The sequence below is a fragment of the Monodelphis domestica genome, chromosome 2, assembly GCF_027887165.1.
Source record: "Monodelphis domestica isolate mMonDom1 chromosome 2, mMonDom1.pri, whole genome shotgun sequence".
Lineage (NCBI taxonomy): Eukaryota > Metazoa > Chordata > Mammalia > Didelphimorphia > Didelphidae > Monodelphis > Monodelphis domestica.
The window spans coordinates 45,563,988-45,708,166 of NC_077228.1; the positions used below are offsets into that span (position 1 = coordinate 45,563,988).

Here is a 144,179-nt window from a genome sequence, read left to right on the forward strand (position 1 = left end):
AGGCATTTTAAATTAGTGGCATGATCTGTTAGACATTTCATGATGGTCACTTCATCTATCAGTGACCAAAAAAAGCAACAGAGATTTGGATTAGTTTTCTGCCTTACTGCTCAGTGGAAATCCAATGCAGATTTCTTAATAAATTTCTCAACTTCCAGAGTTGAGGCATCAAGGGAATTTGCCCATTCATTCATTTATTCATTCACTCATTCATTCATTCATTCATTCACTGAATATCCTGCCTTCAAGGAGCTCAAAATCTAATGGGGGAAGACAATAAGAAAATGATTATGTACAAATAAGCTTTACACAGGATTAATAAGAAATAATTAACAGAGGAAAGGCCATAGAATTATGAAGAGTTGGGAAGGCTTCAAGTAGATGATGGGATTTTAGTTGGGATCTGAAGGATACTCAGAGGGAGGAGAAAAAAAGAAATTAGGACAAACCATGCTTTTTTTGAGTTCTGAGACCAAATTAGAAATGTTTTACATGGCAAAATGAGAAGGTATCTGTAACTGTGAAGGTTTGAGCTCTTTTCACCTGTAGCAAAGTTTGTGTGAGTTTGAGCCATATAGGTGGTGCAGTGGAGAGAGTGCCAAATCTGGAGTCAGAAAGACCTGACTTCAAATGCAGCCTCAGACTCTTAATTAGCCTTGGGACCCCGAGCAAGTCACTTAACCCTGTTTGCCTCAGTTTCCTCATCTGTCAAATAAAGGAAATGGCAAACCACTCTACTATCTTTGCAAGAAAATCCCAAGAGGGTTCATGAATCAGACAAGATTGAACAACAACAAAAAGAAATTGTGCTAATTTGCAAAGAGTGATTTAATGGAGTAAAAAGAAAACTAAGTCTACAGCCTCAATTTGAAACACAATTTGAAAGCAGCAAGATATGAGATTAAGAAATTACAGTTTTACAAATTAAAACAACTCAGAGGTACTACCCTATGCCTAATTGACTAATATGACCGAAAAGGAAAAGCTCAATTATTGGAGGAGATTTGGGAAAATTGAGACAGTAATGGATTCTTGATGGAGTGAGGACTGGTCTTCAACCATTCTAGAAAGCAATATAGAACTTTGCTGAAAGAGTTATAAAATTGTGCATACCCTTTGACCTAGCAATACCACCACTAGGTCTGCAGCTCTTTTTGTGGTGGCAAATAATTGGATTTAACTGAGGGGATACATCAATTGGGGAATGACCAAACAAGTTGTAGTATATGATTGTGATGAAATACTATTGTGCTATAAGAAATGCCAAGTAAGATGCATTCAGAAAAGCCTGCAAAGTCTTATATGAACTGATACAAAGTGAAATGGACAGAACCAGAAGAAAGTTGTACACAGTAATAGCAATATTGTATGATCAACTATGAATGACTTAGCTTTTCTTAGAAATACAATGATCCAAGACAATTCTGAAGGATTCAGAGATGTCAGAGAAAGAACTGATAGAATCTGAATTTAGATTGAAGGATTCTTTTTTAAACCTTTTTTTCTTGGGATTTTTTTTTTTGGTCTGTTTTCTTTCACGTGACTAATATGGAAATATGTTTTGCACAACTGTACTTATTTCAAATTGCTTGTCATCTCAGGAAGGGGAGAGGTAAGAGAGAGAGGGAATTTGGCACTCAAAATTTTAAAAAATGAATGTTAAAATTTGTTTTTACATGTAATTGGGAAAAAGAAATTAATAGCATTATAAAATGAAATATTGGAATCATTAAAAAGAAATGCAATTCTGTGATTTGCAAATAACAAAAATTTTGAATGTAGTTTTCACCTTGTATTCATTTTTTTAAATTTTTAATAGAATTTATTCCCAGGTATCTCAATCCCTCCTTTCTCTTTCTACACCACAGAAGGCATTACCTGACAAAAAGATGTGCTTACATAAATTATACCTTTCATGTTTCTCTTTATTAGTTTTTCTCTGGAGGTGGACACTCACAAATCATTCTTTAAATTTTAATTCTGTAGCTGTACATAATATTCTCTTGGTTTTATACATGTCACTCTTCATTATTTTGTGTAGGTTTTAACAAGTTTTATTTTTTTTTTTATGAATCTGATCATTGTTTCTTATGGTGCAGTAGTTTTCCATAACAATCATATGCCACAATTTGTTCAGCCATTCCCCAATCAATGGACATTTTCTCAGTTTCCAGTTTTTTGCCACAACAAAGAAAAGTGTTCTAAATATTTTGGAACATATAAGTTCTTTTCCTTTACCCCCTTCTCTCCTTGGCAAATAGGCCCAGAAATTGTATTGCTGGGTCTAAAGGTTTTATAATTCTCTGGGCATAATTCCAAATTACTCACTGAAATGGTTGGATCAGTTCACAAGTTCCACCAACGGTGTATCAGTGTCCCCATCTTTCTACATCCCCTCCAACATTTGTCTTTTTGCCCTTTTATCAATCTGATAGGTGTGAGATGACATTTCAGAATTGTTTTGATTTGTATTTCTCTAATCAGTAATGATTTAGAACATTTTTTCATGCACTTTTATATGGCTTTAATTTCTTCATTCAAAACCTCAATTTTTTGCCTACTTATCAATGGGAGCATGGCTCATATTCTTATAAATTTGACAAAGTTTTCTTATATGTTTTGGATATGAGACTGCTATCTGAGAAACTGTCTATGAATTTCTCCACACACACACTAATCTTGGCTATGCTGTGAAAGGAAATTTTTATTCCCTTTGTCTAGTTTAAGTTAATAAATAAAGAACTTAAAGTACCCCTAGTTAATACTTAGTAAGAACCTTTTACTAGAAAAAGTTCACCCCCTCCAAAGACCACAAGCACTGCCCCATGGGCAGTGCCAGGCAAATTGGGAGCTTGTGATTGATTCCTGTGAAGTGGTAAGAGAGACTGCTTATAAAAAAGCCAGCCCAAGGACTCCTGAGGAGGTATTTTAGGAGGAATTCTGCTAAGAGGAAGCTTTTTCTGCAATTCATTCTGCGAGGCACTTTCTGAAGATACATTTGGCATTGATGAGGAAGAAGCATTCTGTGCTGCACAGATTTGGTGTTGGATTCATTCTGGGTTGGAGCTCTCTGCTTTGGGAAGGAGTTTGGCTTTGGTGACTCAATTGGGTTGAAGAGACTTTCACGAACTTTGTCAGGGGAGAGAGCTAGATTTCTTCAGAGCAGACTTAGAGTGGTAGGCTACAAAATTCCCTATCACCTTCCTACATTTCCCTCTTCACTATCTCTACCTTGTTGTAATAAAGCAACCAAAGCTACTAACAGGCTTGTGACTTAAGAGTTAATTTTTATAAATGGCGACCACAATAATTCTTTTTTTAACCATTATTATTTTTGTCAAACAAAATTTTTAATTATTACATTTGGCCACCCAATTTTAATTATTACAATACTAATTTTAGTTATACAAAACCTTTTAAATTTAATGGAATCAAAAGTATTCATTTTACATTTCACAATTCTCTCCATCTCTTGTTTACTCATAAATTCCACTCTGATTCAGAAAGCTGATGAGTTATATGTTCTCTGTTCTTCTAATTTGCTTATATCTCCTTTTATGTTGATATCATGTATCTATTTTGATCTTGTCTTAGGGATGGTGTACGATATCAGTCTATACTTAGTTTCTGTCAAACTACTTTCTAATTCCACAATTTTTACCAAATACTGAGTTCTTATCCCCAAAATGGATCTATACTTTTGTCAAATACAAGATTACTATAATCTTTTACTATTGTTTGCTCTATGTCTGTCCTATTCTACTAATCTACCTTTCTGTGTCTTAGTCAGTACTAGTTAATTTTGATAATTACTACTTTATAATATAGTTTAAAATCTAGGACTACTAGACATCCTTTCTTTACATTTTTCATTAATTCATTTGATATTCTTGGGGTTTTTTTTGTTTTTCCAAAAGAGTTTTGCTATTTTTTTCTAGTTCAATAAAATAATTCTTTAATAAATTAGGTGAGAGGGCATTGAATAAGAAGATTAGTTTAGGTAGGATTGTCACTTAAATTATATTGGCTCTGCCCACCCATGAACAATTAATATTTCTCTAATTATTTAAATCTGACTTTATTTAAAAAAAAGTGTTTCATAATTATGTTCATGTAGTTCCTGGGTTTGTTTTGGCAGGTACTCCCAGGTAATTTATTCTGACTGTGGTTATTTTAAATAAGATATCTCTTTCTGTCTCTTCTCACAGGCCTTTGTTAGTATATATAATATATAGTAATATATATATTTTATATATATATAGTAATGTATAAAAATGTGAATGGTTTATGTGGATTTATTTTATATCCTGCTACTTTGCTACAATTATTGATAGTTTCAACTAACTTTTTAGTTGATTTTCTAGGATTTTCTATATGTACCATCATATCATCTGCAAAAAGAAATAGCTTTATTGTTTCTTTGCCCAGCCTGATTCCTTCAATTTCCTTTTCTCTTATTGCCATTGCTAGCATTTCCAATACTGTATTAGATAATATTGGTGATAATGGACTGAAATTTTTTTAAAAGATATTGAAAATAGTTTACAGTGACAAAATGTAGATTTAAAGCTTAGTTACAAGGTAATGAGAAATGTTTAAAGGTGCTTAAAAGTAAAAAAAAAAACCAAAATCTGTATACAATGATAGTATTAATTCACCTAAAATCAAGATAAATGTTTTCAACTTTTGATTTCTCAATAGCAGGAAAACAGAATTAGTGATTTCTCGATTAAATAGAGTCCTCATTTTTGCTATCCATCAGAACCTCCAGCAAGGACCAATTAGAAAAATGGCAAGAGGAGAAACAAAACCTGGGATATATAATGCCAACTATATGCCAGGCACTATGCTAATTGCTTTACAAATATTTCATTTGATTCTTGCAAAAACCATGGAAAATGGGGCTCTTATAGTCTCCATTTTAAACTGTTGTTCAGCTTTTTCTGACTCTTCATGATCCCATTTGAGGTTTTCTTGGCGAAGATATTAAACTGGTTTGCCATTTCCTTCTCCAGCTTATTTGGCAGATGAGGAAACTGAGGCAAATGAGTTTAAGTGATTTGTCCAGGGTCTCATACCTAGTAAGGGTCTGAGGCTGGATTTGAACACAAGTCTTCCTGACTCCACCATGTCTTACAAATGAGAGTAATGAGGCAGACAGAGATTAAGTGACTTTCCCAGGGTCATCTGAATCAGGCTTCCAAATCAAGTCTTCCTGACTCTACATTCTATTCACTATGCTAGCCAGCTGCATTTGAAGACCTTTGAAACCCATAGTGTTATCTTTTATTTTTCTTTCTCCTATCCACTGAGGCAGTGTGGATGAAAAGCTGGTGTCTCAGAGAGAAGGCATTAAGAGAACAGAAAAGTGTATTGCAATAAATGAAGTTTTAGCTGGGTCTTGAAAAAAGCCAGAAGGCAGAGAGGAGAAAAAGAATTCCAGGCATAAGGAATAGGCGCTGAAAATATTCCAAGTTGGAAGATGAAGTATCCTAAATGAGGAACAACAAAGATGTTAATGTCACTGTCCTATAGAAGGGAGTAATGTATAAATAAGAAGTCTGGAGATATAGGAAGTGGTCAGCTAATAAAAGTCTTTAAAAGCCAAACAGAATTTTATATTTGAGCTTGGAGGTAATAGGGAGCCACTGTAGTTTATTTCATAGCAGGGAGTGATGAGACCTGGGCTTTAGGAAGGTCTTTTTGATAGCTAAGTGGAGGAAGGCTTTGAGAGAGGAGAGTCTTGAGGCAAAGAGACCAAACAAATATTTTTGCAATGGTCTAGCCATTGGGCTTGCACCAGGGATGGTGTTGGTATCAGAGGAGTGAGGTATATGAGAGATGTTATGAAGGTTTAATTGATAAGATCTAGGTTTAACTGTGTGACCCTGGATATATCACTTAGTTCACTAGGCATCAATTCTTATGTTGTAGAGAAAATGATGTCCTGCACTGGTAGAAAGAATTTCCTTATCCAGGAGCTTCCTACACTGGCAAAAGTCCTGTCCCTAAACCTTTCTCTACAACAACTCTTCCATCCAACTCATTCTCTCTCTTCCCACTGATGCCAAAAGTTATAAAGATTTGGGGCTGCTGGCTAGTCCCATCCCCACAGCTTCCTCTTTGCCTTGGCTTGGGTAAATGGTAACTGGGGTGTCAGGGCTCTAGCACGAGGAGATGTCTTGCTTTAATTTCCCCAGATATTAGAGGAGTGGTGTGGTAGCCACAATAATCCATACAGGGGGGGATATTTGCCAAGAGTTACATTTACTTGTATGAGGAGATGGGTTTTGCTCTTCATTTTTGAAGACCAATGACATCACAAGGGTGACATCTTGGGTTCTGAGGTTGAGTTGGATTTAAGAAAGGCAGAGCTGTATGAAGCCATCAGCCTCACCCCCTCTTTTAGAGTTATGGAAATCCAGAATAAGACAAAAGTCAAAATGACTGTTGATGGCCCTGGATGCAGTGTATAACCTTGGTATCTTCATGCTGAAGTTACTCCTCTCTCGTCCCTTCCCAACCCTCCTACAAGTAAATCAGCATTTCTATGGATTGGGATAGGCAAGGAAGGAGATTGATAGAGAGATAAGAGAACCCAACCCTCTTTTAAAAGTCTCACTTTCCTTATTTGGCAGCTTTGTAGCATAGTGGATATAGAGATAGGTCTGGAGTCTGGAAGACCCGGGCTCAAATTTGAAATAGAACATTTATTAGGTGTGTCACCCTGGGCAAGTTATTTAACCTGTTTCTTTCTCAGTTTCCCTAGATGTAAAATGGGTATAACAGTAGCCTCCACCTCCAAGGGTGATCATGAGGATCAAATGAGATAATACTTGTAAAGCTTTTAGCAGAGTGTGTGGCACATAGTAGGTGCTATATGAATGGTAGATTATTATTATTATTATTAAACTGAAGGGACTGAACTAGAGGATATTTAAATTTGTATGATTTTAGGATCAGTTCTCAACCCCCCTAAATAAAGATCAGAATCAGAGAACCTCTGAGGAGAAAAAGACATCAACCTATGCCTAAACAGGAATCCCTTCAAATCAACAGGGCAATGAACATTTATTAAGCACCTACCAAGTGTCAGGCACTATGCTAAGCTCTAGAGAAGCAAAGAGAGGCAAAAGAAAGTCCCTGCCCTCAAGGGGCTCACAGTCTAATGGGGGACGCTAAAGATCAAGGACTATATACAACCAAGCTAGACAGGAGAAACTAGAGGGAATGTTAGAGGGAAGTTTAGGGACTGGGAAAGGCTTTTTGCATAGAGCAGGACTTTAGTTAAGACTTGAAAGAAGCCAGTAGGTAGAGATGTAGTGGGAAGAGACTTTCAACCAGTGAAAATGCAGAGTCTGGCGATGGAGAGTCCTACATGAGGAATAGCAAGGAAGTCAATGACACTGCTTCCTAAAATTCTTAGCAATTAGAAAGCTAGGAAGGGACTAGGTTTCTTTTCTATTTTTTCAAACATCTATCATAGAATCAATACTATATATTGGTTTGAAGGCAAAAGAGTGTAAGGGTTAAGCAATGGGGGTTAAGTGACTTGCCCAGGGTTACATAGCTAGGAAGTGTTTGAGGTAAGATTTGAACCCAGGATCTCTTATCTCCAGGCCTGACTCTCAATCCACTGAGACACCTAGCTCCTCCCTAAAAGGATTATGTTAATAAGGGCTTTAAAAGCCAAAAAGTATTTTATATTTCATCTTGGGGGTAATAGGGAGTCACTGATGTTTATTGAATAGAGAGGTGCCTTGATCAGATTTGATGCTTTAATAAAGTCAATTTTGATAGCTGAGTGAAGGATGGACTAGAGTCAATTGGATAGGGAGAGACTTGAGACAGAGATACCAACTAGATGTTAATAATCCAGGCATGAGGTGATGAGGGGTGGTTGTCTTGTCAGAGGAGAGAAGGGGGGAAATTTGAGAGAGGTTATGAAGGTAGAATGGACAGGACTTGGCATCAGATTGTGAATGAGAGGGAGTGAGAGTCAGTTGCTCAGGATGCCACCTTGATTGTAAGTCTGGTTGACTAGGAGGATGGTGATGCCCTTGTCAGTGTCAACGTGGAAATCTAAAAGTCTGCAGTTTATTTAGTTTGAAAGTAGAAACCCCAGGTTTTGACCTTGTCACAGTAGAGTTTTCCCCCTAAGGAAAGGTCCCACTTCACCAGATAATAGATATTCATGTCAGCTTTGGTGCAGTAGGTAGCCCATCAGTCTTGAAAGCTGAAGATCCTGAGTTTGATCCTCTGAAGGAGAAGGAGGGTGTGATATATTGGGAAAGGCTTCTGGAGACAAAAGAGCTCCTTGACTTCGGATTGGGTCTACTTCCCCCTGAAGTGGATGTCCATTGTCTGGTGAAGTGGGACCTTCCCTCAGGGGGAAAATCTCCTGTGACAAGTTCAAAACCTGGGGTGTCTACTTCCCAACTAAATAAACTGGGGATTTCTAGATTTCCACGTTGACACCAGAAATGAACCCAGAAATGGGGAAGTGAAGAAGACTTTGGAGGAACCCAATCTTCTATTTTGAACCCAAACTTCTATTTTGGCTGTGCTGAGTTTTAGATATTTACAAGCTGTCATTTTTCACCTCATCTCTCAAAGGAAGGGATCCAGTTTTTCCAAGAGTCTCCTGTTTTACTTTACTAATGTTAAAGAAGTTCTCTTGCCTAATGTCAAACTTGAATTTGTTTCTAAATCGGATTTAGTGACTAGAAGGGACTTTAGAGATCATTTCATTCAGCCCCAACATTTCACAGATAACTGTGAACCGAGACCCTGAAACTGGAATGAAATGACTTGAAACTTTTGAACTTTTTACTATTGAGAACAGCCATAACTCTAATTGTGGGTCAGGGATTCATTTGCCTCCTGCAAAGGCAATATCATGTGTGTTCAAGGCTGAGCTTTTATATTATGCCAAGGAAGGAACAAACCATTTGATATGGGGATTGTAATTTATCATTAAAAATATAAATTCATAAAAACAGAGTTCAAAGGGACCTCAGAGGCTCTTTGGTCCAATACACGTCTAAACAAGAACATGCCTCTAGCACGGTCCCTGGCATAAAGTAGGCCCTTAGTCAATACTTATTGATTGATACTTGATAAATGATCATTTTTTAAAATAGGGGAAGTCATCAGCTACTATAGGAAATCAATTTCTCTTCTGGATAGTTTTGAGTTCCAGTTCTCTTTCCCTGACACATATTAGCTGTGTCGTCCTAGACAAGTAACTTAATCTGTGTCTCATCTATAAAATGAGGATAATAATAGCATCTACTTCTCAGGGTTGTTGTAGAGATAAAATGAGGTATCTGTAAAGTGCTTTGCAAACATTAAAGTATTCCATAAACGAAAGTTATTCTTCTTCTTCTAATTGGCAGAATACCAGAGTTAGGTGTCAACATCCAGCCTAACCCATACCAGAATCAGAATGAGCTCACAGGGGCAGATAGGTGGCTCAGTAGATAAGAGAACTGAGCCTAGAGATGAGAAGTCCTGAGATCAAATCTGGCCTCAGATACTTCCTAGCTGTGTGACCCTGAGGAGCAAATCACTTAACCCCAATTGCCTAGCTCTTACTGCTCTTCTGACTTGAAATCCATACTTAGTATTGATTCTAAGAAAGAAGGTAAGGGTTTTAAATTAAAAAAAATGTTTCCTTAGAGAACAGAATCACTACAGTCTGACAGATTAAAATAGGAATAAGAAGAGTATCTTCATACATTAAAAGCTTACCAGATAGAGACAGGAGGTCCTAGGTTCAAATATGGCCTCAGACCCTTCCCAGCTCTGTGACCCTGGGCAAGTCATTTAACCCCCATTGCTTAGCCCTTACTACTCTTCTGCCTTGGAACCCACACATAGTGTCTATTTTGTTTACACATATACACACGTATACATAGTATTGATTCCAAGACAGAAGGGTTAAAAAAAAAAAAACTGACCAGAGCCTTAGAGGTCAACTAGTGGAGATGTCAAACTCAAATAGAAACAGGCCCCTTACTCTACATAGAAATACCTACCTGCAGGCCACATATTCACCTAGAAAAATCATCTATATGTTTCATTTTCTTGTAGTTTTATTTATTTTGCTAAATATTTCCCAGTTACACTTTATTCTGTTTCTTCCTGTTCTTGGGAGTGTTGGGGACGTATGTTTGACATCTTTCATCTAATAATGTCTTCATTTTATAGAAAAGGAAACTGGGCTAAAAAGTGATTTGCCCAAGGTTACACAGGTGGAGAGAGTAGAATTTGAACCCAGATCCTCTAGAACGCTATAGCTAACACTTTTTCCACCAGACTACTTGGAGGGAGTAATGAACCTGGGTAAAATGCGTTACTATCTGCTCTGGAGTGGCATTCCAAGCTACCTGAGATAGCCCCAATCCCTCTAGTATATTTGGATTGTGCATTTCTTGGGCTAAGGGCTGGTGGCTTGAAACTGTCCCTGACTGAGGCTGCTGGCACTGACAGCTCAGGGGCCAGGTGAAACCTGGGGAGGAAGGTAGACTACAAGACGTAACTGCTGTGGACTGGGCAGGCTACTGGCGAAGAGGAGCTGCCAGCCTCGGGAAAGCTGCCTCAGGCACTTTTCTTGAGTGCCAAGCGCTTTTTACAAAACTTCACTTCTAGAGAAAATTTGAGAAGCGGCTGGACAGCTGTCCCGCCCAGCTGTCTCTCCCCACCCCTTTCCTTCCTTCCCCATTCCCCTCCTCCGAGAGGAGGACCGTCCCCCAGCTAGCCTTCACCACCCGCAGAGACACCCGGAGTTGGGAGGAGGACAGGTGAAATACTTCTCAGGCTCTCTACTTCGCCGGAGGGGCCTTCACGTGACACCTGCTAGTTTAGTTGTCTGCTTAAGCTGGGTCGTGCCTTCCTCTTCCTGTGGCTCCTCTCTCCGCCTCTTTCTCCTCCTTTAACTTCACCTCCACCACCCTATGTCTCAGCACTGCCGCTCGCTGACTTGCGGGCCAGACGCGATGGATTTGCCGGTGAGATTTTCCCCTAAAAGTAACTCCTGGGGAACCAGCAACAGGTCAGTGGCACACAGCGGAGCCTCGGGTTAGGGGATACTGGGGGATAAGGGTGCAGTGTGGTCCACAGGCTTAGTAAGGAGGGGAGTCACTCTTCACTGAAGAGTTGACAGCCCCCGCTCCCCAATCAGACCTCAGAGCCCTTAACTTCTCACCTGGGTTCTCCCACCTGCTTTCTCTATCTCTCTTCCGTCTGCCCCTTGCCATCTTCCCCAGTCCCCCGTTTTCCCCAATTTCTTCAGTCCAGCCGAGGATTGCCCTCATCCCCTTTCTACCTGCCCTTTTCCCCGATTTCCTAGTCTTCTGAAGTTCTTGGACTCTGGCTGGCCTGTCACGTGACTGGAGAAACTTTCAAAGTCTCTCCAATTCACTGCGGGGCCCGGGGTCCTCTCCCTCCGGCGCCCCTACTTCAGCAGCTGCCGCAGCGGAAGGAGAGCGAGATGATCAATTACAGCCTGGGGCGGAAACCAGTATTTACACTCCCCACCCCTGCGGGTTAGGGGCACAGAGACGCCATTGAGCCAGGGTTCAGTCCGAATATTTGGGCCTCCAGGCTTCTGGGCCGCCCCTCATCCTCTATCCAACTCCACCCCTTGGCTCTTGAGAGCTTCTAGGGCCTGGCTCCCAGGGATCCGTCCTGGGGGCGAGGGTAATAGGTGAGCCAAGAAGGATGGGTTCCTTCCTCCCGCGTGTTTCACTCTTTGAAAGCTGGTGGGCAAATCAGCAGTGCGTGCGTGCGTGTGTGCCTGCCTGCCTGTGCGTCCGTCCCTCCGCCCCAAGTATCCTACTTGTCAGAATGCCCGAGCCTTGGAAAGTTTTGAAATCAAAAGGATAAAACTCTGGCTGCCTGATCTCATCGTTTAGGCAAGTGACACGGATCTAGAGTTTCCCAGCTGGCCCTCCCCAGGTGAACCTCTTTTCTCAGGCTCCTTTGTCCGGTTTCTGCTCCGTTTGTTTTTGTTTCTTAAACGTTCATTTAGTGGGTCACTCCATGGTTCTGGAAGTTCTCCTGCGTCTTCCTCACTTTGTGCCTCCTAGACGACTGAATCCTAGCTTTCCCCAATGGAACACATGGTCTTTCATGAAGTTGGCCCGTTTTCTTTTGGCTAACCCCAATTCCCTCTCTTGGGGAAGAGATACAGACAGTGCCACCAGGCAGGATCTGCCCAAGTCCTCCTCTTCCTCCTGTTCTTTATGAGAGAGTACATAGTTCAGCTCTATAAAAGGGCTCTTTTGGCAGCTTAGGCAGACAGAAGGTTGTGTATGTAAACATACATATGTTCTCTCCCTCCTTCCTCCCAGAGCAAATACAGTGCCCAGTTGTTAAGACTTACTTTAAATAATATTCTGAGACTTCCCTGTCCCCCTCCACCCCAGAACAGACCTGCAGTATTATAAATATATCGAATGCCCACCAGAGAGGGCAGAAATTCTAAGGAGGGAGAAAATAAGCATTTCATATTCCCTAAAAACCTAAAACCTTCCTTCTGGTGATGGGTACAAACTGGTTTGCATGCCATTAGACTGGTTAATTGAGAATGGTGGCTGTTTTTGCCTTTGTATGCCCAGTGCTAAGCACAGTCCCAGGCACTAACTAGTAAGGGCTTAATAAATAACTGATGATTTGACTGATTTTATTTTTTAATTTTAATTATTTTTATTAAAAAAATATACAACTCTTACCTTGTGTCTTAGAATCAATACTGTGCATTGGTTCCAAGACAGAAGAATGGTAAGGGTAATGGAGGTTAAATGAATTTCCCAGGATCACACAGCCAAGAAGTGTCTGAAGGCACATTTGAACCCAGGACCTCCCCTCTTCAGTCTGGCTCTCAATCCGCTGAGCTACCTAGCTGCCTTAATTTTTTTTTTAAACCCTTGCCTTCTATCTTAGAATTATGGGTTAGGCAATTGCAGTTAAGTGACTTGTTTAGGGTCACACATTGAGGAAGTATCTGAGGCCAGACTGGAACCCAGGACCTCCCCTCTCTAGCCTGGCACCCTGTCCTCTGTGCTACTAAGTTGCTTCACTTCATAGCTATTAAGTAGACTATCAGCTCATTGATGGTACAGCCTAGTGAATGATAGGTGCTTAGTAAGTGCTTTATTCAGCCATTTTTCAGTCATGTCCAACACTAACTGACCCTATTTAAAAAAAAAACAACCTTACCTTCTGTCTTGGAATCAATACTGTGTATTGGTTCCAAGGCATAAGAATGGTAAGGGCTTGGCAATGGGGGTTAAGTGACTTCCCACAGTTGGGAAGTGTCTGAGGCCAGATTTGAACCCAGGACCTCCAGCTGTCCCCTCTAACTGACTCTATTTGGGGTTTTCTAGTCAAAGATACTGGAGTAATTTGCCATTTCCTTCTCCAGTTCATTTTGCAGATGATGAAACTGGGGCAAACAGGGTTTATGTGACTTGCTTAGGGTTACCCAGATGATAAGTGTCTAAGGCTAGATTTGAACTCAAGAAGATGAATCTTTCTGATTTCAGACCCATCCACTGTGATGCCCCATGAATAGAACTGTTAGGTATGCATATGTATGTTAGAAGTGTAGACTCTTTGAGGGCAGAAACTATCTGGCTTCCATCTTTGCATCCCCCTGGCCCAGATTAAGTGCTTAAACAATTCTTGTAGGTTGAAATGAGCTGAAAAGACCAATGCTCATTTATGATGAAGTGAATTTAATTGAATTCCAAGAAGGTTAGCTCCATATATTACCCTTTAGCACCTTTCCATCAGCCCAAATAATTATCTACGTATTCAGGGAAATTTTTTTCCCTCCACTATTTTTTTTAAAAGAAGAAACACTGAAAAGTAATTTGATCAAGTAACCTCCCTTTCTACCAAGATGGATTTTAACATAAATTACTTTGGATAGGAGTCCTTAGATAGAAAGTAATCACGCCTTTGCCTGATTTGGCACAGTCCTTCAAAAGGGAGACAATTGATCCTATGATTTCTTTCTGCAGTTCCCTTTCCACCCTGAGAATTCTCTGACCAAACAGCTCAAGTTCTAGAAAGTCAGGTTTCTTCATTATGCTCCTTGAGAGGAGGGACTATCTTTTGCCTTTGTTTCCCTAGATCTTAGCAAGAGTGCCTGACATTTTGTAAACCTTTAATAAATGCATTTGCCTATTGTCATTTGACCATTTCACTTGACCTCAGTTTCCGCTTTTGGAAAGTAAGGGACTAGTTCACTTTGATGGTCCCTTCCCCTCTGAAACTGGCTTCCAGCTTCAAAGGAATGACCTCACTTGACTCTCAAAGCTTGGAGGGGTAGGAGAGGGGGCCTGTCAATGGGTGCCAAACCTTCCCTGAGATTTTGCTTTTCTTTTTAATGAAAAAGCATGCAGAAAACTATCCCATGCCTCAAAAACTATTGTAAGAAACCTTTTAAAGTCAAGTCTTTTGCTTTTAGTAAACCCTCCCTAAACCAGGTCATTCAGCTCAAGCTTTTTCTAAAATGGTCTTAGCTCTCCAGACCATTGCCCTTTTAGCCAGGGATGGCCCTAGAGGCAGGCTTTTCCTCCCTACCCAGTATCTGAAAACAGGCAAATGCCCATTCTGTTTGTCCTAGGCTTCTCTGGCCTCTTCCTCCCTCAGCTTCCTTCTTGCTTGAGAACCAGAGTATTTGTAACAACTTTTGATTGTGATAGAAAATTTAACATGGTAACAATGAGAAAATAAGGAGGAATACCAGGCAAAAAAGAGACTCAACAAATTTTTTTAAACTACAGTCAAACTAATCTCTTCAGTCAATTAAAAAAATCAAGCAGAGAATTAAAACAGAAAGGTGGAGGTCTGTTTCTGCTACTTCTCTGGAAAGATCATCAAACTAAGTAAATAGACTTCCTGAGTCTTGCCTCATCTCTTCTTCCAGCTAGAGAAGAGGTTTTTTTTTTTTTTTTAATATATTTTATTTGATCATTTCCAAGCATTATTCATTAAAGACATAGATCATTTTCTTTTCCTCCCCCCACCCCCCCATAGCCAACGCGTAAATCCACTGGGCATTACATGTTTTCTTGATTTGAACCCATTGCTTTGTTGATAATATTTGCATTAGAGTGTTCATTTAGAGTCTAGAGAAGAGGTTTTTAAACCACAGATTTAGGGCCAAAAGGAGCCTTGGAGGACATCTAGGCCAAAGCTCTCATTGCACAGATGAAGAAACTGAGGCCAAGGGAAATTAAGTGTAGTCCAAGGTCACATTGACAGTGATTATCAGAATATAGCTCAGTTCTTTTTCCATTGTCCCTGTTGTGGGCCAATAAACATTGACTGAGACAGCAAGGTTGTTCAGTGGATAGAGAGTCTGGGGTCTTGGGTTCAAATGTGTCCCTAGACATTTCCTAGTTGTGTGACCTTGAGCAAGTTACAACTCCTATTGCCTAGCCCTTATTGCTCTTTTGTCTTGAAACTAAGACAGAAGAGAAGAGCTTTAAATAAAAAAAAAGAAAGAAAGAAAAATTCTTGAACACCTATTGTGTGCTAGGACACTGGGGATACTAAGAAAGATAAAAGACAATTTCTGCCCTCCTAGAGTTTACAATCTAATGGGGGAAGGCAGCCAACCACTAAGGACAAACTATAGACTGAGAACCTTGGAGATAATCAACCAAAGGATGACCCTAGAATTCAGAGTGATGGGAAAGGATTTCAATGGAAGGTGGGATTTTAGCTGGAAGGTATTAAAATCAGGAGGGATTGGGAAAGAAGGGTCTTGAGACAAGCCCAGAGGCAGTGATCTGGAGGCAGGCACTATCAGTGAAAATTCCTGGAGCTGTGAATATTGGGAGTGTCTTTTTCCAGAGGAGAATATCTAGTAGGCTCAAGTCATGGGATCATTCTGCTATGTGGTGGGGTTTGGGAGGCATAGTCAGGGAAAGAGAAAGTGTAACAAGACTGGAGAATCCTGGATCTAAAGGACTGTGAATGCCAACATTTTCTATTTGATCCCAGAGGTAAGAAGTTTCCCTTTTGTCCTCCTATGATCCTACTGAAGTCAAGAATTGGGCTTTCAGCTTTCTTTTCCAGTTGATCTTTTTGTTGGAAGTCTTTTGTTTTGGGGTTCTGCAGGTCCCTCTCATTTTTCTATAGTTTGGCTCGCTCTCTTCTGTTCTCCTGCTGACGACCTACCTCATTCCAATCTGGGGAGCTGTTCCAAGAGGACCACCAAAAAATCAAAATTGATATGGATTTTTTATGGAAACAACACTGAATACTTTCAAGAAAGGGTTACAATTCTTCATTACTTCTTAGGGCTCACAGGAGTGTAACAGTGGTCTTTTCCAATATGAATTTCTGTAGGGGATTATTGAAAAAAAATTCTTGGTAATTGTTGAAAAGTTTAAGGGCCAGCAGCCCCTTCTCAGGCAGAGAAGTGGGAGGCTTCTGGGAAAGAAAACTGTCACATGAGCCATTTTGAGGCTTCGTTGTTAAAAAGAAAGGTTCATTCTGGGAGAGGGGGAGGGAACCATATTTCCAGGAATGATTGTTAGGTCAAATCAAAAGAACTTATTTTAAAAAAAAGTTTAGGGAAGGGTAACATTAAAGAGAACCCTTCTCCATTAAGACAACTGTGTCTAAACCAGGATTTTATTTCAGTGTTGCTTGAGAATGAAGTTTCCCTCCGTGACTTGGTCTCCTCCTTACCCAATTTGTTCTCCTTTTGCAACATGACCTTTAACACCCCACAGCTGTAGTTCTGCTTTCTCAAAATCTGGGCACAATAAGTGGGTGTTTCGGGAAGATCTTAAGAATTCTCTTTTAAGGAAATTCCTATTCTTCTAGTCATTTCTACAGTACTGTGCTAGTTGGGAAGGAAGAAGGAAAATAAGCATTTAAAGGACTGCCTCATTTAATCCTCACAAAAATCCTTCTAAGTAGCATTTAGTCGTTTCCCAGTTGTGTCTGATTCTTCTTGACCCTCATTTGGGCTTTCCTTGGCAAAGCTACTGGAGTAGTTCGCTGTTTCCTTCTCCAGATCATTTTATAGAGAGGAACTGAGGCAAACCAGGTTAAGTGACTTGTCCAGGGTCACTTGGCTAGTAAGTGTCTGAGGCTGCATTTGAATTCTGGAAGATGTTTTCCTACTGTTTCATCTATTTTACAGTTGAGGCAAACTGAGGTCCTGTGGTTTGTCCTGTTGAGAAGTGCCTTGAGGTAGGATTTGGACTCCGGTGTTCCTGATTCTAGACTGTATATCTGTATCAGCTTCTTTCAAACATATTACAATGGAAAAAGTACTGAGTCCCAAACCTGAGTTCAAATTCTGTCTCCTCTTCTTAATGCCTGTGTGACCATTTAACCTCTTTAATTTTAATTTTATTTAATTGATTAATTTATAGTATTTTTCCAGGATTACAAAAGTCATGTTCTTTTCCTCGCCTCCCCCCAACTGCCTCCCATAGCCGACGCATGATTCCACTGGGTTTAGCAATAATATTTCCATATTATTGATATTTGCATTAGGGTGATCATTTTAGAACAATTTCTTCTGTAAAATGAGGGGCTGAGCTAGATGACCTATGAGGTCCTTTCCAGCTTTAGAATTATGGCCCTATTATTATTTTATTAACCCTTAACTTCCATCTTAGAATGAATACTGTGTATTGGTTCTAAGATAGAAGAATTGGCTAGGCAGTGGGGGTTAAGTGACTTGCCAGGGTCACAGCTAGAAAGTGTCTGAGTCCAGATTTAAACCCAGGACCTCCTGAGTCTGTCTATCCACTGAGCCATCTAGTTGCTCCTTCCTCAAAATTTTGTTTAACTACAATTGAAAAAAGTTTATAGTAGATAGAGAGCTGGCTTTGGGGCCAGGAAGACTTAGGTTCAAGTCTCATCTCTGACACACACTGTCTGTCACTTAACCTTTCCATCAATGCTCCAGGAAATTCTCTTTTAAGTCCATAAGTTGCTGTTAGGAGCTGACCTCCAAATGTAGAGAATGTCCTTGTTAGTAATTCCCAATGGCGATGAAATCAAATAAACAAAGTCTTCCGAACTGGAAAACTCCAAATAAACCCCCCAGGGCAATGAGTCAGAGCCAGCACACCCTGAGCCTACTGGGGAAGTGTCCTAGGACGCTTTATAGCCAAAGTGGAGAATAGACATCCTTCTGGCTTGATTGAATGTCAGGAAAAAACTTTCCAAGAATTAGAGGTTTCTTGAAGGAGTGGAGTGTCTCCAGAGCTGGTAGATTCCCTCTCATTGAGGATCTTCAAGGAAAGGATCAGATGCCCAGTTGTTGGAGATGCCAAGTCTGAAGTCAGAAAGACTTAGTTCCCAGGTTCAAATCTGGCCTCAGACACTTATTAGCTATGCAATCTTGAACAAGTCACTTAACTGTTTACCTCAGTTTCTTTATGTGTAAATGGAGAAGAAAATGGCAAAGCACTCCGGTATCTTTGTGAGGAAAACTCCAAATGGGATCATGAAAAGTCTGACATGACTGAAAAATGGCTAAACATGCATTAAAGGGATACTTGTACGATATGGATCGGAAAAGATGGCCTCTGGGGTTCTGTGTTCAGAACCACTCTTTGGGCCTCCAGGAGCATGTGTTTCTTTTGAGCACCCCTATGGTTCCTTCAAATTTGGTATTCATCAAGAGAAAGCTTACCCTATCTAGGTCGGTGTCTAATGCTATTTCTGTATCTGTATCTGAATCTGTAACTCCAGAGACTCAACTTTTGACGTGTATTGGATTATGTCCTTGACTTGAAAGGTTTAATTCTTCCTTAAAAAAAAAAAAAGAGGTGGGGGGGAGACTGAGAGGGAAAGACCTTTAAAAGCTTTTATTCTGTGGAAACTCTAACCTTTGATGTTAAGAATAAATTATCATTAGGTCATGTTTTTGGAGGTTCTTCCAGTTAATGAAAGGGCACGTTGGTTGAGTTGAGTTGAGTTGACACATTTGAAACTTTGTTAAAAGTGCTTTAGTGAAAACTCTGAGCTCATCTGCTTGGGCACTTCCTTCATGGTTATGGATTACAAATCTGTCAGGCTCTGTGGAGGTGTGTGCCTGCATTTCTTTAGCTCTTCCAAATCACAATAATAACAGTAATGATAGCACTATTTCTATCCACATACCTTTAGGGTTTGCAAAGTGTTTTACAAATACTATCTCATTGGAGCCTAATTTGGGAGGGGGCCATTATTATTTTCCCCATGAAGGGAAACTGAGGAAGATAAAGGTGAATTGACTTGCCCAGGGCCACACATTGGGAATGAGTAGAAATGAGGTCTCTTTTGAACTTGCGTTGTCCTGATTCCAGCTCTAAGATCTATCCACTGAACCAGCTAGTTGGCCTGGTACATACTGTTCTGGAGAATCATCTTCTGGGTTTTCTTCTTCTTTTTTTTTATCTTGTTTGTTTTTGACCATCTCATAGAAAACAGTTAACCCTTTGTTTCAGTTTGCCAAGTCCAGAGAAAAGGGTTCTGAACTTTGAATCAGGAAGTCTGAGGTTCAAAGCCTATCTCTGATGTGACCACAAGCAAGTTACTCAATATCTTTGAGACTGAGGAAGGTTAAATTGGAGAAAGATTGCGATCTGTGTATTTGGGCTTCTCCTACCACTGCCCTCTGTCCCTTATCTATCTCTGCTCTGCTTCTCAGCCTAATGCCATTTCCTCTTCTCATTCATTTCTTTTGTAAAAAAATAACTTTTTATTTATCTTTACCAGATTGCTTACTCGCTCAAGGAGAGGAGAAAGGGAGCAAGGGAGAGAATTTGGAACTCACAGTGAATCTCCCCACCCCAACCCTACAAACCCAACACATGTTAAAAATTTGTTTTTAGAGGCAGATAGGTGGCTCAGTGGATAGAGAACCAGATCTGGGTTCAAATCAATACTCAGATACTCCCTAGCTGTGTGATCCTGGGTATGTCATTTAACCCTAATTGCCTAGCCCTTACCCCTTCTTCTGGCTTGGAATAATACTTAATTCTAAGAAGCTAAGGGCTTTAAAAAAATTATTTTTACCTGTTACTAGGAAAAAATATAAAAACTAAAACAAACTAGACTTTAGAAAAATTTTGTTGTTACATTTTGAGTTCTGAGGTGTCTCTACCTCAATCCCACATTAGAGAAGGCCAACATATTTGATACAGAGTTACATGTGGAATCATATAATACATAGTTCCATAGATCAATTCCTTCTCTAGGGGTCGATAGCATTTTCCTTCCTGTTTTTCATCACTGATCTGAATGCTTGTGTTACTCCAAATAGCTTAATCGTTTACAGTTACTTTTCCAACAATATTGCTGTTACTGTATGTAATCTCTTGGTTCTGCTCACTTCACTCCATATTTTATGCAAGGCTTTCCATTTTTTTTTGCATGTTTTTTGTCACTTCTTATGGAGCTCTAGTATTCCCCAGTTGATGGGCATCTCTTCAATTTCCATTTTTTTTTTTGCCACTACAAAGAGCACCTCTAGAAATAGTTTAGTGTCATAGAAATTCTTTTTCTTTTCCCCGCATCACCTTGGAAAACAGACCCGATAGTGGCATTGCTGGGTCAAAGGGTAGACACAATTTTATAACACTTCAGGCTTGATTCCAAATTGCCCTCCAAAAATGATTGGATCAGTTCACAATTTCACCAACAGCATATTAGTATTCCAGGTTTTCCACATCCCCTCCAGCATTTGTCATTTCTCTCCTCTGTCATTTTAGCCAGGCTATTGGGTGCAAGACGGTACCTCACTTCTGTTTCTTACATCATTGAAGTTATCCCATGTATGTCTTCCCCCCAAAACTACCTCCCATCTTGTATAATAAAGTGTTTTTTTAGAAAGGGAAAAAAAATCAGCATCACTGCTCAATACATCAAAAATTGTAGGTTTTATTTGAAATTTTCTATTTTGGGAGGTTTATTCTGGATTACACTTTGATTTTGTTGGTATTGGGAATTTCCAGTGAGGGAAAAATGTGCATACCTCCAGGAAGGAGTGGGTTGGGGGGGACTTCTTGTATCTCTTGATTCAGGTCCCATTTGATCTTTTTGACTGTTTGGTATTTAGTTCTTTCCACTGACTTACTATGTGTTCTTACTCCCTTCAAAAGCCTCTGTAACCTGGCTTCTGCTCTCATCATTCAGCTGAAACTGCCTTCCTCAAAGCAACCAGTTGATCTTATAAAATCTAATGACTGTTTTTCACAATTCTTCTTCTTGGTCTCTGGAACATTTGATACTGTTGGTTACTTTCTCCTTCTGAATATTCTCTCCTTTAGCTTTTGTGACAATATTCTTTATTTTTAAAAAAATACTCTTACCTTCTGTCTTAAAATCAATCCTAAGTATTAGTATTAGTTTGAAGGCAGAAGAGCAGTAAGGGCTAGGCAATCAGGATTAAGTGACTGACCTAGGGTCACACAGCTAAAATATTTGATGCCAGATTTGATCCCAGGTCCTCCTGTCTCTAGGCATGACTTACCATCCACTGAGTCACCTCGCTTGCCCCTTGGTTTCATTTTCTGTAAAATCAGTTGTTTTTTTCTAGTTGAATCTCCAAAGTCCTATAATCACTAGATTGCCTTGTGAGGTCAACTCTGGAGCGAAGTTAAAGATTTGGTTGGATGTTCATTGACTTTGGAAGTGTATTAAATGGATTCTGCTGACTGGTATCATATTTTAGTGATTCTAGTATGGTTTTTAACCATGTTGACTCCAGCAATCCAATTTCATTCAGAATCATTTATTAAGTACCTACAGTGTACAAGGCCTGATGGATGCTAAGAGCTAGGGATCATATTTATTTATTAACTTATTAAATATTGATATTAAAATCATATCATATTAATTTACTAATTAACATTATCACTCTTATTTATTAAGGATATGGCATATCTTATTTGGGGCAGCTAGGTGGCACAGTAGAGAGAGCACTCAAATTCAGCCTCAGATACTTAATTTTGTGACTCTGGGTAAGTTACATTGCTCTGTTTGCCTCAGTTTCCTCATCTGTAAAATGAGCTGGAGAAGGAAGTATGGAACCACTCCTGTGTCTTTGCGAAGAAAATCCCAAATGGGGCCACTAAGAGCCACCCACTGCTAAAAGAACTGAAAAACAATATCAACAAAATATTTGTTCACATATGAGCTGCACTACATGACTTGTGGGTTCTTTCCGACTTTGATGTTCTAAGTGCTTACAGTTTGAAAGTGGAAGACATGCACAGAAAGAGCTGGAGGGAGAGAGATTCAGACAAAGTTCTATAAGAAAATAAAAGGGAGAAGTCCCTTTCAACTGGATGGTGGAAGACTTCTTGGAGGACCCCCTTATTCTGTAGCCTTCTTCGCTCTCCTTCCCATCTCCCAGGTAGTCAGGCTGAGAGCCATGGACTCCTTATTCTCCCTCATCACACCTATCCAAACATTTGCTCCAGCTCATTGTTTCTTCCTTTTCTACCTCTCAAATCTTTCTCGTTCTCTCATGCAGGCCCTTCCCTAGTTGGGGGTGACTGACAATCATTACCACTTGCCTGGTCTATTTATTTTAACCTCCTAATTAGCTCCCCTGGCTCAAGTCTCTTCCCTCTTCATTCCACCAAAATGATTTTCTGCAAGTTCCAATCAGGCTATGGTGCTCCCTCACTTAATGAACTTCAGTGGTTACTTGTAGGATCAAATATCAACTTCTCACTTTGGCATTTAAAGCTCATGGCAAATGAGTTCTTTTCTGCCTTTCCAGCCTCATGCTGATTCCCTGGAGGGCTTACGGTGTCTGACTTAACTATTCCTCAGACACAGACTTCTGTCTCCCACCTTTGACCTGTCAGGAATTCACTCTCTTCACCCTCCACCATTTTGAATCCCCAGTTTCCTTCCAGGCTCATCTCAAGTTCTAGCTTCTCCTTGAGGATTTTTTATTTCTCTCTCTCTCTTTTTTTTTTGGCAAATAACACATGAATAAATTGTTTTCTGATATGTTCTCTCCCTCCCTCCTATTCGTCTCCCCTTCCTGAGATGTAGGTTGCGAATGTGCTGTCATGGAAAACGTTTTTCCATGTTTTTCACGTTGTGAAAGAAGACAAATATTGCTTACACTAGAGAAGAATTCATGGTGGTAATAAAGTGGAGAATGGTATATTTTGGGGATAGGGGTTGGGGTGCAGTTAGGTGGCTCAGAGACAGGAGGTCCTGGGTTCAAATCTGGCCTCAGATACTTCCTAGCTGTGTGACCCTAGGCAAGTCACTTAGCCCCAACTGCCTAACTCTTACTGTTCGTCTGCATTATAACCAATACATAGTGTCTATTTTGTTTATACATATACACACACTTATCCATGTTGTTTCCTTCAGTATATTATAAACTTCTTGAGACCAGAAACTGTTTTCAATTCTGTCTTTGTATCCCCAGGATGTAATCCTGGGCTTGGAACATATCGTTCAGTCATTTTTCAGTTGTGTCCAACTCTTTGTGACCCCATTGAGGGTTTTTTTGGCAAAAAGACTGGAGTAGTTTTCCATTTCCTCCTATAACTCATTTTACAGATGAGGAAACTGAAGCCAACAGTGTTAAGTGATTTGTCCCCTGTTACACTTCTGGAAAGTGCCTGAGGTCAGATTTGATTCTAGGTCTGGCACTCTATCCACTATGCCACCTATCTGCCTATAGTCTAGCTTGGCACATAGGAGGATTTATTAAAGCTTATTTTTTAAATCCTAGCCTTCTGTCTTAGAATTGGTTCAAGGCAAAAGAGTGAGAAGTGCAAGGCAATGGGAATTAAGTGACTTGTTCAGGGTCACACAGCTAGGAAGTATCTGAAACCAGATTTGAACCCAGGACTTCTTGTCTCCAAGCCTGACTCTCTATCCACTGAGCTACCTATTGTGAAGATTAAATTAAATTTTCCCCTGATTATAACAATGAAAATACTTGACTATTCCCAATTGTGAAGATTAAATTATAACCCTTGTCTATTTTTAGATTTAATCCCCATAAGTACAAACACAGTACTTAAAAGTTAAGTATAAAGATCTGCCCACTTTAGATTTAATCACCAATGGTGCAAACACCCCATTCACACTTGAGTGGGAGAGGCCTGTGACCCACATGTGTGACAGTGGGTGACGAATCAGAATCAACTAACTGCCTTCTGGGCAGTCCTAGAGCAGAGCATCAACTGTGATTGGTAGACATAAAATTAGGGGAGGACACAGGAAGTGACATAAGAGGAAATGTCTTTAAAGGGCCTGTCACTTCCTGTGAGAGACAGTTTTTCATTTTTTGGAAGCAGAGACTGGAAAATTCTTCATTCCTTGGAGTGCTGACTGGATCTGAGGCTCTGTTTCCTGGTGAGGCTCATAAAGAATCTGCTGACTGGACTTGACCCATGTAATCAAGCAGTTGTTTTTCTTCTGTTCCCACAGTTTTTCCTCTGAATGTGGATAGTGTTCTTTCTTGTAGATCCCTCTGAGTTGTTCAGGATCATTGCACTGTCACAAATGGAGAAGTCCATTACATTTGATTGTACCTCAGGGTATCAGTCTCTGTGTACAATGTTCTCCTGGTTCTTCTCTTCTCACTCTGCATCACTTCCTGGAGGTTGTTCCAGTCCCCATGGAATTCCTCCACTTTATTATTCCTTTGAGCACAATAGTATTCCATCACCAACATATACCACAATTTATTCAGCCATTCCCCAGTCGAAGGGCATCCCCTCATTTTCCAGTTTTTTTGCCACCACACAGAGCTCAACTATGAATATTCTTGTACAGGTCTTTTCCCTTATTATCTCTTTGGGGTACAAACCCAGCAGTGCTATGACTGGGTCAAAGGACAGACAGTCTTTTAGTGCTCTTTGGGCATAGTTCCAAATTGCCCTCCAGAATGGTTAGATCAATTCACAACTCCACCAGCAATGCATTAATGTCCTGACTTTGCCACATCCCCTCCAGCATTCATTACTTTCCATTGCTGTCATGTTAGCCAATCTTCTAGGTGTGAGGTGAATCCTGAGAATTGTTTTGATTTGCATCTCTCTGACTATAAGAGATTTAGAGCACTTTTTCATGTGCTTATTAATTGTTTTGATTTCTTTAACTGAAAATTGCCTTTTCATGTCCCTTGCCCATTTATCAATTGGTGAATGGCTTGATTTTTTGTACAACTGGTTTAGCTCTTTATAAAATTGAGTAATTAGACCTTTGTCAGAGGTTTTTGTTGTGAAGATTGTTTCCCAATTTGTTGCTTCCCTTCTAATTTTGGTTGCATTGGTTTTGTTTGTACAAAACCTTTTTTATTTGATGTAATCAAAATTACTTATTTTACATTTTGTGATTTTTTTTTCCTAGCTCTTGTTTGGTTTTAAAATCTTTCCTTTCCCAAAGATATCTGACATGTATACTATTCTGTGTTCACCTAATTTACTTATAATTTCCTTTATATTCAAGTCATTCACCCATTCTGAGTTTATCTTGGGGTAGGGTGTGAGGTGTTGATCCAAACCTAATCTCTCCCATACTGTCTTCCAATTTTCCCAGCAGTTTTTTTTTTTTTATCAAATAGTGGATTTTGGTCCCCAAAGCTGGCATCTTTGGGCTTATTATAGACTGTCTTGCTGAGGTCACTTACCCCAAGTTTATTCCACTGATCATACTTTCTGTCTCTTAGCCAGGACCAAATTGCATTGATAATCACTGTTTTATAGTATAGTTTGAGATCTGGGACTGCAAGATCACCTTCTTTCACATTTTTTTCATGATTTCCCTGGATATTCTTGATCTTTTGTGCTTCCAAATGAACTTTGTTATGGTTTTTTCTAATTCAGTAAAAAAGTTTTTTGGTAGTTCAATGTGTATGGCACTAAAGGATTGTCATTTTTGTGAGTGAAATCTTAAAGGAAGGTATCTAGCAGTAGCCTGCAGGAGTCCATACCAGGAATGGAGGAGAAGGTGAATAAAGATAGACAAGTAAGGGCAGGGGATGGTGAGTTTGGCCCATTGTAGGGAAAATAAATAGGATGAGGAAGAGGTAAGTTTGCAAAGGAAAGTTGGATCCAGACTTCTTTATAGGGCTTCGAATGCCAGAATATAAGGATTTATACTTTATGGACAACTGAAGCTCTTCAAGTAAAGGAGTGACACAGAATGATACATTAAGGAGATGACCTAGACAATTGTGTAAAGGATGGACTGAAAACTATTATAATACCCTAACTGGCCTTTTGAACTTCTACATGAGAATCAATTAATCAACAAGTGTTTATGATGTGCTCGTTTATGCTAGACATCTTACTTGATGTTGGGGATTCAAAGAGAAGAATGATGCAGTCTCTGCCCTCAAGAAGCTTTTATTTTATTGGAGGACAGAACACGTATGCTTATAGATATATATATATAAGAAATGAATGGTAATGGCCAGAGTATTGGTAGCCAGATAGCAAAGGAGGGGAGGATTAGGAAAGTTCTCTTATAATAGGTATGTGTTCTGAGGTTTAAAGAAACTAGAATTTTTAAAAGCTCAGCCATGAAGAGGGAGAATATTCTGGAGACAAGGACAGCCTGAACTAGGATGATTCACAGCGGGATTAGAAAGAAGGGGATGTACTTAGAGATACCATTGAATAAAGTTGACAGAACCTGACAATCTAATATTGTTCAAGTCATTTTGGTTGTGTCCAACTCTTTGTGATCCCACTTGGGGTTTTCTTGGCAGAGATACTGAAGTGCTTTGCCATTTCCTTCTGCTCATTTTATAGATGAGGAAATTGAGAGAAACAGCATTAAGTGACTTGTCCAGGGTCATCCAGTTAGTATCTGAGACTTCCCAATGAGTGTTCCTGACTACCTAGATCCTTCATTCTATTAACTGTGCCACCTAGTTGCCAATGATCCAATCCAAAAACATTTAAGTACCTACTGTGTGCCAGGCACCAAACATTGGGGATAAAAGAAAGGAGCAAAAGATAGTTCCTGCCTTCAGGAGTTTACTGAATAGGGAATCTTAGAGCCCAGACCCAAAGAAAGTATTATGTTTAAGCTGCAGACAACTATCCATTCTCCCCACCTGTCCATATCTAGGGATGTCCATCAGATGGTAGATCTTACCGAAAAGACTGATTACAGAGACAAATTACAGATTACAGATTACAAAGACAAAAACAAAAACAACCCAATGCCACGTTTGACTTTTAAATCAAAATTGAGACTAGCTTGTCTTAATGTCTTCTTTCTAAAGATATCAAAGTCAGATTTGCTTTCTGATAAAAGAAAGTTCAAACTTGGGGTGTGGGGGGGGATTGCCACTAATCTGAATCTATAGTTCATTGGAGTCCTCAGAAAAAGGGCCCCCAAAAACCCCCAAAACGTGTCCAGATGAGCTGCCTCAACCGTGATTGAAAATGTAAAACAAATTCAGATTGTTAACATTTTTTTTTTCAGAAAATTTTCTCATATTCTTAAAAACTTGTAGTAGGGAAGAGGAAAGAATTTGAGTTGGCAAAGTCTTCAGGAGTTCACACCATGTCTAAAAAGTAATTCTCCTTACAGCTCTTCTGACTTGGGGTTATAGCAATTGGCTTGAAACCTTTTCAGTGATAGGGAACCCGCTACCTCCTGAGGCAGCCTGTTCTCCTTTTAGACAGCTCTGGTTATGAGGAATTATATCCTTTCTATCAAGCCAAAATCTACCTCTCTGGCACCCCATTACTCCTTGTTCTGCCCTCTGGGGCCAAGCCGAAAAAGTCTAATTTCTCTTCAATATGTGACAGCTGTATTGGGGTGGATAAACCAAGAAGGCTCCCTATCTGCTCAAAGCTTATCACAGACATATTCTGCTCCTTACAATTTGCTGCCGCCATGCTCGGAACACTCAGAAAATTAAGTTTGGCCAATGCGGGAGCCCCATCTGGACCGCTGGTTCCCACCTCCCCTGTGACTGCCTGGGGCCTATTATCTGGTTATTGATTGAGAATGTCTCCACAGGAAGATTCCACAGACAAGGCATGAACAATGTCAGCAAATGGATAAGGTTTTAAAGTAGAAAATGTCAAATGTGTAGCTGGCACTGGAGCCAGATTGAAATTGGGAAATATTTAGCAAAGTAAATACAAATAAAATTAAACAAAAATGAATGAATAAAATAATTAAATACAAATAAGTAATACTTCAAACTATGTCAATATGTGGCTCATGGGATGATTTATCTGTGGCCTCATTTCTATTATTGGACATCCCTGCTTTAAAATGCCATTTGGGTATTTACCTGGGTTTCTAGGAAGGCTATGAGAACTTATTTCCACAGCAGCCCTGACAGACAGCATGGACTTTAGACCTGATCACTTTGAAGCCAACCATGCTTTTAGAAAGTTGGAAACAAGAGTCCGGAAGAGCTTTTCCAGAAGCTCAGCTGAAGGACCATTTGAGAAACCATTAGCTTGGGCAGCCTCGTGCCCAGAGATGGTATGAAAATTAAAAATGAATATATCAGATATGTGATAATAGATAACACCCTAGTATGCACTAGGCACTTAATTATTATCCCATTTAATCTTCATAATAAACCTGGGAGGTAGGAGCTATTATACCTATCTTATATTCTCAAAGATGAATGGTCAATTCCAAGCCACCAGTGCCATCTTTTTTAAGGTATCTACTCAGTATGATAACTGAGTGAATAGAGCACTAGGAAAACCTAAGTTTGACCTAGTCTCAGACTAGCTGTGTGGGCAAATCACTTGATCTCTGACTCAGTTTCCTCATCTGTAAAATGGGGATAATAATAGCTCCTACTTCCCAGGTTTATTGTGAAGATCAAATGGTATACTAATTAAGTGCTTAACATAGTGCCTAATGCATAGAAGGCTCTATAGAAATGTTATCTATTATTATATATATCTGATACATACATCTCTTATTTTCATATTGTCTCTCCCATTAGGATTTCAGCTCCCTGAGGACAAGGACTGTTTTGACTTTGTCTTTGAATACCTGTCTAAATGTCTGTTGATTGATATATTCAATAATAATAATTAGCTCAAATTTATATAGTGCTTTAAGACTGGCAAAGTGCTTTCCAAATATTCTCTCATTTGATCCTTGCCATAATATGGGGAGGTATGTGCTATTATTAATTCCATTTGACAGATGAGGAAACTGAGGCAGACAGACACTAAGTGATTTACCCAGGGTCATAAAGCTAAAAGTCTGGAGCTCGATGTGAATTCTGGACCTCTTGATTTCAATTCCAGGATGCTCTTTTCATGGCTCTTACAAATTCTTTTGGAATTCCCAAGTATGTCTATAAACCTAAATAAGATTTAAAAATGAGGCTAGACAGTAGCTATTCGTATCCTTGATGATAACTGTCACACATATAGTCAAACTCCTATACAGTCACACTCATTCACATGCTGTCTCTGTCTCTCTGTCTCTTTCTCTCCCCCAAAGGCCATAGATCATCTAGCTCTTTGAGGCATCTTTTCTGGGCAAGTCGATAAGTTTCCCAGTAGACCTTCTTTTCTCCAATGAAATAGCCCAATTACCTTGCTTTTGGGACATGTTCTCTATTCGTCTCCCAATCCCAGTTGCCCCTTTCTCCAAGTGCTTCCTTCCTCCCTCCCTCCCTGTCTCCTCTCATTTCAGAGTCACTATTGAGTTGCTTCTTCAGCTCCCACCACTTCTGACCTCAGGGTTTTCATTTTATGGGTGCTTTCAAAGGCTTGCCTTCTTCAAGCTCTAAATCAGCTATGTGGGTGGCCAGCCAGACCATTGTACGCTTGGTTTTCATGTTTCAAAGTATGTTTCCCCCTAGCAGGCTGGTCCTAATGCTGGGATGGATTAAGCTTATAAAGCCCCAAGGTCCTCATTTTTTCCTCTCTCTAGTTTATGAAAAAAGTGAATAATTCATAAGGTGCATAGTTATTTCTGTTCGTTTCTGCTGAGCGCTTTGCAATGAAGAGATCTCAAATGTCATCTGCTCATTGCTGGGTTTATACTTTTAAACTTTCATTTTTCCTTGTTTCTTCTGTGTGAGACAGGGGCCAGCTCATTGCTCTGTCTTTTTTATCTTTTTGCAGTTAAAGTTGCAGCATGTCTTCTATCTGCGGACATCTAATCTTCATTGCAGAGTTTGGATGCCTGGTTTCTGCCCCTACCTATATTCCCTTGGAGATCTGTTGGGCAATTGCATTAGTTAGCTCATTTTATTGTCACAACAATAACATTATTCCCATTTTACAGATGGGAAGAAAACTGAGGCAGAGGTGAAGTGACTTGTCAGGGCCATACAACTGGGGAAGTGGGAATGCCTCCATCTTTGGGTCTTCTTTTATTCTCAAATTCCTAATTTTTAGGATAAATGCTCCCATTTCCCCAGAGCAACCAGGTGGCATAGAGTGCCAGACCTGTAGTCAGAAAGATCAGAGTTCAAATGTGGCATCAGATGCTAGCTGTGTGTCTCTGGGTAAGTCACTTAACCCTATTGGCCTCAGTTTCCTTCTCTGTAAAATGAGATGGAGAAAGAAATGGCAGTTTGCCAAGGAAGCCCCAAATGGGATCACAAAGAGTCTGACATGACTTGAAAATGACTGAATAACAAGTTCATCATTTCTAGTGTGCTAAGGTTGATTAAGTGCTTTCCTCCCAACTCTATAAAGCAGATAGCCTAGGTTTGCTGTTTTCATTTTACATATTAAGAAATCAAGTCCAAGAGAGAGGGGAGTGAATTGTTCAGTATGATAGTGCTAGCTAGTGGCAAGAGAAGTAAGATGAAAATTAGCAACTTATAAAGAATTTTGAGATTTGCTAAATAAATACTTTACATATTATAACTAGGTGGCGTGATTGGATAGAGCCCTGGACCTAGGGTCAGGTAAACAAGAGTTCAAATCTGCCTTCAGATACTTCCCTAGCTGTGTGGCCCTGGAGCAGTAATTTCTGCCTCAGTTTTCTCATCTGTAAAATAGGGACAATAATAGCACCTACCTCCCAAAATTGTTGTGATAATAAAATGAGTTAATGCAGGCAAATATTTTGGAAACCTTAAATTGCTGCATAAATGCTATTACAATAGGACCTCATTTTATGCAGCCAGTGTGTTCCAACACCTTTTGCATAAGATGAAAATTACACATAATAGCAAACCCCATTATTTAATAAGTATTTCTTTTACGAACAGACCTAGGTACTTTATGACTTTTCTTAGGCTTATCAGAGCTCCCAGCATCACTACTCTTGGACTCTGGGGCCATTATTAATAACTAAATAGGGTTAATGAAACAAAGAGAAGCCCTGCCCTGACATGGACATGACTCTGGACTTGTTTGGCATAAAACAACGTAATGACTCACTCGAACTTCTCCTAGTGAGAATGAGTACAGATGGGGCAAATTGCTGTGAGACTTTATGGTGCCTGGGAAAATGGCACCTATTCAGCACATAACTTACAGTTTTTAATTTATATATTTTTCTGCCTTTTTTTTTAATTGCCAGTCATGTATGCCTGAATTTTCGTGTTGAAGTTTTTGTAAAATGAGGTCTTACTTCATTATTATTATTATTATTAGTAGTAGTAATAGTTGTTGTTGTAGTAATCATACTGCATTGGATCTTCACCACCATCATAGGAGATAGGAGCTATTATTATCATCTCCCCTTTACTGATGAAAAGGAAAAGTAGGCAGGTAAAGTGATTTTTCTAGGGTCGCACATTTAAGTGAGGTCAGATTTGAATTCAAGGCTTTCCTGACTCCCCCGGTATAAACCTAGCTGCCAAACTGTGTCTGATGTCCGTGAGTCTGGTGCTATCTGTGTTACACTTGGCTCTTTTAGAATAATAGAGTAGAAGAAGCACTAAACTTAGTTTCAGAAGATCTGGGTTTGACTGACTCTAATAGTTCCTACCTGGGTGTTCTTGGGCATGGCACATTGGAAAGCATGCTAGGTTTGGAGTCATCTACTGAGTTCAAGTCCTGCCACTTTCTCACTGAGCCTAAGCAAGTCATTTAACCCCTCTGGGCTTTTGTTTCCTTAACGGAAACATGGAGGAAGGGTAGGTGATTTCAAAGGACTCTCCCACCTTTAAAGCTATAATCCTTTGGTCCCAAGTCATTTAGTCTCTGAGTCTCAACTTCCCCATCTGTAAAATGGGGAAAGCAATGTTATTACTACTAGCATCACATGGTAGTTGTGAGGGAGGTCTTTTTTAAACTGAGAAGGATATCATCATTGTTCCTTATAGTTATCTCTTCTCTTTCTTCCCTATTCTTTTATAATGGTACAGATAGAGGGCTAATCATTGCTTTTATCACTTTCTCTTTAGGAAGCTAGTGTAGACTCATGAAGTGGAGTGAGAAGACAAATGATAAAATGAGAATTGAGAAAGCTTCAAAGTTTTGTAGTAATAGTTTTGTTTGTAACAAAATAGCAAAAGTTTTATTTGTAATAGAAAACCAACATTTTGAAATGTTATTTTTTTTAAACCTTTACTTTCTGTTTTAATAACAAGTCAGAAGGGAAAGGGCTAGGGAAATGGGTTTAAGAGAGTTTGCCCAGGGTCACACAGCTAGGAAGTGTCTGAGGCTATGTTTGAACCCAGGTGCTCCTGACTCTCCAACTGGCGCTCCATCCATCGAACCCCCGAGCTGCCCTCGCATCATTCCTTTTTTTCGTCCCTTCACCTCAAAGTCCTGATGATTGATTTGGCCTTTCATTCCTAGTCACTAATTTGTTGTTCAGTCATTTCTTCAACTCCTAAGTGACTTGCCCCAGGATCACACAGCTAGAAAGTATTTTGAGGCTAGATTTGAACTCAAGTCTTTCCTGACCCCAGTCCTGGCACTCTATTCATTGTACCAATTAGTTGCCCCAATAACTAATAGGATAATAAATTTTAAGCAGTGGCACTAATCTAGGGGCAGTGATTTTTAAAAAAATATACATATGTATAGAAATATATTTATAAATCTCATATGGTTACATATAGATCTCTTTTAATATAACTTTCTTTGTAATCCTATTTATTTTTCTTTAAGATTAAAAATATTCTGAGAAGGGGACCATAGGCTTCACCAGATTGCCAATGTGGGTGAAGAATCCCCGATTTAGCGGTATGGGAAGTAGTCAACTCTCAGTGTCACGTCATGTTGCTTTGATGATATCCTTTATTGTTTGCTAAATATTTCAGGGGCTAAAAGTTGCTCTCATGGCCATAGTATGATTTTATGTTTCCAAGAGCAAGGAAGGGATCATTTCCCATTCAACTTTTGTATCCTTATACTGGGGCCATAAGATAAATATTGGTTGAATAGATGAATAAGATGGATGAATCAATATAGAAGTCTTTTCAGTGCTTTGGTGTGTGCATTATAATTTTTTTTAAATTATTTTTTATCTGTTAACTTTTGTATGTGTATGTATATATACATATATGGGGAAAATATATATGTATTTATGTTGTTGTTCAGTTGTTGTTTCTGTAATGTCTGACTCTTTACCACCTAATTTGAGTTTTCTTGGTAAAACCACTGGAGTGGTTGCCATTTCCTTTTCTGGACTACTTTACAGATGAGGAAACTGAAGCAAACAAGATTAAGTTACTTGCCAGGGTCACATAGTCTGAGATTGGATTTCAGTTCAGGAAGATAAATCTTCCTGAATCCAGACCTGGCTGTCTATCCACTGCACTACCCAGGTGCCCATATGTGTGTTTGTGTGTGTGTGTGTGTGTGTGTATAAAATCTGTGCTATGTGTAGCTTTTGTCTGTGTGTATATACATAAACACACACATGTATATTTATCCTAAAATTAAAGTGGTCCATATTCTCTTCTCTTGAGCTGGATGATAGAGGGATGATGCTGGGAGCATTTTGTCCTTGGTTTCCTTTAGAATTTAGCTCAAGTAGCAATTTTTTTTTTTGCAGGATATCCCTTCTTGAATCAAAACCTCTTCAGATTGCCTTCCATCTATTTTGAAAGTACCTTTGCTATATATGTTGAATTTCTCATTAGAATGTAAGTTTCTTGATGCCAGGGTACATTTTTTTGTTTTTTTCTTTATATCACCAATACTTATAATGTGCCTTCCCTGTAGTAAGAACTTTAAAAATGTGAGTCGATTTCATATCTATGGCTATATGCGTCATAATGTAGAGTGTTAATAAAATGAAACTGTTTAGAGACTAAGAACTAGCTTCAGGTAATCATCAGCAAGTGGATTATTAGGTACACTGAAAAACTAAAGAAGGGACTAATTTGTTGAGAGGAAATGTTATTTCCTAAGCGCCCTGACTAGCTTATAATAAAATCAGTTTAGAAAATTAATTTAGCAGCTTCATGAAACAGAAAATAATGGACGATCTGTGAGCCTTAAGGGTAGCATTTTTTCTTCTAAGCTTGTTAAAGTAGATCATATAGGCTAAGAATCATTAATAATAACATGAGATTAATATTCCTGGGGGAAGAAACTGCTCTAGATCTAGGTGGGCATGTAATTTCTTTTTTTTTTGTTTGTTTTTGTTTTTGTTTTGAAATTTTTATTTAGTCAATTTAGAACATTATTCCTTGGTTACAAAAATCATATTCTTTCCCTTCCTCTCCTCCCCCCACCCCTTTCTGTAGCCGATGCGTGTTTCCATTGGGTTTTACATGTGGACGTATAATTTCTGCTTATGTTGGTTTCTTTTTTTTTTTTATCTAGGAATACTTCAAATGCCTTTCTTTTGATGATTGTCCATCTTTTTTCACTGATTAGGCTCAGGGTTTGCAGGATGTATCATTGTGTGTTGCAACCTAAGGTCATTTACTTTTCCAACTATAATTTTTTATTTCCTTCTCAAGTTTCTAGTGGCCTTGGAATGAGAACTTTGTATTATTCAAGTTTCCCCTTTATTGTTCTTATCTTTCAAACATTTTTTTTCTGGAGAGAATCTGGATCCATTTGATTTTTTTTCTTCTATATATTCAAAAGATTTTTCCTTCTACATATTCAAAAGTTTTTGGGCAGTGTTCCTGCATTCTGAATTATAGTGTTCAAGTTTTATTATTTGGCATATTCTATAAGACCTATGGTTCTTAATTTGGCTTCAAAGTCAATGGCTTTGACTTACACAGAGATCAGGTATTTGTTCTCATTTTGAAAAAGTAAAACATTGTTGCTTTTTGCTTCTCTTTTAACAGATTTTTCTCCACTTCAGAATTTCTGTATTCCAAATCTGTTGATATCTCTTTTGATCTTTGGGGAAATTCTCTATTGTGGATTCCATTTCTGCTAATTGAGTTTCTTATTACTGCTTTTAGCATTAAAACTCCTGATTTTCCTACCTAGTTTCTTTCTCTTTTGAATCATCCTGGTTGTAGTTCCATGCTAATTTTAGATTCTCCATGGTTATTTAGTCTACCATCTTGTTGGTCCCAAGACATAGAAATCAGATGTGGGTTTTGTTTTGGTTTATTTTGGAACTTGTGATTCTGTTGGCATGTGTAACTTCTAGATTGCAAAACTTCCTTCATCAATGCAGATAGACCAGCATTCTTCAGTCGGAAAGAGTCAAATATGGTGTTTTGACTTGTTAAATGATTTGTCCAGAGTCACATAGAATGTAGTCCAGGTCATTCTGATTCTGAGACTGGTCTTCTATTCATCATACCATTCTAAAATTTTTTTAAATTCTAAAAATTTTAATTCTAAAAAATTTTAAACCTTAATAATTAATCTAGAAGTAGAGACATACTTTTTGAATGTTTAAGTCCTATTTGATTTACTCACTGAAAGTTAAAGTAACTTTCCAGCTCTTTACAGGTAGTAAGGGGAAACATTTTCCCCTTTTTATGTTTGGTATATCATCTCTGGCTCAGAAGTACCTCCTTTTATTTCCTAAATAGTCCTGTCTCTGATTTTTATCAATTGATACTTTAATTAGGGGTTTTAGGTAAAAGTAAGAATAATTCAAAGGTAGGGGTTCATTTCTGTCAAATGCTTTCTTAATTAAGATATGTTGAAGTGACAAAGACTAACTCATTGTTTCAAAAACAAAACATATTTTCCTAGGAATCCATTCTTTCCTTCATGTTCTCATTTCAGTGAATTTAATCCAACAAACATTTAAGTACCTACTTCATATAAGGCATTGTTGCATATGGTATTATAATGTTAAGTGACTTGTCCAGGGTCACACAGCCAGACTATATAAATTTTCTTTCTGAGTTCCCTTTGGGGATTATGTAAAGGCTCTCGGAAAAAAAGATACATTCTACCTCTGTTAATTAGACCCCAATTATTCAAGTCACCTAGTCTGAGAATCTCAATTATCTTTAATCACTAAGTAGTCAGTTCCACTTCAACACTGTCTTTTGCATTGATTTGATTCTTTCCAATTCTATAGCTACCATTGTAGTTTAAGATTCCACGACTTCATATGGAAGTTTTATCATAGTAAACTGCAAATTAAAATACATTTTTAAAAACGATGACCATTTGCCTAAGGTTTGGTAACTTCAATTCTAATACTGAAGAGTGGCCAGAACTAGGCAGTCATGATTAAGGGACTTGCCTCTGGTCACCCAGCTAAGATTGGGGCCATATTTGAACTCTTTCCTAACTCCAGCCCTGGTGCTAATTAGCTGCGGCATTTGATGTTTTTCTTTAGGAGGTGCAGCATTTTTTAATACTCATGTTTTGTGTGACTGCTATTTTGAGAAATAGTAGATTGAATAAAATCAGTAAATATTTGTATGTCTCCAACTGCATGCAGAGCAAGGAGGGAACATGCTACAGTGGATAGAGCTGATTTCAGAGTCCATTAGATTCTTCAATAGTCACCACCTCTGGGGGGCAGCTGGGTAGCTCAGTGGATTGAGAGCCAGGCCTACAGAGGGGAGGTCCTAGGTTCAAATCTGGCCTCAGACACTTCCCAGCTGTGTGACCCTGGGCAAGTCACTTAACCCACATTGCCTGGCCCTTTCCACTCTTCTTCCTTGGAACCAATACACAGTATTGACTCCAAGATGGGAGGTAAGGGTTTAAAAAAATAAAGAGTCATCTCTGACTAGTGTAATATTGAAAATTAATATTATGCCAAATGTAATATGCTAAATGTAATATGTAATAATTAAAATGCTACATATAATATTTAGAAATTGGTTTGGAACTTTAATATAAATATAATCTAAGAAAGAAATGAGGGAAGGAAATAGAAAAATATTTCCTAGCCTACCACCCTAATCTTAGCAGCCCATGAGAGTGTCTTCCACCTGAGCCAGCAATGCCAAATCACAGACCTCCAGCCAATTTTTTATAGTCCTCCTCCTCCACATCACTTCCTTTCCCTGTGTACTGGTCTGTCACATCTCAGAAACCAATCAAAGTCTCTCTGACTCAGACCCATAACCCTTAGTTCTGGGTCATGATCCTAGGGCTCTTAACCTGTGACCTGTTCGGAGTGTTCCAGCCATGCTAATGGGCTGGCTCCGAGAAGCAGAAAGTTCATGACCCCGGGAGGAAGGGATTCCTTTTACACACTAGCAGGTTGTGATTATAGGCAATTCACTTTAAGTGCTCTGGCACCCTCCCTCTCCTTCTCCGCCCCCACCCCCACCCCCCCAGAGAATCTTGAAGATTATGAATTTCAAAGCAAATGACATTCTGCGTTCTCAGAGGAGCTTCTTTCCAAGAAGCACCATACTAATGAAACCAAAAGTCCATTGCAATAACAAAGACATAGAACACTGCTCTGTGTACTAAGGTAGGTCAGCATTTAAACATGATAACATTCTTGTCCTCATGGAGGTTACAATTGTGTAAAACTCTGAATTGAGCACTGGAGCCCCATCAGGAGTATGGACTTGGTGATAGAATGTATGTTCTTCTCTTCTGGCTGGATCAGAGAGACTCATCATCAGACTGGATGTAGAATAGAGAACAGTGGTTCAATTTAGAGAGAAGCCAAATTTGTTCGTACTGAACCGGGCAAGTTAGATATGTGAGTAGCAGAAAATTTGCCCCAGAGAATTCTTTGGAGCCTTTGCAGAGGAGGCTTTAAATGGACTCCTCATTTTCTTGCCAGTACTATGATGGCCCATCCTGAATCTGATTTGATGGAGGAGTGCCTGAAAGAAGACTTGAAGTTTTACTTCATGAATCCATGCGAAAAGTATCGAGCGAGACACCAGATTCCATGGAAATTGGGGCTACAGATTTTGAAGATTGTAATGGTGACAACACAGGTAATTTCTATTATGTTTCTTTTTCCCCTTTCAGAGTGGACAATTTCATAGTTACCTGAAAAGTGTTTTTTTTTTAAAGGATGTTGACTCCTTACTGATATTTGGACTTTCCATTATCAGGATGCAGTGCTCATTTTTCCAGGTTCTTTGAGGAGGATCTGTGGGTTTGTAAGTGTATCCTGCTATTCAATCAGTCAATCCATATTTATTAAATGTTTATTATCTGCCCTGGCCTATGCCACCAAGGCAAATTGCTACTCCTCCACAACTAGTTTAGGTATTGATGAGACCAAAAAGGCAGATTCGTCTCTCAACTCCATGATGATGAACTTCTTTATTCTTAGCCAGGCTTTCCCTCAGATGACAATCAATTACCAAATATTTACCAGTGCCTGCTGTATGCCAGATGCCATGCTAAGCACTGGAATATAGACATAGTATCTGCCAGTCAGCAAGAAGCAGCATGGTGGAATGGCCTTGTCTAGTGTCACTCAGCTAACTGAGGATACGAGAAGTTCACACCCATGTCTCTAGCTTCTAAGCCTTGTTCCATTTCTCCACTTTGTCTGAGATTCTTCTAAAGACGCAAGCAATTATCATTAAGGCTGGAAAACATACATATCTCAAGTGTATGTTGCCAAAGTGGGGTCTATTTGGATAGAATCCAGACCTTCAATGCATCCAGTCTGATGTCACTAGAAATAAAGTTGTTACAATTCCGTGAAATTTATTTATTTACTCATTTTTTATTATCATGTAAAACACACTTCCATATTGGTCATTGTTGTAAGAGTAAACTTGTACATAACCAAAACCCCAAAATAAAACCAAAGATACACTGATGCAAAGGACGACTCCAACAGTTCTTTCTCTGGAGGTGGATAAGTCTTTCAGGATTATTCTAGATCATTGTACTGCTGAGAGTAGCCAAGTTTTCACAGATAATCATTGTCCTATATTGCTGTTAATGTATACACTGTTCTCCCAGTTCTGTTTATTTCGCTTTGCATCAGTTCATGTAGGTCTTTCCAGCTTTTTTCTGGAATCATCTTGCTTATCATTTCTTATAGCACAATAGTATTCCATCACCAACATGTGCCCCAATTTGTTCAGCTATTCCTCAATTGATGGGCATCCTCTCGATTTCTAATTCTTTGCCACCACAAAAAGAGCTGCTATAAATGTTTTTGTACAAGTAGTTGACCTCACGGAATTTAGAGAATGCCAAGTATGGTGCCCAGAGTTTCAGATAACTCTAGGATGCCAGCACTACACAGACACACAGTGATAACAGTCTCCTTCACAACTCCAGATGATTCACTTACTTGGAAACTTTTTGGGTTCCATTGGACCAGATGAAAAGTTCAGTTATTCACACATTGTCTTCATTAAGAGCATTGGATTTGGATCCAGTGGGTTTTGGGTTTTATCCCCATGTTTGTTCCTTACAAATTCTGACTTGGGATACCTCACTCTATTTGTCTGAGTGACCTTGGACAAGTCAATTAACTTCCCAAAGACTCATACATACACATGTGCACATGCCTGCCTATACATAATATAGATACGTACACATGTATATAAAATGTAGATATATACATAGTATATAATAGACATATCCTATGTTCATGTATGCAATCTGTACATATACACAACATATATATGTATATACACATATAATACATTCACAATAGGTAGGTGGCACTGGCAGCTGGAGGGATGGGGAAACATGTTCAAATCTCACTTCTGCCATATTTATTTATACATTCTTTAATGCTACTTAGATTTTGCATCCTTTCTTCCAGATAGCCTTACCTAATAATAAAGATTTTTTTTCACAAAAGAAACAAAGAGAAAAAACACATTGAGCAAAATTAATTCATCAAAAAATGTTACTCAATATGTAGTATTCCACAATTGTTATCCTTCCTCCACCAGGCTATAGAACATTTCATCGTTCTATAGAGTTCTGGACTCTAGGAAGAATGCCTCGGTAAAGCTGCTGGTCTAAGAAATCTTATTTAAAAAAGAGGAAAGCTTAAAAAGAGGAAATGAGGATCTGATGCCTTATTTTTGGTAAAGTTAGTCACAAAACATCAGCTACATCTCAGGGGATCACCACTTCCTTTTCTAGACGCCCACTAAACATTCCGTTGATAAAATTTTCTAAAATTCTACCAAAAACCAAGTCGAGTTCACATTCCTGTTAATTGTAGTCTACTCTTGCTTCCTTATTTTTTGGGGTGTGGAAAGCTATTGGGAAGTATGGAGCGGCCTGGAATTGGGACCTTTATCCTTCTCAAAGCTTTTGCCCTTCTCCTAGTCTCCAGAATCTTTCCTAAGGCACTGACCGTTGGGTCAGTTATGACCTTTGGCAATTTTTCCAGAACCTTAGAATGTACTCATTTGACTTTAAAGATGTTGCACTCATCCAGGGTAACTAAGCTCTCTTTTATTCTTAAATATTTTGGGTTTTGAGTTCCCAAGAGGCAACTTTTTTTAAACCTTTGCCTTCTGTCTTGGATTCAACTCTAAGTATAGGTTCCAAGTCAAAACCCTTTTTTAGGGGCTAAGTGTCTTGTCCACAAAAGTAATGGCAGATTCAAGTTCAAAATCAACCAAATCTGAGTGCTGTGGTTAGCTTTGCTTGCTCTGGGCCTTGGTGCCTTGTGACTAATTTTAGTTCCACCTGCATATACCAGCTGGTGCTATGGCAGATGCTCCTGACCCACTATAGTCATTTGTTTTGTTTTTAAACCCTTATCTTCCATCTTAGAATAAATACTGTGCTTTGGTTCCAAGGGCAAAGCAATGGGGTTTAATTGACTTCCCAGGGTCACATAGCTAGGAAGTATCTGAGAGCAGATTTGAATTCAGGACCTCCCCTCTGTAGTCCTGGCTCTCTATCCCTTGAACCACCTAGGTGCTCCCTCTGATAGTTGTTCAGTTGTGTCCAACTCTTCATGACCCCATTTGAAGTTTTCTTGGCCAAGATAATGGAGTACTTTGGCATTTCTCTCTCCATCCTCATTTCACAGATGAGGAAACTGAGGCAAACAATTAAGTGACTTGCCCAGGGTCATATAGCTATTAAGTGTTTAGGGCCAGATTTGCATTCAAGAAGATAAAATCTTGTTGACTCCAACCCATTGGGCCTCTCTTGCTCCCTCACTAAAAGCATGTACAAATGGTGCCTCACTGGATTCTGGGCTGAGTGACTTCTGGGATGGTGGAGTGGGAGGAGCAATCATCAGGAACCCAGAGTAGAAGACTGAAAAACTAGAGATTAGGAATGCAAGTCAAGGAGTCTAATAGTGTGCCAGAAAACTAAGCCAGAGGTCAGGGATCCATGAAATTCTGGATTAAAGGGCTGTTGAACTCACAAAAGAAATATCTCACTACTAAAGCTTACATTTCCTCCCTTTTAAAAGATTTTATACCCATTCCCTACAGTAGTTAGCATGGTGGGGACATAATCAGTATGAAAATGTCAAGAGTGCTGGGACAAAACTCTGCCCTCCCTTAAGAGATTTTACGTGTCGCCTGCCTGCCTGCCAGCCAGGAATTTGGTAGGAAGGACTTTGGTAGACTGAGAGACTTAGAGCTGGAAGGACCTTCAGAAGTCATCCAGACCAACCATCTTATTTTGCAGGTGAAGAAATTTTGGTCTAGGGAGTTTAAGTGACAAAGTCACAGAGTTAGGAAGGGGATGGCTAGGTGGCACAGTGGAGAGAGCCCTGGGCTTGGAAGATCCATTTTCATGAGTTCAAATGTGCTCTCAAGACACAGTATGACCCTGGGTAAGTCACTTAACTCTATTTGCCTCAGTTTTCTCATTTGTAAAACGAGCTGGAGAAGGAAATGGCAAACTACTCCAGTGTCTGGACCAAATAAAACCCAAAATGGGGTTGAAAAAAGTAGAACACAACTGAAATGACTGGAGAACAATAACAAAAAATAACAAAGAGGAAGGTGCAATCTTAGAATATAATTCTTGTTCTCTGATTCCTGAAAGCTCTTTCTGTTTCTGGGGATGAGAGTGGATGGGGCCTCTTTCAAATTATGAAATGCTGTCTTTTTTCTCCTTCCTCTTTCTCTATCCCAAAGGCGATGATGGTTCGGCGTCCAGGGCCAATGTGAAGGGAAGTCCTTACAGTTGCCATTTTTTACTTTAATCTAGCTCTGTAATTTAGGGGGTTGTCTCCTTTTGAAAGGAAAGAGTTAGGTTCCTGGGGGCAGCTCTCCTTTTTTCTCCATACACAGTTCCAGTGGAGCCCTGCTTTTCCTGGTACCAGAAAAGCCTCTCCTCCCTGGATTTCGCAACCTGGGATTTGCCCTCCATGGTACTTGCCAGAAAAAAAAAAGCCAATGTTTGATAATTCAGTGCAATTCCTCCTTTTAAACTTTATCTGCTGCAAATGTTTCTGCAAGTTACTCAAGGGGATTGGATTGAGATGTTCTTTGAACTCCTTTATTCTAAGTTTCTTTGTTGAGACTTTGACCTTCTCTTTAGTTAGCTACAGCTAGAAGGGAAGACTTTTAAGTTCCCTCCTTAGATCTAGACTCGGCTACCAGAAAATTCTTTTTAGATGTGAACACATAAGGGGTTGGCGAAACCGGACAGCTTTTTATCTCCTCCTAATTTCTGCTTCATACTTTGTATATCATAGTATGAGTACAATGTCTCAAGATACATCCAAATTGTGTAATGCCGTCATATTTGTGAGAAATGCTTGTGGGCAGAGTTAAGTCAGAGTCTTGCTTTTATGAGTGTCTGGATAATTTTCCAGAGCATATCCATTAATAATCACTTGGCATCTAACTATTATTTACTGACCATTCTGTTACTGTATCTAAGGTAACACCGAAACAGCGTTTGTATCTTATTTTAAGACTTACCTCTGTTTTTATGCCACATTCCTTTCTGAATATATTCCTCACCTCTCCTTTCACCAGTGAGCTCTCTCTTTGGCAGCTGAGTGACACAGTGAATAGAGCCCCAGGTTTGGAGTCAGGAGTTCAAATTCAATCTCGGAGACTTGTGACCTTGGGCAAGTCACGTAATCTCTCTTTGCTTATATAGTGGGGAGTACTAATAACACTTAGCTTCCAACATTGTTGTGAAGATCCAATGAAATAATAATTGTAAAGTGCTAATTACAGTGCCTGGCACATAGTAGGTACCATATAAATGCTAACTATTATTATTAGCAAACTGAAAAAGGAAAAATTTAAAAAAATGAATCCTAATCTTTGTCATGTGTGATAATTCGTGTGATATTATTACACATCTATAGTTTCCCACCTGAAATGAAAAGAGATTTTTTTCCATCTTTTTTTTTTCCTCTAGGCTAAATGTGGTCTTTATAATTACACCATGTTCAGTTTCCTTTTTTGTTGTTATTCCTTCTGGTTATTGTGTATGTTGTTTTCCTAGTTTTATTCACTCCATTCTGCCTCAAGTTCATCGAAGTTTCCCCATGCTTCTGAGATCTTAATATTAGTTGCATATTTATTCATACTCATAGGCTCTTCATCCTCCTTTTTCTTACAGTGATGGTGACAATTAGAGGTAGTTAGATGGAATAGTGACTAGAGATGTGGGCTAGAAATAAAGATTTGGAGTCAAATTCAGCCTGACTTACCAGCTCTGTCAGGCTGGAAAAATCATTTGATCTCTGGCTGCCTCACTTTCCTTATCTGCAAGATGAAGATAATAGGACCTACCTCCCAGGGTTGTTGTCCAATCTGATGAGATGATAATTGTAAAGCACTTTGACAACTGTAAAACAGTAATAATGCTTATGATCATGATGGTGGTTACCATTATCATACAGTAATATTCTATTACATTAATGTGGTACACTTTGTTTAGCCATTCTTCCATTGGTGGACATGCTTTGTTTTCAAAAAGTACCTGTGGTGTTTGTCACTACAAAGTGTTACTGTGTGTATAGTGAAGACACACGCACACACACACACATTCATCAGAGGGATTGTTGGATCAGAGGAGATGAATGTTTTGGTAACTTTAATTTAATTAATTTTTTTAAACCCTTGCCTTTCATCTTAAACTCAATACTGTGTATTGGTTCTAAGGCAGAAGGGCAGTAAGGGCTAGGCAATGGGGGTTAAGTGACTTGCCCAGGGTCACACAGCTAGGAAGTGTCAGAGGTCAGATTTGAACTCAGGACCTCCCATCTCTAAACATGACTCTCAATCCACTGAGTCGTCTAGTGCCCCCAGTAATTTTATTTTATTTTATTTTAGCATAATCTCACATTGCTTTCCAGGTTGTTTAGACCAATTCATAGATATCTTAGTGTACCAGTCTTGACACAGCTTCTCCAACATTGACTCTTTCTGTGTTTTGTCATTGATAACTTTATTGGGTGTAAATTAGAACTTCACTGTTGTTTTTATTCATATTCCTTTTATTAGTCGAGTTTTTTTCCTTAGGATCAATACTATGTATTGGTTCTAAGACAGAAGAGTGGTAAAGGCCAGGCAACAGGGGACTGAGTAACTTGCCCAGGGTCCCATAAGTAGGAAGTATCTGAGGCCAGATTTGAATGCAGGACTTCCTCTCTCTGGGACTGGATTTCAATCCACTGAGCCGCTCTTTTATTAAAGTTTTAAAATATTCTTTCAGATGGTTATTAATGTTTGCAGGTCCTTTTTCTTTGGAGTGCTGTTTGTTCCTATCCACTGACCTCTTAGCCACTGGAGAATGCTACTACTGCTGCTATTGCTTCTGCAACTCTTACTCTTACTACTAATGATAATGATAATAGTTTTTTGTCATTTTTCATCCATATCTGAATCTTTGGGAACCCATTGGGGATTTTCTTTTTTTTTTAAATTAATTAATTTATTAATTCCTTGGTTACAAGAATTACATTATTTCTTTCCCTCCCCTCCCCCCACTCTTCCCCCAACCCTCTTGCAATTTTCATTGGGTATTACATGCGTTCTTGATCAGAACCTATTTTCATGTTGTTGGTGTTTGCATTAGGATGTTCATTTAAAGTCTCCATCCCCAGCTATATCCCCTCGACCCATGTATTCAAGCAGTTGTTTTTCTTCTGTGTTTCTACTCCCACAGTTTTTCCTCTGAATGTGGATAGTGTTCTTTCTCATAGATCCCTCCAAGTTGTTCAGGATCACTGCATTGCCACTAATGGAGAAGTCTATTATATTTGATTGTACCACAGTGTATTAGTCTCTGTGTACAATGTTCTCCTGGTTAAGCTCCTCTCACTCTGCATCACTTCCTGGAGGTTGTTCCAGTCTCCATGGAATTCTTCCAGTTCATTATTCTTTTGAGCACAATAGTATTCCATCACCAACATATACCACAATTTGTTTAGCCATTCCCCAATTGAAGGGCATCCCCTCAATTTCCAATTTTTTTCCCAGCACAAACAGCACAGCTATGAATATTCTTATACAAGTATTTTTCCTTATTATCTCTTTGGGGTACAAGCCCAGCAGTGCTATGGCTGGATCTAAGGGCAGACAGTTTTTTATCGCCCTTTGGGCATAGTTCCAAATTGCCCTCCAGAATGGTTGGATCAATTCACAACTCTACCAGCAATGCATAGGGGGTTTTCTTGATAAAGATGTTTGAATGGTTTTTTATTTCCTTCTCAAAGTCATTTTACAGATGAGGGAACTGAGGTAAACAGGATTAAGTGACTTGCCTAAAATCACACAGGTTGCAAGTGTCTGAGCCTGGTGCTCTATCCACTGTACCATAATAATAATAGCCTGCATTTATAAAGTGCTCTAAAGGTTTCAAAGAGCTTTACATTTGTTCTCATTTGCTTCTGACAATAATCCTGTGTAGCTAAGACAGGGAAGTGACTTAGTTTATCATCTTTCTGATCCAGATCACTCTTCCCACTGGGTAGCCTTGCTATCTTTAAGAATTACTCTGAGTCTGACAGTTTCCATGCTTTGGTGTGAATTCCTTACATATCTTGGCCACTAGACCCTGGATTAAAAGATTGTAGCCTCTCATCAATGCTTTCCTTCCTTTTCCTAGATGCATTGGTTTCAATTTCCAGTAAACAAAATTTTCTCTTTTATCTTTTGTGATCCCCTTTGTTCTCTTGTTTGGAATAAATACTTTACTCTTAGTCATAGTTGTTGCCCATGCTCTGTCTCTGGCTTGGTGCTTTGTTGACTGCTAAATAGGATCTCAATTTCTCTCTCTAATGATATTCTCAGGCACTGATTTGACAGAGGGCTCAGAGCCCTAATAACTTGTTTTAAAAACATAATCCCTACTGTTCTGGAAAGATGACAGCACAAATGACTTCTGGATTACTAGGAGGACCATTAGGTTTCAGATGAGGGCCCTATTTGTTGCAGTGTCAATGGGAAATTAATTTGCTGAGTGAATGAAAACTACCAGTGAAGAGAAGACTTTCTATTGGAGAACTTCAGAGGAAGGAAACATTCTGAGAAGGGGAATGCAGCCAATCAGTGTTAAGGATTGAGCAAGGTGTCTAAACTTTGGGAACTTTGGCCATATCAATGTTGAGCCTGGCCGATGAAGCTTCACCTGGTGGAAACATCTGAGTCGTGAAGATCTGAAACTAAAACTTTGGAGAACAAGCGTTCTTTTCTTGCTTTTGCATTTTCCTTCATTTGTTCTGTATATTTCCCCCCAAGATGAGCTTTCTGCCTATTCTCTGACTCATCCAGAGTGGTTACCTTGACTTTTTCTGTTATTATTTTCTCTTGCTAGATTCTTGTGAATCTAGGTTCAAAAGCCCTTGCCTTAAGTTATTCTTCTTAAGGAAGATTTCCATAGCTCCCTCTTAGCCAGTTCTTTAGGGATCTACTCTTGAGATTTCGGTAAAGAAAGAATTTGATATTTTTGCTAAAAAAATACCACATTCTTTTAAAATATATTTTTAAACTGTTCTAAGTTCAACGAACAGTTAAAAAAAAAAACTTTGAGAAAAAAAACAGTTTGTAAAACTTTTGGAAACATCATCACCAGAAAGACCAATTATATTTAGAGGTGACAAAGATATTAGGTGGGAAGGACAACCTTTGAGTTTAGTTAGTAAAGTGATTGTGGAAATCCCTTCTAATCAGAAAAAGACTGTTGTACTGCAACAAGATTTTCTCCTCTCTTGTTTTTGCCAGAAGGAAAAGAAGATTCAGGAGAGTCAGAGGGCTAGATAATGACAGAAAGCTAATTAGAAGTTCTGAGGAGGTAATTTACCACCTTCTATTTAATAATTTTGTAAGCAGAAAGTTAAAATTGGAATTAAAAGTTTCCTAGTAATGAAAGGAAAGCATCTTAATTTCTCCTAAACACTTCAAAATTTATTCCCTAAAGACCCAGAGTTAGAATCTATATACCTACAAAGACTTTTTTTGACTCAAAGGAAACATTCAGGTTGATTTAGAAGTTTGTTATATGTTTGAATGTAAGGGCAAGTTAAGGTTCACTTATCTAGTTATTTTTAATTAAGGATAATAAAATTGCCAATTGTACATATTCCCCCAAACATTTCTTTAAATATCATTCTAAATGGGGTTTTATGCCATGAAACATGCTCTCCTGATAGACAACTCCTTAATTGCCTTATCTCCATTTCTGGATGGGTACTAGCCATACTCAATTACCAGCTTAGCTCAGTTTCCAGACTTCTCCCCCAACTCCTATTCAGCAATCTCTGCCAGTACCCTTTCACCCCTCCTGGAGTTTTATAAGTAAACCATCATGTTATTAGCAAATGGAGATATTTTTGTCTCTTTGCCAATGCTGATGCTTTTAATTACTTAAAAAAACAACACTCTTACCTTCTGTCTTAGCATCCAGTCTATGGCAGAAGAGCAGTAAGAGCTAGGCAGTTGGGATTAAGTGACTTGAACTCAGGATCTTCCATCTCTAGGTTTGGCTCTCTATCCATTGTAAATCTTGAAATTTCTCAGACTTGTGAATGTTAAAAATTTCCACATTGAGGAATCCTCCATTGGAACAAATTCCCTACTGGAAACATTCCCCATTTTGATGTGAGAACTCGCCAGGATCAGAAATGGGAGGACCTCTACTCCACCCGTATTTAAGACTGCTTTAGGGGAGAAAAATCCTTGCTATGGGAGGACCTCTACTCCACCCATACTTAAGACTGCTTTAGGGGAGAAAAACTCCTTGCTAAACAATGAAAGTACTTGGACCCATGCTTATAATAAGGCAAGGAGTTCTTTGAGCCAAGCTTGTTTTTTAGAATTGATACAATGGGATGCTAGGTACCTAAAAGGGTTGGGCAAGTTTTCTCTTAATGAGATTAGTCGACTCAGCTGTGTTTTCTCTGGTTCAGATTTACTGAGGGGATTAGTTGACACAGCAGCATTTTCTCTGGTTCAGACTTACTGAGGAGATTAGTCGACTTAGCAGGAATTCAGATGGGCTGTCTTTTAGAAAACATCTACGGTGATTGGTAGATGGAAGAACTTAGGGGAGGTGACATAGGAGAAAAACCTCCTATATAAGGAAAGGAATCTCTTGAGCAAAGGATCCTTAGAGACTTGGAGATCCTTGGATCCTTGGAGATAGATCCTTTTGGAGGAGGCCCTTTGAAGATCTCTTGAGAAGAAGTCCCTTGGGAGGCTGACTCTGGCTGGAACTCTCTCTGGGGAGATTCTGTTCCCCAGACATCCGACTGGTTTCTCTCTTAAGGCTTAGGCCTGGGTTGGCCAGGCCTGCCCTGGCCAACCTATTTTTTCTCATTAATTCCTTTTCTCTCTCCTTCTCCTTTTCTTTAATTCCTCATTGTACTATTAATTAAATTCTCTAAAAAACCCAGGTGACTTGGGCATATTCATAATTTGGGAATATATTCCCTGGCAACCACCTTATATTTGATTTAAAAACCAAGACACTGTAGTGAAACATTTTCTGCAGTCAAATTTACTCACCCTCTCTTATATCTATCACAATTTATATCTTCTACCATTTAACTCACTACAGTTTACAACATCAACCATTTTAATTATAACACCATGGAGCTATCTAGCTGCCCTTTTAAAATTACTTTTTGAAAACTTTTCCTCATATTTATTTTTTACTAGCAAATATTTATTTTATTTTCTCTTTCCACATTCTCCCCAATAGAAAAGGAAAGAAGAAAAACCAAACCCATAATATATATGTTATACATATAACTATATATTTAATATATGGCAATTTAAACAAAATCTGCCTTGTATATCATTAAGTTTTTTCTTTTTCATTGCTATCAATAATATGTCTATCAAATAACAAGGGTAGAGACATTTTTGCTTTACTCCTGTACTTATTAGGATCAGTTCTGGTATTTCTCCCTTGTAAGTAGTATTAACTTCAGGTTTTAGTTACTTTCTAGCTTATTAAAAATGATTTTACCAGGGGCAGCTGGGTAGCTCAATGGATTGAGAGCCAGGCCTAGAGACAGGAGGTCCTAGGTTCAAATCTGGCCTCAGACACTTCCTAGCTGTGTGACCCTGGGCAAGTCACTTGACCCCCATTGCCTAGCCCTTACTACTCTTCTGCCTTGGAGCCAATACACAGTATTGACTGACTCCAAGATGGAAGGTAAGGCTTTAAAAAAAAAAACAAAAAATAAATTTTACTTTGTAAATTCAAGGTCAACAATCAATAAAAATCTTTTCCGATTCATCCCAAATGTTGCCCCTCTTCCATTAAGTCTATTTTGCATTTTATGTTTTCTTATGTGTCCTTCTCTGTTTCCCCAACTCTCCCCTATAAGAACAGGGATTGCTTTATTTTTTGGCTTAGGAGTCTCATCCCTTAACCCAGTAGCTTGTCAGCAAAGGTGCTTAAATGATTGCTTGTTGAACTAAATGGATCAAATTTCAGCTCGCACATAGTTTAGGTACTGATTGCATTTCTTTCTTGATGTTGTCTTTTTCAGCTTGTTCTTTTTGGTCTGAATAACCAATTGGTGGTCTCTTTTAAAGAGGATAATACTGTGGCTTTTAAGCACTTATTTCTAAAGGGATATTCTGGCGTGGATGAAGATGACTACAGTTGCAGCGTCTATACACAGGAAGATGTCTATGAAAGCATGTTTTTTATTATTAACCAGGTAAGTGTTTTCCTTGGGGTCTGTCCACACAGAAAGAAAGTCCTGTATGTGCAGTGGTTACCTGAGAATAATTTCACCTGGATGATGGGAATTCTGTTTTCCTTCTAACACTTGGAACTTTGTTTCTCTCTTGTCTTCTTCTATGGCCTGGAAACATCTCCATCTACTCCAGATTCCCAATTTACTCCGATAGCTCTTGAATCTGGATGATGATCACTCCATAATGTCATTATGGAGGTTACTTTTGTGTATATTTTGAACTACGTGATCACTGAGATCCTTTTCTAACTCTCATGTTTTGGAATTCTGTGACCCTGATTATGGTTCTGCTGCATTCCAAGCCATGATGTCACCCCCAAAGTAGAATGAATCCCTATTACTTTGGCCAGAAGAGTACATGAGAATGAAGCGGAAATTCTTCACCCCTCTCTGGCATGGGGGCTAGGGAAAGAAAATTGTTCCTGGTATCCCAAATTAGAACTCAATGGTAGAGATGACAAAGTTCTAGGTGAGGAAAATGTCCTAGTAGAGCTCTCCCCAAAGCAGTAGAATGGGCTGCTTCAGTAGTCAGAGGATGGGAAATCTTCAAGTTCAGGCTAACTTGCCATCCAAAGAGTAGGAGCCCTATTCTGGTTCATGTCAGGTTAGTGGACCTTGGTGTTCCCATCTGACTTTTGAGATTCGGTGTTTCTGTTGAATCTGAATCCATTTTCTTAAAGAGATATCATTAAGCAAAGTAATCAAGTGCCATAGTGCTGTATTGCACATATATTAGGAACATTATCAGTTAAAGCAAGTTTTTCTGGGCTGTCCTTAGGAACCTAACCAACACCTATGCCATTGTTTCTGTGGGAAAATGCGTTCCAGGCTCCACTTTGCCTCCTTTGCTAATGCATACGAACACTTTAGTGCATTTTCTCCTCAATCAAATCCCTACACTACATCCTTTGCTAAAAGGGAATGGATAATACCCCAATTGAAGATGTGAAATAGGTGCAATTACTTTGTCCTAAAACCCATAAGGGAGAGGCTTAAGGTTTTTCTCCCTGGGGACATCATCTCTCAGGCCTGAGTGGTAATTTGACAGAACCAACTCTTGAAATTTGTCATTTCCTTTAGTTCTGTGCAAGGTGTCATTTTATTGAAGGGACTATTACATGGACATGGTTACTTTTTTATTCTCTGATGTAAGACTTAGTTTGGAAACTGCTGAGATCTCAGTGAGAAAGATTTGCTTTCATCAGAATGGACAAAGAAAAAGGAATTGGATGCATTCTTTAAATTTGTGCTCTTTGACCTATTGGAGTAACTTTTTAGAAGTGTGAATGTTTGCAATTCTGGAACCTTGGGATTGGAGGGGTTTTTGGGAACCATCTTTTCCAGAAAACTTTTTGCAAGTATTCTGCCTGATGTATGTGTGTGCGTTGAAGAGAGATGGGGATATGCAGGACATATTCTGACATCTGCCAAAATAAATTTGTAAAACTATCTAAAACAAATAAATAGAAAAGGCTTGTGTAATATCTTAATTATTGCCCTACATCCCATTTGGTTGTTGTTCATTCTTATCTGACTCTTCAAGACCTTATGGACCATAGTAGACCAATACTGCTCATGGAGTTTTGTTGGCCAAAGATACTGGAGTTGTTTGTATTCCTTCTCCTGTAGATTAAGTCAATAAGAAGTTAAATGACTTGTCTTGGGTCACATAGCTAGTATCAGAACTCGGGTCTTCCTAACTCTAAAGCCAAGTGTCCTATCTATTGGGTCACTTATATCTCTTTTAGGTCATTTGATTTCCAAACCAGCTTTGAGTCCCTTCCCCACATCCCTCTAGATCTGATTTAATTAAGCATTTGTTTAGTGATTAACTAAGTGCCAGTTACCTTGCTGTGCTCTTGGAATACAAAGACAAAAGTGAAGCAAAACTAGCTTTCAAGAAACTTCCATTCCAGGGTTATATTTATAGATAACTTTCCCTTTGGCCACCAAATAGGGGTTCCTAACCTCTTTGGGGGCATGAACCCCTTTGGTATCCATATACTGCTCAACGTTATTGTGCTTTGCTGCCTCTGTCTCTAGCTGAAAGAAATGCTCATTTTCAGTTAGAAGTTAGGGGATGTAAAGATGTGTTTTTTCCCCTTATCCAAGTCTAAGGATCTCCGGTTAAGAATGAGGTGGACAAGAGGGATGATTTTTTTCTTGTATGAATCGTATCAGTTCTGTGTTTTTTTCTCTATCTCATTGGACTTTGAAGAATGCATAGGTCCTGGGTTTTTCCTTCTTTCTTTTAAACAGTATCATCGTTTAAAGAATATATCACTGGGCATGCTTGGTTATGAAGAAAACGAAGATGATAGAATTGGCTTGAGAGTGTGCAAACAACATTATAAGAAAGGCACTGTTCTTCCATCAAATTATACCCTCAACATAGACAGTGAAGTTGAAATAGGTAATGTATCAAAAGTTATAATAAATTACAATTGTGAATTGTTGGGGTGAACCACATAGCTCTGCATATCACTGAGGGGAGCAGCACTCGTACTCCCTGACAAGAATCTTTTCTTTTATTCACCTGGAAAGGACTTTGGCATAGGAAATTCAAGATGGTGGAGGAAACTTGGAGTATGGAAATCCCACCACAAACTGTAGATCATATCCCATATGCAACTTGGTAGATAAGTTTTAGTGACTTGCCTCAGACACAAAAGTTATTTTTTCCAAGGACACACAGCCTAGGTACAATTTGAACTTAGGTCTTGCCTCAATAATAATAGGCAATCATAATAACTGACAGTTATACAACAATAGCTAGCATTTATTTGGTGCTTCAAGGTTTGCAAAGAGCTTCTTTTAAAAGTAAGTTTTTGTATAACCCAGTGGAATTGCTTGTCAGCTCAGGGAGTGGGGGTGGGCAGAGGGGAAGAAAAGAGCATGAATCATGTAACCATGGCAAAATATTCTAAATTAATTAATTAATTTAAGAGTGTATTTTTAATTGATGTCTTTTGTTTTATACATCCTCATAATTTCCCACTTTTTATTTCCTAGTGAGCCATCCCATATAACATAGTATTTTTTTTCAATATTTTATTTGATCATTTCCAAGGATTATTCATTAGAGACAAAGATCATTTTCTTTTCCTCCCCCCCACCTCTCCTATAGCTGATGCATGATTCCACTGGATATCACATGTGTTCTTGATTTGAACCCATTTCTATAACATAGTGTTTTTTAAAGACAAAAAGAGGAACAAATAAAAATGATTAATCAATATGTTGAAAAACTATGAAAACATAAGCACAACCCTCCCACCTCCATGAAGGAGTAGACTGGGGGTTCCCCCATGTCTCTTCATTTGAATCTTTCTTGATCTTTATAATTTTGCTACATTAACTTTTTATTTTTTTGTATGTGAAGTAGTTCTTTCCATTTACATTGATGTAGTTACTGTGAATATTGTTTTCTTGACTTTGCTTACTTTACTCTGGATCAGTTCATATAGATCTTTCTATGTTTCTCTTTATTCATCACACACTTCAATTCTACTAGCAGAGTAATATTTTCTTACATTCATGTGCCATAATTTATTTAGCCTTTCCACACTCAGTAGGCATCTACTTTGTTTCCAATTTTTGTTATCACAAAAGGTGCTACTATAAACATTTTGGTGTTTGTGGGGATTTTTCTTATTGATATATTCGTTGGGGCATAAATCAGGTAATGGAGTCTTTGCTTCAAAAGTTATGAACACCTTAAGTAATTTTATTTGTATTACTCCAAATTGCTTTCCAAAATGATTGTGCCAATTCACAGCTTCACTAACAATACATTAGTGTGCTTTCATTCCATAACCACTTCAGATTTGATTATTGCCACTTTTTGTTATCTTTGCCAATTTGCAGGGTGTGAGATGGAACCTCAGAGTTGCTTTGATTTTCATCCTTTTTTATTATTGGTTTGGAGCATTTTTTCATGGTTGTGAATAGTTTGTCATTTTTTTGAGAATGATTTATTTATATCCTTTGGTCGCTTATCTATTGAAGAATGACTTTTAGCCTTAAGGGTATGCATTAGTTATTTACATGTCTCAAATATCAAATCTTTACCAGAAAAAAATTGGACACATTTCCCCCCCCTCATTCGACTACTTCCCTTTTTATCCTATGTGCATTAATTTTGTTTGTGCAGTAGCTTTTCATTTTTTTAAAATTTTACAAATAATCATTTATTTATTGATGTGAGACCATAACAAGGCATCAATAAAATGTACACATCTCTACTTTTGTGAGTTGGACAAGGGTTGGGGTGCTCTTCTATTAAGCCATAAGACAGACAAATTGGACACCTGAGTTAGGTTCTTAGAACAAGGAAAAGTATGCACAAGAGAACTTGTGAATGGAAGCACATACATGAAACAAGCTAAGATCATCAAAGAAAATCTGAAGTTAAGGATTGTTGATACATACAATGGCAATAGGAAGGGTGATCAAAAGAACCTGGGAAGCCTGTATACTGAGTTATTCAGAAGTAAAGCTTTTCATTTTTATGTGATCAAAACTGTAATAAAAAAGACAATCTTTTTAAATTGCCTCCCATGTTTGGTTAAGAACACATCTATGTATAACTATTAGAGTTACATGATTTATTTCTCTTCTAAATTTTTTAAATCATTAATCTTAAGGTTGCATTATCCTTTTAGAATGTTTTGATGTATTGTATAATATGTTAGTCTGAGCTTAATTTCTGCAAGACTGCTTTCCAGTTTTCCTAACTCTTATTTTTTTTTTATTAAATAAGGAGTTCTTCCCTACATAATTTATGCTTTCTTCTGTATTAAACACTGGGCCATTGAGATCCATTGTTTCTGATTCTCCCTTGTCTAGTCTTTTCCAATGATCTACCTTTCTATTTTTTTAACTAATTGCATGTGATTTTGGTGAGCACTGTTTTGTTTGGGGTCTGGCAGTTCCATTCACCCTTCATCCCTACTTCTTTTGATCCTTTATCTTGATATACTAGATCTTTTGTTTTTTTTTTCTGAATGAATTTTGTCATATTTGATTGTGTTCTATAAAGTATCCCCTTGGTCCTTTCATTGGTAAAGTGTAAGTTAACTTTCATAGTATTGTTATTTTTATTACAGTGGGCAAAGGATTTTATATCCATTATGGCAAATAGTATGGGCCAATGAAAAGAACGTTGCCTTTGGATTCAAGAGGACCTAGGTTCAGATTCCACTTTCTGGTGCTTCCTATCTGTATGACCTTGGATAAACACTTTAACTTCCTAGTTTTCAATCTCTTCATCTCCCAAATGAGAAGTTAGGCTATGGCTTATGAAACCGTTTTCATCTCTCAATCTATGGTCCCATAATCTCAATTGAGTTTTAGGACAACTTTGTGCTAGGTGTTCACCATCTACATTTTATAGCTGAAGACCTTGACATTGAGAGAACTTCTTCAGGGTCACACAACTAGTCAGGGTCCATGATGAGATTTTAACCCAGATTTTGATAATTCCAAGTCTGTCTTTAAGGCATCTGTCCACACTTTGTTATATTTCAATATTAGTTTACTCCAAACCCATGAATATATTATGTTTAACTTTATCATCTTAAGTGAAAATTATTAATATTTATTAAGAGAATATATTTCTCTGTGACTTTACCAAGGTTTTTGTGTATGTGTGCATATAAATGTCATCCATTTGACAAGAGATAGCTGAATGCTTTGAGTCTTGGGTGTGAATCAAAGTAAAGCATGTTTATTTCTTCAATGCCACATTATTTTTTGTGCTGGCACAAATGACTAGACAAAATTCAAAATAAGACTTTACATATTTAATAATAGTTAATTTTATAGTATTTTAAAGTTTATAATTCACTATATATATGCATGTGTTTATATATATATATATATATATATATATATATATATATAATTTGCTTACAAGCAACTTGCAGATTATTAGGCAGTCTTGGAGAACAGAGTGGCACTCTCCACTGATTGGTTTTGTCAAATCTTGGCCATTTTGGTAAATTGTGACTTTACTCTTTGCCTTTATGAGGCAAGGAAATTTATCATAGACCTGATTATTTTGCCTAACCATGATGGTCATTTGGAAGCCTCTCCACAACAGGAGATTTTTTTGTTGTTGATATTGTAGAAATACAGGCTGAGTCTGAAGGTTTTTCCAGTGACCTCTTATTAGTCCCTTTTTCTGATGTTTCACGGAGCTGTATAGTATTATTAATTTTCCCTCAAAAACAAGTTCTAGAAATGTGTCCAAAATCAATGTCTGATGGAAAAGTGGGTTTTGTTATCAGACTATTTGGTGGTAGGTTGCTGATCCTGTAATTCTAAGTTATTTTCTTTGCTTTTTTAGGATGAAATGTTTCTACTAGAGGGCCATTGTTGAACTTTATTATCTATATTTTCTTTATAAAGGGAAACTTTTAGCAGAGGAAAATTGCTACATGGTCTTGTTTTAAAATCAAAGCTTGGCAACTTGGAAAACTACTCAAGCCCTTCACTGAAGATTGGCATAATGTATGAAAGGATTCTTTCATACTACTCTTGTTATGCCCCAGACTTCAGACCTGTGGATTTCCATTGAGTTTGAGTACAGGGAACTTTCCAAATAATTAAATAATGTTTTCAAAATACCAATGCCATATTCCATTTTAAATTTATGTCATTTTAGTTGTCCATAGGCCAAGGTTGAGTGAATTTTCTTAGAGAGTTTATCTATGGACCTGCACTAATTGTTAAGTGGAACCCTACACCAAGATAAACTCAGAATGGGTGAATGACTTGAATATAAAGAAGGAAACTATAAGCAAATTAGTTGAATACAGAATAGTATACATGTCAGATCTTTGGGAAAGGAAAGATTTTAAAACCAAACAAGAGCTAGGAAAAAAATCACAAAATGTAAAATAAATAATTTTGATTACATCAGATTAAAAAGTTTTTGTACAAACAAAACCAATGCAACCAAAATTAGAAGGGAAGCAACAAATTGGGAAATAATCTTCACAACAAAAACCTCTGACAAAGGTCTAATTACTCAAATTTATAAAGAGCTAAATCAATTGTACAAAATCAAGCCATTCTCCAATTGAAAAATGGGCAACGGACATGAAAAGGCAATTTTCAGTTAAAGAAATCAAAGCAATTAATAAGCACATAAAAAAGTGTTCAAAATCTCTTATAATTAGAGAGATGCAAATTAAAACAACTCTGAGGTACCACCTCACACCTAGCAGATCAGCTAACATGACAGCAAAGGAAAGTAATGAATGCTGGAGGGGATGTGGCAAAGTTGGGACATTAATTCATTGCTGGTGGAGCTGTGAATTGATCCAACCATTCTGGAGGGCAATTTGGAACTATGCCCAAAGGGTGCCAAAAGGCTGTCTGTCCTTTGATTCAGCCATAGCACTGCTGGGTTTGTATCCCAAAGAGATAATAAGGAAAAAGACACATTCAAAAATATTCATAGCTGCGCTCTTTGTGGTGGCAAAAAATTGGAAATGAGGGGATGCCCATCAATTGGGGAATAGCTGAGCAAATTGTGGTGTATGTTGGTGATGGAATACTATTGTGCTCAAAGGAATAATAAAGTGGAGGAATTCCATGGAGACTGGAACGACCTCCAGGAAGTGATGCAGAGTGAAAGGAGCAGAACCAGGAGAACATTGTACACAGAGACTGATACACTGTGGCACAAGCGATTGTAATGGACTTCTCTATTAGCAGCAATGCAATGATCCTGAGCAACTTGGAGGGATCTATAAGAAAGAACACTATCCACATCCAGAGGAAAAACTGTGGGAGTAGAAACACAGAAGAAAAACAACTGCTTGATTACATGGGTTGAAGGGACATGGCTGGGATATAGACTCTAAATGAATATCCTAGTGCAAATACCAACAACATGGAAATAGGTTCGCATCAAGGACACATGTAGTACCCAGTGAAATTGCGTGTTGGCTATGGGAAGGGAGGGAAAGAATATGATTATTATAACCAAGGAATAATGTTCTAAATTGACCAAAAAATATAAATAAATAAATAAAAATAAAATAATAAAAAAGAAATATATCCCCTTTATCATGAAGGGGAAAAAAAAAGAATGATAGTGGAGGGGGGCAGCTAGGTGGCTCAATGACTTGAAAGCCAGGCCTACAGATGGATGGTTCTGTGTTCAAATGTGACCTCAGACACTTCCTAGTTATGTGACCTTGGGCAAGTCACTTAACCCCCATTGCCATCCCTTACTGCTCCTTTGCCATGAAATCAACATTCAAGAAGGTGAGGTGAATATATGGCGGTCTAACTAGTTGTCTCTGGCAATATGGTGTCTCTGTTTGGTTTCTGATCAGAAGTGGTATTATGACCAGCTTCACTAGAAGTTCTCTGCTTATATTTGTATCTTCTGTGCTTTTTAGCCCAATGCCTGGCACATTGGATGTACTTAATAAATCCTTATTGGCTGACTAACTACAAAATGTTAATATATTAAAATTCTCAAATTTGGATAAATACATAGTATTGATTCTAAGAGAGAAGGGAAGGGTTTTTTATTTTAAAATGACAAAATAATTTTTTGTCCAAAAGAGAATGGACAGAGCAACTAGTCAGTCATAAGAATTCAAAATCAAGAATGAACAAAATTGATTTTTAAAGGAAAATAAGAGTAAAAAGAAATATATTTAAAAAATATTTCAATTACCATCAATAATACTATATAATTTATTGCATAAATCCTATTACCAGGAGTTTTGCAAAGAAGGAAGCATTGTCCTAGAACTGAGAATAATTAGATGAAATGGTTGTTATCTATCCTATAGTATCTCCTAAAGCTTTGTGTATTTATACATATACATGCTTGTATTTACCTGAACTTTGTTGTTGAGTTGCTTCAGTGGTGTCCCACTCTTCTTAATCCTATTTGGGGTTTACTCTGCAAAGAAAGTTTGCCATTTCCTTTTCCAGCCCCTTTTACAGATAAGGAAACTGAAGTCAATCAACAAAGTTAAGTGACTTGCCTTGGATCACAAAGCCAGTAAGTCTGGAAGATGAATCTTCCCAATTCCAAATCTAATCTAGTGCTCTAATCACTGTGCCACCTAATGGCCACTTTAAGTTACTCAAATTATTTATGTGTAACAAAGAAATGGCAGAAACGTTCATAAGAGTCAACATGGCATAGTGGAGAGAATCAGCTTTGGAGGCAGGAAGACCTAGATTCAAATCTTGCTTCTGCTCCATCTGGACCATGTGAGCTTGGGAAGTGAGGTATCAGAATTTGGAATCAGAGGACCTGGGTTGGAATTGGCTTTGCTACTTATAAGCTGTCTGGGTCTGAGCCTTCTCATCTGTATTGATTTAGAATCATAAAATAAAATATTTTTATTATTAGAGATTATAATTAAATTTTTACACATCTGTAAAGTGAGGATATTGAGGTAGATGATGTCTAATCACCCATCTAAATCTAAATTGATTATCCAATAAACTTTAAAAAACCCTTATGTTCTATCATCTTTTATTATTTTTTAAATTTTATTTAGTCAATTTAGAACATTATTCCTTGGTTACAGGAATCGTATTCTATCCCTCCCTCCCCTATCCCCACCATTCCTGTAGCCCATGTGCAATTCCACTGGGTATTACAAGTGTCCTTGATCAGAAACTATCATTTCTAAGATAGAAGACTGGCAAGAGTTAGGCAATTGGGACTAAAGTGACTTGTCCAGGGTCACCTAGCTATGATGGATCTCAGGCTAGATTTGAACACGGGTCTCCCCAACTCCAGATCCAGTGTTCTGTCTACTGTCCTCACTTCCATGTATATTAGCTGTATAACTGTGGACAAAGAAGGCACTTAATCTTGGAATCATCAGTTTCCTCATCTACAAAATAAGTAGAATACTGATTGTACTGTCCACTTCACAGGGTTCACCCTGTACCTTTATTAGAATTAATTATTACAATAATAATATTATTTCATAATATGTATGACAACTATACATATGCACAATACATACCACAATGTAATATGATTGCTGTAGATAATAATTCTATATTTCTATATTATAATATATGATTGGATGGCTGTCCACATCCGTATAAATCTTTAGCCTCTCAGTGTTCCAGAATTTCTAAAACAATAAATCATAGATGAGATCGACATAGGGGGGTTCAGCTAGTTATCTTTGGAAGCGTGGTTGGTATCTCTGTCTGGTTTCTGACCAGCTTTACTGGAAATCCAAGTTCTCTGCTTATAGTTGTATCTTCTGTGCTTAGCCCAATCCCTGGCAGATAGGATGTACTTAATAAAAACCCTCTCTGGATGGCTGACTACATAATGTTAAATGTTTGAATTCCTAAATCAAAAAACTGGCCAACATTATTAAATCAATTTCTGTTTATTACAGCTTTTGCCCTTTTGCCCTTCTTTCCCCCTTCGTTCTTGGGGTAGTATGAAGGGTTTTGACCCTTTTCTTTCCTTACCTCCCCCCAAAGGGGTAATCTGTCCTCTCTGTCTCAGGAAGGCCCCATTTGTCTCCTGAGGGCATCATCTGCTCACCTCAACCCATAGGTATGGGCAGGTACAGTCAGTATCCATAAAGAGATAAAGAGGTCTTGAACTTGGAGAGAGAAGGGAGCTATGGGTAGGAATCCTTGCTTCCATGCCTATTAGCTGTATTGAACGTACTTAATCTTTCAAGCTTCAGTTTCCTCATCTGTAAGATGAGTAGAGTACTGATTGTACTGTCTCACAGGGTCACCCTGTAAACCTTTATTAAATTAATTATTATAATAATTATTTTGCAAAAATATCATGCACACGTAAAATATGTAATATAATTATATGCAATATGATTGTTATGGATAAGACAATTCTCGTATGTATCTATAGTATAATTATTATATTCTAATATAACATGCAATTCTATAATCATTGTATAATACTATAATTCATCATGTATAATAATATAATTGTGCATGATATAGTATATGTATCATAATTGTGTAATAATATAATCACAATGATATAATTATGTATAATGACAACTAGATATTATTGGGTATGATAATCACGTGTAATAATATAACAGTGATAATATAATTATTTGTCATTATTGTGTATGATAATTATTTATAATTATATAATTAATATCATAATTGTGTGTTAATATAATTATATGCCAATATAATTGTTATGTATAATAATGTAATTATATATAACATCATTGTGTATGGTAATATAATGATTATATTTAATAATATAATTGTGCATGGTATATTATGTTTAATCTGTATAATAATATAATTATATAATATACCTCATGATATAATTGTGCATGACAATATACTTTTAGTATGTAATATAATTGTGTATGATAACATATGTAATATAATTATATGAATATGCCATTATTAATCAATAAGCATCTATTAAATCTATTAATCAATAAGCATCTATTATATCTATTAATCAATAAGCATCTATTAAATACATCTATTATGTATCACACACTGGACCCAAAGAAAAAATTGATATAGTCTCTGCCCTCAAGGAGGGAATAGACATTTTATAGTGCCAAATACTGTGCTAAGTATTTTATAAATATTATCTCCTTTGATCCTCACAGCTGTTTGAGGCAATTGCTATTAGCCTCATCATCCTCCTACAGTTGAGGTAACTGAGGCAAACGGAGGATAAGTGACTTGCCCAAGGTCCCAGAGTTAGTAAATGTCTGAGGCTCAGACTTGAACTCGGGGCTTCCTGATTCCAAGCCCAGTGCTTTTTCATGATTATACATTTTGTCATCCTTAGGAATGGATAATGTAGTGAGAGAAAACATAGATCAGGACTTTGGATATTGGCTTTACAATCAAAATAGGATTATAGATCTAGAACTATAAATGGCTTCAGATGGGAAACTGAAACCCAAAAAGGCAAAGTGATTTTGCCTAATATCATATAGGATGTAAATCTCAGGTTTGAACCCAGGCCATAAGAGAACCTAGAGGTCTTCTTTGTATTTACCAGATGAGGAAATGGAGCCCCCCTTCCCCAATAAAATGACTGATCCAAGGTCACATAGGTGTAGTAGGTGTCAGAGCCTCTGATGTCAAATTCAGATTTTCTTGCTAAAACATACTAGCACATTGCCTCCTAGAAACTTTAAAGGTATAAAAGGAGCAGTAAAGATAATTCAAAACATAAAAAAATAGAAAGATTTTAAAAGATAAAAATCTACTAAATTGATACACTCACAATCCATATTTGCTCAGCTCTTAAGGGGCCAAATGGACATTTCCCCATCTTTTGTTTAAAATGCATTGCCAGTATTTTCATTTAATAAAAACCAGAGCAACATACAACAAATAGCATTGGTTGTTGCCAAGTCTTTTTCTTTCTTTGCTTAATGACATATTTTGTTCTTTTGTTGTTTCAGATTGTATCCACTTAGACCCACAAGTCCTCAATAGTGAGAATTCAGGACATTGGATGAATTCCTCATTTTTTAGTCTAGAATTTTATCGGTAAGCACCCTTAAAATACTTATTTTTTGCAGTTAACAAAAGGATTATGTTGATGGATTCTTGAATACTTAATGCCTTAGGAAAAAGTTTTACTGATTATATATGAATATATAATATTGATTATATATGTAGGTATATGGGTATATGTGTGTGTATACATATATATATTTCCTCATCGATCATTTCTTCATTCCTAGCCATGCCCCCATTGAATGAGCCCTTTTTTGTAACAAAAAAAAAATGGTTAAAAGTCAACCCCACCCAATGGTTGTGTTTGATTGTATGTGCAGTGTAGAGCATCCTTGGACTTCCATTTCTCTACTAAAAGAATTCGTCTCACTTCTCTTTTCTCCATTGGCGACTGCAATCTAAGTTGAGTTGTCTTTTAGAGCTATTTTCATTTACGTCATTGCGGTCATTGGACAAAATTGTTCTCTTGGTTCGGCTTTTCTTATCATGTATCCAATAGTATTCGACTTGCCTCGTATGTTAGAATTTCCCATTTTTTAATTTCTTATGACAGAATAACATTCCATCATATTTGTTGGCCGCAGCTGGTTCGCAGCCACTCTCCAATCAATGGGCACTCATTTTTGTTTCCCCAAAAAGTATTGATTTGAGTCTTTTATCCTAGATGAACCGTTTCTATTTTTGACCTCTTTGGGTTATAATTCTGGCAATGGGATCCTGACTTGGTCAAAGGGTGTGAACAGTTGAGCGACTTCTTTTTCTCCTCTGATTTCAAATCAATGATGTTTTCTCTTCAGGCTTTTACAAGTTGAAATCTCCTTTAACCTCAAAGGCATTGACCTACAGACAATCCATGCCCGGGAGCTACCAGACTGTTATGTCTTTCATAACATTGTAAGTGTGTTTTCCATTTGCCCTCGTAGGTTTCTAAGGCAGTTTTTACTGTAGTCTTCAGCTCTTTATACGACTAAATCTGAAAAAAAAAATTACATTAGTCTCTAGGACATACACACACTAAAACTTAAAAGAGTAATAGTGGCCAGTAGGCATCTAGCTGGCATAATAAATTCAATTCTGGGTTTGAAGTCAGGAAGATAGAAATCTAACTTTGGGAAAGTCCCTTAACTTTTCTTCAGCTCCAGTTTCCTCATCTAAAAAGTGATAATAAAAGCACCTAATCTACAGGGTTGTTGTAAGGATAAAATGAGATATTTGTAAAGCACTTCACAAATTTTGGAGCACAATATAAATGGCACCTGTTATTATAGGAGACAGTGCTTTGTCATTAAATATAATTTTCTTTGCTCAAAAGCAAACATGACCTTTTACATTGTCTCAAACATGAAAATGATTAAAGGGAGAATGAAGAAGCTAAAGAGTTTTCAGCGGCGGCGTCTGTGTTTCCCAGCTGCTTGCACATAGTAGGTATTCAACAAGCGATTGTCGAATTCAACAGTAATGAAAATCCTTGAGATCAGAAATTTTTCCCAGCATTCCTCCAATGTCTTTCAATCAATTACACAGCACAAGGAAGGGCAGTATGATGTAGTGACTAGAGGGCCAGCTTTGGAGTCAGGAACACCTTGATTTGACTTTCAACATACACTGGCTCTGTGAGACTGGGCAAGTGAATTAATTATTATTTTATTTTAATTATTTAATATTTCTGATTCCCAGATAACTCTAAAATGACAAGTTCCAAACATGTCACCCATTTGTATCAGTAGAGAGAGTTTCTTTGCTGGAAGTTCTTTGTACTAACAAATTATGAATTTGGATCAAAATCACTATGCGAGGTGGTCCATTTGGGGAGCTTAACCTAATCAAGATATCCATTTTAATAAAACAATCAGTGGTATTTTTCTTAGGGAATATTTCTTTAATTTGGTTCCTTTTGCTTCCAACCTTAGAGGGCATACATTTTCAGTGCAGGCATCAAAAGAAGTTTTTTTTCCCCTTAAATTTAAACTCCTATTTCTTTTGTTTTAGAAGCAGCTGATTTTATTTTTTAAAAAGCCTAGTTATATTATCATTCATTTAACAATATAAAATGTGCCGAGGAACGTCTAGATGATGTCGGTGATTGTTTTATGCCGACCTCAATCCCCACTTTGATATCTACATGTTGTAGAATAACTTTTGGGGATAGGGGAAATGGGAAGGGCAATAAGCAGAAAAGAAATCAAGCCTTAGAGATCAGTAGAATTGAATGAAATGGTGATTCAGCTCTAGATGGAGCTTCTAAATTAAGGCATATACTTGGGGGTGCCAAAATAAATCCAGAGGCAATACATTTGAGTCTTGGCTTTTCCTTACTAAGTTTGGGCTTGCTGATAATTATTGCAGCATATATTCAATCTCCAACCCAATAAACATCTATTAATTTCCTACTATATACAAGGTATTGTGCTTGGTAGGAATAATTACAAGAAGAAAATGGCTATAGGCACTGCCCTTCAGGAGTTTTTCAATCTCCAGACCCAAAATGAACTCAGAAATGCAATTTTCAGCAGAGATGGGTTTAAGAAAAAGGGAGCAGGCTGAATGCATATTTAGGAAAGTAGCTTTTCTTTGGCTGGGAATATGCGATGTCTGTTTTCAGTTCTGTGAATATTTGTCATGGGTTTGTGATAAAATATAGTCAATATTCATGATTTCACTATCATTTATTTGATTTAAAAAAAAAAAAGCTTTTCTATCACCTTTTCCAAAGTGTCACAATCTACCACTGTTGTTTTTTTTTTTATTCTTTCCAATTAAAAGTGATTTAGGGGCCAGATAGGTAGCTTGGTAGCTAGAGAGGTAGGCCTGGAGGTGAGAGGTCCTGGGTTCAAATGTGGCCTCAGATACTTCCTAGCTGTATGACCCTAGGTAAGTCACTTAACTCCCATAGCCCTTACTGCTCTTCTGCCTTGTAGCTGCTACTGAGCATGATTCTAAGATAGAAGGTAAGTTCTATTAAAAAAAAAAAAGTGATGTAGTATTAAATTTTGAGAATTTGGGAGGAATGTTGTGACACAATTAAAAAAAATTTTTTTTCTTTTAAACCCTTACCTTCCATCTTGGAATCAATACTGTGTATTGGCCCCAAGGCAGAAGAGTGGCAACAGCTAGGCAATGAGGGTTAAGTGACTTGCCCAGGGTCACACAGCTGGGAAGTGCCTGAGGCTAGATTTGAACCTAGGACCTCCCCTCTCTAGACCTGGCTCTCAATCCACTGCGCTACCCAGCTGCCTCACAATTTAAAATTCTTGAAGGTAGCATGAAAGCAGTCTTGGCTATCCTTGGGTTCCATGAAGTTTTCAGAGCTTCATTTGCAATCTTTGGAGCAAGGGTGAAGGAAGAAAGACTAAATGAGAAAATAAAACATTGCACAAATGAAGAAGGTCAGCCCAACTAATACTTTGTGTAGCCTCACCCAGTGGCTTTGGTATTGGAATCTGGTTTTGAAGAGAGTGGAGCAAAGATGGTAGCCTTTCAACACTTGTGCATTCCAGCCCTGACCTTTGCTCATATTGACTCCCTTCTCTTCGCCCTTCTAAAACCCCAAAAGGGATTTAGCCTTTGGGTGGTTCATGCATCTTGCAGACAGCAGCCTGGTGAACCTATTGGACCCCGTCTCCGAATAGCGTTTTAAAATGTATAAAATAAAACATAGACGATCACAAGGGAAGCTAATTCTACTGAAATACAGCCATCAAAATATTTTTAAAAATTAGTTCTTGGACTGTTTGGTTAGAACTCCTGCCCTAGGGATCACAGGGTCTGGGCAGTGACAAACTTGTCTGAATTGCATTTATTTGGACTTTAATTATTTAACGGATCTAAGAAAGGCTGCTAAAAAATGCAGAGAAAGAAACTTTTGCTCTCTATAAATGTATAATCAAAGAATAATGGTCTTCAAGTGATTTGGGGAGGGCGTTACAGGAAGAGACTCACCCCCTTTATATAGGTAGCATCATTGCTCCAAGTCATTCTTTCCATATTTTTGTCTCTACAGATTACCTTTGACAATAAAGCCCACAGTGGTAGAATAAAAATCTATTTTGATACCGAGGCCAACATTCAGGAGTGCAAAGGCTTGCATGTATCGGGGTCAAGTAAGTGTGGCAGGCATATTTCTACTTTGAATCATGGATGACTTTCATAATAATAATAGTAGTAGTAGTAACTTTTTGGAGTACTTTAAAGGTTTGCAAAGTATTTCCTTTGCAAGAATGTGTGTATGTATTACTAGGTAGAGGAGAGAAGAGATTTACTCAGAAAATCCAGTTTCAGTTTTATTAATAGCTGATATTTTTAAAGAGCCTGAAGGTTTGCAAAACAGTTAATGTACCTTTTTTGTTTAGTCCACCTGACAATACTTTTGAGTCAATTACCGGGGGGGGGGGGGTGGCGTTATCCCTATTTTATGGAAGAGTAAACTGAGAATCCCAGAAAATGTGATACTTGTAAGCTCTTAGAGCTCCTAGTTGGATCAGTGGATAGAATAGGAAGACCTGAGTTTAAATCCAACTTCACATACTTGCTACCTATGTGACTCTGGGCAAAATGACTTCACCCAGTTTGCCTCAGTTTCCTCCTCTGTAAATAAGCTGGAGAAAGAAATACCAAATCACTCCAGTATCTTTTTTGCCAAGAACACCCCAAATGGGGTCACAAAAAGTCAGACACGACTGAACAAATACAACCTTGAGCAAATCGTTTGACCTTTCCATTTCTTCAAAATGAGAGAATTGGACGAGGTCACCTCTAGGGCTCCTTCTAGCTCTGATCCTGCCTGTCTGTGATAACTAATGATCATAGCATTCATAGAACTTGTAGCAAAAGCTAATTTGCTTAACCGACCTCTGGTGACCCACTTGGAAGCATTCGGAGGGGTGGGGGTGGAATTCACACTCACTTCTCTCCTGATTTCCTGTCTATCCTTCTTTCCCAAGATCATTCTTTTACATCAAAAGCTCCTTTTCCGAAATTATTCTTCTGAGTCATTAATCACTCTGGGAGAGGGAGAACATAAATACCCCAAAGGGGAAAATTGAAGTGGACTGTATGTGACGCACACTTTTTGATTATATGATTCAAGGGACTGGATTCTTCCATATCCTTTGCCATTTTCTTTCTTCTAATGGACTTCAACGTGACTAATCTTTTAGCATGTCCATGCTGTTGAACTGAGTTTTCCTCTGGTGCTCTGCCAGACGGCGCCTTCTGCTACTTCAAGTAATTCTCTGATTAGGCTTTTTAGCTAAACTAAGAGTGCATTAGCAAGATGTCCGGAACATTCCTCCTTCTACTCTCATAAGTGTCTTATTGCTTTTTTCAATGCATTCCCTTTGATTTGGGACATGTCTGTTGCTTCTGAGTTGTAAGTAATTATTGAGTTCTTTCCTGGACTTCACAAACTTAAATTTCTGTGGAATTCCATAAACTGATTTAAAGATGTGCCTGTGCTTGTGCCTGGGTATGTGCATTCACACACACACACTCACACACACACACACACACACACACACTCACACTCACACTCACACTCATACTCATATAGACACAACAAAGAAAGGAAGGAAGGATAGAAGGCAGGAGGGCAGGTAGGCTTAACTCTGGCCAGGGGGCTTAGAAAAATATTAATAACAACAAAAATAATGGTTAGCATTTATAAAGTACTTTATGGTTTGCAGATTACATTTATTCTCTCACTTGATCCTCACGATAACCCTAGGTGGTTGGTACTATTATTTGTCCCATTTTACAGATAAGGAAACTGAGACAAATAGAAGTTAAATAACTAGCCTAAAGTCATTCAATTAATGTCTCTGGTAAGATTTGAACTCAGCTCTTTCTGAATCCCTTCTCCAGCACTGTATCTATTATACCCCATGGCTATGGGGTGTTGTAGAGGACATTTATGTTTTAACTAGGAAACTCTTCTGATTCTGAGTTCAGTATGCTTATGTGTTAAACATAGGTCTGATGTTATTTAAAGCAAAATTCATTTCCTTAAAAATATTAATTCATGGTTTCTATCTGCCACATACTTCCTCTTTTTTTTACCAACTTTTTTCTGTGACTTGTTTCCACTTGAATTCTCTATCCTTATAGTGTTTCCTTATTTGTAAAATGCAGGGGTTGTAGTTGATCACTAAGATTCTTTCCAGTTGCTAATCTATTATCCTAGGATCCTTGCCTTCTTCATTCCAAATATCATTCCTGTATTTCTCCTGTCTAATTGGGATTGGCACATACTAGGTACTCAATCAGCATTTATGGATTGATTGAGTTTGAATTGGATATTTGATTTCATTAGTGTAAGAAACTGATCATGAAGAAGTTCCCTTTAACAGTGTAAATCACCTCACTTGCTCTGTAGTTTACAGATATAGACAAGTTTCTGAGGGCAATATTGACTTATCCAGGGTCTTGTAGCCAGTCTGGATCAGAAGTAGGATATATGACATATCTGATTCATTTGATATCCCAGAGCCCATGTAGTCTAACCCTTCATTTTACAAAAAAGCAAGATGAGGTCCAGGAAAATTTGAAAAAGTTAAATGACTTGCCCTAGATCTTACAGTTGCAAAGGCAAGAATTGGACCCAGGTCCTCTGACTTCCAAAGTCATCACTCTTTTCATTGTACCACACTATCATCCTCATTCTGAGGCCATTCATGTTTTCTAACTTAATCCAGTTCCAATTTTAGGCTATAGACATTTTCTCTTCCCTTCTTTCATTTTCATATATATGAAATTTCAAACCTTCCATGTACAGTTTGCCTTTATAAAAAAATCTGTAAATAATAAATTCAACATCACTTCCAAAGCTCCTAGGCTTGAATGTATCTCCCTCTCAATTTCCTTCTCTTCTTTGCATTTAAAAATGCTTCACTGATGCTTTTCTCTCTCTCTCTCTCTCTCTCTCTTTCTTTCTCTCTCTCTCTTTCTTTCTCTCTCTTTCTTTCTCTCTCTCTTTCTCTCTCTTTCTTTCTTTCTTTCTTTCTTTCTTTCTTTCTTTCTTTCTTTCTTTCTTTCTTTCTTTCTTTCTTTCTTTCTTTCTTTCTTTCTTTCTTTCTTTCTTTCTTTCTTTCTTTCTTTCTTTCTTTCTTTCTTTCTTTCTTTCTTTCTTTCTTCCTTCCCTCCTTCCCTCCTTCCTTCCTTCCTTCCTTCCTTCCTTCCTTCCTTCCTTCCTTCCTTCCTTCCTTCCTTCCTTCCTTTCTTCCTTCTTTCCTTTCTCACTTTCTCTCTCTCTCTCTCTCTCTCTCTCTCTCTCTCTCTCTCTCTCTCTCTCTCTCTCTCTCTCTCTCTCTCTCTCTCCCCCCTTCCTTCCTTTCTCTTTTTATCACTATTATACCTTTCCCATCTGCATAGTGAGTCATTGCACTGATCAGTGCTCTTCAGTCTTTTGAGTTGGTCATTGTATAAACTTTTCTCATGCTTCTATCCACTCCACTCAGTTGCATTCATTTTTTAAAATATCATCTTCATTTCCAAATATATCTATACTTACTCCTTTCTCCCATAGAGCCATCTCTCACTGAAAAATAAAAGAGAAAAATGAAGCAGTTTAGGAAAATGATCTCAGCTCCAGTCACATCCAACACTATATGTAGTCGTACCCATAGATTGCAAGAAAAAGAGCAGGGGGGGCATTCTCTTCTCTTCTTTAGAGCCCAGAACAACCATTGTAACTTTTGTTATTCTTTCAATTTAAATAGTTGTGGTCCTTGTGTGTATTTTTCTGTTTCTGCTTGCTTTGCTTTGCATCAGTTCATATAATTCTTATGCTTCTCTGAATTCTTTACATTAATTATTTCTTATGGAAGTCATATTCCATTGCATTTATATACCATAGTTTATCTAGCCATTCCCCAGGTAGAGTCAGGAGTGCTACATAACTGTCAAAAATATCCCTTTGGCATCAGATTTCATCAAGTTCTTTGCTAATGCAAATAGTGCTATTATCACTGATATATATATAATGCATATGAGACCTTCTTTTTCTTGTTGATCTTAGATCAAATTTGTTGAGATGCTCAAGATCAAAATATCTGATGGGTTCATCAAATAAATTGCCTACTCTTTTTTTTTTCATTTGTTTCCCAAGACTCATTATGTAAATTGCTTCCTTCACTTGGTCTTCCTCTTGTGGATACTCAACACATATGCAAATCTCTCAGACATCCAGAATCTTAAAGTTTTAATTTGAAATCTGCCTAATTCATATTTTAAAATAAGATATAACCTTCTCTTTTCTTTCCATTTTTCCTTTTGTTTTTCTCTCTTCCCTTCCTTCTCTCTTCTTTTTTTCCTTCCCTTCCTTTTTATTTCCCCCCTCCCCTTTTTCTTCTCCCCTTTTTCTTCTTTCTCCCATTTCTCTCCTTTCCCCTTTTCTTTTTATTATAGTTCTTGTCCCCCTTGTCTTTATTCATCCTCCCCTCCCCTGTGGTCCATCTGTTCCTCATCATAATGCCACAGAACCTGCCCTCACATTTTTGTGTATCTGTCTGTCTGTCTTTCTATCTATCCAATCATCTATTCATCCATCTATCTACCCATACATCCATCTATCCATCCTGCATAAGAGTATATATAATCAGTTCCTAGCATCCCTCCTACCCTCACTCATTCATCCATAAGGAAGATCATGTGAGACTATCCCTCTTCCTTCCCTGAACAAACATGACTGTAATTTCTTTTCTCCTTTAAAATAAACCTTAATCTTCATTTGATTCAGGTTTTACCTGAATAAAAATGGCAATGCTACATTGGCTCTGAGATTCATTCCCAACCTTGCTTCTGTATCAGAGGAAAGATTTGGAGAAATACAGAAAATTCTATTTGGTGGAGGAGAAACAGAATGATGGCTAATAGAGTTAGATCCCATGAGGGTTTTTTGAGGTTGGAGACAAGGGCATGTTTAAATAATAGGGAAGTAATCATTAGACAGGGAGAGAATGAAGATAAGTGAGAAAATGGGGGAGGAAGCAATCTACTGGAGAAAATGGGGTGGAGGGAAGGCTACAAAATATCAGGCATGGTATTGTAAATAAGGGGCTATGCTCCTTGCCTAGTGGGTCTTTTGTCCATTTTGGTTGGTTGAATTCAATGCTTGGGAGTAGAACTGGAATAGTATAGACTGGCCTGATTTCTACAGAGTCCTAATTGAGTGCCTTCTAATGGTGTGCTGGTAAATCTGAGATCTCAAAAACTGGACTCCAATGATGTGTACTCAACAAGTTCTGTCACACTTGACAGGCTTTGAGAACAATCATGGCAAAAGAACGTCTGCTTTTTGAAGACTAACACAGCTGAGCATGGAGAGACGTGTTTCTGGGAGTCTCTGAAAGATGAATTCTTTGGTCATGGCAACAAGTGAAGAAAGAAAAGTAAATGCAAGATGGCCCTCAGTGCCCTATGATGCCCTTCCACTTCTTCAATGATGGCATAGCAGTGGGAGAGAAAGATATGAAATTTCACATACTTTTTAGATTATCTACAGATCTTAACTTGGCATTCTAAATGCCAAAGAACAAATCTTATTAATATTATTCTCACTCACTATAACTTAAACCAGAAAGCAAGGAATTTGTAGATTAAGCAGAATTGTTCAGGGAATCATTGGAGCATTAGATAATAGAGGCTGGTAAAAGTTTGTTTTTTGTCTGTCCAAAAGCAACAAGAAATATAACTTAAGGGGAACATTGGTTATTTCATATTGCTTTTGATAAGTATTTGCAAAACACCATGAAAATCAATGCAGTAGATTCACCAGCATTCATTGAAGAAGAGGTAGAGAAATTTTATGGTAAACTTGGCAAGACCTTTCAAATGAAATCATCATCGACTTTGAGACACAGAAGCCTAAATGCAAATGCAAATATTAACGTAGATGAGAAGGCTGAAAAACATGATTTGAACGTCAGGAATGAGAGGCCAAAGCCTTGTAGACTTCACAGAAGTGTCATGCTTTTATGAGATGTCCCAAAAGTCTTATTGCAGTTTTAACCTTTAATAACTTGGAACTGGTACAAAGCTGGCCTTGGAAACTTCCTAACTGTAGCCCTGAGCAAGTCCCATGATCCCAGTTGCCTAGCCCTTACCACTCTTCTGCCTTAGAACTGATACACACACCATATTGATTCTAAGATGAAAGATAAGAGGTTTATTAAAAAACAACAACTTGGAACCTATTAGCTTAGAACTATTAAATAATTACTAAAGTTTAAAACTGCTAAAACTTTTGGGACAAACAGGACATAATGAACAATAAAAATATTATGAATAATAAAATTCATATTTTATGGGATAGGAATGATTCATGACACTCCAACTTCCTTTATTTGCTTTGACCTACTCTTCCACCCTACCTCAGCTACACAGAGGAATCATCAAATCCTAAATCTTGCCATCTACAAAATACCCCATTTTTCCCATATTCAGAAACTAAAAGTCTCTTATCTGATCAGCATCTGTTTGTGTTCTGTCTCTCCTCTAGCTTGCCACCCCAGTCCATCTTCTTTATGTTCATAGTGACTCCCAATCCCTTGGCCCATTTAGTTGTTTCTTAGGCTATCACCTCCACAGTAGTAGTAGTACTGTAGTAGCTACACTATTCCTTTACCCATTTTGGTTCCTTGGTGAACCAATTCAATTCTATACTACCCTCTTGGGTTATTTGCCACTTTGCCCTATTGATGTTGCAGAGCCAAATCTTAGGCTGGGATATCTCCCACTATCCATTGCATTTTAGTGTTACTGATTGAAATTGGAGAAAATCAAGCAAGTTGATGTTAGATGATCTCAAGTGGGTCCTCATTGTTACAAGGCAATCCTTTTATACTTCTCTAATTATAACTCTCTATCCTACTTGCCATGGTGACTTTTTCAAACGATATCCTTTTTTTGTCATCTCTTTTTAAAACTTTCATAGCTCTCCCTCTCCCAGCCATCTCAGTTGAGAACTTTACCTGAACTGTTTAACTGAGAAAAATTTAACTCATTCACTATGAGCTTCCTCTTCTCCTCTTTTCCTTATCTCATATCATCCAAATGCCTTCTACAACTTTTTTCCTCTCTGTCTCACAGGAGGATGGTCCTTTACCTAGCCAAGGCAAATCTTCCACATCTCTATCCCATTTTCTCCAGTAAATTGTTTCCTCCCCCATTTTATCACTTATCTTCATTCTAGTCTTAACTACTGGCTACTTCCCTAGGGTTTAAAGTTGCCCTTGTCCCCAACCTCAAAAAACCCTCATGGTGATCTATCTTTATTAGTCATCATTCTGTTTCTCCTCCATTTTGTAGCTAAAACTCATTGATTTGTCTACTATTGAATCCTCTCCTCCTTTTCATTCTCTTCTCAGCTATCTATATTAGGCTTCCAGCCTTATCATTCAACTGGAATTGCTCTTATTTGCCAAATCTAATGGCCTTTTCTCAAATCTCATTCTTCTTCACCTCTCTACAGTCTTTGACACTGTCAATCACTATCATCTTGATGCCCTCTTTTCCCAAGGTTTTGTGATTCTAAACTTTCCTGGTTTTTCTTCTACTTATCTGACTTTTCCTTCCCACTTTCTTTTGTTGGGTCTTCCTTCAGATCATACCCTCTAACTGTGGATATCCCACATGGCTCGATCCTGGACCCTTTTCCCTCTCTACTATTCCAGTTGGTGATCTTATCAGATTCCATGGATTCAATGATCTCTTAATCTGCTTATCTAGTCTTAACCTTTTTTTTGACTTCCACTCTCCAGTTTACTATTGGATATCTTGACTAGAAGTCCCAAAGACATCTTAAACTCCTTAAGTCCAAAACTGAACTTACTATCTTTTCCACAAACTTTAGTCTTTTGTTTTATTATTATTTTATTTTATTTTTATTTTATTTATTTTTATTTTATTTATTTTTATATTTTATTTTTATTTTATTATTATCCCCTATTATTGTCAAAGGTACTACTACGATTTTCCCAGTCACTCAGGCTTACAACCTAGGTATCAATCTCAATTCCTCGCTTTCTCACACCTCCTATATCCTGAGTCATGTCAATTTTAGCATTGCACACCACACACATATTCCCCTTCCTCTCCTCTGGCACTGCTACCACCCTGACACAATCTCTCATCATTTCCTACCTCTTCTGGTTCATTGCCCTGCCTTGAGTTTCTCTCTCTACTTCGGTCTAACAGTTGAGTGCTGTTCTTAAAGTACAGGTCTGGCTACATCATTTCCCTTCTTAATAAACTCTGGTGGCTCCCTGTCACCTCCGGGTTCAAATATAAAATTCTCTATCTGGCATTCAAAGCTATTAATAACCTGCCCCATTCCTAATTTTTCAGTCATCTTCTACCTTACCTCCTCTTATTCTTATATTCCTCACACAAGACACTCCAGCTCCCATTCTTACTGTCTGTCCTTCATGCCTGGAATTTTCCCCCCCTATCTTTTTCTCTTGCTTTCCCAACCTACTGTCTACAAGCAGCCTTTCTTTAATCCTTCTTAATTCTAGTGCCTTCCCTTCCTTCTGTTGCTTATTATTTCCAATTATCCTGAATATATTTTACCGTGTACATGGTTGTTTAAATGTTGTTTTCTCCATTAGACAGTGAGATTCTTGAGAGCAGGGATTATCTTTTGCCTTTCTATCCCCAGTGCTTACTCCAGTTCTTGGCACATAGATGGTGCTTAATAAATGTTTATTAACTGTATAGTCAACCTCGCTAACTTTGTGGAGCAACTACAATCAAAAAAATTTTTTTATATCAAAAAATTGGAAATCAGTGGAGGAATAGCAACTAATATTGATTATAGCAATTTCCTGTAGATATTTAAAAATCATAAATCGGTTGCCGTAACTAGGACCACAGAAGAACCTCAAAACTCACTTAGTTAACCCTTGTTTCCCACACAGTAAGATGTGGTAGCAAATAGCAATGGTGGTTTAGAATACAAATTAATTCAACCTTATAGAGGATTATGAAAAATTATGGTCAATTTTGCCTCAATACTAATAATGGCTAGTGCCTTAAGGTTTGCAAAGTGCTTCCCATTTGGTTGAGAGAGGTTAGGTGACTTGCCCAATCTGAAGGAGAATTCAAAGTCATATCGTCCTCATTCCAAAACTGGATGTCTTTTTCCCCATACTGCTTAGCTGTAGAGAGGGAAAGTCCAATTTCAAGAAAGACTGATGAGACACTGCCCCTTCCTCAAATAAGCAAAATCATGCGGAGGGCATTTAAATGGAAAATGGCAAAATGAGATAGATGAAATATGGATAAGATTTACAGAGTTTTTTGTTGCATTAAAAAAAACAAACGACCAAGCATGGTGGACCTAGCACTCTATCATCAGATTTCTTCTATGTTCTTAATATGTATCTTCTTATTCTGAATTATAAACTGTATTTTCTATAGTCTAGTCCATATTCTTCTGGAGGCAAAGGAAATGGCTGAATAAAAAAAGCTGTCAAGTATCACTTCTCAAGGTGATTGTAAGTTCCTTGGGCGTAAGGCTCGTTTCTCCCCTGTATTCGTATATCCAGTGCTTGGCACACAGTTGGCACATGATAATGTGCTGGTTGATTCATTATCTAATACCAGTGACTTAGAAAGAAATTTAAGATATTATTGTTAGCAATTAAATGACTCTGAGATTAACTACTGACTCATAGCAGCCTGGTTTCCATTCTGTAAAACTTTTTATGAGATTTACCTACAAACATAGGATGGTTCTGTCAATGGAGGTACTGGAAGGGAACAGGCAGATTTTCACAAGTGGTATTCCAGAGCTGACCTTTATCAATATCTTTATCAATACACAGTTGTCCGAGAAGTTCAGGAAATACCAGATCCTGCTGTGATTATTGCTTGACTACAAAATAGCATTTGATTTGGCAGCTCAAAATGGCACCTTAAATGTTAGCCAGCAACAGGGGTTCTTAATCTTTTTTTGTATCACAGACTCTTTCGATGGTCTGGTGAAGCTGACAGATCCCTCCCAGAGTGATACTTTAAAGTGTATAAAAGAAAATACACAAGATACAAGAAGCCAATAGTCCCACACACATTTCTTAAAAAACAAACAAACAATTAAGTTCAGTCAACAAGACGTTATTAATGACCAGTGATTTTTTAATTATCTCCTATGTTTCAGGCATTGGGCTAAGTGTTGGGGATACAAAGACAGACAAAAAACCAGCACGCTTGCACTCTATAATCACGGTCTTGATTTCTTCTATGTTCTTAATATATATCTTCTTATTCTGAATTAGAGACTATATTCTCATAGTAATGAACAAACCACCTACAGAGCTTGTCCCTTAGTCCTTATCCTGACGAGCTCCTTTCTAAGGGGGAAACAATAAACTATATACAGGAAACAAAAGCTATATATAGGATAAATAGGAAAATGACTAATTAACAGAGGAAATGCACTAGAATTAAGTTCACAAACCACTACTATAAAGAACTAACACACACACACATAGAAAGAACTAATATAAATAAAAAATTGTTGTATGGTGCAAAGAGGGCAGACTTTGGATTTTAGACCTTGGGTTCAAGTCCTGCCTCTGACTTATTGCTTTTGTGACCGGGATCAATTCATCTCACTCCTCGGTGCTCCTGAAAATGCCAAGGCTCTAAATTACTATGACTGAATTGTTGATCTGCTTCTTAGAAGGAGTTTCTATCCTGTTATCAGTCTGCCTCTTCTCCAAACTGAAGTATTTGGGATTTGGACTACCTATCCTCACAGTGATGAACAAACCACCTACAGAGCTTGTCCGTGTGTACACATAGCTTGGACAGATATTGAACATAGACAGTGAGCTGGGTCAAGGAATGGAATGGCAGAAAATCTGACTGAATTGCCCATGAGGAGTGCACACAGGTCTTTGAATTAGCCAAAAATTTTCTACCTCGAGTATCTTAGACCATTAGGTACAGAGCTGGGAGGAACCTTAGAGGTCATCTGGACCAATCCCCTTATTTTTGCAGATGAAGAAATGGAGACCTGAAATGAAGCTCTTTGCCCAACTTCATACAGCTAATAAGTGCCACAGCTCAGATTCCAACATGGGGCTGTTGTTCAGTCATGTCTGACTCTTCATGATCCCATGGACCATACTGTTCATAGAGATTTTGGGGGCAGATATACTGGAGTGGTTTGGCATTTTCTTCTCTAGTAGATTAAGACAAACAGAAAGTTAAGTGCTCGGGGTCACAGCTAGTGATTGAGGCTGGATTTGAACTCAGGTCTTCCTGACTCTTAAATCTAGCACTCTATCCATTGAGTCATCTCATCATGGATCTAGTTGATACCAAATTTAGCATTCTTCCCTTCTGTTATTATATAACTGAAGTCACAGAACTCTGTGTTCTTCAAAGAACTGAAACTGAGGGCTGCCTAAAGAGTAACAGAGAGGTAGGGGGGCAATTAGGGAGCACAGTGGATAGAGCGCCAGACCTAGAGTCTTGACCTCAGACCCTTCCTGGCTGTGAAACCCTGGGCAAGTCACTTAAGCCCAATTGCCTAGCCCTTGTCTTTTGTCTTGAAATTGATACTAAGAAAGTAAGGATTAAAAAAAAAAAGAGTAACAGAGATACATAGTAGGACTGCACAGGTAACAATGACTTGCTATCTAATCTCCTTATTTTTGAGGTTAATTTGTTTAACCTAATGGAGTACCAGAAATGGTTATGGAGCACTAATAAATAGATGTAATTGGGTGGGAGCCATAGCTTCCATCTGGACCTACGCACCCCTAAGTGAGACAGTAATCTTAAGCACTCCCATTCTGTCACTTGTTTCAATCCCCCCCAAAAGCCCCACATTGATTAAGCATCTGCTAAGTCCAAAGCATTATTATGTGTTATGGCCCTGTGCCCATGCCTTAGGAGAATTATGAGAATTTCATTAATTAAATTTCCCTTGAGTGGCATTCAAGATGGACCCTCATGTATTGAATTCTACTTTAGAGCAAATAGTTAAAGAGAGATTCCAATGTGATTTAAATAAGATGCAGACATGCTTGGGTGGGGGAATGTTTTCATTTGTTTGTAGATTGAATATGCCAAGGTGAGGACAGGTTTTGGAGCTATGATTGATGTCCTCTTACCTGCTGAAGATCAAAAATTCACCTGTGACTTCAAAGCTCCCGGACAGGTGCTTGGAGGCATGGGGAGAGATTAAAGGATTAGCCCAGAGTCACACAGACAGTATGTCTCAAGAGGGCAGACTTGAACCCAGATCTTCTCACTCCATTCATGGGCCTTTAACTGCTACTTCAGATAGTCTCATGTTTTTTACCAGATGGAACCAAGTCATAAATGCAGTAAAAATGGATCCGTTTCATCTCCAATAACTTTTATAGTCTCTGAGTAACTTGCCAGAGAACAACAGGCAGATTGAGAATCAATGTCTAGTAAAATTGGCCTAAAGGCGAAATTTGGGGTTTTGCTTTTTCCAGGTCAGAAAAATACCCAATACATCCTGATGTTCGATGTGTTTGTTATTGTGAGCTGTGTTACTTCCCTTATTCTGTGCACCAGATCCATCGTCTTAGCCCTCCGACTGCAAAAAGTAAGTATGTGCAATTTGATTCTCACCTCCCTTTGGCTTCTTCCTTTTGGTTAGTCCAAAGGATGGAATATTGATGTTGCCTCATCCTTCTATCTCAGAAGTTCCTCAGCTAGATTAAAACCCTGGAGGAGAGTGATTGCCTCCCCACCAGGCTGTTTAATTAGTCTGGGGTGTAGGAAGTAACTAAAGATTTTGGAAGAGTGAGGCTCTTTCAGATAATTGGTGCACCTTTAACTAAATTAATAAAGTCATGGGAAAAGGCCATAGAAGATATTTTTCTCCTCCTTCTTTTCTTTGTCCCAAACAGAAGAGTTAGTTTCCTGCATAGTTGTTGCTTTGTCAACTATCCCCATTATGTTGTGACATATCGAACCTTCTATGTTCTCCCTTTATAATACAGTGATAGATTTAGTTCTGGAAGGGACCTCAGAAGGGAAAGAGTAATAGCTTTGGAGTCAGAGGGCATGAGTTCAAATCTCACCTCTATTGCTTACTACAGATGTGAACCTGGATAAATCCTTGACCTCATCTTTGTATAATGAAGTTGTACTACATTGCCTTTTCCACTTTAGATGGATGATTCTATAATCATCTATTTCAACCCATTCCTTTTACACATGAGAAAGTTAAGAGACTTGCCCAAGGACACAAATGGCAGAGATAAAATTAAATCCCAGGTCTCCTAACTAAATCTAGCATACTTTTTACTGGACTGTGATGACTTTCTTTCATTACAGCTGGTCTCTGTGAGCTAGAGTCTGTTATTATATACTAGGACACCTATCATTTGATTTGATTCATTAATTGCTTGAAATCAGGTACCTATGCTTAGTGCTACATACTGTGGGGGATAGAAATGCATTGGACAGAGTCCCTACCTTCAGGGTACTTGAGAGTCTAGTTGGGGAATTTGATGGCAGATGTTTTCCTGGGCTGGAACAATGGAATCCAACTCAAATAGAAATGGGGCCACCGGAACATGCCTCTGCACTTAGAAAACCATCTATTAACATTATCTATGTTCAATGCTATTTTTATTTATTTTGTTAAATATTTCTCAATTACATTTTCATCTAATCTGGTCTCCCTTGGGAGTATTGCAATGCCATCTGTGGTACCTCTGGGCTAGAGCACCATTCAGAGTTTCTCTCCTACTTCCCAGATGACAGGATTGTGTGTAAGAAACACTTTAAAAATGTTTGCTACAGAGATTTACAAGGTTCTTCCTGGAGAAATATAAAAGGCGCGTGAATGATGCTGACCGCTGGGAGTTTATCAATGGATGGTACATCTTAGTGATCATCAGTGACCTAATGACCATCACTGGATCAATATTAAAAATGGAAATCAAAGAAAAGGTGAGAATGTATGAATTTTGAGCTGTGCCGAAGCTATTATTCTGGATGGACTTTTATCTTGAAAACTGATACTCCTTGTAGCTTTCTCTGGAATACTCTCTTTTATTCAATCTCCCTTCACATACATACAAATGAACCACTTCTGTGCTCTGGTTTCTTAAGAAAGGTAGAATAAAGTGGCCGACACACTGTGGAAAATAATATTCTCCTGATTACACTGGGTACTTGGCAGCATCTGCTGAGTAGACTCTGAAGTGGGAAAAATGCTTTTTGGTGAAAAGGAAGTCTATTTTTCCCCCCAGAAAGAGTGACTCTCCAAAGATCTGTCTACTTTCCTGGGGAGAAACTAACCACAAAATCTTTGTTCTTTGTCACCAAGCTTATATAACTAGGGATTCATGTAGCTTGGGGTGGGACACAAATTCAGAGGGTTGTAGCCTTAGAAACAGATGGTACTTTGGAGGTCATTTAGTCCAGCTTCCTCATTCAACAGATGAAGAAATTGAGGTCTTTAGAGGTTAAAGGTTGTGCTCCAAGTTGACCAGGTGGCAGAGGTCTCCTGACTTCAAATCCTGTATTCTTGCTACCATATTGTATGGCATCCAGAGATTTAGAGCTGAAAAAGAACTCAGAGGCCATCTTCTCCAACTCCCACTTTTTATAAGGTGGAGATAAGATCAGAGAAATGAAGTGATGTGCTCATGGTCACACAGGGAATAAGGAATAGAACTGGGATTCAAATCTAGTATTTCTGCCCCCAAATCCAGTGCCGTGAAGTCTGTTGAGGAATTCTAGAGGGGATTCTCTACTGCATCTTGTAGCTATAGGAGTTCTAAGTTCTTGGCTCTGGCACGCTGAGTTCATTTAACCTCATGGTTTAAAGACCCAACAACTTCCCTGGGGAAGAGATGGGAAGGAAGGGAGAAAGGAAGGAGGCAGGGAAGGAAGAAGGAAGAAGAGAAAGGAAGGAAGGGAGAGAGGAAGGAGGCAGGGAAGGAAGAAGGAAGAAGATAAAGGAAGGAAGGAAGGATGGACGGCTATATTAAGCACCCACTATGGTCCAGTTACTAAACTTTACTATATTATCTTAATATAACAACATCCCTCTGTCCCACAAACTCTGAATCTTATCGAGGGTATAGCTTTGTGGGTTGGAACTTAAGTATCTCAGGCATATCAGGGGATCTTTGGTCTGTTTCCCTCAGAATTTACAGATATGATCACCGTGGTCACCAGAAAACTTGAGCCATAGGATTGATGTGGCAAATGGATAAGTAGAAAATTCATTGTTATGGGGTTTTGTTTCCAGTCTTGTTGCCCAAGATAATCTCTCATGGTAAATTACCTTTACGAAAGCCTTACTGTTTTCTTGGGCAAACATTTACTGGGGACCTCTCCAATGGAGTATTTGTAAATAAGGTTTCTCAGCTGCCAAATAGGAAGTTTTCTGTGTGGAAGCTTCTTCTAAGCTTAGACAGGGATTAACTTGCTGTTATTTCTATTTCCAGTGTCCTTTGTATTTAATATGTGTTCAGACTAAAACCAAAGCCCGGTCTAGCTCCTGGTATATTATTTACTGCATGGGGACTGGTCATTACTAATGAGTCATTGCTCCCGTTGATGGACAGAACTTCAGAAAGGATCTCAGCAACAATCTAGCATAATCTTTACCTGAGAAAGTCCTCCATATAACGTATACAACCCTCCAAGGAAGGGGAGCTCACTACCTTTCAAGGCAGTCCTTTTCACTTTTTGGTCAGTTCTAGTTATTAGGGAAGCTAGGTGGCACAATGGATAAAGTGTTGCACCTAGATTTGCATTCAAATTTTTCCTCAGACACTTACAAGCCATGTGACCCTGAACAAGTCACTTAATCCTGTTGGCCTCAGTTTTTCTTATCTGAAATGAACTAGAGAAAGAAATGACAAACCACTCTAGTATCTTTGCCAAGAAAACCCCAACTGGATTCACAAAGAAACAACTGAACAGCAACGACGACAAATTGTTAGGAAATGTTTCCAGATCCTAAGCTTAAAATTTGCTTCCCTGCAACTTATATCTCTTATTTCTGGTTCTGCCCTCTGCATTCAGGCAGAATAAGTCTAATCTCTGTTTTATATGCTAGCTAGCCCTTTAAATCCTTGAAGGTAGTGAAGATACCAGTGTTCCCTCATGTCTTTCCTCCTCCAAGGTACAATTATCCTCTGTACCTTTGACAGGTTGACCCATTGACTTGACTTCAACAATCAAGTCAACAAACATTTATTAAACATCTACTGTGTACCGGGCTCCTTGCCAGGTGGTTTGCTGAGCTGAATAATAGCATGAACTCGAAGCCCTTCCCCATCTCATCCTGTTTGCTCTCCTTCAAATGCCCTTCACATTATCAACATCTTGCCTAAAATGAGAATCCTAAACCAAATACCATACTGCATTGTCAGGAGAGCATACAGAATCTCTTCCCTTCCACTGCTTTTCAGTTCTTCTCCCATAGTCAAATAAACTACTGGAGGGCAGGAAGTACCTGGCATATGGCAACTTCTTAATAAAGACTTGTTGACTTGATTTGCTTCATGGAGTGTTTGATGAAGCTGTGCTAGATCACCCATTCCTTTTTTAAATGGTCTAGATTTTTGCCAGGAATCTTATTAACCTTGTTGATCTTTGCAGATTTCATTCTATTTACTTTTTTGAAAATCAGCCATTTTTTCCCACTTATCCAATCCAATGGTACCTATATTATTATTATTATTATATTAATATATTATATAATATATTATACATATATAATATATTATATATATTACTCTGCAATCTGATCACTGGCAGAACCTGGTAGAATGGAGGAGGGAGAGTATGCTAGACACAAGAGACAGAGAAAATGCCTGGAGCCCCAAAGATGAGATGTTCTGTTTGTAGAACTTGCAGGAGGCCAGTGTCACTGGATCAAAGAAACTGAGTCAGAAAACAAGGTATAAGAAGCCTGGAAAGGTAGGTAGGGGCTTTAGGTTATGAAGGACTCTGAATGCCAAAGAACATTCTGTAGAGTTGTTTCCTCATCTGTGGAATAAGGATGTTGGATCATTTTAAATATGCTTTAATAATTTTGAGGTTAGCTGGATGTCCTGGAGTCAGGAAAACTCAACTTCCTGAGTTCAAATTTGACCTCAGACACTTACTAGCTATGTGACCCTGGGCAAATCACTTAACCTTGTTTGCCTCAGTTTCTTCATCTGCAAAATAAGTTGGAGAAGGAAATGTCACTAGAATCAATATCTTTACCAAGAAAATCCCAAATGGGGACATGAAGAATTGGATGTGATTGAAAAAATGATTGAAATAATTTTTGAAGTTCCCTCCTTTCTTTTAAAATTCTGACATAGCCAATCAGATACCAGTTGTAATAGCCCCCTTTTGGTATTCTTCTTATGTCTTCCTACTCCAATCCATTCTCTACCTAGCTGTTAAAATGACAGATCTAAAGAAGTCTGACTATAAGTCAAAAATGCCTTACCCAAGAAACTCTAATTGCTCCCTACTGCCTCCATTGTCAAGTACAAATGCCTCTGTTTAGCTTTTAAAAACCCTCCACAGCCTGATGCTCACCTACCTCAGAAGACCTAAGCATTCCCTCCCCATCAAAAAAAAAGAAAAGCACCCTCTATTTACTGTTTATATTTTGCATAGGTTTTCATGTTGTTTCTCCTAGTGCAATATAATTCCTTGGACAAGGGGACTAAAGTTGTATTGTTTTTGTTCAGCCTGGCACGTTGTTGATGCTTGCTAAGCATTTGTTACTTGATTGGTGTGTGTTCAGCTTGGAATAATGTTGTAAAAACCCTAAAATACTTGTGTTAAGCATTTAAAATTGCAGTAAATGTCTCTTAGGTCTATCACTTAAAAGTAAAGCAAGCTACTCTCTTTCTCTCTTAACCCTTATCTGCCATCTTAGAATCAATACCAGTATGGGCAAAGCAATGAGGGTTAAGTGACTTGACCAGGGTCACATAACTAGAAAAGTGTCTGAGGTCAGATTTGAACCCAGGACTTCCCATCCGTAGGACTGACTCTCAATTCACTGAGCCACCTAGCTGCTCCAAAGCTGCTCTCTTTAAACATTTAAGGATGAGGAACAGCTGTTTAAACCAAGAATTAAACCAAACCTAAAGAACTTAGCTTTTTTTTTTTTATTGTATATAATCATAGCACTGCCTGGAGGGAAACAAGTGATTTAGGAACCCCCTGGAGAAGGCTGCTTATAATTACTTGGTAAATCTATTTCATTTTGTAATTTAGAAAGTGCTGGATTTGGATTTAGAGTCAAGCTCTTGTGTTCAAATCCTGGCTCTGTGCCCTATAGTTGGATGATTTGGGGCAAGAGACTAAATCCCTATGGGCCTGTATCTTCATCCATATAATGAGGGAGTTTTTGTTGCTGTTCAGTTGTTTTAGGCTAACTCTATGTGCCCACCCCATTTGGGGTTTTCTTGTCAAAGATAACTTGAGTGGTTTTCCGTTTCCCTTCTCCATTTCATTTTATAGATGAGGAAACTGAGGCCAACATGTTAAGTGACTTGCCATGGGTCACACAGCTAGTACATGTCTGAGGCTGGATTTGAATTCATTTCACTTGGAATCTTCCTGATTCCAGGCCCAGCACTCTCTCCAGCTGCTCCTAATGAAGTAGTAAGTTGGACCAAATGATCTCTGATTCCCTTTCCAACTTAAAACCTCTGCTTCTACAATATAAAGCTGGTGGTAGCCCTAATTGGGCAGATAATTTCCTTATGTAGAGCAAAGGAGAGTAGAATAAAGTCTTTCACTTACATCTGTTTTGTTTTGTTTTCTCCTCTATGTGTCAGAATCTCACAAATTATGACCTCTGCAGCATTTTGCTTGGGACATCCACTTTGTTTGCTTGGGTTGGAGTCATCAGATACTTGGGTTATTTCCAGACATACAATGTAAGGTTACCTCCCTCCTGTGCCACCATTGGTTGGGTTTGGGGTTGGTTATTGGGGCTTGAACCCACTAAGAATTGTTTCTGGACCCTCCAGGTGCTCATTTTGACGATGCAGGCTTCGTTGCCCAAAGTCCTTAGGTTCTGTGCTTGTGCCGGGATGATTTACCTGGGATACACCTTCTGCGGCTGGATTGTCATAGGACCCTACCATGAGAAGGTACGTTATAGGGCCCCATCCCTCTTTCATCAGTGGTCCAAGTACCTAGAGCACAAGGACCTCTTTAGTCAAGAGTTACCATAGATGGAGGAAGTGCTGGAGTATCCCATCCTCCAAACACTCATGTTACAAGCTTTATTTCCACACCCCCTTCCCCCCCCCTTCAGGATATTGAAGAAACTTGGAGATATGGAAATAGGAAATACAAAAGGGGGGGGTCTGGTGAGGTAGGGGGGCCTTTCATAGCAGTGTGGGACCAGGTTAAGGAGTCTAATATTAACTCTGGCCAATGAATGCCAAGGATATTTGTATAAGAAGTTGCTACAGTAAAAAGGAAAATCCAGCAAGAGAAATGATTGTAGCCTTCACTTTTAATTTTTTTATTTAATTTAATTTTTGATTAAATATTAGGATTGGCATGCGAGTTAAATTGAGAGGGTGTCAGTGGTATGGCAGCTTTGCTCTGATTGTATGAGATTTAGAATATGAAGTGCTAATACGCCTTATCTTTATAGGTGCTTGTGGCCACAGTTTAATTTTGGTGTCTTATTAAAGATTGGTATCTGGTCTTTAAATTGATATGGTGCATAAGTCAATATCCTATGATTGTGGAGATTTCACAGCTGTGCTTAGAGCTTATTGCTTAGTGGGAACCCTTGAAGATATGATTTGCAGCTTTGGAGACGGGAAATGAGACTTTGTCTCCTTCCTACACTTGTCCACAAGTTAAGGATGTGGCTCCTGCTTGATAGTGTATACTTTACTTGGGTTTCTGTTTCACTCAAACAGAGCAGTTCACTGGGAATCGTTACATTCTATGTAGGACTAGAGCTGGAAGGGAGTTGAATTCATTTCCAGCTTCTACATTTTCTGGATGAGGAAACTCAAGATCAAATATATCGTAACTTGCCTGTGGTCTTTTTACTAGTTTCAGGTGGGATTTGAACCTGGGTCTTCCTGACTCTCAAATCTACTACCCTCTGCTCTACTGTTCTCTCCTCATAGACTCCCTACATTCATAGATTTTGAGTTGGATCAACCTCAGAGACTAGCTCATTTCCCAGATGAGGAAACTGAGGCCCAGAGAAATGAGGTGGGCATGATCAAACTTACACAAGTGCAGTAAAGGCCAAATGTAGGATCAGAATCCAATTTTCTAGACCCTGAAGCTAGTACTCTTTTTTTTTAAAATTCTTACCTTCTGACTTAGAATTGACACAAGCATTGGTTCCAAGCAGAAGAGCTATAAGAGCTGGTCAATTGGGTTTAAATAATTTGTCCATGGTTATACAGCTAGGAAGTCTCTGTGGTCAGATCTGAACCCAGATCCTTCCATCTCCAGGCTTTTTTCTCTCTCCACTGAGTCTCCTAGCTGCCCCTAGAGCCAGTGTTCTCAAAGTGGTCTGGGGATCTCTCTGTGCTGCTCTGGGTTCAAACAATTTTTTGGTTCTGCAGCCAGTTCCTGGTGTAGAGCTCTCCTAGCATCCTGTTCAAAGAAGGAAAATCTGGTCCTTGTCCTGTAAATAAATCAACCCTGCGACTTCTAGCACTATGACTGCTGGCCTATTAAGGGTCCCATTTAGACTCTCTTGGGATGGTTAGCAATCCTGCAGGCTTGAATAGCCTTTAAGAAATGACTTCTGGAGTCCTGCCTTGGCTTTTCTATTGCTCTTCCAACTTCTTGCTGATACTTTGAGAGATGGCTCGGTGCGGGGAAATTAAAAAGATGACTGGTACAAGTAAATTAAAAAGATGACTGATGCTTATAGATTAGTCTCTGGTAAGTCTTCTCTGACTTGGAGAACTCGGGATATTAGTCATCAGAGAAATTCACATGAATGTTTTTTCTTGCCCCCGCAAATGCAGTTAAAAACAAAGCGAGAGCTCATGTCCATTGGTCACTAGGGGGCAATGTTGCACTGCATGGAATTCTGGGTTGCGCTCTGCAGCTTGTTTTGGTGCTTTCAGGAGTCATCCATGCAGTCCCTGGCTCAGAAACCCCAAAAGTGGGGGGCTTGGAGAGGGCAGGGGGTTGGAGCTGCTCTATCCTTTTTGCTCCCGAAGATATTGCTGCCCATTTTCCCCTCCTTCTGGCCCTTTCTGCAAATCTACTCCAGTTTTTCGGGAGCAGAATCACAGAAGCTCAGGGCTGGAAGTTTCCAAATTGAATTTGCTTTGACATCTCCCCAGATCTCCATTTCACATTTCAACAGTAGCTATAAAACCACATAACCACAAGTTTTTGTTTCCCTGAGCATTTGGCCAGGCCTCCTCTTTGACACAGGAATGGGATTAATTTGTTTTGGTTCAATCCTTTTCATCCTTTTCCCTGGCCCAAGTGATAACTAAGAGGCTCTTGGGCTTGATTGGAGCTGGCCTCCCCTCTGCATTTTCCATATCAATCCTCCCTTTCTCTTACTGCAGACCCCTTGAGCAAACCCCAAGAAATGAAGCATTTCCAAATAAAAAAGAAAGAAAGAACTTGGTTAAAAGGCTCAGTGATGAGTGGGAATAGCCCTCTAGGGCATCTCTAAACTGTTGCCACTTTTTGCCCTGTGTTACCCAGGCTTAAAATGAGATTCAGAAATTTCTCCCACAGATCCAAGTTGAGAGAATCACCAAGTGTCTGAGCCAGAGAGTATTCCAGAAACCTTTCAGGAGATTAGCCCCAAGGCCTCTTTCATGAATTAATGTAAAATAGTCCATACCCTGATAGATGCTTAGCAATGCTTTTTTTTTTTTTTAAACAAGAGAAAAAGGAGGAGTGAAGGGTTATCCTTTTGGGCCACCATTCAGGAACAAGGATTCTCCATCCATCTCTTGACCTCCTCTTTACTGGTACTGAACTTCAGTGATTCAACTGAGGAAGAGTCAGGGTGTACTCCCTCCTCCTTGCTGACTCTTTGCTTTGGAACCAATGTACTTTGGTACCTAAATCTTCCAAGACCAAGATGTTTGGGCTCAGAAAACTGGAAAAGTGACTGAGGTTCTCTGAAACCACATCCTGAATTATGGAGCCTTATGTTTTCATCAGCTATGTATTTTCAGGGTGTTTTACAGTCATTACTCAACAATCTAGTTCAAGGAACCTTTTTTATTAAAATGCCTACTCAGTGCCTGCTTGGGTGCTCAACAACCTGAATTCCAAGGCAAAATCAGCATCATTCCTGTCCCCCAAGGGCTTGGCTTATGATCTGTTCATTCACTCACTTGTTCCATACTTGCTATATGCCATACAGTATTCTAGGATCTCTGGATATAGTCAAAACTGGAAATTGAAGCTGTCTATAAGGAGTTTACCTTCTCCAAGGAGAAACAGGGCTCTGGATACAAAGCTGAAAAATTACAAATGATACCTGCCTGAAAGGAGCTTACATTCTCCTAGGAAAATAAGTACATATAGAAGTAAATATAAGAAATGCAAAACTCGGGTGGGGAGCTCCAGGGAAACTAGAGATTCTAAGAGATAGAGGTGAACAAGAATCATCTTTTAGGGATGGCAAATGTCATGTACAGGGAAGAGGAAATAGGCTAGTTTGTCTGGAACAGAAACATGATGTATAGTAAGGCTGGAAAGGGAGACTGGAGCCATGCTGTAAAAGGTTTAGAATGCCAGATTGAAGTGTGTGTTTTATATTGGAGAAAGCAGGGAAGTCAGGGGATGTGGAGTCAAAATGGAGGTTTGAATCCCAGCAGTCCCACTTGTTGTCAGGCTCTCTGGGTCTCAGTTTTCCCATCTGTAAAACAGAGTGGGTTGGATTCAATGACTTCTAAGGTCTCTACCACTCCTAAATCTGTGAGCCTCAGAACAGCAGGGGCTAGCATAGCCCACATCTACAATTCCTGAATATCACTTTGGCACCTGTATAAGGGAGGGATTGGAAGAGACTTGAAGCAAGGATGCCAAGGAGGGGGCTAACACTGTTAGCCTAGATGAGAGATAAGACAGTGCTGTTTTGAATGCAGAAGGAGGGTCAGATGAAAGTGATTGCTTTTGACAGGTTCTTGTCACCTTTAGAGCATGATCCAAGAAAGTTAAGCTGTCTGCCCAAGCACTGGGCAGAGCTGTTGGTAGAATATAGATGGCTTCTCTATTCAAAGCCTTCTGTTCCCTTTAGTTAAGCCACTCTCCAGCCCTGTACCCAATCTTTAAAAAACCGAACCCGAATAAAATTGCTCACTGGCTGGACACTATCTGAATATGGTTTGAGTCCCCAGAGCTGGCGCTGGCACCACAATTGAGTTAAGGATAAAGATCTTCCATCTGCCCTGCTTGTCTTCCTATACTGCCAGTCCAGAGCCCTAGAGCCCTAGAATGTGAATGCTGGAATGGACCTGAGAGATCTGGGAGATAGTCTGGTGATAGTAATGACTAGTAATTCTGGCTCAATCATGCAAGCAGTGTCATTCATTAGTCCATATACTTGGGTTTCTCTCCTTGTCACATAGCTGGGGATGGGAGGGAGCGATAGGTTTGTGGATGGTGCCATCTTCTGACTCGACCTTTAAGGAGTCATCCCTCGGGACCCAAGCAGTGCTCCCAAACCCCTGTAAATTATGAGAAGTAGTTCTCCTGCACCAAAGCGTGCTAGACAGGGCCTTGTCTCCTCTTCCAAACTCTGTATATTTAAAAAAGGGAAAAAAAGAAGAAAAAAATCAAAATCGACTTGTTATCATGAGACTCCCCCCCCAGTACAAGGAAATTGGCTGAGGAAATTGGCTCGGGCTCCCAGCTCCTTCTGCTGTCAGCGTGAGCTCCCTAGGTAACAGTGCATGAAATGACAGAGAGTGGGGGCCGGTCGTTTGTAACTTATTGGGGCTTTGCTCTCCACAGCCGATAGGTGGGGCGAGATAAGTCTTAAACACACACCGGGGATGGGAGGCTTCATGAGTATAAATCTCTTTAATGCTTTCCAATTTAACTGTGCCTTAATTAATGCGGAAGAAACAGGAGGAATGAATTTGATACTGACCTCCATTCCAACCCAATCAGTATCCTTTTACTGCTATTTACCAGACAGGCCTAGGATGCTTGCAATTCTGGACATTCTATGAAGCCTAGAAGTTTCTTGGGTTTTGCAATTAGGAACACTAATTGGCTCGATCCTAATGGAGTTCCGGGAAATAAACATGACTTATTGATGGAGCTGTCCAGTGATGATTGACAACTACAGAAAACTGTTTTAAATTCACTGGCTCAAGGCCCGTGGTGGGAATGGAAATGATTTACTCTGTAAGCTCTGACCTTTTTACTGTTAAATAAAAATTTGCACATTGTTAAATGACTTGCTTACTGGTGCATTCCCGTGTGTGTGTGTGTGTGTGTGTGTGTGTGTGTGTGTGTGTGTGTGTGTGTGTGTGTGTGTGTGTTTCTTTAACACTGCCCTCTGGCTCGTTAACAGAAGTCCTGGTTAGCTTGGCTGGTTGGAGATGTTGTTAATGAGGTACATGTCTTTGGTCTGATCCCTCTGAGGGAGAATTGGCTTTCTCTTTCATGGTGTCAGGCTACCCTTAACTGGCCAATCCACAGATGCCTGTAGGTCACAAATCTCCCATGGCTCCTAGCCCAGTGCCTAGGATTCTGATTCTCTCTCTGTTTGGTGGTAGCTGGATGAGGATGGATCCATTGGTGCAGCTTCCCTAGAGTTCAAGGGCCAGAGGCCATACAAAAGGCAGAGGTAGGACAGAATCCAAGGCAGAGAATGATGGAAAGTTTGTTTATGAACCCTAGGATCCAACATCAGTGTGTGTGTGTGTGTGTGTGTGTGGTGGGGAATGGGATGGAACAGGGCAGAGAGTGGAAGGAAGAGCCAGAATTTAAGAGGGCAGCTCAAAAAGACCTCCTTTTTTGATTTATTAGCAGAATATGCATGTGTCCTTTGGGTCCTACACAGAGATTTACCCTAGCACTACTTAATTCCAAAGGACCTAGAGTAACCCTACTTTTCAGATATTTTTCTTGGCTATTTGAGTCCTGGTTCTTTACTTGTAGACATTGTGCTATAGTAGACAGTGAGCACTGGATTCGGATTCAGAGGACTTTGGTCCAAATCCTCACTCAGCTATGGTTTATATGACCTTCGGTTAGTCACCTCTGTAGACCCTAATTTCCTAATCTGTAAAACCAATGGGCTAGATTATTCAGCTTCTTAGCTTCCCTCCAGCTCTAAATCTTATAACCTTAATACTCAACAGCAAAAGAATAGTCTTGATCAATTAGTAAGTATTGAGTGTAGTCCCTGTTGGACTTTTTTTTGTAGGTGAAAGGATATAGGGTGTAGTCTTTGCCCCTGCAGTTCCTTAAACTCTATTGAAAGTGGCAAGATAAAAGACTATGAAATAATTTAGAGAATAATAGTTGCTGGAATATATGACCAAATTTTGTAAGAGTGCAACCGAGAGAGATGGAAATGGACTAAAGGAGGCCAGGGGATGCTTTCTAGAGGAGGTAGAAAGAGTTAGACTTTGAAAAATGGTTAAAAATTTGGACAGGGAGAGAAAGAAGATGGGGCATGCATGTATTTCCAAGTGAGGAAGGACTTTTGAGGTGGGATGCACAGGGAAGCTGTAAGGAATTTGGCCTGATTGAAGTAGAGGGGCTGAGGGAAACTAAGTAATAGAATTAAAAAAAAAGGCCAGAAGGAGAATACAAATGGGGCAATTTTGTTACTACTATGTGAAATTTTGTCTCTATTTTTATTTTATTTATTTTTCTAAAAACCCTTACCTTCCTTTTTAGAATCAATACTGTTTATCAATTCCAAGGCAGAAGAGCAAGTAAGGGCTAGGAGATGGGTCACATAGCTAGGTCAGATTTGAACCTCGGACCTCCCATCTCTAGGCCTGGCTGTCAATACACTGAGCCACCTAACTGCTTAGTCTCTTTTTAAAAAGCTGTTAACAGAGGTTTGAAGTTTTGTGTACATTCTTTTTTGTTCCTTTTTTTCCTGTATGTTGCAATGTTGATGTTGTTGATTAAATGAAGTTAATAATTTTTTTAAAAGAAAATTTATTTTAAAAATAGATTTGAGTGGGCAGATGGGGGCTAGATTATTGAGAGACTTGAAAAGTCAAGCAGAGAAGTCTAGGCTTGTTTACTAACCATTAGAGAGTCATTGCATGTTTTTAAGTAGGAGAGGGATAACAATCAGAGCAGTGGTTTAGGAAGATACCTCGTTTGGACTAATAGGCTTCTGGAAGAAGAGCTGAATTATCTCACCTAATGAAACCTTGCTATTTTCCAAATAGTACGATTCTCTTTCCCTTCATATCTAGGGTTTAACCCTTGGGCCCTTGGACCTCTAGATTTTCTTTCTATCAATAAGAGCTATCTGAACAGCTAGGAAGTGTTACTGATGACATAGGAAAGGACCCAAGCTGGCATCCCCAATCAGGAACATATGCATGCATGGCTGGGTGGAAGCCCACGGGAGTTTTCATTGCCAGTGGGTTTCTGAGTTCCTAATGTTTTCAGAACAAAGCTGAGCTACTTTTTCAACTGTGTAAATGAACTTCAGAAATGAAAACCTCTCCTCTTCTCTTCTTTTCTCTCCCAACTCCAAACAAGTTTGAAGATCTGAGCACAGTGGCAGAATGTTTGTTTTCTCTGGTCAATGGCGATGACATGTTTGCGACCTTTGCTCAAATCCAGCAGAAGAGCATCTTGGTGTGGCTCTTCAGTCGTGTGTATTTATATTCCTTCATCAGCCTTTTTATATACATGATTCTCAGTCTCTTCATTGCACTTATTACAGACTCCTATGACACCATTAAGGTAAATTGTTATTTGGTCTTAATCAATTATTCAATCTTTTGTTGCTGGGAGGGACTTGATTGTGCTCCAAAAGGATGCTACTATAAAGGAAATAAAAGTTTTGTCACTAATTAACCAAGTGCCAGATGGGGATGTGGGGAAGAGTTTGGGGGTTGTAAGGGGAAGATACAGAGAGAGAGAGAGGGGAGAAGGAAGAGTCAGAGAGCTTTGAAAGTAGATATTAAATGAACGATTCATGTTTTCTTTTGAAAGGTGTTGGGTGACTCTTAGAGAAGGGAAGCCTAGTGAGAGCTGGAAAGGCTCTTAGAGCTCTTCTTGTTCAATGCCCTCATTTTATAGATAATGTAGCTGAAGCCCGAGGGAGGTAAAATTTTCAGAACAGCCGTACTACGTGATCTTCTGTTCAGATCTGAAAGGGAGATGCATTTTCATCCAGCAGCAAAACAAACTTCAGATGGTAACATTCCAGTAATCAGTTCCTATAGAGCAAAATATTGCTGCTTGTGAGCTAAATACTGGAGACCAGTTTGGGCACAGGCATGATGACTAGCCAAGTACCTATAATTTTCTCTTTTCACATTAAGCTTAAAAAACATCTAAAGGTACTTAGCCCTAAAGGTTCATTTAAAATTGAGCAAGAGAGGAGACACTGGAGATTATTTTAATCTCCAGTGGATAAATTAATAAAAGCTTGTCAAGCACCTGTTGTATACAGAGCACTGTGTTGGGGGAGTAGGAGTGGTGAGGGGAAAAGGGGAGAAAGTTTAGGTAAGACATAATTTATTATGTAACATTGTGTCTTATAGCTAATTCTGACTTGGGTTAAATAATGTCCAGAGATTGACACACCCTATCCAGGAACAATGCCATGGTTTCAGAGTTAGAGGAGTACACAGTTCCCATCTACAGTAATTTGTTCAGTTCTGGATATTATATTTTAGGAAAGATAAGACATGAGTTTTGGAATATTTTTGGACATGGCCCACATTAAAATTTGTTTTATTGTAATATGTATGTTACGAGGGAATAATGTGTACATGTGTACATATAGTATAACACATATGCGCATGAGCACATAGGCATGTACATATTTATATGCACACATGTACATATAATGTGTGTGCACCAACATTTTGTGTGGTACACCTGCATGCATGTATATTTTGTGTGCACATGCCCACATATGTATATGTGTGTTTTATCAACACATGTGTAGGTATATACATGTGTATATGTTTACACATGTTTGTTTCAGTTGAGGGGATAATGGGAGCGAGAGATAATAAGTGTTTACAAAACCATTTAGAACTGTTTTCAGATAGCTGCCCCAGAAGATAGTGATTTCCCCCTCCTAGACATTTTCAAACAAAGGCTAAGTGACCACTTGCCAGAAATGTAAGAGAATTCTTTCTTGTTCAGGTGCAACTTAGTCTAGAGGGCCTTGGAGGCCCTTTCCAAATCAGAGATTCTGGGACCTGAGGATAGATGTTATCTTTCCAGTCAAAATTCTCATAGCTTGAAGAGTCTCAAGTGTGACATATCTCTAGCTCACTGTGTTTATAATGATGTTGGCTCAACAGCAGATGGTAGTTCTATGGAAGCTCATTTTTCAGATGATAAGACTCTCTGTCCATGGAGACCAACCTGGGTCGTAATGCCATCATGTGAGTTCACATGAGGATGTGAGTTCCAACTCCTCTCCTGCTTAGCTTCCTTTTCAAATTTGACCCATGACACCCGGAAAGTCAACTTCATTGAAAAACTCTAACCAGCAATCATGTGTATGAGGAGATTAGTGAATGGTCACCTTCACATTAGTGTCAAATGCAATTTGCTTTGATAACAAGAGTGAGCTCTTATGTGGGAGATAATAACTACCTACTATAATTCTAGAGAATGACTCTTTGAAGCTGAAATATTCCTAAAAGTATTCTAAGCTTAAATATTGATGCTGGTCACTTCCATGAGCTTCCATTGAACATAAGGAGATTAGGAGCTCACATGGCTGGGGGAGGTACAGAATGATCTACCTTCATTAAACTTTACAAATATATCTAATACTTTCAGAGAGTTCCATCTCTCACCTGCCAAAGTAGGAGAAAAAGTGAAGGTTATCTCATAGGATTTGGGGCAGATTTTAATTAATTGATCGTTGGAAGTGGGAGAAAAGTTTACATAAACAACCCCCCCAAAAAGGGAAGGAGGAGGAAAGAAGGGATAGTTGGAAAGTGGAGGAAAGAGAGGAGAGAGAGAGAGAGAGAGAGAGAGAGAGAGAGAGAGAGAGAGAGATGGAAACCAAACAACTAAAAAATTAGAAGGAAGGAAGGAAGGGAATTGTTGGAGGCAGAGAGCAAGGAAGAGATGAATGAACTGAAAGGGCAGAGAAAGGAAGGGATGGTTGGCTAGAGAAGAAAAGAAGGGAGGGAAGAAGAAAGGAAGGTGCATGAGAAGAAAGGTAAGTAAGATAAGAATTAGTTTTTAGAATGTTTTGTTATTTATCCATCTTAATCCCAATATGTTATAGCCCTTCACAGTTTCTAGAGCACTCCAATAAACACATCTAAAGAGTTCCCTCCTTCCCTTTCTCTCTTGGATTTTTATTTTCGTTTGTATCTTGGTTTCCATGGTGGCCCTGCCTTCTCTGTTCCTGTAGTGACAGTTTAATTCAACTTAGTTAGTATCAGCTCTTGGATCTCTGTTCCTAGTGTGGGAGAGCTCTATTCTAGCCTAGGTGGGTTTGGACAGTTGACAATGGGAGTGATTTCTCATTCTCTATAAATAAGGTAACATCATTATGTGCTTTTTAAAAGAAATACCAACAGAATGGCTTTCCACTAACGGACCTTCAGGAATTCCTAAAGGAATGTAGTGGCAGTGAAGAGTACCAGAAACAAGTCACAACCCCCATGACCTTTCTCTGCTGCTGTCGAAGGTGGGTATAGCCATTTACTTGAATCATTGATGCCCTTGGGTGTTCCTGAGAGACTTTTCTCTGGTCTAAAGAATGTACTCCAAAGTGAAAGTCATGTTGGAAAAACTACTAATTCCAGGGAATCTTTGGTTTCTTTTTCTGCTTTAGAAAATGACCATCTCTTATTATGAGACCAGTTAATATGATTTTGTATAACCAGTCAAGTTGAATTCATTTCAATCTAAGAAATGTTTATTAAATTCCTACCACATGTCAAGCCCTGTACTAGACTCTGGAAATACAATGACAAAAATGGGCACAGCCTTTGGCCTTGGGGAGTTGTATGTTCTGCTGGAGAGAACGAAGCCTATAGTTAAAAAATGAAAATATAGACAAGTATATTTGGGGGGAAGGAGGGAAAGGGTAGGAATCATACCAGTTCCTGGGGGAAGTATTTCAAGCATGGGGAACAAAGAGGTAAGAGGATTCTGAAGGTATTTTTTTGGTGTGCTGAAAGAATCTGGATTTAGAATTAGAGGACATAAGTTGAAATCCCATGTCTGCTACTACTAATGACCTTATACAAATTACTTCACCTCTCTGGACCTCAGTTTACTCATTTGTAAAATGATAGGGTTGCATTGGAATTTCTCATTGGCTATGGGAGGGAAAGAACATGAATCATGTAACCATGGAAAAATACTCTAAATTAATTACATAAAAAATTTCAAATTAAAAAGAAAAAAGAAAAAAAAAGTGATAGGGTTGAACTCGAGGTTGTTGGTTTTCATTCTTCAGTAAGAAGAACTGTAAATGAACAAGATGATCCCAGAGGTCCTTTCCTACTATAGACTTTATGAGCCATTTGACCAAGGTTGAGAACATAGGATTTCCTGTGTCTCCTTGTTAGCAAGATTGCCTTCCAACTACAGACTTTATGAGCCACTTGAACAAGGCTGAGAATATGGGATTTCCTGGGATTCCTTAACAAGACAACTACAGAGTTTCCTTCTAACTATAAACCTCTGAGCCACTTAGCCATGATTGAGAACATGGGATTTAGGAAATGATTTCTCTAGAATTCTAGGACACCTAAAAAACCACCAACTCCAAAACCCTTTATCTTTTCTCTTAGAATCAAGTATCAATTCCAAGGCAGAAAAGTGGTAAGCAGTAGGCAGTTGGGGTTAAGTTACTCATCTAGGAAATGTCAGAGGTTAGATTTGAACCCAGGTTCTTCCCACTCCAGGCCTGGCACTCTCCACTGAGCCACCTACCTGGCCCTAAAGGGCATTTTTATATTTTTATTTTTTAAATTGTTTATTTTTTTTTATTATTATATTATATTATTTTTACATAGTATATATAGTATGTTTATTTTTATATAATGTGAGCAGAGTGTAGTTGGATGCTACAGTTAGGAGAGTAGAACACAGGCTCCTTGAGGGTATGGATTGTTTTGTTTCCATCTTTGTTTTCAGCATCTAGTGCTTTGAGGAGCTCACTAGGTATTGAATGAATTAACTTGAGTGGAATAAGTGTGTTTTCAAAGCAAAATTAAGTATTAAGAGTTTTTTTTTTTCTTTTGGTTTAGAGTGAGGGTCTTTAGCTTGGAATCAGCAAACTTGGCTGGCGGGAAAAAGTCTTTATTTTTAACTTCCATCTGAAATGCAATATTTCTTTCCATTATAAACTTTAGGAAAGAACATTATTCTGAGAAGGGTTCATAGGCTTTACTAGATTACCAAAAGAGGCTAAAAAAGAATAAGAACCCTGGGTTAGAGGCAAAACCAAACAAACTAAAAAACAACCAAATCTGGCTTTCCGAAGAGAGTATTCGCAGTGAACACTTAATTTGGGAGGGAGAGAAGAGAGCTCTGAGAATTCAAGGCCTTTTCACTTTAGCTAGAGGAGGAAAGCTGACTTCAGAAGAGACCACATTCCGATGCTTGGTCAGATCTAGCTGCACTGGCTCCTTTGCCTGGCTGGGAAGGCCTCTTTTCCTAGCTGACTTCTGAGTTCTGCAGATTATTCAAACAGCACCCTGCCTTGTGCCCTCAAGTCAGACTTAACAGAAGCAGAGAAGTAGTTGGAGGACTAGACTGAGAGTCTGAACCCAGTAGCTTCTTAAGTATGCTTAGAAGGGAGTAGTTTCCTCTTAACTAGGAGCTTTTGAGTCTCCATTAAAAAATACGTATATTTTTGTACCTGTATACCCGTACACAACTATAAATATAGATACACACATATATATGTATATATTTGTAGCAAATAAGAAAAGGAAGAGTGGTGATGCAGCTGCAAAATACCTCTTTTCCTATATCAAAAGACTGAATTTCTATTTGTTTGAGAAAAATAATCTAAACCACCCCTAGGGGGGAAAAAGACAGAAAAATTGAGTTGCTGTTTCAGAGCTTAGAACGTATTTCTCTGTTAATCAATTCATAGCCTGTCTTGGGATTTGAAATGAGGATATGATTGAGCATTTCCAAAGAATGCCTAGTAAATATGAAATGAGGGCTTCTGAGAAGAGTCGATTTTTAATGACATTTCATCCTCTACGAACATTTAATTGCAGCAGTGAGCTTGGATAAATGCAAATTCATTTTCTTTGATTGGCATTTGGCTCCTGAGTGGTGCCCTGTTTGGTGGAGGGCTTTGAGAATTGTGGGCCTGTTTGTTATTTGCTTTTTTGCAAAGACAAATACATTAGAGGATATGGAGGTATGACTCCTGAAAGATAATTGAAATGTCATTGGAATTTGGCTGCTTAGTTTATACCACAAACTGCCCCAAGGGGCGGTAATTGTGGTCTATTAGAAAAGCTATCTCTTTGCAAAGAACAGTTCCCTCTGTGAATGGCCTCACTGCCACCCATGCTGCCATATCTAACCATTGACAGACAGATGCATGGTGGATTCAGGACTTGTTGATAGACTGGACAGGAATTAGGAAGGAGAGGAGGATATGGGGTCAACAACCAGTGCCTTCAGTGAACAAAACCCATGTAAGGGCTATAAAGTACAAAGTGGAATGAAGGGTAGATGCTAGCTTGAGTGTGTGGAAGCAGAAGAGTTGGTACTGCTGTTGGGAAATAAAGGAAGTCGTTAGTAAAAAGCAATAGCCGTAGCATCCCAGATCTAGCTTGCCCATGTAGAGATTTCAGGGGGTCTGAAAACTTGGAGAGCAAAAATATACATCTTAATTTTTCATTGACCTTGTATTTATGCCTCTGAAATTGTGATTCTAGAAGGTGTCCAGAGATTCTTCAGGGTGCCAAAGGGGTTCTTGACACAAAGAAGGTTAACAGCTTCTGCTTTTAACAATAAAAGGACATGGCAGGTCACCCGGTTGAACTCCTTCATTCTCCAGATGAGGGGATGAAGGTCCATAGATGCGAATGATTTGTACAAGTTCATAGAGACAGTAAGGAGCAGAATTAGACTTCAAATTCAAGATGAGTCTGCATTTAGCCTTCTTTTTTTGTTGTTACTGTGGATCACATTGGGAATGGGTGGTGATTTTCAGTTTTAGGCAATGCATTTGATGGACGTATTCTGTGGACATCAAGGAAAATAAGTAGGCTAAGGCTGATGACAACTTGACGTCTTTGGTGGCAAGTCATTAAAGTGAGCAAGTTTCTCAAGGAAGGACTAATCCAGGGAGATGTGTTAATTACTGGCAAAAGCAAGGAAGAGAAGCTAACCAAAGATCATAGAATCAAAGGGCTGAAAGGAACCTTTGAGATCTTCTGTTTTAGCAATTAGATTATAGAAGGACTGTGAGTTTTAACGCAGAGCTACAAAAAGGATCAAAGAATAGCTGGGTTTTAACAGTGTCAGAAGTAATAGGTGTGTAGGAGGGAGAAAAAAATAAGAGAAGCTTTTGGTTTACCCAGAAAGGTGGTCACCAATGACTTTAGTAAGTTTTATTTCAATGGAATGAGCAGAAAAGCTGAATGAATACTGGGGAGAAGTATAAGTAACGGCTGAGTAGAGATAGCTCGCCTTTGAGGTGCCTAGCCACAAATGGACCATCAGCCTGAAACACTGAGTCTTCTACCAGGTATGGTGGTAGCTTCTGGGAATACAAAGATTTAAAGATAAGGAAAAAAGAAAAAGAAAAGAAATAGTTTCTGCCCTCAAGGTTCTTACATTCTTTGGGGGGAAATACCATACGTGTACGAGAACTTGAACTCAATAAATTCAATTCAAGAAAGGCATGTTAGTTAAGTTCCTGCTGGTATATCTAATTCACATATGTAAAAGCCAGTGATATAAAAATGGATCAACGGTTTAGTTCCTGATCTCAAGCAGCTTACAGTCTATTAGAACTTTAATTGCAAAGGCAATGAGATAATCATGCTATTTGGTAAGCAAGTAGGAGGGGCACAGTAGAAGAAATTATGATATGCAAAAGAGCCATTCTCTAATGAATTTATATCATCCAGGCCTGAAAGTGTGGGAAAGGAGCTCATACTAATCAGAGGTATAAGCATAATATTCAATAAACACAGGATGAAGGGTTGATATCAAGTTAGAGGCATCTTCCATTTTTAGAGCCCATTAGAAAATAAGAAAGTCACCTACTTCAGCTCTGAGAAGGTCTGAATGGAACAAGAACAAAGGTTTGTAAAAGAGGGTCTAACCCAGGAAAATTTCAGTCCTTTGGGCAGAACATGTAACCAGTCCTTAAAAGTATGTATGTTTCTCTTTTTAAAATGATCTGATGTGCTTGAGAGGCAGAGAAGACTGGCCTTAAGTCAGAAAACTGAGTTCAAATCCTGCCTCTGACATGGAACAGTTCTGTGACTGTGGCCACTTAAACGGACTTCTCAGAGATGGTGATCTGTGTTGATGGATGAATTCTCCACCCCAGGGAACTCTGCACATTAATGAAATCACAGGTCCATGCCCTCTCCTTCCACTCCTCACTCCCAAACCCTAAGTTGCATTTAGCTTGACTGTTCACAACACCAAAGTATATATCTTGCTATGTGCTCTTGATTTTCTGTAGTAAGGATTTTGAATCACATTCTTCTTCTTTCTTCTTTACTCCCATCTTCTCCCTCCCTCTGTGTTACAGGCGAGAAAGTGATGACAATTTGATACTTATTAACTAAGGAGCTGTTGGCCAGAGAGAATGGAATTTCAGGCCTCCTTACACCATGGAAATGTAGGGTGGGACCAAGCTATTGTTGTTGAAAGGGTCACCCAGATTCCAAACTTGGACTTACGTTTCCATAAACAGACTGACTTATTGAACTGTCAAGTGGGAAAGAGAAGTTGCTAATTGTGCTGCTGGCTGGCTGAAGGACCGGAGCCACTTTTTATGAACTTGGATTCCAAAGACTAGCTCACCTATCTCACTAGAAGTTTACATACATAGGATGGGGACAACTGATTTTTTTTCCCCAGTTTGTCTTATTTATGGGATGAAACATTTGTCGGGGGGGAAGTAGAGAGAAGGAGCGAAAAGATTACTTATTTCAAAAGGCGTAAAACAATGGCGTAAAAGCTACATACATAGATGTTGTTCTAAGTGAAGACCAGCAGGAGAAGAAAAGTGGTGCTGGAGATGGAAGATGTTTCAGTGACTCACCGGCAACATAGAAGAGAACTTGGTTGTTGAATTCTAATCTAGAATCCCCAAACTGAAGATCTTTTCAGCCATTTGAAGATGCAAAGATTTTAAAAATATTCTTAAAATGAGCTAAAGAATGTTATGAGACATTTCTTAATCTGTTTCTCAATTTTTTTTCCTGTGGTTTTCCTCTACTCTAATGTAATTTAGAAATCTTAATGGGTTAGCTCGTGTATTAGCTGGACTGTGGCTCATTTGAACCCATCCCTGCCACTCTGGTTACTTGGTAACTGCACACTAACCTAATTGAGGGTCAGAGGGAGGAAACACGGTTGTATGGACAGCACACATTTTTAATATAAACCAATTCCAGATTGAACACCATTAATGTGCTGTTTACCCTTCAAGTTATGGTAATATGGCAATTTGTTAAATCAATAAATATATTTTTATGAAAATTCATGATACTGCCTAATAGGTTTCATGTTAGGATGTCAGCATTCAAGTAATCAATGGTGGCGGTAGACTACTCCCTGTCTAAAGGAAGGAATTCAGGACTCAGATTTTAGAGGAGGTGGGGGAGAGAAGAGGAAGAGAGAGAGGGAGAGATTAATGATGGTCTCACACACTCCCATTATCCTCTGACTAGGTCTTTCTTCTGAGATCTCTTTTATTTTTTTCTTCTGCCTCCCTCCTGTATTGTCTGATGCTCCCAGTGGAAGAACTTAAAAGAAGAAAAATCTCCCTTCAAGGTTCTCCTACATGTGTTGTAACGTATTTTTTTTTTAAAATCGTGACAATTTGTAACTTTCCCTCTTCATCATCTATTCCAAGTTCCTTAAGGGACGGGAGCATGTGGCTCTCACAACTGCAGTTAATGAGTACATATGGGACAAACCATTCTCCAATTCTGGGTCTTTTCTCTTACCCCAAGTCTCCATTAGGGAAGATCATTTTGAAGATTTGAAGACACTTTCTCCTTTTCTAATGGTACAGGTACCTGGTTTATTTCTGCAATTCCCCAGACTCCTCCCTCTCTCCCCGGCTGATTCTTTTTGTTTACAGGGCAGTCACAAAGCCTGACACAAAGCAACTTGCCCTAGACTTTTCCTATTCTGGGATGCACTTGTAAATGTATTTTTGTGTTCTTGAACAACATTCAGGATAGCCAAAACATTGGCATCTTTCTTGGCCAACACATATATCATTCTGGGAATATCATAGATTTAGAGCTAGAAAAACCTTCCTGGTTGTCTAGTTGAGACTTCATTTTACAGATGACTAAACAGACCGAGGAAAGTTAAGTAGCTTGCTCCAAATCCTAAATGGCAAAACTGGGATCAATCTTGCTCATTTAGCACATGCTTGGTGCTAGGGATACAATGACAAACATGAAACTATTTTTATCCTCAAGGAGTTTCCATTCTGTCATCTGTCAACTAGACCACAGAATCCTAGAAAGAGTTTTTGAATTGGAAGGGACTGCATATCTCAGTTATAAATCCACTGTAGAGCCTCCCAGAAATATGGGCATCCAGTCTTTGCTTAAATACCTCTCATGATATGAAAACATTTTCCTCAGGAAATTTGTTCCATTCTGATGGTCAGACAGGCTTTCTAGCTACAACTCATTGGGCCTGGGATAAGCGTAACAAGTCACTGCCATCTCAAGTGGAATCACCTCTTCTATAACCAAAGGAAACTGAGAAGGACCACACAGGTGGGAGCCCATTCACAGAACTTAAGAAAGAAGAATATCAAGAAATGGGGTGGGAGTGGAGGAGCAGGGTTTTACTATATCAAAAGCTATAATAAAGGTCAAAGAGGATAAGGATTGACACAAGACCATCATATTTGTCAGTTGGGAGACCTTACAAGAGATTGGGGCTGAAATGGGGTGAAAAGGGAGAGAAGGCAGCATGTCTAGATGACTCTTGGCAAAAAGGAAGGTAGATTATAAAGGATGAGGGTTTGAGATGGCAGGGTCAAGCAAAAGTTTTGTAAGCCTGGGGGAGGATGTTTATAAACAGTAGATAAGGGGTATAGCTAGATGACTCACTAGAGAGCCATGCCTGGAGATGGGAATTCCTGGGTTCAAATATGACCTCAGACACTTGATAGCTGTGTGACCCTGAGCAAGTCAATTAACCCTCAATGCCCAGCCCAAACCACTCTTCTGCCTTGGAACCAATACTCAGCGTTGATTCTAATACAGAATGTAAGGGTTTTAAAAATAAAATAGTAAGGAAGGAGATAATAATTAGGATAAGACTGAGGGTTGGACAGGAAATGATAGACAGGAAAAGTTCCTGAGGTGTCAGGAAGGAATCAAATTGAAGGCACAAGGACAGAAGTTAGCCCTCACAAGGAAAAAAGCCATCTCATACTCTTGAAACTAGAGCAATTAAGGAAGTAGAGGTTTTGAGGCATGGTGTAGGGGAGGCATAGGGTCTCATGATGTCAACTCAGCCAAAGAGGAGATGGGATTATCTAGGAGGTAGGGTGGGGAACACAAGGGGGACTTGAGGAGATAGCATTTCTTTCCTCAATTGGTCTAATAACAATGTCGAAAAAAGGTAATTTGGTTAGATTGGTGTGACATCTTCCTAATGAACTTGTATTGACTTAGTGATCACTATTTGCCTCTATAAATGCTTGCCAATTTGTGAAGATTGGATTTAGCTATCCCCTGATTATAACAATGAAGGTGCTTAGCTCTTCCTTTATAGTGAAGATAGAATTGTAATTCCCAGTCTATTTTTAGGTTTAAATCCCTAAAAATGTTAACTCAGTATTTGAAGTAGATCTACCCATTTTAACTACTAAAGTTGTGATATAACCAAAAAAAAGATATAATCTAACCAAAAAAGGTGTAAACTAAAGAGTGGGCAGTCCTGGAGAGAGCTTCTGCTGTGATTGGTAGATGTGAAATTTAGGGGAGGTGACACAAGAGAAAGAGATCTTTAAATAGAGGACCACAGAGGCCAGAAGAGATAGATTAAAGAACTCTGACTTGGAGTTGGACTGGAGGATCAGTCTCTTGAGCTTGGAGTGAAGAAGAGTCACTTGGAGGAGAGACTGGAAGACACTTGGCTGTTGGAACTCGACCCTGGAGGAACTCCTGCAGGAGCCCTCAGACTGCTTTACTTTTAGATGGTCACCATGGTGAGTGTAAAGGCTGACTTAGTTTCCTTGCCTTTCTGGAGGTGTGAACCTCCGAGAAAGGACAATTGTCTTGAGACTCCTTTCCCTGATTAGGGCCTTAGAATTTCTACCTGGCTCAGAGGAAGCCAGAGTTTTTTCTCTCTCTTTCATTCCTTAATATCTTCCCTCTATTGTAAATAAACTACCATAAATTCCATTCCTTTAGTAATTCATTTTGGGATTTAGTAATTAAATCCCTGGCGACCACCAATTTAATATTCAAGTCTAACCACAAATAAACTTAAAACAACTCTGCCTTTAATAATCTGGGCCTAGACTGTTTCTGGAATCAACAACAAGCTCACTTGGAGGACTGACCGTCTTGGCCTTTTTTAAGAGTCAGCACAACCTTTGTCATTTCCAGTAGTAGAGTAACTTTGCTATGCTCTGTAATTTCTCAAGCAGTTGCAAACTCAGTGCCCTAGGATGTAAATCATCAAGAACAGGGAACTGGAACTCGAGGGTTAGAGAAGTAGCTCTTCTCTTACCATTTCCTCAGTTATTTTAGTTATTATATTCCTACCAATCAATTCCATTCAATTCAATAAACATCAAGCATCTACTTTGTACCAAGCACTGTGCTTAGGTGCTTGGGATGCAAAGAGGCAAAAGACAGCCCTTGCCCTCAAAGAGCTTACAATCTTGGGGAAGAGAACATGTATACAGAGCACTATATAGAAATAAGGGTGTATAAGAAATAAACAATAAGAGTATTGATAATAATAAGAGAAGGAAAGCACTAAAACTGAGGAATTAGTGAAAGATCCCTGGAGAAGATGAGATTTTAGTTGAGACCTGAAGGAAGCTAAGGAGGTCAGAAGAAAATTTTCTTGATTCAGAAATACCAAGATTAAAAGAGCCATGAATTTAATCTATCAATATGGATATGGATCAACTGTGCAAATAATGACAAAAGCAATAGGAATAATTACATATGATACCTTATGGCTGTGTTGGCAACCCTATGGTATGCATGCTGGAGGGGGCTGCTCTCCTCCCCCTCTCCATTGTGCCTGAGGACATGTTTCATATCAGCAGTCTGTTTCTAGAAGGTTCACCATCACTGCCTTATGGTTTGTAAGTCCCTTTCATATACTATAAGGAATTGCAGTCTGTCTCTAGAAGGTTCACCATCACTGCCTTATGGTTTGTAAGTCCCTTTCATATACTATAAGGAATTAAATTTAGGGGTTTGACTAAATATGTGAGAATTCTAAAATAATATGGTGGTCGCCAATTTAAAATATTATAGCTCAAGTCAAAATGACTTTCAATAGTTTTTATTTACAAAATAGGTGTAGAGAGTGAAAGTTGAGAAATACAAAGAGAGGGTAGAGAAGATATTTAGCCTATCACACTAAATTTTGCTCTGGTGCTCAACTCAGCCCAGCATGACTTGTTAACCCTCTACTGGAATTAATCTCTTTCCAGAAGTAAGGAAAGGAAAGCCAGCTATTCACTTACCCAAGTTCCTCCAAGAAGCAGTTTGAGCTGAAGACAACGACCTGTCAAGGATGACTCCTAAAGCTGACCTCTAACCCCAGAAGTTCAGGATTTTTATAGTGACTTCTTATCCCTTCTCTTCACAGGGGCCAATCATAGCTTTCAAATTGTCTAGCACTGCTGAGGTGGGTCAGTGTCTTGAGGGATCCACTTCTTATCCTCTGAAGATATAAACTTTTATCAAAAGGATTCATAATTTCCTGACTGATTGAATTGTTACCCACTTTAGCAAATGACTCATGAACACTCTTAGTGTCTGGTGAGGTACTAAGTAGGGGTATTTAAGTTAGGGTTAACCAAGTGTTAACTTAAAATAGACAAAGAGAATAAAGAATTCCCTTTTACAATACATTATCCTATTTAAATCTCACAACAACTTGCGAGGAAAGTACTACAATTATCATTGTCCCCATTTTATCAATAAAGAAACGTAAGACTGAGAGAGATTAAATGACTTGCCTACTCAAGGTCACATAATAAGCATCAGAGGTGCAATCAAGGTCCATGATTTTCTGGCTTCAGATAGAGCACCTAATCTAGTCATGCCTTCATTTACTGTGGTATCACCATGGTTTCCTATGAATTCATCATTCAAGGTCCACCTAATGTGCTGGAGGTCTTCTGGGATTTTGGAGGGTGGGGGTAGGGATTTGGTCATATCTTACTCTTGCTATAGAAACAGCCTACTTTTCTATTCATACATCTTCAGCATGAGGTCTTCTGTATTTGGCTTATAACCTGGGAGTTAGCATTAGTAATGTGCTACAGCCTATTTATGCTGCCATTTGTCTTTCCATCCATGGTATTGATTCTTTGGAGATTGTGTTCTGCATACTAAATGGCACAATTTGTTTCAAATACCATCACTAGAATAATATGAGTATTAAAAAGACTGCTTTTTATTACAAGGAGCAGTTTGGGATTGTTAAAAGCTTTGTGCAATTTCTCAAATGCACTGTTTTCTTCTAATATCCTTCTAAGCCCAAATATTGTTTATGTGCAGTATTTGGTGTGTAACCTTGGGGAAGTTATTTCATGTCTTTGGGCCTCAGTCTACTAATTAAAGCAAAGGAACTGGACTGGTTGACTTTTTAATTCCCTTCTAGTTCTAGAGCCATGATCTTATAATCTGTTTCAAATTTACAAGTTGCTAGACAAACTTAATGTGCTGTGTTTAAAACTATATATAATGCCAATTTGGACAACAGGGATTTTTTCATCCACTTCATTGTTCCAGTGTGGATGATTAGGTCAGTCAATGAATATTAAGTTTCTACTATGTTCCAAGTGCTGTGCTAACTACTGAGGATACAAAGAAAAGTAAAAGTCTATACTCTCAAGGAGCTTATGATCTCTCAGATACAACATGTAAGCAAACATGTTTAAATAAGCTATTATAAAATGATATGGCCCTCCCCTCCCTTCCCCACCCTAGACCATCTAACCATCCCTTAAGACTTTTTAACCTGGAAGATCTCTCTCTAAGACTTTCTCCCTTCTCCTAATGGTGAATTCCTCCTGAAGTCTCCATGCTATGGAAGGTTTGCCCTAATTACCTTCCCAGTCCTGTTCCTGACTTTATGACTTCAAAATTATGCCCTATACTTAGCACCTTCTCACCCTCCCCACTTTTTAGCTCCTTTTTTATGAATTGTCTTCCTACATTAGAATGTAAACTCCTTGAGGATAGGAATTGTTTTACTTTTTCTGCTTTTATTTATATCCTCAGAGCTTCCTTCCCTACCACCCTCCTTCCTTTCCTCAGAAAATTGAAATTCAGAGAAGTTAAATAACCAGGCCAGGATGCTTCTGATCCAAACACAAAAAAATGAAGCAGACTTTGCCCTACAGGGATCACACTCTTTAGGGGGAGGCAGTATGGCCACATGTAGGTAGATGCAAGTTACATCCCAGGTTACTTTTGGGGGGACGGTATTAAAATCAGGAGGGGTTTCATGTGGTTTGTGCTTGAGCTGAGCTTTGAAGGAAACTTAGAATTCTCTGAGAGAGGCAGGGATAGGGGCAGGAGGAAGACTGCCCTCAAATTTAGCACTCACCATTGGACACCACCAATCAAAATTCCCACCATCAATGAAACCAATCAAAGCCAATTCATAATCCACCATGCTTCTTGCTGCTGCTTTCCCTGAAGCATTTTCTCTCCTTGGAAGACAGTGAAACACTACTCCTTGTCCCCAAGGCAGGATTGACTACAAAGCTCTGTAGAAAGAAAAGTTTTCCCAAAGTGACTAAAGCTGATTTATCTAATTTTCAACCAAAGTTCCTCCCTTGACAGAGCAATTAAAATGGTTTAGGATGTGAGCTTTTGCTAAACATATGATTACTGGTGAACCTGTTAGGCTAAATTCTGTATTCCCTCTAAGGTTACTTAGTGACGCACTTACTGATGGAAGGATATGCATTTGCTCTAACCAGCCGCTTTCATACTGAAGGATATTTTGAGCATACTGTGCCTCAGAGAAAATTGACTGTGAGTCGCCGATGAATAAAATCGAAAAGCAAATGCACTGAAATTATTAGGAAAAACGATAAACCAAATGGGAGGTGGCAGAAACCATTTTACTTAGACGGTCAAAACAACTGTTGCCATAAATTACAGACAGCTAAAAGGGCTGCTGATGGCCAAATGCTTCTTTTCACTTAGGCCTGTGCCAAAGAGCCTGTTTATGATTATGAAGCCAAATGAGTTTTACCCAAACATTTTCACATCATCTTTCATGGATGCATAACTACAACAACAGACTGAGAACTAAAGGACCTATGGGAGCTATTGGCAGTAGTGAATTGGTAAGATGATTTATTAAGATGATATGAAAATCCAGAAAAACTTGGAGACTTCTGAGCCCTGACTTTCTTGGGAAGAGCTCTGTTGGTGACTCCTTGTCATGTCTGATACTTCCTTCTCCCTAGTTTAAAATTCCCAGTTCTATTTTCTTAATTATCAGAAAATCCCAGCTTCTTTGTTGATTAGTATCTTAAGAATTCCTTTGCAAAAAGTGATGGTCTAGCCCTCTACGTGAAGATCTCCAATGAGAAATAACCATTAGAGATGGGAAACCAATAAATCTCTGTCCCTCACTATAAAACATGAAGACCTCTTTCTTATTGGGAGAGAGCGGACTTCTTGTGTGATATATTTCCCATCACATAGATCAAGAAATTTGACATGAGACAGCCAAGAGGAGGGGATGAGGAAGAGGCTATGGTGATTGGGAGGGAGAAAGGAGACATCCAAATCAAAGTTACCACAGGGATATGCAGCCCAGGTGTCCTATACTAAACTAAGAAGTGGATGAAGAGCCTGGCATGGATCCCATGAACATCTACCTAGAACTAGAAGGTCCCCAGAGATCATATAGTCTAATCTTCTCATTTTACAGATAAAACAATTGAGGCTCAGCAAGCTTAAGTGATTGGCTCAAGATCACACAAATAAGAACAAAGAGAGAGGATCTGAACGTGTGTCCCTGCTCTTTTTGGTGTACCTAATCCATTCACATAATTATTATTTTTCTTCCTGGTATAGCTTTTAGGTTATCTCACTCTCTTCCCAACATCAATTCTGGTCTCCCACCACTGTCTAAGTTAAAGGTATATCCTGTCCTTCTGATCATGTTTCCATGGTGACTTTGATCAGGATATCTTCTCTCTGCCCCTTCCCTCCCCTTTGGTCCCTCCTCTTGAGTGTCTCAAGCTAAGGCTCTTTATATGAGTTAAAATGCACCCATAATAATAGCTACTTTGCTTCTAAAGAAATCTCTTAAGTCTGAAAAAGTCTGCCTCCACAATGGACTACCAGAGGTGATGGATGTCAGTTTCTAATGATACACAAATTAGCTCATGAGCCATAATACATAGAGTTTAGACAGCATTTTAAGTTCAGCCTTTTAATTTTTTTTAAACAACGCCACACTAATTAGCAACAAATTGCTCCTCATACACTTCTTATCAGCTATGGCTATTACTCTCTTCATGAGGTAGAGTTATCCCAGAGGAGGATCATTTACTTTAAGGGAAGGGAATTTCCATCTTCATTTGCTGGTGTTTCTTGCTAATGGGAAATGGCATTAATGCCATCTATTGAAAGGACTGTGTTTTTGCTGACCAAAATATTTTTTCTAGTGGAAGTGTCCAGAGGAGGGTAACCATGCCCATGCTTTATTAGAAAAGAACTGGGCATATTTAGCCAGGATGAGAAAAGAGTGGCAGGGTGGATGGGGAAGAAAAGTAAGGGTAAAGGATAAGATGAATGATTGTCTTCATGTACTTGACAGGCCGCCACATGGAAGAGGAAGTCAACTTGTTCTCCTTGACCCCAGGGGGCAAAACTAGAGGCAATTAGTAGAAGATGCAAAGAAGCAAAAGAACTTCCTAAAATTTAGAGCTGTTCAAAAGTGGCTTGGAGGTAGTGGATTGCCTATCATTGGAGGGCTTTCAGAAATGATTAAATAATCACTTGCCATTTATATTATGGTATAGATTCTTTTAGGGGAGAGGAGTAGGTTGGATTAAATTCGAAGTTTTCAACTGTTGAGGGGTATCATAGGTGCCTTTAGTAGTCTATTCAAGTGTAAGACTCCCTTCTTAAAATGATGTTTTTAAATGCTTAAAATAAAATACATAGGATTATAAAGGAGACCAATTATGTGAAAATATATATGATATATATATATATATATTTTTTTTCTAACCAAAGCTAAGAACTGGACAATATGATGCCTGAGATCTTGCCCAAACTCTGAAATTTAGTGCAGATTTTTAAAGTTGATTTTTGAAATCTTTAAATACCTAATAACCAACTTCTTTTGATATCACAGAATTGTAGAATTTCAAAGTTTGGTATAGATTTCAGGAACCATGTAGTCCAACCCATACCCGGCTCCTGAATCTCCACCATGGCACATTTGACAAATGGTGATCTAGCCTTTGTTTGAGGACCTTCGATGAAGAACCATCCATTACCTCCCAAGGTAGCCAGTTCTACTTTTGTAATTTTTTTTAACTCTTACCTTCCATCTTGGAATCAATACTAAGTATTGGTTCCAAGCACAGAAGAGTGGTAAGGGTTAGGCAATTAGGATTAAGTGACTTGCCATGGGTCTAATAGCTAGGAAGAATCTGGGACCAAATTTGAGTCCAGCACCTCACATCTCCATGCCTGGTATTCTTATCAACACAGCCACCTAGATGTCTCTGCTTAGTAAATTTTAATGATGTTTTTGCTTTAATCGGGTCTAAATGTATTACTTTGCAATATGTTCCCCTTAATACTAGTTCTGCTTAGCTAAGAGAGCTCCCAGAATCCCAACTTCTCAGATTTGGAAAGGACCTACACAGCCATCTGGCCTAGCTTATGCCTTAAAGGGAATCCCCTCTATATCACCTTTGACAAGGTCTCATTGGCATCTTTCTGAAGACCTCTATTGAGGATCAATGATAAGTTGTTTTTTTTTTTATAACAGATTTAGTAATAAAGTGGTTGTCATGATTGATTTTTCTAAGTGCACTTCTGCAAAACATTGGATTATCTAGGGACATTGTGGTGGGTAGAAATAAAAAGCTGATGACACACTTAAACCATGAGGCCAACATTAACCACAATAAAGTCTGCAAAAAGGCACATAAGGAACAATTTGATTGCAGGGCATGTTGAAGAATTCATAGGCTCATTGAGTTCAGAGCTAGAAAGAACCTGAGAGACCATCCATTCCTATGCCCTTATTTTACAGATGAGGAAACTGAGACGCAGAGAAGTCAAGTAACATTAGCAAGTTCACAGGGAGTATATAGATTTGAACCTCTTTTGCCTCGTTTCAGATTCCAGTATTCTATATTATAACATTTTCCATCAGTTCCTCAATTCCACACAAAACTTATTTTCAAACAATCTTTTGTCAAACAGCCAGTCATTTATTTATTTTTCTTTTGTGCAGACTGATTTTTTTTTTAAAAACCCTTACCTTCTATCATGGGCTAGGCAATTGGGGTTAAGTGATTTGCCCAATATTACATAGCTAGGACATATCTTAAGTCAGATTTGAACCCTGTCTTTCCTGACTCCAGGCCTGGTGCTCTATTCATTGTGCTACCTAGCTGTCCCAATAGACTATTTTTTTTTTTAAACCCTTACTTTCCGTCTTGGAGTCAATACTGTGTATTGGCTCCAAGGCAGAAGAGTGGTAAGGGCTATGCAATGGGGGTTAAGTGACTTGCCCAGGGTCACACAGCTGGGAAGTGTCTGAGGCCAGATTTGAACCTAGGATCTCCCGTCCCTAGGCCTGGCTCTCAATCCACTGAGCTACCCAGCTGCCCCCTAGACTATTATTTTTGATAGAATGTTTTGTTTCTTTTGTGACTTGTATTTTGGGAAAAGGAATGTATTAAAATTATTAGGACTACCACATAATTATTCATTAGAAGAAGCATCTTAGTCAATCACAGAATCATGGAAATCATGGAATCCTAGAATGGGAGAGGACTTCTATAGCTATCCTATCCCATCTAGACTCAAACACAAATCCCCCTGACATTATATCTGGTTATGGGTATGTATAAAAGTGTCCTGGGTGTGCCTAAGTGCATCAACCAAAAAGATACATTAACATTTATTTTTATTTAATTTTTAAATCTATTTTATATTTTATTATAGAATATTTTATATTAAATGATAGAATATTTTAGTAAATAATTTTACTCATTTTATTATTTAATGCTTTATTATATATTTTAATTTAATATTTATCTAATGTTTAATAACATTTCAATTGAAAGTTTATAATTTAAACAGATCTTATTCATTAATTTTTAAAATAAGGTAGTTAAATTTTAGTTTCTTAACCCTTGTTATAAATAAAAATTAATCTTGGAGACTTTATACTAAATTTATAAGCATTTATTAGTAAAAAGAAAGAAAGAGAAAAATAAGGTTTCCAGTCTTTCTAACTTAAGGTCTGGGATCCACAGCTTATCAAGATAAGAGATAACAGGGCTCAGAGAAAGAGCAAGCCCAGAGAGAGAATCAGATTAGGGAGAAGGACAGGAGCAAAGAGATCCTGGTGAGTTTTCCATGCTAGCTTTTCAAATCTTCCTCTCAGCTCCTAGCCTGGTTCCTTCCAGATCCTTAGATTGGCCAACAGCCTTCATATGTTGTATCTTCTGGCCTCCTGGCCTCCTTTTCACCACACAGACTTGTGACTCTATGGCTCCTCTGTCCATCTCCTGGGATCCTCTTGGGACTGGACTGGGTTGGAAGTCACCCAGATATTCAATTCACACAATCTTTTGATGAATAAAAATAATGTTCTTTATGATAGAAACTTAACAGAGTAACCAATAAATATTTGTTTTAAAGAAAAATAATTAAAAAAAAGAATTCCCTGGGTATTTTCCCTAATTAATGTGCAACACATGCCTATGTACTTAATCTACAGTGCTTGGCATGTAATAAATGCTTAGTAAATACTAGTTGTGTGCCTTCCTTTCCCAATAAATGATCATTTAACTTGTGTTTGGAGACCTTCCCATTTTACATATGAGGAAACTGAGGCCTAGAGAATTTAAGTAACAGGTAGGAAAGAGAAACTAGCTGTTTCCTAATCAAGAAACATCTTTCTAATTAAAATCTGGCCTCAGACATTCACTAGCTTGGTGACCCTGGGCAAGTCATTTAATCCTGTTTGTCTCAGTTTCCTAAGGATCGCTGAGGTCATAGAATCTAGAATCATAGATAGAAGGAAACAAAGAGGTGATTTAATCCATCTTTCTAAAAATCAATAAACATTTATTAAGCCCCTACTGTATATTGGGCACTGTTCTAAGCTCTGGGTATACAAAGAAAGGCAAAAGACAGTCTGCCCTCAAGATGCTTCCAGGCTAATGGAAGAGACAACTTGAAAACAACTGTGTATAAACACGCTATCTATAGGGAAAAGTTTGTTTAACCAAGAGAAGGAAGGCATTAATGTCACAGATGAGGAAACAGATCCACTGAGAACAGATGACTCTTCTAACATCACATAGAGGCAGCAAGCCAACACAGTAGACAGAGTGCCAGGTCTGAAAATCAAGAAGACTCATCTTTCTAGATCAAATCTGGCCTCAGGTTCTTATTAGCTGTGTGACTCTAGGCAAGTCACTAAAAACCCAGTGGGCTTCAGTTTCCTCATCTGTAAAATGAGATGGAGAAGAAAATGGCCAACTACTCCAGTATCTGTGCCAAGAAAACACCAAAGGGAGCAGAGGTCCTATATTTGTATTTCTTTATATTTCCTGCACTTAGCATCTTGTCCGGCACAGAGGAAACATTTAATAAATGCTTGCTAACTGACTTCCAAAGGTTCCTGGTCTCTTCCCCATCCATTCCAGACTCCGAGTCCCTTTCAGAAACAAAGTGGAAAAGTAAAGTCAGAGGGTGAGGATGAAGTATTAGAGAAGAAACTACAAATGATAAAGGAAAAGGAAGAGGTTAAACCCATACTCATAAAATGACTATTTAGCTCAACATTTATTTGCCTTGAAAGTACTTTCAAGTTTATCAGGAATAAATTCAGAGGACATTAAGCTTGGAGTAAAAGTAGAATTTATTTATTGTTCTTTCACTGTTATATTAAAAAAAATTATAGCTCTTTCCTTTTCAAAATGAATGTGGTCGTAGGTTTAAGGTTAGAAACCAGAGAGGACAGGCAAGCTTGCCAACATCAGCAAAGCAGAATGGAAAAGCTTACTTGACTTGCAAGTAAAGTTGATTTAAGTAGGCTCTAAGAAAGCCTGGATGATAACAATTTGGTGGCATCTCAATCAAACTTTGAAGAAGGAGGGACAGCAACAGAAACTGATATAAGGGGTGGGGGTGGGGGGGGAATTTATACCAGGCGACAGTATGATAAAAGGGACAGATAGAAGAAAAAAAAAGGATAAAAAAACTGAGCATATAAGAATATTCCAGTCAAGCTGTTCCGAAAGTGGAGTGATTTAGACAGAGGGAGTTCATATAATCTGGGATCAGATTATAAAGGGTCTAGAATTCTAGGGTCAGAAGTTAATGCTTCCACTAATGAAGACACTGAGAGTGAAAAAGGTTAAGATGGCCATATAGTACATTTTTAAGATTGTCTTTGGACTCAACTCTATTGGCTCTGAGTTCAAGAGGGTTGGTTCCTATTTTAGATGATTCAATTCAATTGACATATGGGGAAACTGAGATCCCAAAGGATAAATTACTTATTCAATGTCATCTAGTGAGTTACTGGCTGAACTGAAATCTAGAAATCAGATCTTCTGACTCTAAACCCAACATTCTTCCCAAACACCCAAGTATGATGACTTCCAGTAGGAGATCACTGCCATAATTATATCTGAATTTAGAATCCAATGACCTGGTCTCAAATCCCATCTCTGCCATTATGTTGTAAACTTGGAAAAATTACCAAATCTCGATAGGCCTCGGTTTCCTCATCTGTAAAATGAAGAGGTTGGATTGGATAGCCTCAAGGTTCCCGTCTATCTATGATTCCCTAATTCTTTAACTAGATGGCATCTAAGGTCCTTTCCAGCTTCACATCTATGAGCAAATCATGAACATGGTACAGCCTGGATCATAAGACCAAGGGACTTCTAATGGAGTAGGCAACAGACAGATAGCTATGTATACATAACATATATAGTGTAAATGGGATGTCATCTCAGAGATAGAGAGGATAAAGAGCAGGAGGTTCTGGGTTCAAATCTGGTCTCAGATAACTCCTAGCTATGTGATCCTGGGCAAGTTACTTATCCCCAGTTGCCTAACCCTTACCACTCTTGTGCCTTGGAATCAATACTTAGTATCAAGTCAAAAACAGAAGATAAGATTAAAATAAAAAGAAGGAAACATATATTCTAATGGAGTAGATAACAGGTAGATAACAATGTATATATGACATATATCAAGTGTGAATGGGATGTCATCTCAGAGCAGCTGAAGGGATCAGGAATAGCCTTCTGCAGATGGTAGGATAAAAACTGAGTCTTGAAAGAAGCCAGGAAGGGCATCTGGGTGGCTTGGCAATTAGAGAGCCAAGCCTGGAGTCAGATGGACCTGGGTTCAAATCTGACCTCAGATACTTTCCAGCTATATGACCCTTGGCAATTCACTTAACCCAATTACCTAGCCCTAACCTCTCTTTTGCCTTGGAATCAATATTTAGTATCAATTCAAAGACAGACGATAAGGTCTTTAAAAAGAAGGGAACATACATGCTAATGGAGTAGATAACAGGTGGATAACAATGTATATGTTATTATTATTATATATATATACACATATATGTATATATATACAGTATAAATGGGATGTCATCTCAGGGGGAAGGCATGAGCAGCTAGAGAGATCAGGAATAACCTCCTGCAAAAGATGGGATAAAAATTGACTCTTGAAAGAAGCCAGAGGAACTAGAAAGTGAGGGTGATGAAGGTTAGAGTTAGTAAGATTGACCTTTAAAAGTTGTATTCAAGGACAGCTAGGTGGCTCAGTGGCCAGTGAGCCAGAGGTGGAGATGGGAAGTCCTGGGTTCAAATTTGACCTCAGACACTTCTTATTTGTGTGATACTGGGCAAGTTACTTAACCCCAGTTGCCTAGCCCTTATCTCTCTTCTGCCTTGGAATCAGTTCTTAGTATGGATTCTAAGACTTAGAGGGTAAAGATTTAAAAAAGATGTTTTCAAGCACATTATTTATCATGATCATAATCATCATTATTTGTAAGCCCCAGTCATAGCCTTGAATACTTGCTGTTCCCCAAAGTCAGTATCTCAGCTTCTATCCCAGTTTCAGAGCTGCACAAAGGTCTTCTCACATCCATCTCTTAGAATTCTTAATTTCTTTCAAGGCTTAGCTAAGATGCTCTTCCTCCGTGAAGTTGTTCCTGGTCTTGCAGTTGTGCAATTGTCTTTCTTATGAGATCCATTTACTTAGGTAGCAGTTCTACATCCAAGGAGTGCCACTACAAGAGATATCTACAGGACAAGACTCATTGGTGTATATATTCTAATTCAAGGATTCCATTTCTGAAAAGGAACTTTCTACCCCTCCGTTAGGAAGAAGGGAGTCACAAAATGTATTTTTTGACAGAATTACAGCCCCATAGTCCCTGTAGTTCTTGGATCAAAATAGGCCAAGTCTTGTTCTACAAGCTTCAAACTGATTTCTGTGGTGTTAGTGGTGGTGTCATTCTCAATTATGTCCCACTCTTTGTGAACCTATTTAGGGTTTTCTTGGCAAAGAGACTGCAGTGGTTTGCCATTTCCTTCTCCAGCTCATTTTATAGGTGAAGAAACTGAGGCCAAATGGGTGAAGTGACTTGTCCAGGGTCACACAACCAGTAAGTGTTGGAGGCCAGACCTGAATTCCGGAAGATGAGTCTTTCTGACTACAGGCCCAGCACTCTATCCACTGGGTGCTGTAGTCGTCCATGGATGTGTTCTAGCCTTCTCCAAGCAGATGATAAACTTCTTGAGGACTTTGATTTGTCTTTATTTCCATACCATGGGCCTTGCATATAGTAGGAAATTAAATTATGCAATTAAATCAAGCCAATAAAAAATAATCATATAAGTGCAAACACAATGCTCGTTGGAGACGTTCATTGTTTTAGTAGGGATTCTTTTTCCGGTATAGGTTGTACTGGAATTCAAGGATTCTTAACCTAAGAAACATGATCTTGTTTCAAAAAATTTTTTTGATAACCGTATTTCAATATAGTTAGCTTCCTTGGTAATCTTCTGTATTTTTTATGCATTTAAAAACACAAGTCTGACAAGTGCCTTGGTATAGATAAAACTTAAAATTCCATTATTTGTGACAACTTAAAGAAAAGATCTTCACTTTAACAAATCAGTCACCTAACTGCCCTTCTTGCTCTCATGCCACCTTTTGTTCCCTTTCTCTTTTGTCCCTTTTTTCCAAGTTGGGTTACCTTCACTATTCTTCATTTTCCTTTTTACAAAGTAGTATTTAATGCACGTGTATTGTTGTTGCTTTTTCTTTTCTTTAATTTCTAATTTCCCCAATTACATGTAATAACAATTTTCAACATGTGTTTTCCAAAATTATAAGATCCAAATTGTCTCTCTTCCTCCCCTCCTTCCTCTTCCCAGACATGGTAAGCAATTTGATCTGGGTTATACATGTATTGTCATGCAAAACATACTTTCATACGGGCCATTGTTGTAAGAGAATATTCATGTAAAACCCAAACCCCCAAATCAAAACACAAATAAACTAAAGTGATCTGCTCTCATCTGCATTCTGATTCCAACTGGATGGCATTTTTTGGCATCGATCCTGTTGCTTTTTCTAATATAACCTTGTATTTATTTATTTGCACATATGTTATATCCTCTTCTCCACTTTCAGGAGAATGCAAGCTTCTTTCATTTTTGCCTCTGTATCTGTTGTTCTTAGTATAGTCATATGTTTGTTCAGTTGTTTTCAATCATGCCTGACTCTTTGTGACCCCATTTGGGTCACATTTCCCAGCAATGATATTGGAGTGATTTGTCATTTCTTTCTTCAATCCATTTTACAGATGAAGAAATTGAGTTTTGTGTTTTGTTGGCAGAGATACTGGGATGGTTTGTCTTTTCCTTCTCCAGCTATTTTTATAGATGAGGAAACTGAGGCAAATAGGGTAACGTGACTTGCCTGAGGTCACCAAGCTAGTAAATGATGAAAGCCAGACTTGAACTCAAGAAGATGAATCTTTTCGATGGCAAGCCCAGTACTTTATCCACTATGATACCACCTAGCAAGTTCATGGAATTGAATTTTGTTTTCTTTATCTTGTGTCTTTGCATTTTTCATATTTGTCATTTCTTTTGTATTTCACAGAATATTAGAGGCATAACCAACTTCGTCAGTCATTTAGTCCTACCCATATGCAAGATAACATCCCGCTGCAATATTTATCTGACAAGGGGTCATCTACCTTTTGTGTGAAAACTTTGGTTGAGGGGCTCACTACCTCCTGAGGCAGCCCATACACTTTTTGGGTAGCTCTAATTGTCAGGAAAGTTTTCCTGTCATTAAGCTAAAATTTGCCTCTGCAATTTCCACCAATTAGATGTTCAAGCTTATTGTTTTGTTCAGTTTTTTGAGATCGGAAAAACACCGAACAGGCACTCAGTTCTAAGAAATGTATCTAAAAATTGGCATTAGATACACTCTATTTCTGAAAACGTCCATTAGCTGTGCCTGGAAACCTCTGTCTCCCTAAATGCCTTGCCTGATGCTTCTATAATGTTGAATATTTAATCTAATACTGTGCTAATACAATAAACCCAATGTACTCAAGCCGTAGAGAGCTTTAGTTCTAAAATGTGATAGTCTCTTAGTTGGGGCTTTTACTGTCTGGGTGTATTTTTTTAAATAAACAAATGTGGGGAACAGAAATGAACATCTAGTAGTCTTGGGTTGTCACAGGATTAAGACAAGGGAGAAGGGCAAGAAACTGACTCAAGGCATTCCAGATCTGTGTTAAGGGGCTGAGATTTATTATTACATTTCTTATTATTTTGGTAAGAGCACATTTCCTAAACTATGCAATGGAAATTGGTAAGAAAAAGATACACAGGAATATACACAGGAAGTCAACAATTATTTGTTAAATGCCTACTTCATGCCAGATATTGTGTAATCAAAAACATTTCTCAAGCACCTACTATGTGCCAGGCACTGTGCTAAGTGTTGAGGATACAGGAAAGTCAAAAGACAGCACCCTGCTCTCAAGGAGCTTACAGTCTAAATAAAGTCATAACTATGAGGCAAAGGAGGTGAGATGGGTGTAGAATGCTAGGAGGGAAAGGGCTAGGGAAGACTTTGTAGAGGAGGTGGCATCTCACTTGGTTCTTGAAGGAATCAAAGGGTAAAAACAGATCTGAGAGTGAGGAGCATATGTTCTATCTAAGTGGAAGGACAGTGTGATTAAAGGTACAGATTGAGAAAGAATTGGATGCAAAGAAAGAAAGAGTATTCTAACTTAGATCCAACTTACAAAGGGGCTTAGAATGTCAGCATCAGGTGTCTAATATGTGTTTTCCATGAGGCAACAGAGAGCTATGGAAGGTTTACAAATTGATGAGTAACAGGATCTTTGAGCCTGATCATTTGAGGCAGTTAGGTGGTGCCAGATAGAGTGCCAGGTCAAGAGTTAGGAAAAGATCAAATATCAGACACTCATTAGCTGTGTAATCTTGGATAAGTCACTTAACCATGTTTGCCTCAGTTTCCTCATCTATAAAAAGAAAGGGTTGGAGTAGCTAATCTCTAAGGTTCCTTCCAACCTCAAATCTCTTGTTTAGATGACCCTGTGATTTCATTGATTAGGGAATTCTCTCCACACCTGCCCATCTTGTGCTACTTTTGCCTGTTTTCTCAAAACTTTAAAAGTGACCAGACTATTGGTTATGTGCCTGGTAGGTGGTTAAACTGATCCTTGGAAAACAGAGTTGGCGTATTACTGGGGCCATGCTCAAAGCCTTGCCAACATGTTGGAAGTTGCCAAAGCATGTACGCTGCTGGCCAAGCCTTTGGGCATTCAGGGTTTATACTCCATGACACGATGAGGCCCTGGAGTTGGATATTGTAGAGGAAATCTATTATAAAGCATGAAAATAGAGTTAAATAAAGAGAATAGTTCTTAATCTATTACAAATACCGAGAGATAACTACCATTAAAATGCATTCCAAATAGCTAAAAAGACCACAGATTTTCTTAATTGTTACACAGTCCACTCCTGATTCTCTCAGTCAATAGTGGATATCAGTGGAGGGTATAGCTTAATTACAATTAATCCAGGATTGACCTCATTAGCACAGGCAACAGAAAGGAGAAGGGGGGATAAAGGAGGGAAAAAACATTTTTTAAAGCACCTATTATGTTCCAGACATTATGCTGTGTTCTTTTTTTTTCTTAAACCATTATTTTTCATCTTATAACTAATATGAGTATTGGTTCTAAGGCAGAAGAGCAATAAGGGCTAGGCAACTGGGGCTAAGTGCCTTTCTCAGGATAAAATAGCTAGAAATTAACTGAGGCTAAATTTGAACCCAGGACCTCCTGTCTCCAGGCTTGGCTCTATGACCCTACCCATTGAGCCATCTTGCTGCCCCTTGCTCTCTATCTCTTATTTGATCTTAAATTCTTCCCTTATCCATAGATCTGACAGGTAAACTACTCCATTGGTAGTACCCTTTATGTGAAAGTCATGTATGCATTTTGACCTTATTTTGGTATATGGTGTAGAATGTTGGTCTATACCTAGTTTATGCCATACTGGTTTCCAGTTTTCCTAGCAGTTTTTGTCAAATAGTGAGTTCTTATTCCATAAACTGGAATCTCTGGGTTTATCAAATACTAGATTACTATGGTCATTTACTAGTGTATTATATACCTAATAAATTCCATTGTTCCACCACTCTGTTTCTTGGATGATAGGAGATTATTTGGATAATTATGGCTTTATAGGACAGTATTGCTAGGATATTTTCCTTTATCATTTTTTTCTATTTTTAATTTTTCAATTTTCAATTTTATTTTCTATTACTTTCCTGGATATTCCTGACCTTTTCCTTCCCTGATATTTCTTGACCACCTTCCAGATGGATTTTGTTATTATTTTTTCTAACTCTATGAAATAATATTTTGGTATTTTGATTGCTGTGGCACTTCTTGTATGTTTTTCAATACAATCTGCCAGGACAAAGGCCTTTATTCTATGACAGTAACCTTAACAACCCCAGCAGCAGCAACATCAGCACTGCCACCAATATCAATAGTAATCTCTAGAGGTAGGCTATGAAATGGCTAAGATCCAAAAATGGAATTGAAACACCCTCTATGAGCAACATCTGCATATATTCAGGCAACGATGTGTTACAAAGAAGCATCCGACAAATGACTGTCATTTGTTTATGGAAATGGAAGGGTTTATGGCAAATATTTGTTTGAGGAAATAGAAGGGTTTGTGGCAATTTGGCACCACGGGGCTGACGCTGGAAATTACAGAAGGCTTGTCCTCACAGAGGCTGAATTTTGTGATCAATGCAGATTATGCAAAGAAATGATTGTTGCTGTTATTTAGTTGTTTATCAGTCATGTCTGACTCTTTGTGACCCATTTTGGGGTTTTCTTAGCAATGATACTGGAGTGTTTCACCATTTCATTCTCCAGTTCATTTAACAATTGAGAAAACTGAGGCAAACAGGGCTAAGAATCACAAAGCTAATAAATGTCTGAGGCTAGATTTGAACTTGGGAAGATGAGTTTTCCTGACTCCAGGCTGGGTACTCTATCCACCAAGCCATGTAGCCATCCAGGTATTAGCTGACTTATTTTTAAAATTTCATCAATTTCTTGCCCAGTTATATTATGACATGTTATCTAGCAGAGGCAACACATTAAACCTTATCAGTTCTCTTTGTCTAAGTGACAAGGCATTTGTCAGATTTTTTCTAGAATGAGTTTTCTGTAAGGGGAAAGATACCTAGCCCTAGGTACTGAGTTATAGAGAGGAGGGATGGGGATGGAGTGGTCACCACCAAGGAGGCAAGAGGACATGGAGATGGCAGGCTGGGGGAGGCACCAAACTTTTCCCACTTCATAGTCTAACCTCAAGACATGCAGGAACACATACATACATGTAAATATTTCAAGAAAAAAGATGTCATGAAATCCAATGTTGATAAAATAGGCATGTTCAAGACCTTTGGTTCTTTTACCTTTGGTTAAGTAGTCATATGACCCAAGGCCAGTCTCTTTGGAGTTGGTTTCTCCGGTTCAGGGAGTTCTTGACTTTTTTCTTTTGCATCCTAGATGCCTTTCTTTGGGTATCCAGTGAAACATATAGACTCCCCAGAATCATGTTTTCAAATGCAAAAAGGTTTGTGAAAATAAAGATGTAATTTTCCCCCCCAGAATTCTCAGACCCCTTAAAATCTATCCACAGATCTTACCCCAAAGGGTAAGAACCCCTGACTTAGATACTTTCTAGGCCATCTTTCCAACAGCAACATTATCTGAACAGAGTTGGTCTTTAGATTGTGTAAAAAAAATAATTGGCGAGTTATAAAACTAGATGGGAAAACTCACCAATACAGGTTCAAAACTGTTCGGATACTTTTGATAGAAGTAAATGAAAGTATCTTCAGTAATGAAGTGAAGCTCAAATGTGAACTTCCCTTCAGGGCCAGGAACAAGGACACTAAAGAAACTCTTATTACAAAAAATAAAATATTTATTAAAATATATAAGGATAACAAGGATTTCTAATTCTAAGGGATTCTAAATTTATCTAAATAAACTCCCTGGTTCCACAAGGAATCACTTCTCCTGTGTTTCACAGGCTACACTAATTCTCCCTGATCTTACTAACTCAAATTTATTACCATTTTAAATAAAACTACCACTATTATCCTTATAATTCTTAACTTTGCTGTACAGTTATAAAATAACAAAGGCTAGCTGGCTGAGTCTCAACAAGAATCATGTTAGGACTCTGAGCCTTAACAGACTCAGAGTCCAAACCAAAGACCAGATCATGCTTTGGTCTTCTCAGATATAAACCAATTTATGAAGACTGAAATAGATAGTCAGTAGTGATTCCCAAGTTGAAAAAAACCCCAAACCAACAACACCAAGTTCCTTCAGGTCTTTCCCTCAGAGAGAGAGACAGGCAAAGATGTTACCTCCTCCATCCCTGAGAGAGAGTCTCTGAGTGTGTCTCTGCCAATTGCCAGAAAGCAACTGCCAAAGACAGTAACTGACACAGAGAAATGGTTATAACTGTCAACTTTTGAAATCGACACACTCTCTCAGCTCTCCTTCGAACTCCAATTCTTTCTCTAGCCAGCTTGCAACTCTTCTGCCTTAGAACCAATACCCAGTATTGATTCTAAGATGAAAAGTAAGGGTTAAGAAAATCATGAAATGAGTGAGATGAAAAAAACAAAAGTATTCATAAAGCTCCTATTTTTAAAAGGGTAGAATCAGGAGCTTCCTTCCCTTATTGTAGGAACCCACTTACCCCAGACAATATGAGACAAAAAACCAAAATAAGGGAGGTATACATAAACTGAAGGGATGGCTAAAGAGATGGTTCTACATGAATGGTATGGAATAACATTAGCATGCAAAAATATCAAGATGCAGAATTTAGAGCAATTTGCAAAGACTTATATAAACAGTGTAGTAGGCAGAGCAAAGAGAGCAATACACACCAAGAAAACAGTGAACAAACTTGAATAAAATGCAACAAATGATATTTCTTACAAATAACTGATATTGGAATATATACTTTAGAAGAGTCTCCATTCTAATCAATTAGTAAGTCAATCGTGTCCCTATTTGGTACAGGCACTCTGCTAAGCAGTGGGTGTACAGAAAGATACAAAAGATTATTTCAGAAACAGCTGGAAAGATCTACAGGAACTGATGCACAATGAAATAAGCAGAACTGGGAGAACATTGTACTAATTAACAATATTGGGCAATGACCAACTGTGAAAACTCAGCTACTCTCAGAAATACAATGATCTGGGACAATCTTGAAGGATTTATGATGGGGAAGGCTATCCATCGCCAGAGAAAGAACTGTTGGAGTCTTTCATATCAGTGTATCTTCAGTTTTATTTTGGGGTTTTGGTTCCTTATGAGAGTGCTCTTACAATGACCAATATGGAAGTGGGTTTTGCATGATAATAAAAGTAAAAATATACAAACAAACAAAAAAAGATGCAAACAACTGGACTGTCCTTGCCCTCAAGGAGTTTAAAATCCAGTGGTTAGATTCGATTTCAGTCATCAGAATGTAACATCATTCACCAAGTAAATATTGTAAATCCATCTGAGGTGGGAAAGATGCTAAATAGCCCGCTTCCTTGTGTGAGGTGGTTCTAGAAGTTAAGGATTCTAGAATATTACAGATAGGGAGGGAGGGAGGGTTTACAGGATGTTCTGGAGGGTCAAACCCTACTGAAGCCAAGATTGATGCAGCCACCAGTTTCTATTTCTTTCCTCCCCTTTGACTAGGTCTAGTGCCCATTTTTAACCATATCTTCTGTTTAACGAAAAACATTTATTGGTAAAGGCCCAGGCAAAACATGCTCAAGAAATTAAACTTGTATATTTGGCTGATTAAAATATAAATTATCATAAAAAAAAAAAAGATCTTTTAGGATCTGGGAGCAACCCTGATGCAAAAATAGAAAAAAAATCTCAGCTTCTAGTTGCTGTCCTTTTTATTTCTGCCTCAAATTAGTGGTCACTAGGACTTCTTTGTTTTGATTTCCTCTTTGGGGGCTTGTTTATTGCGAAAGTTCCTTCCACAACAAAACTTCCTCCCACTGTGGTCAGTCCTTTTTCTTGGGGTTTCTGTAGGACTTCCCTAGGCACTCCTCCAGTTTTGGGGATGTGGCACATTCTGAGACCACATATTCAATGGTGGGCTGAAAATGGTCTCTTTACCAATTGCTTACTTGGTTAAAGATAAAATGGCTAATGTGACAGTCTCCATAGTCAGGCTCAGCCTAGAGGAAAATGACAAGCTTAATATAAATCCTGTTGCTTTTTTTAAAATCCAGAATCATTCTTTAATAATAATAATGATATTCAGTCATTTTTGGTCATGCCCAACTGTTCATTATCCTTTTTGGAGTTTTCTTGGCCAAGATACTGGAAAAATTTGACATTTCCTTTTCTACTTCATTTTATAGATGAGGAAACTGAGGCAAATAGGTTTAAGAGACATGCCCAGGATCACATGGCTAGTAAGCATCCAAGGCCTGATTTGAACTCATGAAAATGAGTCTTCCTGACTTCAAACTCAGTGTTCTATCTACTTTCACTTATAATAATAACAATAATACAATAATAATAATAGCTAACATTTATGATGTGCAAGGCATTTTATAATTATTATCTTATTTCCCCTCATAATGACCCTGTATGGTAGGTGCTATTTTTATCTCTATTGTATAGTCGAAGAAACTGAAGTTTAATATCATAAATTCTCCTCCCATCCCCAATCTTCTCTTCTCCAAGTTAAACAGTCAAAGTTCCTTCAATTGGTCTTCATATGATATGGTCATGATAATAGTTAGCATTTATATAGCACCTACTATGTACCAAGGACTAGGCTAAGCACTTTAAAATTATTATTTCACTTGACCCTTACAACAACACTGAGAGGTAGGTGTTATTATTTCCATTTTACAAATGAGGAAACTGAGGCATATCAGTGTTAAGTGACTTGTCCAAAAGTCACATAACTAGTAAAGTATTTAAAGCCATTTTGTTGTTGTTCAGTGTGTTAGTCTCTTGGGGGTTTTCTTGGCAGCTACTGGAGTTGTTTGCCAAGTTCTTCTCTAGCTCATTTTATAGATGAGAAACTGAGGCAAACAGGGTTACGAGACTTGCCCAGGGTCACACAGTTAGTAAGTATTTGAAGGTCAGATTTGAACCCAAATCCTCCTGACTCCAAGCCTGGGACTCTGTCCACTGTACCACTTAGCTTCAGGATAAGATCTTTGATCTAGAGCTGGGAGGAATCTTAGAAGCATCTAGTACAACTTGCTCATCTTGCAGATGAGGAAACTGAGGACCACAGAGAAATAACTTGCCTATTGTCACCCAGGTAGGAAGCATCAGTCAGGATTTGAACCCAGGTGCTCTGTCTATAGAGTTCATACTCTTTCCCTTGTACTACTCTGCCTCCATTGCCTTGCTTTTCTATCTTCCTCTAGTTGGGCTCCAGCTTATAGATGTCTTTTCTCAAATGTAACTCCCCAAAAGGAAACTGGATATTAAATGCATCATTAATGCATACTAAAAGCATGGAAGAGTATGATGGGGCTTTGGCATTCTGCTTCTTTTAAAGCAGCACAGATTCCCTTAGCTTGGTTGCCAACCAAGTCTTTTTGATTCGTATTGAACTTGTAATCCACTGAAATCCCCAGGTATTTTGGACATGAATTCTAGCTACATCTTCTCCAATCCATGCAGTTAAGTGTTTTTCATTCCAAGTAAAGGACTTTGCCTGTAACCCCATTAAATTTAAGCTCATTAGCAAGGGTCTATCCTCCTCAGATCTTTTTAAATCAATTTCAGCTGCTTTCAATACAGCTCTTTCTGTCCACCCACCCATAGCTCCAGAGCAGTCCCTTCTCACCCTTCCACCTCTTCCCAGGTATATGCTTCTGTTCATCTTGCTAACTCTACCTTCAGGTCTAACTGCTATGGACAATGATAATCGAAAGCAGTGATGATAAACCTATGGCACATGTGCCAAATACAGCATGCAGAATGCTCTCTGTAGGCACACACCACCCTCCTACCCACTCCACCCAGAGTTCCTTATTAGAAAGACAGAGGGACTTCAGCAGAGCTGCTCCATTCTCTCTTTCTACCATGACATCCTTCTACCATGACATCTACCTGACATCTTTTCACTTTACTCACCCTTCTGCCTAGCAGCCCAATGGGAGCCCAAAGAGGGTAAGGTGGGCAGCTCACAGGTGGCAGAACTGGAGGGGAGTGAAATGCTCAGGCTACTCCCTTTCTGCTCTCTACATTCACTGAGGACACGCCTCATTTCACCCACCCCTCCACTATCCCGCTACCCAACCTGATTTCTACTCCAGGAAATAATATGCTTGTCTCATGTTAAATTTATCCCTTCTAACCAGGTTCAATTCCTCCTTTCCAATTTCATCTTGATGTTGAGTCATTTTTGCCACCAGTTGTGTCCATTTGTTGTCACCCCATTGGAGGTTTTCTCTCTCTTTTTTTTTTTAGGAGAAAAAATTTTTAAATGTGTTTTCAAACACTCAAGTCATACTTGTGTGTATTCCTAGTATTCCCATACTGTGTGTATTGCCACAATAGTCTTACACAGGTGATGCTTGATTCTAAAAACACTAAGAGCAGCCTTAATCAAGGATATTGTTCCTTAGAAGGAATAGATGGAGGTGCTGGAATAAGAAAAGAAGCAATCAAGGGAGAAAAGGTTATTTAGAGTGATTTTTCATTTTCTTCTTTAAAAACAAAAGACAAAACAAAATCCTTGTCTTCTATCTGAAAATCAGTACTAAGTATTGGTTCCAAGGCAGAAGAGTGGTAATAACTGGGCAATGGGGGGTTAAGTGACTTGCTCCAGATCACACAGCTGAGAAGTATCTGAGGTCAAATTCGAACCCAGGACCTCCTGTTTTAAGACCTGGCTCTATCCACTGAACCATCTAGCTGTCTTTGCCATTTCTTTCTTCAACTCATTTTATAGATGAGGAAACCAAGGCAAGCAGGATTAAGTGACTTGCCCAAGGTCTTACTTGCTATTAAGTTTCTGAGGCCAAATTTGAATTTAGGAAGATGGAATTTTTCACCCAGCACTCTCAGCCCAACTGTACCACCTATCTGTTCCTCTAATCTCATCCTCACCATGCTAACTCAAACCTGGATTGAAACCACTTCCCTCAGCTTATTCTCTTTGGAGTGGAGGACTGCAGGGTGGAGTACCAAACTCCTCCCAATGCCTTCCTTCATAGAGAGAAGTTGGATTTTTCAGCACATTCCACTCTTCTGCTGCTCTGCCTGATTTCAATTCCATGAAGCAAGATGCCCCTGAGCAAGGTACTCGCTGGTCCCCCCTCAACCCCTTTTCCTACTTTCTTTTATGTGTTGTCTTTTTTATGTGTTTCAGTATTGTCTGAGACCCCATTTGCTATTTTCTTGGCAAAGACATTGGAGTGGTTTGCCATTTCCTTCTCTAGTTGATTTGACAGATGAAGAAGCTAAGGCCAACTGGGTTCAGTGACTTGCATGGGGTGACACAGCTCATAAGTGTCTGAGGCCAGATTTGAATTTAAGTCTTCCTGACTCCAGGCACAGTGCTGTACCCACTGTGCCACCTACCTGGCATATAGTAGGTGCTTAAGAAATATTTGTTGGATTGTATTGGGTCCAGCCTGGTCAAAGGAATGGTAGTGAGACTTGGAATGACTGTGTATAAAGAATAAAAAGGCCATTCATGAATCTTTTTGCAAATCATTAGTAAAAATGTTTTTCAAAATGTCTCTTTGCCCTATGCTGTTACCCACTGTCCCACATATCCCATCATGTCTTAGTGTATCTGGGGCTCCTCTATATCTCTTACTCTCAACTGCCTGGAGATGACTGCCTGGAGATGACCTTCAAGAGGATTCCTCCAGGAGGCAGCAGGAAGTCATCCACTTGAAGCTCCTTCAGAGAAGCCTGGAAGGCAAAGTGGTCATCCCATGAGTTCCTAGTTTGACTTGGCATTTATATTATGTTCTCCTCCCTTTCTATCCCCTTCTGAAATTTCATTTGAAAGCCTGTGAGTCTTCAGACAAATCTATTCTCCCTTTGCATAAACTTCCACCTTGGCCAAACCCCCCCATAATTCCTGTATCTTAATTGAAACGATTCAAAAAGCCAAATTTCATTTTCCAAAACCATTTTTTTTAGCCAGCTGTTCACACCTCATCACCTCCTTTCTCTTCTAAAATCTGTATGACTTTCAGTCATTAGCAGTAATGAAAATACCATCTGTGGCCTCAAGGCCTTTGGTGTCCTGCTTTGGATTTAATAATGCTTAGAGGTTATTTTTCTTTTCGTTTATTTTTTCTGAACTTAAGCAACAAATAAAATTAGCATTTACACAGAGAAGGAAAAAGAGTTTTGGACATGAAACTGAATCTTTGCTATCTTATTTTCTTTTAAAGTATCTAACAAATTCAATATATAACTTTCTTTTCTTTTTTAAACCCTTACCTTCTGTCTTAGAATTAATACTAAGCATTGGTTCCAAGGCAGAAGAGTGGTAAGGGTGAGGCATTTGGGGTTAAATGACTTGCCCAGGGTCACACAGCTGGGAAGTGTCTGAGGCCAGATTTGAACCAATATATAATTTTCAAAGCTGTCCTGCTTGTCTGTGATTCTTTCTGGCCTTTTCTCATTTGTGCATATAAAAATGTTTTCATGACTCTTTCTTTTATTTTCCTTTTCTTTTTCTCTTTTTCAAAACTCTTACCATCAATCCACCCTTTTCTTCCTACTTCCTTTTCCATCCTATGTCACCTCTACTGTTGGAGGGGGGAAAAGAAAAAAGAAAACCTTTTTAACCTATATATAGTTAAGCAAAACAAATTTCCACATTGGCTGTATCTGAAAAAAATCATATTGTGCACCTTGACTCTATCACTTCTCTGTCAAGAGGTGGGTAGTATGCATTATCATTGGTTCCCTAGAACTGACTGTTAGCAGTATTATTCATTCTTACATCATCACAAAAAGTGAAACTTGATTATCCCATTTGATAAGACTTGAGAAGTCCCACACTGCATTTGGCCTCATGCCTCTGGGGAAGGGGCAATGGAGATGCTGCCCTGGGGCATGCTGGTCCACCTGGCCCATGCTCTAGTCATGTCCGGTGTTGGAGTCCAGTGTGTTGATTTGTCTGGCCTGGCCCCTGAGGCCTGGTAAGAACTATGGTTAAGCAACAACCATGTTGTTGATTGATTAGCTAGCAGGGCAAAAGAGAGGGAAGGCTTTCAATGTATGGAGATCATAATTTTCATTTTGGAGTACATAGACCTAAGACTGAATCTTAGTTCTTCCACTCCCACAAACTAATTGCATTAAAGTGAATAGGAGACACCTCTCTGGGATTCAACTTACTCATTTATGAGATGAGAGGATTGCGTCAGATAATCTCATAAAGTTCCAGTGGTTCCAAGTCTCCTCCTTCCTCTCTCTCTCTCTCTCTCTCTCTCTCTCTCTCTCTCTCTCTCTCTCTCTCTCTCTCTCTCCTCTCTCCTCTCTCCTCTCTCCTCTCTCCTCTCTCCTCTCTCCTCTCTCCTCTCTCCTCTCTCCTCTCTCCTCTCTCCTCTCTCCTCTCTCCTCTCTCCTCTCTCCTCTCTCCTCTCTCCTCTCTCCTCTCTCCTCTCTCCTCTCTCCTCTCTCCTCTCTCCTCTCTCCTCTCTCCTCTCTCCTCTCTCCTCTCTCCTCTCTCCTCTCTCTCCCTCCCTCCCTCCCTCCTTCCCCTCTCTCCTCCCTTCTCTTTCTCTCCCTTTATTTTCTCCTCTCTCCTCTCTCTTTCTCTCTCTGTCTCATTATGTATGAATATTCCAATCTCCTGGCATTTGCTGGCATTTTATCCACCTTAAAAAGAGTCTTTTTCTTTCTTATCTTGTTGGAACATTCTTTCCAGTAACACCTTATCCTCTATGATAAGCAGAGTAGAACATTATACCACTAGGGCATCTCCACTGTTTAGGACTCCAGTTTATCTCTAAATAAATAGCTAGTCTTTATATAGCACTTTTTAGGTTTGCAAAGTGGTATAAATTACTTTATTAATAAGTTCTATTATCCCCACTTTACAGATGAGAAAACTAAGGCAGACAGGTTAAATGACTGGTTAAGGGTCACATAACTAATAAGTGTCTGAGGCAAGATCTGAATTCGGGACTACGAATCCAACATCTCTCCACTGGCCACCTAGAGTCTCTTTTATACAAGGTGATTGGAAAAAATATAAACATGTAGACAATTTCTGAAGGCTACTGGGATTTCTCCTCCAGTTCACATCTGCTAAGAAGAAAACCTTTGTTTCCCAAGGAGATCAGAGTAAAAGGAGAAGAACCTATATGTTCCAAAATATTAATATCATCTCTTTGTAGTGGCCAAAGACCTGGAAATGAGGAGATACTCATCATTTGGGGAATGGCTAGCCAAAGCGTGATTGTGAGAGAATACTACTGCATTATAAGGAACAATGAGCAGGCTGATTCTTTTTAAAACTTGGAAAAAACTACATGGGATAATGAACAGCGAAATGAGTAGAACCAGGAGAATATTATACCCAGCTACAGATTTAATACTCAAACAATTACTTGTGAATATTATCTCCAGAGAATGAAATGAAAAATGGAAACATGCAATGCTTAATTTATATATCCATATCGGTCTCCCAGATGATGACTTCTATGATGCACAGAGGGAACGGAGGGGCTGAGACACTTGGAAATAAATTCTATCAATTAAAAAAAAAAAAAGAGGAGAACTTTGGTTCTTTGTGCCTCTCCCCAAGTCTTCCAGTCAGGGCAGGTTGCCATATCTGCTCACTATGCTATGGGATTTGTTCCTGCTGAGCAGCCACTTCTATAGTCTGTATCTCCATACCTGCCCTGGCATTAAATCAGCATTTAGTGTACCTTGTCAACACCTTGAAACAAACAATAGTTTCAAAATTCAGCTCATCCCCCAAACTCCAAACCTCCCGGCTCTAACATTCCTTTTACTTGTACTTTTTCTTCCTCTACCCATGGGAGAAAGCGTCGTTTGTGTTGGATGTCTTGTAGGTGCACAGAAAAGTAGATTTTGGTCAGGAAAAATTCCTTGCTTAATGCTTAGAGTCAAAATGTTTTTTCACAAATTCCCATTTTGATCATTTGGTTCTGTTTCTGGGATATCTGTACTGTTTTATTGATTTCTCTGTGTGTCTGTTTCTGAATCTGTCTCTTCCGGGGTGTCACCCTCTGTCTCTCTTTTTCTCTCTCCTGCCAAATGCCAGAGAGTTTTTGATGGCTGTCATTTGATATGTTTTTGAATCTGGTAGGGCAAGTCTTGGTTCATTAAATCTTATTTAGATTCTGATATTGAAAGCAATGAACTGTCTGAGCTTCAAATCCCCAAATCATTTATTATGAGCTCAAAAAAGATACTGGCCACATAACACTGAAAAGCCATTGACCTCTCATGTGACTTTGAAAAGTCACTGATTGAAAAGCTCCGTCAATGGAAAGCTCCAACATTACAACAAGGGCTCTACTGACCATTCACTGTTTCAAGGTGGGTCCCCTTTTGAGTCCAAGGAATGAGTTGAATTAGGTTTCCTTTATGGCCGTTCCAAGTTCCAATTGGCCTAACTCTGGAGGTGCAGTCAGCTTTGAAATAGTCAGCTCTAAGATCCAGGACTCCTCAGACCAAGACTTTTGGTTATTTGACCTTTCCCAACTATTGTCAAGCTAAGTTAGGTAATGAGCATCTGTTATTGGTCAGTGCCTTGAGTCTCTTCGTGACCCCATTTGGGGTTTTCTTAGCAAGGATACTGAAGTGGTTTGCCATTCCCTTCTCCAGCTCATTTTATAGATGAGCAAACAGACAAACTGGGTTAAATGACTTGCCCAGGAGCACACACTTACTGAGAACAGAATTGAACTCAGGGAGTCTTCAGGAAGGTGACCCCAGTCCTGGCACTCTATCCACTGTACCACCTAGCTGCCCCAGTGACTTCAAAGATTCCTTAATAGCTCTAGGTTTATGTACCAGATTGATGGCAGAAGTCAGAGTGTAGAGAAAGGTCTTGATGCAAGAGAGAATAATAATAATAATAATATTTCTATAGCCCTTACTATGTTCCAGGTGCTATATTAAGTACTGTAAAAATTAGATTTAGTCTCTTGTAATAAAATATTATATTTTTATGAGGTTTATTAGGATTATTAGAAATAAAGGAAATAAGAAAATACAAAACAAGAAAAGCATGTGTCTAGGCCACATTAGCCCATTCACAGCCACTTACTATATCTTTCATGCCAGGTAGAGAGACACGTGTGCTTAGAAGCAAAAGAAGAGAGAGGCCGAAGTGGGCATTGCAGCCAGTTTAAATACAAATTCTGTTCTTGCCCATGTGGGGACTCAGGTGAGATTATAGGGAATTCTGGGAAGTACCAAGGACTTCTGAGGATTGAAGTCTGGGGTTCAAATCTCCATTTTTACAGTACTTTACAATAAGTATCTTATTTGATCCTCACAACAACCCTGGGAGGTAGGTGCTATTATTGTCTCCATTTTCCAGATGAGGAAACTGAGACAAATGTTCACCTAGCTAGTAAGAGTCTGAAGCCAGATTTCTGAAGACTTCCTGATTAGAGACCCCCAAATTCTATCGACTATGCCATTTAGCTATGTATATATACCATCATTCTCCCCATTTTGCAGATGAGGAAACTGAGACCTGTAGAGGTTTAGTGACTTTCTCAGGGTCACAATGCTTGTAGGTGTCTGGGGTTACATTTGAACTCGGGTCTTCCTGACTCCAGCCCCATGGCTCTAGAACTATGAGATCTTTCTTAGATGCCATCTAGTCCAACTTACCTTCCCAGTCTGTCTTTGTCTCCCCCTACTCCGACACCACCCCCGCAAATTTTATAGATGAGAAAGCTGAAACCCAGAGAGACTATAACATGCCCAAAGATATACAGTTAATAAGCACTGGAGGTAGGATTTAAACCCAGGTCCTCTGTCTCCTAAGCCTGTGTCCTTTTACTACATATAACCAATATGGTGGAAGTAGAATGAAGAAAATCTGATAATTAATTATGAAGTTTGAAAGAGAGCAAAACATAATCCCAAGTTTTGAATCTGAGTTTGTCTTCATAAAGATCTCATCTTGGTAGGTTAATAACCAGTTATTTATGTTTGCTATATATGATTTTTATAGCTTTTATTGTAAATGGGATTACTGTTCTTATTAATTCTCCTTGATGGTTACTAGTATATGAATATTCAAATATTTTTGTGGGCATATGTGAGATTCCATTCCTTTGCTGAAATAATTTATTGTTGCTTCCCTTTTTTGATGTAGTGAATTTTCCCAGAAAACTATCATGTCATCTGTAAAAAGTGCCATTTTTCTTTCATCTTTCTCTTTCTTTTGTATACCTCTCATTTCTTTTTCATGTTTCTTTGGGGTTACTAAGTGATCATCAGGGTCTCTTGACAGAGGTGACTGGAAACACAGTCAAAAAAGAAATGATCTTTGCCTTAAAGGAGCTTCCATTCCATCAGAAGACAGAATATGCATTATAATACATTACTGTGTGTAATAATCAGTCTATACAAAATATACATAAACTAAATAAAAAGTAATTGGGGAAGACTATTAGGAGGTATCAGGAAAGGCTTCCCACAGAAGGTGGTGCTGCAATTAAAATTTATAGGATTTGAGAGCCAATACTATATATTGTTTACCTTCAAAGAGATGATTAAGTGGTTTGGTTTGGGATAGGGAAAGGATTTTAAGAGATGGTCATAAATGCCAGGCATATGGGTCAGAATCTCTTGAAAGAGGGATTACCAAGAGAATAGTAAATGACTAAGAAGTCATTGTCGGGGCTAAGGTTCTTGCTGACATTATGGCATTATGACATTATCCAGTCCTTAGGTATTCAGTTTGCCTAAAAACTTGGGCAGCTCTTAGTATGCCTCTAGAACAATGATGGTGAACCTTTTAGAGAATGAGTGCACAAACTGCACCCTAAAGGCACATGTGAGCCACCCCCTTACCCCAGAAAGGAAAAGGAGGGAGCACTCCCATTGGGCTTCTGGGTAGAGGGGTGGGTGAAATGAAAAATGTCCTCAGGCACAGTGGAGAGGAGCAGCTCCTCCAGCATACAAGGCATAGGTTCGCCAACATGGCCCTAGAACAATGGACTTTCCAGTGGAAACACACACAGAGAAATGAAGCAAAGAGTTCTTTTTTCTCTCTGTGTGTCTTACTCTCTGTTTCTCTTCTTCAAAGACAAACTAGCACGATAATCTCAACATAATGGGTCAATATATAAAACAGTAGCAGAGAGGCAGTGTGGGAGAGTAGAAAGAAAATGGCCTCTGAAGACAAAAATCCTGGTTTCAAAGCCTTCTGTTGCCTATCTGGGTGACTTTGGGCAAATTGTTTAAATGCCTCGTGGCTCAGTTTCCCCATATGTAAAATGAGGGGGGTTGGACTTCCTGGCCTTTTGGTCTCTTCCAGTTTTTTAATCTATGATCCTACAAATCTTGTCATGGGGCAGAGGGTTGAGACATTCCTCAGGGTAATTGCCTCACCACCCCACAGTGGCCCTGGTTTCCTTCCTTTGGTTACTCTTTGTTTTTTGCAGGTATTTGCCAATTAAATGAGCTATGGAAATCTTTTGTCCGTACTAAGTATCTTAAGATCTAGACAGCTAAATGATGAGGTGGTGCTCCAATTCTAACAGTAAAGATTTTTTTCAGGTGTTTGCTTTGGTTAATTGTTTGAAAGCCTATTGATTGTTGAATCAATTTTTTCTTCCATTCTCTAAAGGATTGTCTGGGGAGCTGACTCCTGCATCTAATCTCATGAAAGGAAATGTAATGAAGTGGAAAGAGGGCTGACTTTGGAGTCAGAAGACCTGAATGCAAATCTTGACTCTGCCAATCACTGGCTATATGATCTTTAGCAAGTAATTTAACACCATTTGCCTCAGTTTCTTCATCTGTAAAATGAGGGGGTTGGACTAGGTGGCTTTTAAGATCCTTAAGATATTTTTTAGCCTTCTGTATGTTTTTTAAACCCTCAATATTACCTCATTCCCATTATTCCTCTTGAGGACAGTAATCTGATACAAATCTAATTTGAGCCTTTTGATATGACTGGCTATTTTTTGTTTTCAGTGTTTGAAGGATCATGTGTGTGTCTGTGTAGTTTAAGAGTTTAACAATGATCATAATATATCATTTTTGTACTGAGCCTTAAAAATTTTCAAGCACTTTCCCCATAACACCACTATGTTGTGGTATAAGTATTCAATTATTTTTTGATGTGGGAAACTGAGGCCCTCAGAGGTTTGAATGTGTACAGTGAGGTTCGGGCCCAGACCTCCTAAGTCCAAGTCCAGCACTCTATCCACTAAACCGTGCTCCCTCCAAAGTGTACCACTTGGGGCTCCTAACCTGGGCTTTTCCTTAAAGGGACTCGAGAGCCCGTCCTTTACCAGACTATTATTTGTACTTCATAGCTCCCCAGAGCTGTTCTCAATTATTTCTTTACATTTCACATCCAGGTTTTATGTTTTTTTCTTCTTCTCTGTCTCGTCTGGGATCTCTATTATTTTGAGCTTTGATCTTGCGGATTTACTTTCAAAGTCAGTTGCTTTTTCTCTTGCTCCATAACCATTTGTTGGTTTAGTCCTGTTAAATTCTGTGATTGATTGTCCTCCCAATTTGTTTCCACTGTCCCTTGTTCTTTGCTGCGCCGCATCGATTCGACTTTTCACCGCCTCTAATGGTGTTTGTAATTATTCCGTGTTATTTGCCGGCCTCATAGGTTCTTTCATCTCCTCTTGTGTATTTTTAGAGGAGTTCATGTCTCCCCTCATTTATTTCAGGATATCTAGTATCTATTATAATTTGTCCCTCAGCATTTTTCAAGTCATCTCCAATTCCTGAGTCAACATGCACTTCTTCCCTAGTCTCTCCCTTTAGTTATCTTGTCTTTATTTCACAACTCCAAGGACTGGTAATTTTGTCAACATCCTTTTGGACAAGGATATTCCCTTGGTAGATGCAGACTGGAACTCTTAGAAGACAGTCTTTAAGAGTCAGTGTAGGAGCAACTAGGCTCAGTGGATAGAGAGCCAGACCTGGAGATGGGAGGTCCTGGGTTCAAATGTGATCTCAGATACATCGTTGCTGTGTGACCCTGGGCAAGTCACGTAGCCCTAGTTGCCTAGCTCTTCTGCCCTGAGATCAATATTTGCTATTGATTCTAAGACAGAAGGTAATGGTTTTTTTAAAAAAAGAATTGAAGTGGAGGGAAAATGTTTCACTGTGTAGTCAATTTGCTGATGGACTTTTCAGAACTAAGCTAAAATAGTCCTCCTTTTTTTCAAGGGCAATTAGACAGGCATTGACTAATCTCCTAACGGGCACCCAATGTTCCAGGCATTGGGCTAGGCTCTGTGGATACAAACCACCCAAACAAACAGAGTCCTTGCCCTCAAGAAGTTTATACTCTAAAGGGGGAAACAGTTTATACATCCTGGGGTTTTTACAAGGCACATATAAACAAAAAGATATAAAGTAACCATAGAGAGGCAGGCATTAGCAACTAGGGGCTGAGAAAGGCCATATACATAAGGTAGTATTTAACCTGTCAGTTTTTGAACTTTTTTCTTTTCCAAAGAAGGACTTATCTTCTCTCCCTCCTTCTCTCCCACTCCATTAAGAAGAATTTCCAATTGCAAACATGTATAGTCAAGCAAAACAAATTCTTTTTTGTTTTTAACCTTTACCATCTGTCTTGGATGCTCTGTATTGGTTCCAAGAAACAAGAACAATAAGGGCTAGGGAATTGGGGTTAAGGGACTTGCCCAGGGTCACACAGCTAGGAAGAGTCTGAGGTCACATTTGAACCCAGGACCTCCCATTTCTAGGTCTGAATTTCTATCCATTGAACCACCTAAATTTTTTGTACTGACCATGTTTCCCCTATCCCATATGCCCTCAAATCTCAGTCTACACTATGAGTATATCACTTCTCTTTTGGGTAACCTATTTAATCGACATGATTAGTCACTGTGTTCATCAGAATTCCCAAGACTTTCATTCTTTTTTTTTCCCCCAACACTTACCTTCCATCTTATGAGCAATACTGTGTATTGGCTCTGAGGCAGAAGAGTGATAAAGGCTGGTCAATGAAGGTTAAGTGACTTGCCCAGGATCACATGGCTAGGAAGTTTCTGAGACCAAATTTGAACCCCATCTCCAGGCCTGGCTCTTAATCCTCTGAGCCACCAAACTGCCCAACCCCCCCACCCCCAGCTTTTCAAAGTTGATTGCTAAGTTGTTTTTGAAGGGAACTGGGGATCCCAAGAGGTGGAGATGAAGGAGAGAGAATTCCAGGAATGTAATGGCACAGAGAGATTGTTGATATAGTATTGCATGTCAGGACCAATTGAAGGCCAGTTTGGCTGGACCGTAGAGTGTGTGGAGAAGAATAACGTGCCATAAGGCTGGAAAGGGAGGTAGGACCATGTTGTGAAGAGTTTTAGATTGTAAATAAATAAGTTCGTATTTTATCCTAGAGGTAATAATCGCTGCTGTGTGTGTTGGATGGCAGGGGTCATGTTAGACCTGTGCTTTAGGGAAATCAGCTGTTTTACAAAGGATGGTTTGGCACTGGGGAGGGGGCATTAAGGCAGGAAGCAAGAGGGGATGATGGCCTGATGAAGGCTGGTAGCTACATGAGTGGGAAAAAAGAGAAGAATATGAGAGATGAAAAAAAAAGTGGAGGCAAATTTGATTGGATTTGTAGGGTGAGAGTAAGGAGTTGAGGGTGACTTCAAGGTGGCAAACTTGGGTGACTAGGAAGATGGTGATGCTCTCAACCGAAAGAGGGAAGTTTGAAAGAGGAGAGGAGAGATATTGAGAGAATGAATAGAGAATTTAGTTTTGGACATGTTGAGATATTTATGAAATATCCTGTATGAAATGTCAAAATAGGCAGTTGGTGTTGTGGGGCTGAAACTTCGAAGACAGACTAAGACTTGATACACAGATCTGGGATGCTTTTGTATCTAGAAACATAATTAAACCCATAGGAGTTGATGAGGTCATTCAGTAAGAGTACATATAGAGGGGGCAGCTAAGATTTAGGGCTCAGTGGATAGAGAGCAAGGCTTAGAAATGGAGGTCTTGGGTTCCAGTGTGACCTTAGACACTTCCTGGCTTTGTAATCCTGGACAAGTCACTTGATTCCAACTGCCTAGCCCTTACCACGCTTCTGCCTTGGAACCAATAATTAGCATTGAGTCCAAGATGGAGAGAAGAGGGACCAGGACAAAACCTTGGTGTCACATCCATCATTATTATTGTTGTTGTTTCATTCATGTCCAATTCTTGATGACCCTATTTGGGGTTTTCTTGGCAAAGATATGGGAGTGGTTTGTAATTTTCTTCTCTAGCTCATTTTACAGATGAGGAAACTGAGGCAAACAGGGTTAAGTGATTTGACAAGAGTCACATGACTAATAAGCATCTAAGGCTAGATTTGAACTCAGGTCTTTCTGACTCGAGGCCATATTCTCTATCTACTGTGTGACCTAGTTGTCCATGTATCCATAGTTAGGAGGCATAATATGGATGATAGTCTAACAAAGGAGACATACTATAGGATGGAGAATCCACAGAGAATAGTGTCATGAAATCCCATAAAGGAAAGAATATCCAGGAGGAGACTATGGTTAACAGCATCAAAGGATGCAGGGAAGTCAAGAGGAGCTAGTCTATCACCAATGTAATGTTTTAAAATGTTTTTTATTTAAGTAGGACCTTTAAGAGCTTGTGTCAATAAGCAAACTAGCATTTATTAAGCTCTTCCTACATGCTACATTGTGATAAATCCGAAGACTGCAAATATGAGCAGAAAAGAACAGTTTTTGCCTAAAGGAGCTAACATTCTAGAGGGAGAAGGTAACTCCATAAAAGGAGGCTTCTGTTTCCCTGACACAGACTTCTGTGTCAGGGTCATTGCTGCAGCAGAAAAAAAAAATCATTTGAATGGCAGTTTATTTTTCTTTTTGATTCAATTTTTTCTGCCTTATTTTCTTTTTCTTCCTAGAGGTTGTATCCTTGGGTGAAGGATGTGAGGATTATCAGAAACAATGTCTCACTCAACCATGTCTCCAGAAATTTTCTTCTAGGGGTCTTTAACTCATAATAGCTGACATTTATATAGTGCTTCAAGGTTTGCAAGATAAATTCCATTTGATCATTCACAAGTCTATGACTTAAATTAAAATTTTTTTTTCAGTTACACTTAGAAATAATTTTTGACAATTTTAAAAAATATTCTTTATTTTTATTTATATTTTTAAATGATTTTTCATATTTTTCCATGGTCACATGATTCTTATTGTCTCTCTCCCCTCTTCCTTCTCCCCTGCTGGAGCTGACAAGCAATTCCACTAGATTATACAACTGTTATCACTTGATACCTATTTCCATATTATTCATTTTTGTAATAGAGCACTCTTTTAAAACCCAAAGGGGGCAGCTGGGTAGCTCAGTGGATTGAGAGCCAGGTCTAGAGACGGGAGGTCCTAGGTTCAAATGTGACCTCAGACACTTCCCAGCTGTGTGACCCTGGGCAAGTCACTTGACCCCCATTGCCTAGCCCTTACCACTCTTCTGCCTTGGAGCCAATACACAGTATTGACTCCAAGATGGAAGGTAAGGGTTAAAAAAAAACCCCAAACCCCAAATCAAATATCCATATAAACAAGTGATAAATCACATGTTTTTTCTTCTGCATTTCTACTCCCACAGTTCTTCCTCTGGATGTGCATAGCATTCTTTCTCATAAATTCCTCTGGATTGTCCTAGATTATTGTATTGCTATTGGTAGTAATTGGATAGCATTGGATAATTCCACAATGTTTCACTTTCTGTGTATAATGTTCTCCTGGTTCTGCTCATTTTACTCTGCATCAGTTCATGGAGGTCTTTCCAGTTCTTATAGAAATCAAGCAGTTCATCATTCCTTGTAGCACAATAGTATTCCATCACTATCAGGTACCACAATTTGTTCAGCCATTCCCCAATGAAGGGACATTTCCTCATTTTCCAATTTTTTTGTTATTGACAATTGTTTTTTCACACTTCAGAATTCAAGTTGTCTCCCTCCCTCTTTCCCTCCACTCCCCGAGGTGATGAATAGTCCGATACTGGTTATATACATATTTTCATGTAATATATATTTCATATTGCTCATGCCATGATAAATGACATATATCACACATACAAGAGAAATCTCATGAAGGAAATGTAGTGGGAAATGACATACTGTGACCTGCATTCAAACTTAACAGTTCCTTCCTTGGCTGTGGATAACATTTTCATCATGAGTACCTTGCTTTTCTGATAATGGTTTAGTCCTTCACAGTTGATCATTATATGATATTTCTGTTACTGTATATATACTGGCTCTGCTCACCACTTTGAATCAGTTAATATACATTTTTCGAGGTGTTTCTGAATTTATCCTGTTCATCATTCCTTGTGGCCAAATAGTATTCCATGACAACCATATACCACAACTTGTTCATCCATTGTGATGAACAATCCCTCAGTTTCCAATTCTTTGCCAACTACAAAAAGAATTGCTAAAAATATTTTGGTACAGGTAAGTCCTTTCTCCTTATCTCTGATCTCTTTGAGATACAGGTTCAGCGATGGTATTGGGGACATAGTTTTTGGACCTTTGAGTCTAGTTCCGTTTTGCTCTCAAGAATGATTATATCAGTTCACAGTTCCACCTACAGCATATTAGTGTCCCAATTTTCACACATCCCCTCCAGCATTTATCATTTTCCTTTTTGGTCATGTTAGTCAATCTGGTAGGTGTGACATGTTATCTCAGAGGTGTTTTAGACTGCATTTCTCTAATGAATTGGAGCATCTTTTCATATGACTAGGGAGTTTGATTTCTTCCACTGAGAATTGCCTGTTCATATCCTTTGACTGTTTTTGTATTGGGGAATGCTTTGTATTCTTATAAATTTGGCTCAATTCTCTATTTGAGAGATGAGTCTTTTGTCAGATACTTGCTATAAGTCTATGACTTTAGAGGTATTATTATGACCATTTTGAAGATGAGGGAACTTAGGTTCAGCTAGTATTAGAAGGGAGACTGCAATTTTGAGTCTTACTTCTTTCTATTACCCCATCTTTTCTTTTAGATGTTGACAAATACTTTGAAAATGCCCCAAATATCTTATCAAAATGTTATATTTTATTTCATACATAAAGACGTAAATTATATATGATATAAATATATAGATATAATGAATTAATATGAAACAAAATGAGATAATATAATATGAAATATTCTAGACACTGTTCTTCTACCTTAGTTCCCAGTCCATTGCACCAAGATCTACCTAACTCCTTTTTCCTTAGTCTCTTCAGTATTTTGCATAACACTTTGGTAACTGCTCTATTTGTCATTTATCTGAAAAATGATTCAATTTTATTTTATTTTCAGTTCCAAATTCTCTTCTTCTCCTTTCCTCTCCCTCAACCATTGAGATAGCAAGAAAAACTGAACCTATTACAAATAATGTAGAGTCATGCAAAACAAATTTCATCATTATCCATGTTCCCAGAAAAAAAGCAAGAAAAAGAAATTAAAAAAAAAAGAAATTCAACTTTGTTTTTAATTTTGTTTTTGTTTTTAAAAAAGGGGGGTGAGTGGGGAGGGGTGTAGTAGGGTGGCTCAATGGATTGAGAGCTGGGCCTAGAGATGGGAGATCTTAGGTTCA

The 144,179-nt window shown here is 38.7% G+C and overlaps 1 protein-coding gene across 3 annotated transcripts; it reads left to right on the forward strand.

The window, feature by feature from the left end:
- Positions 1-10,742: 10,742 nt before the first annotated feature.
- On the forward strand, positions 10,743-102,742 carry MCOLN2 (mucolipin TRP cation channel 2). 3 transcript variants are annotated; one of them, XM_056815404.1, is made up of 14 exons: positions 10,743-11,056; positions 38,080-38,239; positions 50,179-50,352; positions 52,651-52,804; positions 62,832-62,919; positions 63,687-63,783; positions 66,890-66,989; positions 79,359-79,471; positions 80,680-80,829; positions 85,692-85,793; positions 85,887-86,009; positions 93,577-93,783; positions 96,594-96,715; positions 101,780-102,742. In XM_056815404.1, exons 1-14 carry the CDS (start codon positions 10,959-10,961, stop codon positions 101,814-101,816), a joined length of 1,725 nt encoding a protein of 574 aa, XP_056671382.1. In that variant the 5' UTR covers positions 10,743-10,958; the 3' UTR covers positions 101,817-102,742. The 3 variants fall into 3 exon arrangements, with proteins under 3 accessions (XP_056671382.1, XP_056671384.1, XP_056671383.1); XM_056815406.1 differs by having other exon boundaries at positions 10,743-11,012; XM_056815405.1 differs by lacking the exon at positions 10,743-11,056 and adding an exon at positions 12,748-16,025.
- Positions 102,743-144,179: the final 41,437 nt, after the last annotated feature.

Excerpts from the sequence above, each read along its gene's own strand:
- MCOLN2 (XM_056815404.1), top strand. The coding sequence starts at position 10,959 with ATGTCTCAGCACTGCCGCTCGCTGACTTGCGGGCCAGACGCGATGGAT. Across the intron at positions 38,240-50,178 it reads TTGTAATGGTGACAACACAG|CTTGTTCTTTTTGGTCTGAA; the intron begins GTAATTTCTATT and ends TGTCTTTTTCAG. Across the intron at positions 50,353-52,650 it reads TGTTTTTTATTATTAACCAG|TATCATCGTTTAAAGAATAT; the intron begins GTAAGTGTTTTC and ends TCTTTTAAACAG.